The sequence below is a fragment of the Nicotiana tabacum genome, chromosome 8 (assembly GCF_000715075.1).
Source record: "Nicotiana tabacum cultivar K326 chromosome 8, ASM71507v2, whole genome shotgun sequence".
NCBI lineage: Eukaryota > Viridiplantae > Streptophyta > Magnoliopsida > Solanales > Solanaceae > Nicotiana > Nicotiana tabacum.
In genome coordinates this window covers 108,840,876-108,985,054 of record NC_134087.1, presented here as the reverse complement: position 1 = coordinate 108,985,054, position 144,179 = coordinate 108,840,876, and positions in this window count along the sequence as shown.

Below are 144,179 nucleotides of genomic sequence, written 5' to 3'. Positions count from 1 at the left end.
CTAACGGATTATGGTGCGTTAGGGCACCTAAAGCAATTAACTCATGAACTAGTTTGTATCACCAGAGATTAGGGTAAGGGCTCGAAATAACCTTGAGGGGAAGGTGTTAGGCACCTCTCATGGTCCACAATGGTGGGTCCCGACCGAACTTAAACTATGTGAAATAGTCATTTTATAAGTAAACAATTTCAACACATATTTGTAGATAAAGGCATGTTTTCACACATGTATGATTCAGGTAATGGAAGCAAGGGAGAGATTTGAACAACTTGCATATGTAAAGAAAAGGAAGTTCATTTAAACACATAGGAATTGGGAAAGAGGGATCCTAGGTTGTTTAGCCTACAGGATCATACCCAAGCAATGCCCGGTAACCACTCCTCAATGAGGGGCTACACGTGATATTAGCACGCGGTCATCATATCCTTACTACCCAATTCCCTCCCCTTGGTCATAGCCTAAAACGTTCTAGCAACCTTAAAAGATATCCTATGCGTGCACTACTCGTCCCTTCCATGTGGCCCTGAGGTATTTTAGACCTCTAATTTGGGTAGTTCTAGACTATCCTAGGGTACTTAAAGGAGAAAAATCTAGGCGACAACAAAAAACAATTAGGATTGGACCAAAGATCGAACAATTAAAGGCTCAAGTTTTACCTCTACAAACAGAGCAAGCAAGTGCACGTCTTAAACACAGTTTGAGGTATTTAAAAGAAGCCCTAGAATAGGATATATAGGTGAGCAGAGAATATACAATATTGAGTTTGGACCAAAGTGTCAAAGACCTATTCAGTTTGCCTACTGATTTTAGACCTGTTGAATATGAGCAGTCACAGATAACAGAGCATTGTTTTTACAATTTGCAGGATTTTTAAACACCCTATAGGCTTGCCTAAGCATGTAATAGTGATGTCTTATAAGCATGGTATCTAATCATTAATCAGGAATGCAGTAAACTAGTAAACAATTTTAAAGCGAGCAATCTGGATCCTATATACATGCTTTCTAGCAATATTAATTAACGCATTATTGAAGATTATTAAAGAAATAGGTAGGTTGGTTAATTAAACCGATTCAGAACCTACAGGCATGAGTTAAAGTTAAACTAATTTTAGATCTAACTAAAATTGATTTTAGATCATATAGGCATGATTTCTATAATTAAAGCTGATTTTAGATCCTATAGGCATGATTTCTAATTTTGTAAAGTAAAGCAAGCAGAATTTATTTGAACCAAAGCAAAATCCTATAGGTATATTATCTAACAAAATACATTTGAACCCTATAGGCATGTAATCTAATAAAACACATTTGAACCAAATGAACCCTATAGGTATGTTATCTACCCAACTTTACCCACAGTATACAATTATCCTCCTTTTTCACTAATCACCCCAATATCTATTTACAATTAATTATAACAGACCAATAATCGAATAAAAATTACATAAACATAACAAAAATTAAGCTATAGGGAGCCTGAAGCAGGCCCAAAGCAATTTCCAAGCCTTCAGTAGTCTCAAATGCCCAAAGTTTAATAACCAATTTCATGTCTAGGTGTGTCAGAGTTTCCTAAGGACCTCAAGGATCCCGGGCAGTGCTCACACCTAGACCTTTCTCAAATAAGGACTGATTTATGTGCAGTGTGGAAGCGCCAACCCTGATATGCTAGAGTTTAGAGAGATCTCAAGGGTCTCTAAGCAGTAAACTTACTAGAGGGGTAGGACTTAGTAATCTAAGAGTAAGTGAGAGTGCTTAACATGATTTGAGAGAGTTTTGGTAAATAGTATAAAGAAAGGTCTCAGGAAGGAAAAGATTTCTAAAAACCAGTACTAATTTAGTGATAAAGACAGTTTAAGGAAGTACAAAAAACAATTTGCAATCAGAACACAAGCCACAGAACAAACAGCCTTGGAAAATACCTTGACAAACAGTTTCCACACAAGGAAAGAGGGGTTGGGAACACATAGAATACACCTTAATGGAGCACATAAACAACATGATGCATAGAGTTCTCAAGGGGTTATACAGAACTAATAGGTTAGATATGATGCAGGTCATTAAAACATGAAGCAAAAATCACATCAAAAACATATTGAGGACATATAAACAACACAACTAGAGTCACTCTAGGGAGACTAGATAACTCCGCAAGAGTAAGGCAGAACAGGCAAGGATATAAATGGACATGCTAGGCAAGTATTAACAAGTGTAGGCATGCTAATTACACAAAAGCAAAGTTTAGGCATGCTAGATAAACTGTAGTCAAGCAAACATGCTAGTCACATATGGAATAAGACAGTGTAAGACATGTTAATCAAGATAGTAAACAAACACATAAAGTGAAGACATGCTAATCACATATTCGAATAAGGAAGTATTTGGCATGCTAGGTAAGCAGTAAACAGAAGCTAGAATGAACTCAAGATTGATGAACTAAGGCAGAAAATAAACACATAGGTTTGGATTCTAAAATTTAATCAGAAACATACCAGTTAGAGAAAGAAAACACAAGATGTAAGACAGGCGTTGCACAATTTTCAGCCTTGGCTTGCAGCCGGCTAGACTAACAAAGATCACAAGTAGCAGAGAGCGCAGAAAGAGCTTTTCAGAGTGTAAAAATAGTGGGTTTTTAAACTAACGTTCGTGTGTAAGAAGTTAAAATAAAGCGAGTATATATACTAGTTAAAGAGTAGAGCAAATAAGGTAAAGTAATCAATAATCAGCAATTAAGGAATTTTAGAATCAATCACACAAAGATTCAACATAGTTTTCTCCTTTAATTAAGGAAAATTAGCCAACGGTAATTATAGGAACTAATTAAGGCAAGAGGTTCAATCAAACTGAGTAAAGAAGTAAGAATCAAAGGCCTTATTAAGGAAAGGAGTTCAAATCAAACCAAAAATAAAGAACTTCCGAATAAAATAGTCAAGGGTTTAATTAAGGAGCGAATCATGTAAAGAATCAGCAAGTATCACAGACAAATCAACACATAGGTCTTAACGAAACAAATTGATAAATCAAGAATTTTAATCAACACTGATTTAAGGAGAGAAATATAGGTTTACCACAAATAGACAAGTAGGCTAAAAGAGAATCTCACAAACATACAGAAATTAGCCGAGAAATCGAATCAAAAACCCTAATAGAGATAAACTAGGGTAAAAATCACAAGACATTGAATTTAGACTAAAGGGGAAATCGTGAAAGTCAAAGTACAGAACGAACAATGTAACAAGTAGCATGGAAAGACTCAGAATCGGACAAAAACATAAGAAAAATTAAGGTTTTAGCATAAGCTAGTTAAGGTTGAAGCAAACTCTTCCAAATTAATCAAAAACACATAAAAAAGAAGATTAAATACTTAACGTCAGCAAAACATTTTGAAGAAAAGGATTTTTTGGAATCCCTAGTTTGAGAAAAAATGGAAAGCCACTTGTAAAACCAGAAGCTTTTTCATAAAAATCGGTGAAATAAGTCTAAACCATCTTAGATCTGTACAGATCTGAGAAGTTCAAAGGAAGAAATTAGGGTTTCGAGAAGAACAACACAAAGATGAAGAAGTAGGCTTAGAAATCCATAGGATTAAAGAAAAATAGGAAGATCTTACTCGAAATCGAACTGAAATAGCCTGAAACAGGCAAGAACGGGTCATAGGTGTAAGTGGACTGACCCTGGTCCCTCAAAGACCTTAGAGATGGCAATACCACCATAGGAGAGGCCATTAGAGGTATGATGGTGGTGAGAAACCACCATGAACGGCAACAGATGAATGGCGATGAGGGTGTGTTAGGGTTAGGATTTGAGATCACTTGCGAGAAGAGGGGATCAGATGTCGGCAGTAAGAGGAGAGGAAATGAGACATTTGGGGGAGGTCATTAGGGTTTAATTTAGGTAAGGGGAATCTGGACCGTTGATCAAAATGATCAACGGCCAGGATTTAACAAGAGCTAGGCCGGGTAGATAAGGGGTTTGGGCCGGGTAGATCTTGTGTCTGGTTTAATTTGAAATTGGGATTAAAATTGGGCTAGGTAATTAGGCCAAATTTGAAAGTAAGGGGTCATTTGTTAAATACTCTATTCAATTGATAAAATAATTTTTAAAATAATTAATAGCCTGTAAAAATGTTTTTCATGCCTGGAAATATTTTAAAATAATTACTTAATATTTTTAAAATATAAAAGGCTATTTTTCATGCATAGGCTATAATTGCAAAGTAATTGCAATTGCATCCTAAAAATACAAATGTTATTTTTACAATGACTGAAACTTAGTACAAATGCAAATAATAAAATTAAGCCACAAAAAGTTGTTATAAAACTATTTTTGATGCAATTAGTGATTGTTTCTATAAAATAAATGATGGGATAAATTAATTAAAATGTTTTAAAATGCAAAAATTGTATGAAAAATACTAATTGATGACCAGACATAGTTTTGAAAATATTATGGGAAAAATTGGGTATCAACAAATGAATGGTGAAAGGATACCAAATAACTAGAACATAACTCACTTGAAACGATACTACTGCTAAGGTACGACCCCATTCATTTCCTTTTTACTTAAATTTGGACTAACACTTGTAGGTAACCAACAATAAGCGAAATAGGTTTTTAGGTCTGAAAGCACGCATTGCACTCTTTTCCCCTTAGACCGGTTTTGTCGCAAATGGGTTTTCCGACAAGGTTTTTAATGAGGAAATAGTAGATCGTGATAACATAGAATGAAAGGTCGGTCATGATTCAGCGTAGAGGATCGCATCAACAATATCTGAGGTTTCTCTCTATGATCAACCTCGAATATTGGGGGGCATTACCCTCGGATGTCGACTTTAGCAAGGAAAGTACTTTGTAATGGAAGGGTCTCGATAGGTAGGATTTATTTTAAGGGCCAAACTGTAAAACGAACTTTGCCCGCATAGATTGCTCGAGCCCTGACACAAAGCATGTACACATATATTACTATTATGCACAAGAATAAAGAAAAGTCTCTTCCTTGCAATCATCTTGTCTTTTAAAATTTCTTCTTTACATTTCTTAAGGAATTCCCTACTTCCAATCCCCTAAATGTAATGAGCCCAATGGCCGTTTTAACCTGAGATCAAACAATCACTCTCTCACTCGGGGACTGCCATCCGAAAACAAACTCAGAAGGTCCCAGCTATTAGACCTCGGGGGCATAAGACCTATTAGGCAACCCCTGAATTTAAAAGCCATGACCACCTCCACTCGGGGACTGGTATCTTAGGCAGGCCCAGATAACTTGGGAAAGCAAGCCCACTAGGCGACACCCGAACTAAAATGTTACGGCCGTATTAATATGGCTCGGAGAAGTCCGAGACCCGTAATAAAAACAAGGCCTTCAAAAAGAAAATTCTCATAACCGGTTCTAAAGGCTACCCTTGGCAGGCTATACATAAAAAATAGTTTAAGTACTTGGGGGAAAGAAAACTTTCGGTCACACCAACCCCCACGATGCTATAAAACGAAATAAAGTTGAATATTTCTTCGAGTTTCTGAATAAAACCTAACTATTTCATGGTAAGGCATTTAGATCTATGAAAATAAAAGTACATAAAGATAAGTGAAAAATCGAAAGTTGTTGAAGGGAAAAAGCCTTATAATCATAATCAAAATTCTTTTTACAAGGGCCAAACAACCCGATGAAAATTTTTACAAAAGCCGAACGATCTCAACCTAAATACAAGAAAACAAAAACATCTAAAGGCCTAAGTGGCCTAGTCTTCATCAGGGGAAGCATCGCCTTGGATTCCCACAAAACTTCGGGATCCTCGTCGTCCTCGGGATAGGCCAATTGTTTATCCTCGGCCTCAAGCTCTTTTGGCACTCTCAATCTCAACTGATAGGTCGAAACCCCGAGCTTGAATTTCCTCAAGGGCTTCCCTTCAAGATTGCCAATTAGAAATCTCGATACTGTCTTTTGCTCAAAGTTAAGCCGCCTCGGCATTGACCCTATAAACGGCCACCATCTCATCGGCATCGGCCTTAATCACTTTGGCCCCAGACTTGGCCGGTTCGAGCTTCGTGGCAAGATTTTCTCGATCAGAGACGGCCAAATTAAACTAGGACTAGAGCCCCTCGATCATTTTAGCATACACCAAGAATTTCTCCTTTATACCTCAGAGCTGGACGTCAGCTGAAGCCAATTGGGCCCGGGCGGTCTCCTTTTCTGAGGCCAGGCGGTCCATATTTTTTTTCCATTCTTCGGCCTCTGCCTTGATTGCGTATACCTCTTTTTGGAGTTGTCCGATCTTGTCAATATTTTGTTGGACCTGCGGTTTTGGACTGTTAGTCACCATGTCTGATTCATCATCACTAACTCCAAAAATTCTTCTTACCGGCTCATCCAAGTCGGAATGCTCTTTTCGAGCAACCTCCAACTCAGCCCGGAGGCCCTTAGCCTCCCCTTCTCTTTGCTCACTGAGAAGTTTGTAAGCATATTTTTTCTTAGTAATTCGTCGGATCTCGGCCTCGTAATGGTTCAGCTCTTCCCGGTATCGGAGGAACTTTTTATGGTGAAGAATTGAAGCCTACAAACATAGATTGAGGAGTTACGATCACCTACAAAATAATCTGAGTACACACTAGAAAATATTAAGAGGTATCGGAGGTTACCCCAATTTAATGCTTGTAACACTTCATTGAACAAGCAAGCACTTCCACCTCATTTATCTTGGCCTGATCCTCCTCGGTCACCAAGCACCAAAGGTAACTGACCATACCTATGGGGATAGAAAGAACCCGGGCATCTTCCGGAATGGACATAATGATTGACTGCTTCTGGTCAGGATTCAAACTCGGGGCTGGAAACTGGTTGACTAGTTTCGGGCTCGAGGAAGGTTTGTTTGTCCCTGGTGATGGACTCTTCATCGGCACCGGTAAATCACTAAACCTTGTGACGTCCTCCATAGCGGTAGAATATACGCCATAAAAAAGTTGTGAAAGGGGTCTACCACCCCTTGTGGCTCTTTGTTGGATCGTTCTTTCAGCACCTGAGCCTCGGTAATCATAGATTCAGTAAATAATAGCGAACCGGAGAGGTCTATCATTTTGGGTATGCCCTTCAGAGCACTATCTGTTGCCCAAGAATAACCAACTAAGACCTAATTACTAACCTCCCTTTCTCGAGTCAAAGTGGCCTCGCCCCCTTCCGGCACAGTAGCTTTGGCTAAAGCTCCCTCATCAACCTCCCCGAGTCGAGGCAATTTAGTTTCAGCTCCCACCAGTTCAGAGGCCCCTCGTATCATGACACCTAACTGCACGTGGGCCACTAATTCGAAGTTTTCTTCTTTTTCTTCTGACTCATCCCCTAATCGGTGAAGTGAGTCTGAAGATAGTGCCGTAAGTATTGGTGCCACCCTTAGATTTGCGCACCAGACTTCTTTTTGTTCTCTTCTTTTCCGAGCTCAGAGAGCTCTAGGCCCTCTTCCTTTTCTTCTCATCACCCTGCCTCAGAGCAGGGGACTCAATTGGTACATCCTCATCACCGGACAGAGGCCTTATAGCGACATCCTTTGAAAGACATGCAAAAGAAAACAGAACGAATAGGAATTTAACGGCACAAGGAAGAAATAAAGTATTATTAACTTGGAAAAGGAAACTCACCAGAGGAACGAGCCTCCCACCAGCCCTTTGAAAGTTCACGCCACGCGCGGTCGGAATAGGGCTTCTGTGACACGATGCCCTCAACCTACTCCTTGAGTCGAGGAACTGCATCTGGCATCCGAGCAACGGTTGTACAATGAAAACATCGATAAGAAGGGAGGAAAAGGAAAAAGCAACAAACAAAATATTAAAGGCAAGGTGATACTTATGTTTTATGTTCCATTTCTCGAGAAATGGCATGTCCTTGGCCGGGATTAAATCCGAGGTTTTCAGTGGAACGAATCGGCCCAACCATCCTTGGTCCCGATCCCTGTCTATGCTCGAGATGTGGCCTTAGTGGCTAACGGGCAAGTTTTATTAATCCCCCTCGATAGATTCGGGAACTGTACAGAAGCATGAGGTGATCGATGGTGAAATGACACTTCTCGATTTTTCTTACGAAGAAGCATAGAAGAATAACTATCCTCCTTAAAGAAGGATGGATTTGACCGAGGGTCACCTTGTACCTCTTACAAAAGGCAATGATGATCGGGTCCAAGGGACCCGACGTGAAGGGATAAGTATAAATACTTAAAAAGTCCTCCACGTGGGTAGTAATCGCTTCCTCGGGCGAAGGCACCACCACGTGCTTACCAACCCAGTTCAAGTCCTCCTTGACCTTGGAGAGAAGATTATTGGTGATCGAACATATATATTTCGAGACTGGCTCACTCCGACCCAGTACTGAGGAGGTTTTCTCAACCTTAGATCAGCATCGATCGAGCACCCGCCGCGAATAAATGATTCAAGAGGAGGTTCCACCACCGGTTCCTTGTCGGCCAGCCGTGATGAAGAGGCAGTTTCTTTTTATGGAACAATCTTAGAAGTCTTTGGCATTTTTTCTTTTGAATAAAGGTGGAGTAGAGGAAGTTAAAAGGTTATGCTTAATGGTTGGGAGTGAATACAAATGAGAGTTCATGCAAAAACCTCAAGAAATCTGGGCACAAATACTAGAGAGTGCAAAGATTTTTAAAGAACAAGAGTAGAAGAAGTTTTGAAAGTAAAGTTTTAATGAGATAATGAGGTATTTATAGTTTGCAAGCGATGGTTCAAAACCTGTAGTAGTTGACCAGCAACTGACGCACATTTAATACCATTAAGATGTGACTGACGAGAAGTTTCGTCAGTTTTGTCGTTTCTGGAGCGAAGTATCGAGGCAAAGATTAAGGGCTCATATCGTTTCTTGTCGTTTACTCTTCGAAAACCGAGGGGACTATCTGTATAGGTTCGAAACCAGGCTCATCTATTATATGACAGATCGGGACTGAAACGTGATAGGTTGAAGATTAACCCCGGGTTCCACCGAACCAAGGTACAAAGTTAGAACATACATCTTCAAGATCATCGAGCCTGTGACTATGAAATTGACCCAACTCCAAATAAGCTCGAGGAAATATTATCGGGCCGAATAAAGGGAAGGCCAAAATATCCACACCCGGTCGGATATCACAACTGGAATACTGGCACGTATCAATAAGAGACCGATTAATTAGCAAATCATGAGATTCCTTACCTTTTATAGAGTTGTATCTAAAGTAGGACTCCCCTACTATATAAAGGGTGTCTGATTATCTGCAAAGAACATTGTAACACGCATCCCAAAGCATTGTAAATTATTTTCTTTTTGCAAGCCACTATTTTTATGTATTTGACATCATTTGGATCATATCCAATTCAAGTGAGACTAATTTCCCAAGGTTATAAGTGTTCAAGTCACACTGTTTGAATTTACTTTATTATTGTTTGCTTTATTTATAATTCAATATATCGCTTTGTGTCAGATTAATCCATGTATCCTTAAAACCACTTATAAATTCAATTGTTATCCGATTTTAAGGGTAAAGACAAATCTCTCCCCATAAATTAGGTGAAGATCTTCTAACTGAAGGAAATCAACCCTTCAATCAGGAATCCACTACCTATATAAAGAACTCGATAATGTAAAGGAAACTTCATATACAAAATTATTTCTATATCTATCTAATCTTATTCATAAAAGATAGAGAGAAAAAATATTCAAGAAGGTGTGTCAAGAGCTTAAAAGAAACTTGGTTGTACATTATTAGAGGTGAACGAAGAAAAACCACACTCTCTGTAACGACTCAACATTGAAGATCTAAGAAAATCATTGTGACCCAATTGAAACTAGATATAGGTACCACACTGGTACACCAACCAATATAAAACTTTGTGTCTTACTTACTCTCTTTATATTTTGTTTAGCTTATCATATATATCTTCTCTAACGAACATTCCAAAGAGTCTTTTACCTCAAAAATACGAGTAACAATTAAACTTGATTTATGGTTTTAAAGATATGTGATTTAGTTCAATACCGATTAATAACCAGGAAATTTGAAGTATAAATGAAGGAAATAAGTAAAATCAAACCAGTGTGCAAGCCAGTCTCGACCTCGAGCTAAGGTGGCCTCGAGGTGGATCAAGAATAGTAAAGTAAGAACAATAAAGTTTAGAGGACAATTTTGATGAGCAATGAGCTAGAAAGTGAGAGAGTATATTCTTTTGCCAATGATTGATGATGGTTACAAATGATTGGGGTCCCTTTTATATAATAGAGGAACCCAAAATAAGGTACATTTCTATTTACGGTAAAGAATCTTATGGGATAACTGTCTAACCGCCTAATACGTATTCGTATAAATCAATTCCGGGATTTACTCCATGATCTTGGGGACGTGGCAGGAATCTTGCTCATTCTATTACTAATCCATAACGACATTACCTCGAGGCCGGTCACGTTCGGCCTTGACATTCATCGGTCACTTTTATCTTCGAACGTTGAACTCTACCATCCGCCTTGAACCTAGTGTACTTCGGACTTACTCTTGAAGTGGTTCCTCGAGCCTCCTAAATTGAGCATACATGATTTTGACCGTATACAGATAGTCCCCGCTTTTCTTAGAATATGAGGATAAGAAACAACTTGAGCCTCGGTTCTCTAGAGTCCCCGATGACGACGTCATCCCCGTGACGTAAGGGCTCAAGGTGACCTAAACATCCTGTCGGTTTGCTTCGCCATAACATTAAATGAGTGCTAGTAATGGCCAACCACTAGCACTGCCAAACCGTCGCCGCTTACCTATAAATAAGGCGCTCCTATTTCAAATTAAGAACTTTACTTCTTCTTTGCAATCTCTCTGAGCCCTTCTTCTCTTCATCTCTTTCTCTCATCGCCTACTTCCATCGTCCTTTTAGTACCAAAAAATGCCAAGCTCCTCCACCTTCCACATCTCTTAACTAAACCTATGGCAAAAACCTCTAAAATAGTTCCTAAAAAAGAAATGGCTTCCTCATCATCGCGGCTGGCTAGAGGTAGAACGGTGGTGCCACCTCGTATCGAGGAGTGCATTCCCGGGCCGTGCGAGCTAACTTCTGATTTTAAAATTGATAAACCTCCATCGACACCAGACCGATGTGAGACCATGTCGAGATACATCTACTTAATAACTGAAAATGAACTTGAGTAGGTGAAAAAGGATTGCAATTAGGAGAATAAGGATGTTTTGATCCCTTCCCCTAAAGAGGACATCACCACCCACAAGGTAGGGTACTTGAGCGTGTATACCTACACCTTTCACATAGGGTCCCATAGACCCATCACTAGGTCCCGTAGATCCAGTTATTCTTGATTTCTGCCACCAATATCAGGTGACTCTTGGCCGGATCTACCCTTCTTTCTGGTGCATCGTCAACTTGATAAGGTATTTCTCGAGCCAGATCGAGGGGATGCCTCGATCACTTGATTAAGCTATATAGCCCTCAAATCTATAGAGGCAGTTTGATAAATCTCCAACTTCGATCCTCAAAGTCGCTATTTTCCAGCATCGATGAGGACAAAGACCAAGGTTGGATGAGTCGGTTTGTCCGAATTAGGACTTTCGATGTGATCCCTGCCGATAGGATGCCATTCCCCGAGGAGTTGAATATGAAACGTAAGTACAAGCTTATCGATGATGATCAATATTATGCTTTCTCTATCCTTTCTCGATTTAACTTCCTTTTGATGATACAACTACCCCTTGGTTGCCTGGTGCAATTCCGGACCTCGCAGATTAGGTCCGACAACTAGCCTCTACTTCTTGATATGTGGAACGTAGTTGGCATGATTTGGCCAAGAGTCGATGGGAAGCTAAAAACCAGGGTGAGTTCTCTTGTTCACATATTGACATCTCTTAATAGAATAATCATTTTACCATTATGCAGGCCTCGGAGACACTGTTGCTATGCGGCCACTCTCGCCCGATGAAGAAGAAATACAAAAATTGACCAAAGAGAAAAAGAGGAAAAGGGGTTCACCTGTAAGTTCCCCGAAGCCAAAGAAAAGCAAGGCTCGAAAGCCTAAGTCTGATCCTGTGGTCCAATCTTCAGAAGAGGCCCAAAACCTTCGACATAATGACGAGGAGGGAGAAGATGACTGTCACACCTCCTTTTTACCTACACCCCCGAAAGAGGTGTAAAGGGGAGTTTTTTTTTCAACTTAAAGTGACAATCGAAACGGGATTATTTATTTATTAAATTCAGAGTCACCACTTGGGATAATTTATGGTGTCCCAAGTCACCGATTCAAATCCTGAATTGACAAAACGATTGACTCTGTATTACAGTCCGCGAACATAGATATCCGGGTAAGGAATTCTGTTAACCCGGGAGAAGGTGTTAGGCATTCCCGAGTTCCGTGGTTCTAGCACGGTCGCTCAATTGTTATATCCGGCTTAATTATCTAATTTTAAACGATTATGAACCTATGTGCAAATTTTAACTTTTAGTCGCTTTTATTTAATTAAATAAAGAAGATTGCAACGTTATTAAAACATGTCTCGAACCACGTCACATAAATGCACCCGTGGCTCTTGACATATTTTAACATCGTTGGGATTTGATTTGGGTCACATAAATGTGCACCCAAATTTAGGAAAGTAACCTTATTAAACTAATGCGCCTAAAGCGATTTCGCGTTTGCAATTTGGCGAGGGCCATGAAATTTACTAAATGGCACTCCTCGAGTTCTAGGATAAACAAGATTAATTAAAGCGAGGGCCATGCAATTATCATTTTATTTGGCGGGCAACTCCTCAAATTATTCTTAATTTAAAGGTTTCTACACTAATTTATGAGGGCCACAGACTACTTGTACTATATCATGGCACACCAACAATTAAATAAGGAAAGCTAAAAGGACTCTAATTGTTTTGATTTGAAGACTTGGCCTTACGAGATAGACTGAACAATGTACTAAAGATTCACAAGCCCAAAAGCATCTCTTCATAATAAACAAACGGGCATTCCAACTTGTGAAGTCCACGGGCTTTAGGCTTAAAGAGCCTAATTCATGATGAGAAAAGAGGTAGGAATGTGACCACATTCTCGTTTAGGCCTGCGTTAGGCCCAATCTTATGCCCCTACTTGCTGACCAAGAGTGCTAGTTAATGTACACAACATGGAATAAAGGATTGAATTGAAACAAATGCTTGTTTTGAATTAAATGACCGAAACCCTGATCATGGAAGGAATCTGAGCCCATTTTCGAACAAACTGGATTATTACCATTACATGAAACTTAGCTCAGGAGTTTGTGACACAATGTTCAAATTCTGAAGGCAAAACTAAGGTAAAAATAAACCCATTTAGGCTAAATCACATCTTAACCATTGCCAAAGGCAAACAGAACATTGATAATATCGGAACTTGCTACCCAAATCCAGCAAAACTATGACATTGAGCCATCCATTCAAAAGCTACAGAAATTGTATATGGCCCAAAAATCGAATCCACATAACTCAATCAAGCCCATATACTAACCTTAAAACAAACAAGTAATATCAACAACTACATTTGACGGCCAAACTAAGGCAGACATTATCTAACATATGATGTTCAGGACTCAGATTTGAATTACATATTGTAGCTTGAAGGGTAGTAAATGCAATTCTCTAAATAAAATAAAACAGGCAAATAAGCTAATCTACGACCAAACTTGTTGAAGATTATGACTCAAAGTTCCAGATCTCCATTTTTTTTATTCCAAATCAACTTTACATTTAGAGGGAATGTAGAACTGTACCTGAGATTGAGAGAATAAAGAAATCAAGAAGGATCAGTAGTGTTAACAACATGGATCAACAATAACAACAGCAATAGAGCCCAGCAAACCAGAAATTGAACCAATAGACCAATTTTTAAACCAGCAGATAAGATACAATAATCCAAACACTAATTTAACCTATCTTAACACCAGCTAACTAGAAAATTGTTTTAGCACCAAGAAAACCTCTAACATCACCAAAAGAAATCAATGAAACAGTGTTGTTCTAAAGTTTTTCAGCCCTTTGTGTTTTTTTCAGAATTTTTTTTTTGCTCTTGAAGTTTATGAAATAGTAAAATTTATGCAGCCTCTGTATTTTTTTGGATTTCCATCTCTTAAAACTCTGCCTAGAAAGGCAAGAAATGATGCCTTTATAGGCAAGGCAAGTAGGGGATCCTTAAGGAAATAATTTCTGCACTTAGGCCCTTCTGAAATTTTCATTTTAGCCTAGGTGCCCTTAGTTTAATTTTTCAGAATTCAAAGTAACCCCCCACCCCAGCTTCCTAGAAGCTTTCTATTCAGTTGAATGAGATTCTTTCACCTAGATTTCCTAATTTACCATTTAGGACCCCCGTTTTTACCTTAAAAACCCGGACAGAGCAGGGGCCAATTTGACCCAAATCAATTTGGTATGGGTCTGTATACTGAGATCTTGGACTTCAAATTTTCAGGGTCTAAGTCCAATTGAATTCTGACAGACCCAAATTCCAGAATCAACAAACAAATTTTATCAGCCTAAATGACCTACCAAGTCGTAAAGACTCATGAGGTCTTGGACTCAAGGGAAAATAAAAGAAGTTCGAACCAATCTAAAACAAAAATGGAATCATGTTAATTAAGCAAGTCAATACTAACATGCATAAAGGACATGACCCTAAAGAACTAGGAAGAAACGAGAAAGAAACCAGAAGAAAAGAAAGAAACAGAAGATAGAAAAAATGATGAAAAAGCAAGGAGGAAAAGATTAAATAAAAGAAAAGAGGAGATAACTACAAAACTCAGACAGTAGGAACTGAAATTGAGTCTTCAAACCTTCCAATTATCGGCTTAATTTGATATTAATCGTGTGTTCTTATCAAGAACATACAAATAAAATCAAACTAGATCTAAAATCTTCAACGAAATCTCGATTCGGAAGTTTTGGGATTTTAGGTTTCAAACTTGGATTCAAGATTCGAGGAAGTCTAGGGTGATTCAAGGGAAAAAGATTATAGATTTGGTATGAGGAGGTGTGGTGTGAATTTGGGTTGGTTTGGTGGTGGCATCGCCACCGAAGGAAGCTAAGGCGACGCTAGGGTTGAGATGGGTTCTCTGAAACGGAAGGGAAAGGAAAGGGATGAGTGAGAGGAAGGGGGGTCTGAGGGGGTAAGGTTAGTTCGGACACTCTTATAGTGTCAAGTGAATTAGTTCCCATCCGTTGATTTAACGGGATCGAACGGCTCAGAGCTTGGACCACCAAAACGGGGTCGTTTGGTTTAGTGGGGGGAAACGGACCGGGTCGGGGACAGGTATTGGGCTGGGTCATAGCCAGAATTGAGGGGTTGGGGGAAACGTTTGAGCCTGGGGTCTGGAAATCAAATGCAACCCAGTTCAGCCTCTATTTCCTTTTATTTGTTTTCCTTTCTTTTTCCTCTTTTTTTTTAAAAAATTTCTTTTAGTTTCTTTTTTAAATTAAAATTAAAATGAACCTAAATTAATCACTAATCAAATTATCCTATTATGTTAATTAACTCTAAATAACATTTACCACAAATAATTAAAAACCAAATTCAAGGAAAACTACCAAAATTCGAAATTAAAATTAAAAGTGCAAAATAAACTATTTTTGTGATTTTTCCATTTTTATGAAACAACTAATTTGTCAATTAATACTAAAATGTAAAATTAAACCCTAAATGCAAATGCAACATATTTTGTATTTTTCATTAATTAAATAAAAAACATGCACAGACAAATGCAAACAATAACAAACAAAAATCTACGAAATCGCAAACAAATGAAAAAAACTTATTTTGTTTTGAATTTATGGGAGTAATTCATATAGGGCAAAAATCACGTGCTCTCAGTTGCCCCTATTTGCCCGGAAACACGAAGAGTTTCCGTGCAAAGATAAAGTGAGAGGATACGAGCGATTTTTGCCCATTTAATACTCTGTGGGAAGCATTTCGAAGGATTTGACCGCACCCTGCTTCCGAGGTTGCCTACATATCCTTGGCTATAAAGGAATCAGGTCAGTGTAGTTCAGGAAATTTCGGTAGTTGGGACTACCATGAAGTTGTGATTTCACTGTTGTTGCTGCTGCTTACTGCATCCCCTTATTACACCATGATAAAATAAAAAGAAGCTAGACTAGACTATGATCTATGCATTACAAAATCCTATCTATATCTTCAAACTTGCTCTTGCGGCTCTTGTTGCCTTGTTGACTTGTATTCTCCCGGTGGAATCCTTTTGTTGCCGCCTTGAATTGTAATCTGAGATGTTTTCCATTTGTCCAGGTGGATCCATGACTGCCAACTACACTTTGAGATGTTTTTTCTTTTCTCCAGGTGGACGCTTGACTGCTGAACTTGAATGTATTCTTGCTCTCCAGGCGGGCTCCTGATTGCTGAAATTGAAATGTATTCCCTGCTCTCCAGGCGGGCTACTGACTTCAACAAAATAAACAAAAACAAAGAAATTTTTCTGCCCCAGTTTGGTGGCTGGGCACACATGTAAGTGTAAAAAGGATCACATTACCGAAGATCAATAAGAATTTGAAAGCTAAAACTTGAATTGTACTCCCTTGTTCTCTAGGCGGGCTCCTGACTACTGACTTTAATTGTACTCCCTACTATCCTGGCGGGCTCCTGGTGGCTAAACTTGAAATGTATTCCCTGCTCTCTAGGCGGGCTCCTGACTGCTGGCTTGAAATATATTCCCTGCTCTTCAGGCGGGCTCCTGACTGCTGCCTTGAAATGTATTCCATGCTCTTTAGGCGGGCTCCTAACTGCTAAACTTGAATGTATTCCCTGCTCTCTAGGCGGGCTCCTGACTGCATGGCTTGAAATGTATTCCATGCTCTCCAGACGGACTCCTGACTTCAGCGAAATAGACACAACAAAGAAAATCTTCTGCCCCAGTTTGGTGGTTGGCACAGATGTGAGTGTAAACTACATCATGTTATCAAGTATTGCTAAGAATTTGAAAGTTAGGTCCCATTATCCAGGAGGGTCCTGACAATTCTTACCTAAACGACAATTTTAAATCTAAGTTATATCTTCTAAAGGTGTGACTTTCGCTAAATCTTGTTATCCAAGAGGGTCTTAAAGCTACATCCCATTATCCAGGAGGGTCCTGAAAATCAAAGGTCAAATTTTATCTTAAGAGTGACAACTTTTATGGCTGAATTATACTACCCTACATCAGAATTTATGATAAATGTTTTTATCTAATCAAAATCTTAAAACTAAGTCCCATTATTCAGGAGGGTCCTGAAAACTCCTAATTGAATCTTATCTCGAACATGCAAACTTCTAAACCTACTTATATTCCTTTGGGATACGTTTATGCTAGCTTACACTATTTTTAAACTTTACGCTAGGTCCCATTTTCTAGGAGGGTCCTGAAAATCAAAAATCAAACCTGTTTGGTGACTGCCTTTCTCCACGGAGGGTTTCTCTGAAACAACTGAAATTTCCTGCCCCTGTTTTAATCAAAGAAAATTTTTGTCAGTTTAAAATGTGGTGGTTAGTTGATGGCATTCTTGCTGAAGGTCTCTCCGCTACATTGTTTTGTTTTGCCTGGCTTTCCCGAACTAGCCCTGAACCGTTTGACTTTCCGACTGACTTTCAAAACCTCATGACTTTGGGTGACCCGAATGTTCTATACCCGAACCGTTGTTTCACACCTCTGACCCCTTTAACTGAACCTATGCATCTCCCATGAAATTACTAAATCATTCTGCCGGTGTAACTTTGCTGGCACTTTATCCCACTTTACATCATGCTATTTTGGTATGCTCTGGCCGCACTATGCTTTGCAATCTTGAAGCTGGTAGTGAGCATTGAAATTCTTTCTTATTTGCTTAAACAAAACTGACATTGGGAACATCTTAGAGAAATATACTCAAAAGAAATGAAATGCAATGACTTAGAGAATTAAGGATAAGAAAATCCAAAACTGGAAGACTATCTAAAGGGGAAAATGAAAAGAGACTTATCTGAATGGAACAGCTGGCACCAATGATCATGACATGCATTTCGGATTAATCTGCCCAATCTAACTAACCAATCAACTTCCAATTGCCATACTTTGATGCCCCAAAGTTTCCATAACCTGATTTCTTTACCAAAACCTTGACCTTGTTCGGCCTACAGTGCCCTGAGGGGTTTTCACCAACAAGCATCTCTCATTTGTTCATCTCTCAACTCACTTTTGCCTTACGGTGCCCGTGAGGGTTTTCACCAATAAGACTCTCTCATTTTTTATTTCTCTCAGCTTCCATCGCCTTATAGTGCCCGTGAGGGTTTTCACCAATAAGACTCTCTCATTTTTTATTTCTTTTCCCTCTTAGGACCAGAGTGTTTCCCCTGATATGAATTACCTTTACCTGCTTGACTTGGCATTTCTCGAAGACTGGTCGGAAGATCTTTCTGGACCGTAATGTGGACTTTTGGATAGGGTTAAAAAGAAAGGATGTCAAAGGCTCAAAAACAGTTCACATGGGTTCAAAATTACAACTTTCGGAATCAGATTTCTTACAACAACCACAACTTCTGCCGCGGTTTCTTGCTTGGGGACTTTTGGATTTTTATTTTGATGAGACCGAATCATGAAGCTGCCTGCGTATCCTTATAGGGAATCAGGTCGAACGTAGTTCATGTCATAGAAATTACTTTGTTGTTGTGGTTTTCTATTTTCTCTTTCTTTTCTTTCCCTTTTTTTTCTTTTTCTCTTTTTGTTGGTTTTCTTCCCTCTTTTTCTTTTCATTCTTTTCTTTCTCTTTTCATTCATTTCTTTGTCTTTTCATTCATTTCTTTGTCTTTTCATTCTTTTCTTTTTCTTTTATTTTCTTTCTCTTTTTCTCTTCTTCCTTTACTTATCTTTCATTCTTGTGTTTCCGATATTTGCTACTGATTCCGAAAGAGGGGTATGAAAGAAAAATAAATAAGGCTCAAAGGAGGTAACAAAGGATACAGTGTTTAGATAGCAGAACAAAATGCCTTCGTCATTTCAATATTCAAAATAGGCCAAATACAAAACAAGTACAATTAAACAAGGGAATCATACATAGTATCTTTTGACTGCATCAGAGTTGATAGCCATTTTTACACATTTTCCTTCTACATCTGTCAAATACAATGCACCATTGGACAACACTTTAGTTATAACGAACGGCCCCTGCCAGTTTGGGGAAAACATGCCTTTTGCTTCAACCTGATGTGGAAGAACGCGTTTTAATACTAACTGACCCACTTCAAACTTTCGTGGACGCACCTTCTTATCGTATGCTCTTGCCATTATATATTGATACAACTGGCCATGACACACTGCTGCCAATCTTTTCTCGTCGATCAAACTCAATTGTTCCAAGCAGGTTTTGACCCACTCATCATCATCGATCTCAACCTCCGCGACAATTCGAATGGATGGAATTTCCACCTCTGCGGGTATCACTGCTTAGGTGCCATACACCAACAAATAAGGAGTCGCCCCTACTGAAGTACGGATATTAGTGTGATAACCCAGCAATGCAAATGGCAGCTTTTCATGCCACTGCCTAGAACCCTCCACTGTTTTTCGAAATATCTTCTTTATGTTCTTGTTGGCTGCCTCGACTGCTCCATTTGCCTTGGGGCAGTATGGGGTGGAATTGCGATATGTAATCTTAAACTGTTGACACACCTCTTTCATCAAATGACTATTGAGATTAGCACCGTTATCTGTGATGATTACCTTCGGTATCCCGAACCATCAAATTATATTTGAGTGCAAAAAATCAACCACGCCTTCTTGGTTACAGACTTGAATGTTTTAGCCTCAACCCACTTGGTGAAATAATCTATGGCCACCAGAATGAACCTGTGCCCATTCGATGCTGATGGCTCATTTGGCCCAATGACATCCATGCCCCACGCAACAAAAGGCCACAGTGCAGACATCGTGTGTAATTCAGATGGTGGAGAATGAATCAAATCTCCATGCACTTGGCACTGATGATATTTACGCACGAAACTGATACAATCTCTCTCCATAGTGAGCCAATAATAACCTTCCTGGAGAATCTTCTTCGCCAGCACATACCCACTCATGTGCGGTCCACAGACTCCAGAATGTACTTCAGTCATAATAGTTGTGGCCTTCCTAGCATCTATGCATCTCAGCAATCCAAGAATCCAAGATCTGGAGTTCTTTTGTACAACACTACTCCACTGAAGAAAAATCCACTTTCCAACCGTCGAATTGTTCTCTTTTGATCACCTATGGCTTGTACGAGATTCATTCGCATCCTGATGTACTCCTTGATATCATGAAACCAAGGCTCCCCATCGAGCTCTTCTTCCGCCACATTACAATAAGCATGTTGATCGTGGACTTGAATATGCAAAGGGTCCACATAAGCCTTATCTAGGTGATGTAACATTGACGCCAGAGTAGCCAAAGCATCAGGGACCTCATTATAAATCCTCGGAATATGCCTGAACTCTATTGATTAGAATCGCTGACAAAGATCATGTAAATATTATCGATACGGTATGAGTTTTAAATCCTATGTTTCCCACTCTCCCTGAATCTGGTGCACCAGAAGGTCCAAGTCACCCAAGACAAAGACTTCCTGGACACCCATATCCACAGCCATCCTCAAACCCAAAATACATGCCTCGTACTCAGCCATATTGTTAGTATAGTAGAACCGAAGCTGAGCCGTAACAGGGTAATGATGCCCTGTTTCAAAAACAAGTACCGCTCCTATCCCAACGCCTTTCATGTTTGCCGCCCCATCAAAGAAAAGTTTCCATCCTGGCCTTTCTGTTCCAACTCATCAATGTGCATTACCACTTCATCAGGGAAATAAGTCTTCAAAGGATCGTATTCTTCATCCACAGGATTCTCAGCCAAATGGTCGGCCAATGCTTGTGCTTTCATCGCAGTCTGAGTCACATAGACAATGTCAAATTCTGTGAGCAAAATCTTCCACTTTGCGAGTCTTCCCATGGGCATAGGCTTCTGGAAGATATACTTCAACGGATCCAAGCGAGAGATAAGGTAAGTAGTATAAGATGCCAAATAATGTTTCAACTTCTGGGCTACCCAAGTTAGGGCGCAACACGAACTCTCAAGATGAGTGTACTTAACCTCGTAAGATGTGAACTTCTTGCTGAGATAATATATGGCCTGCTCCTTCCTGCCAGTGATGTCATGATGTCCCAACACACATCCAAATGAATTGCCCAAGACCGTCAAATATAGAATCAAAGGTCTCCCTAGTTCTGGCAGGACCAAAAAAGGTGGGTTTGACAAGTACCCCTTTATCCTATCAAATGCTTCCTGACATTCATTTGTCCACTTAACCGCAACATCTTTCTTTAATAGTTTGAAGATGGGCTAACAAGTTGTCGTGAGTTGAGCAATAAACTTGCTGATGTAATTCAATCTCCCCAATAGACTCATCACCTCAGTCTTGTTCTTTGGGGGTGGCAACTCCTGGATAGCTTTGATCTTTGATGGGTCTAATTCAATACCTCGGCGGCTGACTATGAATCCCAACAACTTTCTAGACGGGATACCGAATGCGCATTTTGTTGGGTTTAGCTTGAGATTGTACCTAAAAAGCCTTTGGAAGAACTTTCTCAAATCTCTGACATGATCAGACTGCTTTCTAGACTTTACAATCACATTATCCACATAAACCTCGATCTCCCTGTGTATCATGTCATGAAATATGGTCGTCGTTGCCCTCATGTAGATTGCCCCAACTTTTTTCAAACCAAATGGCATGACCCGATAGCAGTACGTTCCCCATGGAGTGATGAATGCTGTCTTTTCTGTGTCCTCCTCATCCATTAAGATCTGGTGGTAACCCGCATAACAATCCACAAAAGAACCAATTTCATGTTTGGCACGATTATCGATCAATATATGGATGTTCGGCAATAGGAAGTTATCCTTAGGACTTGCCTTGTTGAGATCTCGATAATCAACACACACCCTGGTCTTACCATCCTTCTTCGTCACAGGCACAACATTGGCTAACCAGGTGGGATACCGGGTAACCCGAATGACTTTGGCCTTAAACTGTTTGGTGACCTCTTCCTTAATTTTCACACTCATATTAGTTTTAAATTTCCTCAGTTTCTGCTTGACAGGGGGATGCCGGATCAGTGGGCAATTTGTGAACCACCAGGCCAGTGCTTAGACCTGGCATGTCGTCATAGGACCATGCAAAAACATCTTTATACTTGAACAGTGTTTTAATTATCTCCCCTCTGAGTTGTGGTTCAAGATAAACACTTATTTTAGTTTCCCGGACATTATCTTGGTCACCTAAATTGATTGCTTCTGTATCACTCAGGTTAGGCTTGGTTTTTTCTTCAAAATGGCTTAATTCTTTATTAATCTCTTCAAAGTCTTCATCCTCGTCATATTCCGATTCAACATCACACTCTATTTCTTGAATTGCTATTTCAGAATTAGATTGGCTTTTAAGACTGGGTCGGAGATTCCGCATGCATGTCATATCATTGAAGCCAGCATAAAAGAACAAAACTCCTTCCTGGTGGGGAGAGGAGTAGCTTCCCAATTGTTAATCTTTGCACTGGGCCAAACAAATTACACATTCACCTTGCTAGAACCCTCTCCAGCTTCCACCGTGTTCATTTCATCGAATATCCTCTCAAACGTTTCCATCAAATCTCCATCCATATCAACCACCAAACTGGGAATCGTCGTCACTGGGAACTTTCTGGTACCAGGCCTGACAAATGATCTGGAAAGATGTGGGATTGGCTTTGGAAGGGCCCATGCTCTCTGTTTCATTTTTCTGGCTCTTCTCACGTCTGCGGTTGTGGGCTTGAACCCCAGACCAAATGTATCCAAGTTTTTAGGAAGAGAAACCGGTTGTACGATACCTTGCAGAGATGCACCCAAACCCTTGCCCGGTACAAAACCATTTTTCAACATTTCAACGGCTACCATGACTAATGCAATAGCTACCCTTGGAGTCGGCACGCACTTCCCTTCAGGAATTTTCTCTACCGATACCATCTCAAAAACCTGATAAACCCATGGCCCCTTGTCGTCTTCAAACTCTATGAACGGAACAATGGCATCACTGGCAACACACAAATTATCTTCGCCATGCACAACAATTTCCCGTCTATCCCATTCAAACTTAACCATTTGATGCAGAGTGAACGGTAACGCTCTGGCAGCCTGAATCCAGAGTCGACCTAATAGAAGATTGTAAGAAACAGCCACATCGAGCACTTGGAATTCCATAGTAAATTCAACTGGCCCTATTGTAAGCTCAAGCACTATGTCCCTGACTGAATCTTTCCCTCCACCGTCGAATCCCCAAACGCAGATATTGTTCTTGTGAATTCTTTTATCATCCACCTTCAACTTATTTAGAGTGGAAAGAGGGAAAATATTTGCACTGGACCCGTTGTCAACCAGTACCCGAGTAACCACAGAATCTTCACATTTCATCGTCAAATAGAGGGCTCTATTGTGCTCAGTCCCCTCCACGGGCAACTCATCATCAGAAAAAGTGACTTTGTTTACCTCAAATATCTTGTTAGCTATCTTTTCGAAGTGGTTTACTGAGATTTTGTCAGGAACGTGGGCTTCATTCAATATCTTTATCAAAGCCTAACGATGCTCGTCTGAATGGATCAATAATGACAATAGCAAGATCTGAGCTGGTGTCTTCCTTAGCTGCTCCATAATGGAATAGTCCTGCACTTTCATCTTTCTCAGAAATTCCTCTACTTCTTCCTCGGTCACAACTTTCTTCACCAATAATGGGTTATCTTTGGAGGTCTTAGCTTTTCTCAACTCTTCGGGGGCAAAGCATCTCCCCGATCGAGTCAAACCATGGGTCTCACACACTTCTTCTTTAACCTCTTTCCCCTTGTAAGTCACTGTCAGTCGTTCAAAATTCCATGGGACTGCCTTGCTGTTGACTATCGGTAATTGAGTTACCGGTTTGATAATGACAGGTTCTATGCGGGCGCCCTTCACAATTACCATAGGCTTGTTCATCACTCCTGGCACAACCACTTTTGCTCTTTCATGTTTTCCTGCAACGTCACTTGAGGACCCCTTCTTGAACCCCATTGATGGTTCACTATTTGCCCCGTTCAACATGATCACAGACTTCTCACTTGTTGACTTTTCAAACGGCTTGGCTTCACTGGCCCGAATCATCATGACAGTTTGCGAAGGCTTCTTAGGCTCCCCTCCCTTATGCACTATCTCAATCATATTTGTCTCATGATGGGCTGACAGTGGGTTCTGGTTGATATTGGGTGCCTCCGGAGCTTGGACTTCAATCCGATTAGTATCAATGAGCTCTTGAATAGCTGTTTTCAATTTCCAGCATTTCTTTGTCTCATGACCTGGGGCCCCTGAACAATACTCACAACTCACCGAGCAGTCAAGATTTCTGGGAGGTGGATTTGGCAGTTTAGCCTCGATCGGATTCAACATACCCAACTATCTCAATCTGTGGAATAGGCTAGTATATGATTCCCCCAATGGAGTGAAAGTCTTCTGCTTCTGCAACCTCTCATTCTTAAAGGCTTGATTTGGCTAAAAACCTGTTCCAGGGGGATTTCTATAGGCTCTTGGGGGTGGATGGGTACTTTGTGGAGCTGGGTATGGATTTTGTGGAGTTGGCGCATGCCATTGTGCTTGAGAAGGAGGTTGGGTATAGGTTTGTGCGTGATGGACGGAAAAATGGGGATCTGGCGGTGGGTAGTAGTGTTGTGGTAGGTTATATGGAGTGTGGGGGTAAGTTTGGTGATAGGGTCGAGGCGGGTTGTAGTAACATGGAAGGTTCCTGGATCCGACCCAAGCTCCCGACTCAATTGTCGCAACATCCTCTTTCTTCTTCTTCCCGAGTACACCCCCAGTACCGTTTTGGATTTCTTGGGTGGTTGCTTTAATTACTGAGTAGCTCATGATTTTATTAGACTTGAGTCCCTCTTCTACCATGCCTCCCATTTTTACAACCTCATTAAAGGACTTGCCCACCGCTGACACCAAATGACCAAAATAAGTATGCTCCAAGGCTTGTAAGAAATAATCAACCATCTCGCTTTCTTTCATCGGAGGGTCAACCCTCGCTGCTTGCTCCCTCCAACGGAATCCATATTCCCTAAAACTCTCACCAGGCTTTTTCTCAATCTTTGTCAATGACAGACGGTCTGGGATAATTTCAAGATTGTACTGAAAATGGCAGGCGAAGGCCTGGGCCAAATCGTCTCATGTGTACCACCTGTTGTGACCTTGTCTGGTATACCATTCTAATGCCGATCCGCTCAGACTTTGGCTGAAATATGCCATTAGCAATTCGTCCCTTCCGCCTGCTCCTCTCATCTTGCTATAAAATCCTCTTAAGTGTGCTACTGGGTCACCATGCCCGTCGTACATATCAAACTTAGGCATCTTGAACCCTGCCGGTAACTGAACATCTGGGAACAGACATAAATCTTTATAGGCCACACTTACTTGACCTCCCAGCCCCCTCATATCTCTGAACGATTGTTCTAAGCTTTTGACCTTTCTGATCATCTCTTCATGCTCGGGATTTTTGGGTGGCTTCTCGGTCTCCGTCAGGAGATCAAGATAAGGGGTGTAAGAATATGGTTCTGGAACTTTGAAGGTGGGTTCAGGGGGATAATACTGGTTGTCGTGAGTCTAGAACAGAGGTTCACTGGAAGATCGGTGTAATGCAGCAGGTGGAGGTACCACAAAAATAGGTGTGATTGGTGGAGGAGGGTGTGAGACAGTTAACCATTTCTATTATGCATTTGATCGGCTGCTTGCGTCATCCCGACTTTTCCATTTGAAACTTCCTCCCTTTTTTCTCTTTTTCATTCTGGCCTTTCCTTTTCTTTGTTTTCATCCTCCCATTTCCCTCTAGTTTTGCCATTGCCTCTTTCTCTTTGTTTTCTTATTCTTCTCTCTTTTCCTTTTTTTTCCTCTCTTGTTTTTCCTCTCTCTTTTCGTTTTTGTTCTTTTTCTCTTCTTTTCTTTTTTTTTCCTTTTGGTTATGGTCGAATCCTATGGAGATTGCCTACGTATTATGACCCCGCATGAATCAGACCGAGCGTAGTTCTGGGAGATAAGTGTGAAAGTAAATAATAAAATATTTTTTGGGATTTTCAATTTTTCATAAAAGCAAATGCTTTGATTACAAAGACTCAAAACTAACAGACTCCAAGAGAAACTAACAGACGCTGATGAAAAGACGAAATACAGACTCCAAAAATAAACTATCATACTCCAACAAAAGAAAATACAGACTCGAAAACAAATGACAGGCTCCAGCAGAAAGAAAAAACAGACTCAACACAACTGACAGACTTTAACGGAAAAGGAAATACAGACTCAAATGAGAAATCATGAATACGTAAATGCTCTTGGTGCCCGCGGGACATCATTCGGTCTCGCCGCGAGCCTATATTCAAGATCCCTTTGAAGTCGATCCAAGTCACTCATTATCTGTTTAACAAATGTCATCACTGTCGCGAAGAAGGTGGTGTGAGTCATATCCTCACAGGCTTGGCACTTCACAACAATGTAATTGGCGATGGTTCTAATTATTTCTCTTATGACACCTTTTTCTTGCAACAAACGCCCGATCTGCTGGGTCCTGGCTTCCAAAGTTTGCTCGGCCGCATGATTCTGCTCCTGAAGTTGTTGCAAATCTATTTCTAATTGTGCCAATGCTGTATAACAATGTTCCCTTTCAACCTTGAAGTCTTTCGCCTGTTTGATCATTTTGTTTTCCGTGGCGATGACCCTTTTCTTTAATCCCGCGACCTCATTGTCGTACTTCTCTTTCAACTGCTTAACCAGGCATGCTCGTTCATCTGCGTTTTTAGCCAATTGCTTTCGAACCTTGGATAGTTCACTTTCTGCCTTGTTCAAATAAAACTATAGTCACTTACTTTCTGCCTCAGGTTATTTATGAGTTTTTCATCTTTGGCACTTAGGGCGGGGTTTTCTGCCGCAGTTTTCATTTTCTGGATTTGGGTTCGAAGGGCCTCTTTTACTTTGGCTAGCCTTTTCTTTTCACCTTCGTCCGCCGCTGCTTGCAAGCTATTCTCGAATTGAAGTTCTTTGACTTGTTTTTCCAACCTTCCTATTATGGCCTTGTACTCATTCTCTTTAGTCAACCAAGCCCATTATTCCTGTGATGCCTCGACGAATTCCTAAAGATGGGGTCTTTTAGCCGGCCTCCCAAACTCAATTTTTCTCATATACCAAGAAAGGTACCCTGGTGAAACCTCACTTTTGTATCGATCACGTATACAGGTATTGGCTGCTAAGTATTGACATTTGCTCCAAATTTGGCGGACTGCTGCTTCATGAAACTGACCGTTAAGTTTGATCTCGACTACTTGGGCACTAAGATCTTCATCTCTCGGAACTATCTGGCGTCTCCCTAGCTGCCTCAAAACCCGATATGGCGCATAAGGCTGGATACTCCTGAGTCCCATCAAGAGGAAATGAGGCCTGGTGGCTGGCATGTATATGACCTCATCCACAGGCAGCCATCCAAATGTCCACTCTATTTGGTTTGTAGTGATGGAACAGAGGCGCGCTACCCACTTTGTGACCCCCTCTGGCAAGTTGATCTCGTCAACCCTCGTGTAAAATTCTTCTATGCATGTTTTCTCTGTCGACCCATAACTCATAAATTGAGGACGATGGCATAGGTGTTCGATCATCCACATCTGCAACAACACGTTGCACCCCTTGAAAAAGTCTCATCCGGCTTTGTAGGCTGTGAGAACGTGGAAGATTTCAGTTACTATCATGGGTGCGAGAGTGCTATTGGCCTGAGTGAGCAAAGTGCTGACAACCCCGGCTACTCGTATGTCAATATTCCCATCTTTTCTAGGAAACACTAAAAGTCCCAAAAAGACCACCATAAATGCAAAACATTTGTGTTCTTCCCACTTAAGTCGGTTTCCTTTGTTGCAGATTTTGTTTTCCGGCTTGTTGAACCCTCATATATGACCATATCTGTTGTATATAAACTGCAAAGTACAAAAACCAGCTGCAAAGTCTGGGTTGTGGACCCCCCCCCTGCTTATTTTCAAAGAGTCTAGGAACCTGTGTACGGCTACTGCCCTTGGAGCAATCAGGTACTGGTGTCTCAGAGGAACTTTGGGACCCCCAATATATCCGGCTATTTCTTCCAATGTTGGGGTAAGTTCAAAATCTGAGAAGTGAAATACGTTGTGGGCCGGGTCCCAAAATGTAACCAGCACCTTTATGATGTCTCCTCTAGGATTAATCTTCAGCAACCTAGTGAGGCCTCCCAGGTATTGATTGACCGTGTCTTGTCCCGATTTACCCAAATCATCCCACCACATATGCAATTCCAAAGGGATCTTTTTCAAAACTGTTATTGGCAAATTCTGATTCGTGCTCATTCTACACATTTATTAGGGTGGTTAAGCAAAAAAAAAAATCACGATTCAATTGACCCAAAAAATAGAGCTGACATTTTTCATATTTTTTTTATTTCAAAAGTACAAACCTAACTTTGCAAATACGGCCTTTCAGCACTTCCGGGGAAAGATTTTAAAGTTGTTCTCGTTAATCGGCTAAAAATTTAAAAAAGAGACCGAAGGCGGCTGTTCTTGCAAAAACAGCCTTTCGGCGTCCTTTTGGGGACAATCGGCTATTTTTGACAAGAATGACATCACCTTAACCATAAAAATAAAATCTTTATTTTTTTGGCTATTTTTGCAAAAAGGAAGTTGGACCCGATGGGGGTTGCCTGCGTATCTCACACCCTGTGAGAATTAAACTAGTACAGTTCGGGAAAATTTGTCAAAATAAAACCAACTATTTTTCCTTTCTAAAACATAAAGATTTTCCTTTTTTTCTTTTCTTTGAAAACTACAAAATTCTTTCTTTTTTTCAAAATTTTGGCAGAGTTTCGGTATGTTTGGTACATTGGTTTTTCAAAACAGGCACTTATCCCTCTCAACCATCTAAGTTTTCCTTGTAAGTCGGTCAACACGCAAATCCGAAGCAAATGAATGCGCAAGTAGCAAGTAAGATGCATCCTAATGGTCTTTACATTTCGGGTACACCTGTCCTAGACAGACCCAAACCCTGTGTTGAGTCTCCAAAGTCAAATGCACATGATGCAAACAAACGTTCCTACTAGAGATCCAGCATGAGGCTGAGTTATTCTAGGTTGAAAACCTGGGTATTTGTTCTAGACTGTGTACCCGAGCGGACAACTCGAGCCGAGGAGGGGGCTACGTACCGGGAACCAAAAGGCCATCCGGCTTTGTAACTTGTCCGAGCCTCTTTATTATTTCAAGGTATGACACTAACAAAATAGGGAGTCTCGACCAACGAGCACATCCCTAAAGATGAAAAGAGAAAGGTTTCGTAGCAGTTAGGCCCAAACATGTAATAAAATCAATTAATAAATAAAGCTAAATATAAAAATTCATTAAGCTCGAATTTTGAACCCTGAACCGGAGATTCTGGGTTCGGTCCCCAGCAGAGTCGCCAGAGCTGTCACACCTCCTTTTTACCTACACCTCCGAAAGGGGTGTAAAGGGGAGTTTTTTTTTCCAACATAAAGTGACAATCGAAACAGGATTATTTATTTATTAAATTCAGAGTCGCCACTTGGAATAATTTATGGTGTCCCAAGTCACCAATTTAAATCCCGAATCGAGGAAAAGATTGACTCTGTATTACAGTTTGCGAACACAGAAATCCGGGTAAGGAATTCTGTTAACCCGGGAGAAGGTGTTAGGCATTCTTGAGTTCCGTGGTTCTAGCATGGTCGCTAAACTGTTACATCCGGCTTAATTATCTGATTTTAAACAATTATGAACCTATGTGCAAATTTTAACTTTTAGCAACTTTTATTTAATTAATTAAAGAAGATTGCAACGTTATTAAAACACGTCTCGAACCACATCACATATATGCACCCGTGGATCTTGACATATTTTAACATCGTTGAGATTTGGATTTGGGTCACATAAATGCGCACCCGAATTTAGGAAAGTAACCTTATAAAATTAATGCGCCTAAAGCGATTTCGCATTTGCAATTTGGCGAGGGCCATGAAATTTACTAAATGGCACTCCTCGAGTTCTAGGATAAACAAGATTAATTAAAGCGAGGGCCATGCAATTATCATTTTATTTGGCGGGCAACTCCTCAAATTATTCTTAATTTAAAGGTTTCTACACTAATTTATGAGGGCCACAGACTACTTGTACTATATCATGGCACACCAACAATTAAATAAGAAAAGCTAAAAGGACTCTAATTGTTTTGATTTGAAGACTTGGCCTTACGAGATAGACTGAACAATGTACTAAAGATTCACAAGCCCAAAAGCATCTCTTCATAATAAACAAACGGGCATTCCAACTTGGGAAGTCCCCGGGCTTTAGGCTTAAAGAGCCTAATTCATGATGAGAAAAGAGGTAGGAATGTGATCACATTCTCGTTTGGGCCTGCGTTAGGCCCAATCTTATGCCCCTACTTGCAGACCAAGAGTGCTAGTTAATGTACACAACATGGAATAAAGGATTGAATTGAAACAAATGCTTGTTTTGAATTAAAAGACCGAAACCCTGATTATGGAAGGAATCTGAGCCCATTTTCGAACAAACTGGATTATTAGCATTACGTAAAACTTAGCCCAGGAGTTTGTGACACAATGTTCAAATTCTGAAGGCAAAACTAAGCTAAAAATAAATCCATTTAGGCTAAATCACATCTTAACCATTGCCAAAGGCAAACAGAACATTGATAATATCGGAACTTGCTACCCAAATCCAGCAAAACTATGACATTGAGCCATCCATTCAAAAGCTACAGAAATTGTATATGGCCCCAAAAATCGAATCCACTGCACTCAATCAAGCCCATATACTAACCTTAAAACAAACAAGTAATACCAACAGCTACATTTGACGGCCAAACTAAGGCAGACATTATCTAACATATGATATTCAGGACTCAGATTTGAATTACAAATTGTAGCTTGAAGGGCAGTGAATGCAATTCTCTAAATAAAATAAAATAGGCAAATAAGCTAATCTACGACCAAACTTGTTGAATAATATGACTCAAAGTTCCAGATCTCCTTTTTTTGATTCCAAATCAACTTTACATTTAGAGGGAATGCAGAACTGTACCTGAGATTGAGAGAACAAAGAAATCAAGAAGGATCAGTAGTATTAACAACAGGGATCAACAACAGCAACAACAGTAAAGCCCAGCAAACCAAAAAGTGAACCAACAGACCAATTTTTAAACCGGCAGATAAGATATAATAATCCAAACACTAATTTCAGTCACTCGATGGACCAGCAGACCTCAAGACAAACTCAAATTTAACCAATCTTAACACCAGCTAACCAGAAAATTATTTTAGCACCAAGAAAACCTCAAACATTACCAAAAGAAATCAATGAAATACTGTTGTTCTAAACTTCTTTATAGGCAAGGCAAGTAGGGCAGCTTTAAGGAAATAATTTCTGCACTTAGGCCCTTCTGAATTTTTTATTTTGGCCGAGGTGCCCTTAGTTTAATTTTTCAGAATTAAAAATATCCCCCTTCCCAGCTTCCTAGAAGCTTACTATTCAGTTGAATGAGATTCTTTCACCTAGATTTCCTAATTTACCCCTTAGGACCCCCGTTTTTACCTTAAGAAACCGTACAGAGCAGGGGTCAATTTGACCCAAATCAATTTGGTATGGGTCTATATATCGAGATCTTGGACTTCGACTTTTTAGGGTCCAAGTCCAATTGAATTCTGACAGACCCAAATTCCTGAATCAACAAACAAATTTTATCATCCTAAATGACCTACCAAGTCGTAAAGACTCATGAGGTCTTGGACTCAAGGGAAAATAAAAGAAGTTCGAACCAATTTAACACAAAAATGGAATCATGTTAATTAAGCAAGTCAATACTAACATGCATAAAGGACATGACTCTGAAGAACTAGGAAGAAACGAGAAAGAACCAGAAGAAAAGAAAGAAACAGAATATAGAAAAAATGATGAAAAAGCAAGGAGGGAAAGATTAAACAAAAGAAAAGAGGAGCTACCTACAAAACTCGGACGGTAGGAACTGAAATTGAGTCTTCAAACCTTCCAATTCTCGGCTTAATTTGTATATTAATCGTGTGTTCTTATCAAGAACATACGAATAAAATCAAACTAGATCTAAAATCTTCAACGAAATCTCGATTCGGAAGTTTTGGGATTTTAGGTTTCAAACTTGGATTCAAGATTCGAGGAGGTCTAGGGTGATTCGAGGGCAAACGATTATAGATTTGGGATGAGGAGGTGAAGGGGGTGCTGTGGTGTGAATTTGGGCTGGTTTGGTGGTGGCTCCGCCACCGGAGGAAGCTAAGGCGGCACTAGGGTTGAGATGGGTTCTCTGAAACAGAAGGGAAAGGAAAGGGATGAGTGAGAGGAGGGGGGCTCTGAGGGGGTAAGGTTAGTTCGGACACTCTTATAGTGTCAAGTGAATTAATTCCCATCCGTTGATTTAACGGGATCGAACGGCTCAGAGCTTGGACCACCAAAACGGGGTCGTTTGGTTTATTGGAGGGAAACGGATCGGGTCGGGGACGGGTATTAGGCTGGGTCTTGGCCAGGTTTGAGGGAATTAGGGGGAAACGTTTGGGCCTGGGGTTTGGAAATAAAATGCAGCCCAATTCAACCTCTATTTCCTTTTATTTATTTTCCTTTCTTTTTCCTCTTTTTTTCAAATTTCTTTTAGTTTTTTTTTTAAAATAAAATAAAAATAAACCTAAATTAATCACTAATCAAATTATCCTATTACGTTAATTAACTCTAAATAACATTTACCACAAATAATTAAAAACCAAATTCAAGGAAAACTACCAAAATTCAAAATTAAAATTAAAAGTGCAAAATAAACTATTTTTGTGATTTTTTTATTTTTATGAAACAACTAATTTGTCAATTAATCCTAAAATGTAAAATTAAACCCTAAATGCAAATGCAACATATTTTGTATTTTTTATTAATTAAACAAAAATAAACATGCACAGACAAATGCAAACAATAACAAACAAAAATCTACAAAATTACAAACAAATGAAAAAAACTTATTTTGTTTTGAATTTATGGGAGTAATTCATATAGGGGAAAAATCACATGCTCACAATGACGAGTGCCTGTTGGTAGCTCGGAAAAAAGGAATTACTGAAATTTCGAAGGCCGCTGAACCGATGGTGGCTGAAGCGGTTCAATCTCGAATTGAAGAAATTTCGGACGGGAGCTCGAGCAGAGTCCTTGAGCCATCAGGTGGTAAAAGTGCATCTCTTCCCGGGGGACAGATGGTGGGTGAGCTCGAAGAGCCTAATTCTGAGGCCCTCCAAAGAGAGAATAATATCCCAAGTGAATCACTTGGGATAATTAATGTAGATGACTCGTCGTTAGGCCCTGTATTCTCCGAAGGGCAATTTCTATATGTCGAGGCCATGAGGAGTCCTACCGTAGGAACGACCCATGAAGGGAGTGATATTTTTCGGGAGTGCCTTGCGATGATCGAAGATGGTCCCAATCATGGTGCCTCGTTTATCTTTGATGAGGCCCAGAGGCTTCTCAAACAAGTAATTTTTTGTCTTCATAATTACGCTTCGAGTTTTATTCTCATTTTTCTAAGTTTGACTCCTTTACTTTGTGTGAAGGCCGTGGTGCTTCATCGACATGCATTTTCCAAAACTCGAGCCAAGCTTACCCAATGTGAAGTTGAACTCAAGAGGCTGGTGGAAGAGAGGGATGGCCTTAAGCGCCTCTATGTACAGAAAGAGGAAGAGGTGAAAGATCTCCGAGTTGAATTGGTGAAGGCTCATCAAGAACACACTAAGCTCATTGAAAAGGTAATATAGCCTTTGAGGGTCTGTTATGAATTAATTTGATTTAGCGGTTAGCACTTTAACTTTGCATGTCCAGTAGAAGGGTGAGAGGGTGGAGCAACTCCGAGAAGAGCTCAAAGTGAAAAAGGCCGAGACCCTGGGTGGAAGCAACACATGGATCGTCTCACCTCAGTGAAAGATACACTTCGGGATCAACTAACTTCGATTGAACGCCAGCTTCAAAATGCAAAGGAGGAAAGCTTGGCCCGGAGCCACACGATCGAGGAGCTCGAAGCTACATTAGTCGTTGAGCTTGCGAAAACCAAATTTGAGGCAGAGGCATTTGTGTCCTCGTACCGAGATGACACCAAAGCTGCTAACATACGGGAACATGAGATCTTCATTGCGGCTGAAGTTAAATTATTATGTGCTCTCGACCACGCCAGGCGACAGTCCCGGAGAGAAACTCTCGAGGAGGTGCACGCTCGTGGCTTTGACCTCTTAGCTGATATTGAAAGAGCAAATGTTTTGGAGGACAAGGCTGCAGCTTTACTCTTTGACGATAAGGATTCCGCTTGTGGCTCCGAGAGAATAGGAGATGAGGATGAAGTCACCGAGGAGGAGGTTCCCGAAGACGTGGCTCCCGAGGATGCAGCTACTGAGGATATGGCTCCCAAAGATGCGATTCCCGAGGATGTATCCCCAAAAGTAGATTAGGTTCTTTTGTTTTTGTTTTTGTGTAAGGCCTTTTTGTGGGAAATGTAAATACTCTTTATGATTATAAGGAATTCGTTTTTTTCACTTTATCTCCAATTTGTATTGAACTTTTCTTAGTCTTCATTTGTGAAAATTTTTGATGTTATAATTCTAATGATCAAGTGAGCACTGGCTCGGACTCAGAATATAACTAACCCTTAGGTTTTTTATTGATCAATGGGCGATCTTTGAACTTATAATATAATACCTCTTAAGGTTTTTGTTAATCCTCGAGCTATGTTTAAGTCGATTTGATGCGAGCTCGGGATGATGGGACTCTTGAGTTCGAGTTGAGTGAGAGTAAGGTCTCAAGCTCCACCTGCTTCGGCCCTTAGGCTCTTTTATATTGGCCCTTAGGATCTTTTAAGTCTACCCTTAAGCACTTTAAGTTGAGACAATTCGGCCTCTAAGACGGCTATAATTTTTCCCTCTTGTGAATAAACAGTTTCATTCTTCTTCCTCTGATTAAACTGTGAAAATATTCGGAGTTTGCATTACCTTCCTTGAACCATTTAAGCTGAGTTTTTTGCTTCATGACATCATGTTCAATCTTAAGATATCTAACATATTGGGCCTTCAGTTCATTAAGGGTTGTTCTATCAGGATCTGCATTAGTTTGAGCCCAGGTAATTTCTGCATTTTTGACCTTTTTGTTCAAATTCCTTGGCCTTTAGAAAAATATCTCCATATTATTGTCTAGACAACTGGCTCAGGGCATGACTTATTTCTTTCAACTTCTGATGAAACACCCACATAGGAGGCCCTTTCACTTCCTTGTTCCATACTTATGAGACCAGAGGTAGGAATCATCTGTTGTCTACCCAGCAATTGAGAAATTTGAAATATTGTTTGCCATTGTCCTGCATGATATGAAGTTCCAGGAGTAGAGGATTGTGGTCTAATCCTGTTGAGGCTAAATGAGAAACTGTAGCAGCTGGAAACATTTCTAACCATCGATCATTGACAAGGCCCCTCTCAAGTTTTTTCCATACAATAGGACATTACCCCTTTCCATTGGAACATGGTATTTGGGACAATAGAAGCCAAGGTCCGCAAGACCATAGTCTTCAATCATGCTCAGAAACTCAATACTTTTGGACATTTGGTATGGAATTCAACCAATTTTTTCTTCTACTGAGGCAATGACATTGAAGTCACCTATAACTCACCATGGAACATTGCAGCTGGATGATTTGTGTCTCGGAACTTCCCACAAGGGTCTTCTGAGGACAGGTTTGCATTTAGCATAGATGACTGCTAGGTGTAACGTTTTTCCATTTTCAGCATGTGTCATTTCCAATGACAATTGTTGTTGATCATGATCTAGGACTTTAGCTGTGAATTCTTTATCCCATAGCACACAAATTTTATCATTGATGTTAGAAGCAGATTGATGCATGGAATGTTAGATTTTGAAGGAGTTGATGTGAGAGTTTTCTAAGAAAGGATCAAGGACATCTATGAAAGAAAGTTGATGGATTTGTTTCAGGGTTTTGATCCTTTCAATAGCTCCAGAGGTCCTGATGCCTCTTGCATTCCAAATAACTATACTAATTATTGGAGGGGGTATTTTAATTTGTGTTTTTGTGGGAAAGTGCTACTTCTGGCAGCTGTACTCCTAGTTAGCCTTGGTGAGGGACTCTTTCTAGATGAAAGTGTTGCAGGAGCTACATTTTCCTATTTTGACTTTCCATTCACTACAACAATAAGAGATCACAATGTTGTTCCTTTTCAAGATCTTCATCACTAGGATCATTGTCAACATCTTGTTCCCCAATTATTTTATCCTCAGATTCAATTGGTATGTATTCATGTTGCTGTGGAGTATATCTGCTCATAGGACATTCCTCCAAGACCATTTCTAAAGGATGCAAGTGATGGTTCTTTCTGGATGTGCCGGTAGAAGCAGAAGTGACTTTGTGTTTTTTGGATATGAGGTTTTCATCATTGGTGGGTAGATCTGATTCATTTCCATCTGAGGTTGTTTCTTTATTGGATATAGGAGGATGGGAAAGGGAAGGATTGACTATTACTGAGTTTCTATAAGCAAGGGATTCTTCTATTGCATTAGGATCAGGCCTGAATCTTTTCTGGATTGCAGGGCTCAAAAAATGGGTATCATCAAGTGGTTCATTGATGTTGATTCCTGCATTTTGTTTCCTCATTGCTTTCCTTCTCTTTTGGCTAGGTTTATTTTTTGGTTAAGGAGCTTGTATATTGAAATCTGCAGATGCATGAGCTTTTCCTTTCCATAGTCTCCAGACCTGATCATCTTCCTAAGTTGGTAATTCCTCTTCAGAGCTGATGACTTCACAATGCTCAACTTCATCAGAGGATTGATGAACATGTTGAATTTCAGAACTGGGAACAGTGGTAGCAGGGGATACACAGTCCAACCTATGGTCAACTAATTGTGCACTTGCACACTCATGCAGAACATGAGGAATCCCCACCCCTGATGGTACCCCTTCCTGATTTTCTATTCGTTTCTCCTGACACTTCTCCATCCCTCCTTAAACTTCTTTATCAGATAGAGAAACATGAGGATAACGGGATTGAGAAACAGGATTCTGAACCATAGAATCCTTCACAACTGTATTTGCATTAGCATTTTAAGAGACAGTGTGAGTAGAAGGGGTTATACCTGAGCTTTTATTGGTAGCAGTATACTGAGCAGAGGTACCGGCAGATGACTAATTTGCCTGTTGTTTGGTAAATACATCTGTAGACATGTAATATTTGACCCGTCACGTCTTCAAGCTATATTAGTAGTTTCGCATATTTTATATATTTATTTGAGTTATTTGAATTTTTTCTAGGATACCAATACACTATTCTTATTGTTATTTTATTTAGTATTTAAAAAAATCAAAAAAAGCAAAAATTAGTTTCAAGTCTAATTAATTTAAGGTTAATTAGTACTTAATGTAGTAATATTGTTTTCACATATTTTTTCTATTTTTATTTTTATATAATCTTGAAAAATACCAAAAATAGTTTCATAATATAATATTATTTATTTTAATTAATTAGAGTTAGTTATGTATTTTATAGTATAGATTTTACATTATTTGTAGAAAAAAAGGAATTAAAATTTTGGATTGGAAAGGCCTAATTTCGGATAACCCAAAACATTGAGCCCAATACATTTTACACCCAAATTAAAACCTTTTAAAAACCCCTAATTCCTACACCCTAACCTAACAATGAACACACACATAGAAGATCTCTCATTCTAATTCCAGAAAAAGCTAAAGAACGAGCAGCCATCTCCCTTGAAGAAAAAGGGCTCTCACTTTCATTTCTAAAAGAAGCTAACGCCAACTCTCCATCTCAAGAAAGAGAGGTCAGCAGCACCCTACCATAACACTTCATCATCCTCACCAAAGGCTCACTACTTTTGGTGATAGAAAATAGTTTCAAAATAGCCATTGAAACCACTCCAAAATCAGCTGATAAACATCACAAGATCCATCATCGAACAAGGTCCGTTTGAGCTTTTGTCGAGTCCCTGTTGCCGGCGTCGAAGTTCCAATTCTTGATCTGTGTTCACGTTACTATTTTGGTTTGGGGAAGGTCAAGTTCGGTCCATAGCTCGATTGAAGATCGCTGTTGTAGTATTTCCGTTCCTCTGTAATTATTTGCAATTTTGAATTGACAATGACTATGAAAAGTAGAAAGCTACGGGTACTTGCACTTCTGCTGCCTTTTTCTTTTGCTCATAGTGTCCTTTGAATGTTATAACATAGTACTCTAGCCCAATACCTAAGCTATTAACATTACATTACTCTTTAGCATGTTAAATTGTGCCTTCCTTCATTTCTTGTTAATACTAATTTGTTAGGTGAAGAGATTTGAAGAGCATTTGTTCTAATAACTATTAAGTTTTTTTTAAACATTTTGTTCTAATGATTTTAATTTTTTCATAATTCATGACCTTGCAACCATCTCAAATTAATTTTAGGATGAATAATTCATAAATTTCGTAGTTTGCTTTAGGCGCGATTAATAAATCATCGTGGCCATGAGTACGATTCCCGTGGCATGGTCATGATACGTAAATTCCAATTCTGGGTGTGCATTTCATGTGATCCGACCATAACTTCAAACATTAATAAAATATACATGTTGTAGATCGCGGGTGTATTTCATGTGACGCGGTTTGCAATGTGTACCAAAACGACAAGTGTATGACAATCGTTACTTTTTATAGAAATAATTTCATAAATAAATAAATGCAGTAATGAAGTTAAAAATGCACGATAGGGTTTTTAAACATGTGATTAATCTGATAATTAGGTCGATTATTAGTAGTTGAGTGACCATGCTAAAACCACGGAACCCGAAAATGCCTAACATCTTCTCCCGAGTTATTAGAATTCCTTACCCAGATTTCTGTGTTTCGCAAACTGTAAAACAGAGTCAAACTTCCTCGATTCGGGATTTTAAACCGGTGACTTGGGACACCAAAAATTATCCCAAGTGGCGACTCTGAATTTGAATATAAATAATTCAGTTTCGATTTTTGTCACTTTAATTGGAAAAACTCCCTATCCCCTTCGAGAAAAAGGAGGTGTGACAGCTCTAGCGACTTTGCTGGGGGTAGAACCTAGAACTTCTGGTTCAGAGTTCAAGAATTCGAGCTTAGAATAACTGTTATACTTGGCTTTCATTTATTATCTGATTTTTACATGTTTGAGCCTAATGTGCTAATTGCCGTTTTTTACCGCTTTGATATTCTGTGAACTGTATATAAACTGTTATGAAACCCTTCCTCTCTCTAAGTCTTCTAAATCTTGTAGGAAGTGCACGCTGGCGTGACTTCTTTTCTGTTAGTGTCATATCCTTAATTTAGAATGAGGTTCGGACAAGTTGCAAAGTTGGATGATCTTTTGGTTACCAATACGATGCCCCCCTCCCTCCTGCTCGAGTTGTCCACTCGGGTAAGCTAGGTCTAGAACAATACACCCAGGTTTTAAACCTAGAATAACATAGCCTCATGCCGGATCCCTAGTAGGAACGTTTGTTTGCATCAGGTGCATTTGACTTTGGGAACTCAACACAGGAGTTGGGTCCGTCTAGGATAGGTGTACCCAAATTAAAAGACCATCCTGATGCATCTTATGTGCTACTTGCGTATCTGCATGTTTTGGCTTGCATGTTGACTGGCTTCTAGAATAGGGAAAGAAAATTAAAAAAAAAGAAAAATTAAAAAAAAAAAAATAAAGAAGAAAAAAGAAAAGAGAGTGAGAGGTAGGTATACGAATTATCCTGAAACTCTGCCGAAATTTTGAAGAAAACAAAGAGAAAAGGTCATTTCAAAATAAGTCATACTTTCTTGTTGCGTCAAAATTGACCGAACTACGTGGGTCTGATTCTCACCGAATGTGAGATACGTAGGCAAACCTCATCGATTCCGACTCCAATTTTCAAAAAATCCAAAAATATTTCCCTTTACTTTCTCTTTAGAAACGTCTTTCTTTGAGACCCCAATTTTCGAAAAATCCAAAAATATTTTCCTTTACTTCCTTCTTTAGAAAAGTCTTTATTTAAGATCCCAATTTTAAAAAAATTCCAAAAATATTTTCTTTTAATTTCTTCTAAAAATCCAAAAAATATTTTCATTCTTCTTTAGAAGTTTTTCTTTTGAAAATTAAAAATAAAATTCAGGATTCAAAATATTTTCTTTAGAAGTCATTTTTTCACAATTTTAACATAAAAGTCCAAAAATCCAAAGATATTTTCTTTCTTCTTTAAAAGTTTTTCTTTCGAAATTCCAAAAAAATTGAAATTAAAAATATTTTCTTTCTTCTTTATATGTCATTCTTTCGAAAATTAAAAAAAAAAGAAAAAGAAAATTCAAAATCCAAAAAAAAAGATTTAGTTTATTTCCTTTATTCCTAATCTTCACGAACTACACAAGATCTGATTCATGTTCCCACATGATACATAGGTGTCACGACCCAAACTGGAGGGTCATGACTAGCACCCGGGCCATACTTGCCGAGCACCAACGTACATTTTATCTAACCTTTCTTATTATCTTTAAGGGTTGACGAGATCAATATAAATGGTAGATATGGATCATAACCAACCAACAATGAAAGATAATGGCATGGACATACTTAACATGGAATAACCAAACAGTTAGGAAACTATATATAAGGTACGAGCTACCACGCTACCATGAAAGACTATACAACAAAACTCAGCCGACAAGGCATACCAAATTATACATGAGTCGACACCTGTCTATGAGCCTCTAAAGGAACATAGTGTTGCAACATAGCCGGAACATGGCCCCGACGTACCCATAATATCTATAATAAAAATGCATACCAAGACCACAGCAAGTTCGGAGAAGGGATCTCGCCAATAATCGATGAACTGGGGAACCTACTGTGGTGGGGGAGCTGCGTCTACCCATCTATCAGAACCTGCAGCATGACATGCAGCGTTCACAAATAAAAAGGATGTCAGTACGAATAAAGTACTGAGTATGTAATGCAGGAAAGCATAAGTATGAACAATATTGTGAATAAGGATAGAGAATATACAACCTGTAACATCTGGGTACCTCTGTAAGCTACTGACATGAAATGCATGATATGGACATGTATATACATTAAAACACACGCCTCTGTGAGCATCATAATCATCATATCGTACCCGGCCTCATAAAGGACTCGGTAAAAATGTACCTGTCCATCATAAGGCTTGGTAGAATCGTACCCTACCACGTGGAGCTCGGTAAAACCCAACTGATCAGTGGTTGCACAATAGGTGTCGTACCCGGCCAACTATAGCGTGGCTCGGTAGAGTAAAATAGATACATATATATAATGCATGCTCGACTCATGGAATCACATTCTAAACCTTTCGGAGTGACGTAAGGTCGGTATCCTTTGTACACGTTATTAGGACTAACTCTTCACTATGAACCTTATAAGAATCAGGAAGTACCAACAACATTGATAACATAAGAATAAGAGAAGCAACATTAACATCAATCGTTCCATAAGAGGGAAAACAATGTAAGTACTACTAGCTTCTAAGAGTAGAGTATCTTGGAAGCTCGTTCATTACATTATGTACAATCGGAGTCGTGCAAAAGAAGGAAAGGGATAGCCTCACATACCTTGTATATACTGCCCCAATCTCAAGCTATGCAATTGTCAAAACTCCTTAGTCTACAATAAGAGAAACGATACTATCGTTATCATTTAAGCGTCATAACTATTATGTATCGACCACAACCTATTTTACGATGAAACGGACAACACCTCCCCTATATATATGACTTCACACCATTCAAAACAGTCACCAAACAGCCCAAACAACAGCAATATTAATCATATTGAGCCTTCCAAAATAGTCCACCAACCGACAACATTACTACCAAGCCTTTCAATATATATTTCACAAGTTCTAGCTTCAATGACTTAGCCTTAACTTGGATAACCTTAAATACATGTAGAGTAATAGGTTCCTTACCTTTATACAGAAAGAGAAACTCCAATTTGACCTTAATTATCCACGAAATATCCCTCCAATGCTGCCACAACAACAAGGAAGCGAAACTAGCAATCAATTAGGGTTTTTCGGTACTAGAATCACTTTAGAAGGCTTGAAATCGCCTAGGGTTGATATTAAGAACTTGAGGGAGTATTTAAAGAACTTAAAACCCTTAAAACATCTCCCACACGAGCTGGAACAGCACAAAAATGAGCAACAACAAGAAGAACAAGAAACTTACTAGCGCCACGGGATTCCCGACACTTAATTTTGTTGTTTGCCCTTTGTTTGAGTCTTGAATCTTGAGAGAACCTTGAGAGGGTGTTTTCAGGGTTCTAAGGTCTGAATATACTAAAAATGAATGACTTAAAACGGGTTCTAGGCACATTATATATATCCATATCTCTTAAACCGACTATGTGGGATCCATAGAGAGGTGCTTGGCGCAGTCTCGCAAAAACGTGAATATCTCTCTACTCCTATATTGTATCGATGAACGATTAAATGCGTTGGAAACTAGACTCATAAATATTCAATTTGGTGGGTATATCACGCCATAACTCAAAGTAAATTAAGAGAAAAGCTTAGTAACATTTGACCTAAGGTTTAAGTAAAATTATAAACGTATGTTGTGACAACCTTTGTCGACTTTTGTTTCATAACTTGTTTGACCTCAGGACTTATGATACGGATATTATATGATTCAAATACCTTAAAACATGACCTCTTGAGTGTATTAAGCATCTCTAAGTTTACTCGAAAATACGGCTGACAACATCCTTGATTCGTTTAACTTCTAATACTTGTTAACCACCCTTATATACCTTTGTGTCATTTAAGACCAATAGGATTAACTTATTATCATCTCAAAGATAATATCTTCTTGGATTTACGTTGACTAAATTACAGCATAAACTAACGTACGTGAATATGGGTTGTAATAGTAGGCAACCCACATCAGACTCGATCGAATGATTTTGAAAAAAATGACAAAAGAAACAAAAAAGAAAAAAAGAGAGAAAAAAAGGAAAAAGAAAAGAGAGTGTTTATTCTAACATGCTTGTTTTTTTTGAAATAAAAGTTAGTTAAAGGTGGTCAGTTTGTTGGTTTGCAATGGCGAGTCTCCAAGAACAATCCAAGGTCCCTCAGAAATAATAGCGTCTTCTCAACCTAAGGAACAAGAACCACTAATGTTGATCCAACTAAGGTCACGAAAAGGCAAGTGGGCAAGTTGGTGAAATAGAGGCAACTTCTACCAGTTTTGAGCAACAGGACATACTCTGCTTGGATGATCTGTGATGATAGGGAGACATGAGAATTCGTCCAAGTCCTTTGGCAAATTAAGTACTGTGAAAATTCTCAGGTTGTCAATCCTGAAATCCGACAGCTAGTATGGGGAACAGTTTGATCAGTAGTCAGAATTCAAGTGCTGAATCCATAGCAATAAAAATGGTCGAATACCGTAATAATGCTAATGTGCAAGTCTGTGGCTAGATGTCGCTTAGCAACTGGAAAGTCACTCCTCTTTTAGACAGAAAGGAGTTATGGTAGCTTATTTTGTCTTCTTTTATTCTTTTTTTTGTGCTATCGGACCCTTCTATCTTTTATTCAATAAAAAAAGGAGGTCAGCCATTTTGTGCATAGTTCTTTTCATGCTAGTTCTAGTGACATGACATGCATGATGAATTTTTGGCCAGATCTTAAAATTTTGATTTAAGCTTGAATTGGATAACTGAGAACAAGACACTTTTGAGGATGAATTAAGAGTTGAAATACTTTGGAATTAAGGTCGAGTAAAATTCACATTCAAATCATTGTGAAGATCAGGATTGAGGATATTGAATCAATGGTAGCTTGGTCGAAATTTTGACATTAATGGATGGAAAGTGTCTTTCGACCACGACACACCAAGAAGACAGACATGCTCATCAATATTGTGATCACGAAAGGATACTATATTTGGTGTTCTCGAGGTTGCGAGGCCCTTTTTCTGCTACCCAAATACTTTATACCCTTTGTTACCCTTTTTGAGCCTGTGTTATTTTCTTTGACCACCCTATTTTTGAATCAAGTTTAGACAAAAGTCAAACAAAAAAATTATTATGCCCTAAGAATACAAACTGGGGCAACTCTTAGAAAGTTCGAAAAAAAAAGTTAAAAAAAAGGAAGCAAAAAATAGTCAAAGGTCCATGCCTTTAGAAAATAAGATTTGGGGCAATTCAACAAAAATAGAGAAAAAAAAACAAAGAAGTCGAAGAAAAGAAAAAAAAGAAAAAAAAAGAAAAGAAAGAGAAAGAAAGATAAAAATGGTTAGGTCAGATGTTTGAACAACGTTAGACCTGATTCCTTTAAAAAAGGGATACGTAGATAGCTTTACACAGTTCGGTCTAATCAAATAAGAATTAATAAATAAATAAATAAATAAATCCAAAATCCCCAATAGCTGAAACTGGGGCAAAGATTTTATTTCATTTTTGAAAGAGTCGATTCCAAGAGTTGTAAGTCTACATCCCCCTTTACTTTGAGTCTACTTTGAGCCTTCATGACGTCCTTTCTTTCTAACCCTATCCAAAATCTTCCAAATAAATACCTCCCGATATGCCTTCAAGAATACCAAGAGAAGCATGCAATGAGCAATGGTTATCATGCTACATAGAACATTGTCAAGATGCTCGCACGAGAAAGCAAAAGAAAAAGAAAAAGAAAAATGAGAGAGTCTTACTAGTGAAAACCCTCACGGGCACTGTAAGGCGACGATAAATAGAGATAAATAAATGAGAGAGACTTGTAGGTGAAAATCCTGAGGGCACCACTAGTCGAGAGTGAGTCATGAAGCTGATGCAAAGGATTGGCACGAACAAGCCCGACTTCAAAGGTCATAAGAATGGTAAAAAGGAAGATTGGATTAGTTTGATAGATTAGGCCATTGAGTCCAAAATACATGTCATGATCATTAAGGCTAGTTATTGGAAAAAAACTCTTCCTTTTGTCCTTCCGATAGGGGCATTTCTTGTTGATACTTGTTTCTTTGCATCATTGTGTCCTTCAATCTGAGTCAGTCCTTGTCAAAACAAGCAAGAAAAGATTTTAAAATCTCCTACCAGTTTTTCAGTTGCATAAACTAAATTTGGCCATCACACTCAGTTGTTACTATCAATGTACCTTGAGGATTCATGCAAAGGTTTCCCCAAAATACTCTTGTCAGCCTACCTGGTGCAAGTAAAGATAACTGGTGATTCTCTTTGACAGATAAATTGCTCAAAAAGTATGAAGTTATTTAAGATATCAGAAAAGCTCACCTAAAAAAAGATCTCCAGTTGGGATAAGGCTGATTTAGCCACAAATACAAATGGTACTAGGTGGAAACAATTAGGGTTGACGCATAGCAAAAGTCTCTTAAAACCGACTCAAGCTGATTGAGTAAAAGCCAACCTGCCAAAGACTCAAGGCCACAAACTGACCACCATTTTCAAAACTAACAAATTTTTCTTTGTATGAGACAGGAAAAAAGTAGTGAAAGGATAGTGGTTCAAAAAAAAAGAAAAAGAAAGGAAAAAAAAACAACAACAAAAAAAGAGAAGAAAAGAAAAGAAGAGAAGAACCGACAAAGGAAAGTTTCTCAAATCTTTGCCTTTACTTGTCTTTGCTATTGTGCATAAAATCTTGCTATTGATCTTCATATTTTTTCCTCCTAAGATAAAAAGTCCTAGTCTGATAGATTTTTCTCCCTAAGATAGAAAACCTAATCTGATGAACTTACTCTTACGATCAAAAACTTAGTCTCATAAATCTTTCTCCTAAAATAGAAGACCTAGTCTGATGAACTTTCTCCTAGGATCAAAATCTTAGCTTGATGAATCTTTCTCCTAAGATTAAAAAAATGGACCTAGTCTGATGAACTTTCTCATAGGATCAAAATCTTAGTCGAATGATCTTTCTCCCAAGATAAAAGACCTAGCCTGATGAACTTTCTCCTAGAATAGAAATCTTAGTCTGACGAATTTTTCTCCTAAGATAGAATACTTAGTCTGATGAACTTTCTCATAGGATAGAAATCTTAGTCTGATGAATCTTTCTCCTAAGATAACAAAAAAAGAGGACCTAGTCTGATCAATTTTCTCCTACGATCGAAATTTTAGTCTGATCAATTTTTCTCCTAAGATAGGAAACCTAGTCTGATGAATTTTTTTCTATGATAGAAATCTTAGTCTGATTAATCTTTCTCCTAAGATAACAAAAAAGGGACCTAGTCTGATGAATTTTCTTCTAGAATCGAAATCTTAGTCTGATGAATCTTTCTCCTAAGATAGAAAACCTAGTCTGATAAACTTTCTTCTAGGATAAAAATCTTAGTCTGATGAATCTTTCTCCTAAGATAACAAGAAAAAAACCTAGTCTGATGAATCTTTCTCCTAGGATAAATGCTTAGTCTGATGAATGTTTCTCCTAAGATAGAAGACCTAGTCTGATGAACTTTCTCCTAGGATAGAAATCTTAGTCTGATGAATCTTTCTCCTAAGATACCCAATACAAAAGAGAGAAAAGAGACCTAGTGTGATGAACTTTCTCCTAGGATCAAAATCTTAGTCTGATGAATCTTTCTCCTAAGATAGAAAACCTAGTTCGATGAATTTTCTCCTAGGATAATAATAACAAAAAAAAGGAAAGTCTGGATTTGAAAAAAAGTTAATTTTTAGTTTTCTTAAGTTATTAATCTTTAGTTTTCTTGAAATCAGGGGTCCTGCTTGGAGAATATGATCAGTTTTTACTTTCGTCAAGCTTAGTTTATAGTTTTCCGCAGACTCAATCTCAAATCTAGGAGACACACTTCCTAGTTTGGGTTATTCAAGTTTCATCCCTTGGGGACGCGCATCCTAGTCGAGTCTTCAATTTTACTCTTATCATTGCATTATTTATCAACAGCATAGGCGATTCATAGGTCTGCTAATAGCTCACAAATCTTCCTAGTGCAAATTGGGGCAGAAAAGTTTCTTTTATTTTGTCTGTTTTGCTATAGTAGCAAGAGCCCACCTGGAGAACGAGGGAATTCATTTTAGAGTTACTTCAAATTTCAAGTCAGTAGCATGCGTCCACCTGTAGAACGAGAGAAGTCATTTTAGAATTCAACTCAAGTTAGAAGTAGCAGAAGCTCGCGGCAAGAATGCGAGTCAATAGTCCAAGATGACCAACAGTTGGTCTCAATCCAAAAAAAAAAAGAAAAAAAGAGAGAAAAAAGAAGTAAATCCAAATGCAGAAGCAGAAAAAAAGATGAGAACTGCCTGACGTGTCCCGTTTTGATCCGAAGAAGTCGTGGAACAATGAATTAGCACCTGCAGCTAGCAAGCATCAAGGTTCAAATCAAAGTCTACATAAAGAACCATTCAAGACTCAAGATCAAGCTTCAAAAGACTTATAGATAGGAATCTTGTAACTCGTAGCTGATAGGCTTAGTTAGTTTTTTTTTTATTTTGATTTTTGATGTAATAACAGGACTACGGACCAGAGCCTCGAACAAGACCCCACTCGACTATCTCATCCTCTTCGCACAATCAATCACCTCATTCGCCTCTGAACTACACGTGACCTGATTCCTTTATAGCCAAGGATATGTAGACAACTCAGATACCAGGGCTCAGTCACATTCTCTTTTCTTATAATTTTTGGTCTTTCTAAATAAGGGTCGGGTCAAAAAACCTGTCTCATCGTTCTTTGTCTGAAAACTCTTCGTATTTTCAGTCAAAAAGGGGAAGTTGTAGACATATAATTTTTGACCCGCCACGTCTTCAAGCTATATTAACAGTTTCACATATTTTATATATTTATTTCAGTTATTTGAATTTTTTCTAGGATTCTAATACACTATTCTTATTGTTATTTTATTTAGTATTTAAAAAAATGGAAAAAAACAAAAATAGTTTCAAGTCTATTTAATTTAAGGTTAATTAGCACTTAATGTAGTAATATTATTTTCACCTGTTTTTAAATATTTTTATTTTAATTAATTAGAGTTAGTTATGTATTTTATAGTATAAATTTTACATTATTGGTAGAAAAAAAAAGGTATTATGATTTTGGATTGGAAAGACCTAATTTTGGATAGCCCAAAACATTGAGCCTAATACCCTTTACACCCAAATTAAAACCCTTTAAAAACCCCTAATTACTACACCCTAACCTAACAACGAACACACACAAAGGAGATCTCTCATTCTTATTCCAGAAAAAGCTAAAGAACGAGCAGCCATCTCCCTTGAAGAAAAAGGGCTCTCACTTTCATTTCCAAAAGAAGCTAACGCCAACTCTCCATCTCAAGAAAGAAAGGTCAGCAACACCCTACCATAACACTTCATCATCCTCACCAAAGCCTCACTGCTTTTGGCCATAGAAAACAGTTTCAAAATAGCCATTGAAACCACTCCAAAATCAGCTGATAAACATCACAAGATCCATCGTCGAACAAGGTCCGTTTGAGCTTTTGTCGAGTCCCTGTTGCCGGCGTCGAGGTCCCAATTCTTGTTCTGTGTTCACGTTACTGTTTTGGTTTGGGGAAGGTCAAGTTCGGTCCCTAGCTCGATTGAAGATCGTTGTTGTAGTATTTCCGTTCCTCTGTAATTGTTTGCAATTTTGAATTGACAATGACTATGAAAAGTAGAAAGCTACAGGTACTTGCACTTCTGCTGCCTTTTTCTTTTGCTCATAGTGTCCTTTGAATGTTATAACATAGTACTCTAGCCCAATACCTAAGCTATTAGCATTACATTACTCTTTAGCATGTTAAATTGTGCCTTCCTTCATTTCTTGTTAATACTGATTTGTTAGGTGAAGAGATTTGAAGAGCATTTGTTCTAATAACTGTTAAGTTTCTTTTTTAAACATTTTATTCTAATGATTTTAATTTTTTTATAATTCATGACCTTGCAACCATCTCAAATTAATTTTAGGATGAATAATTCATAAATCTTGTAGTTTGCTTTAGGCGCGATTAATAAATCATCGTGACTATGGGTATGGTTACCGTGGCATGATTACGATACGTAAATTCTAATTTGGGTGTGCATTTCATGTGACCCAACCATAACTTCAAACATTAATAAAATAAACATGTTGTAGATCGCGAGTGCATTTCATGTGACGCCGTTTGCAATGTGTACCAAAATGACAAGTGTATGATAATCGTGACTTTTTCTAGAAATAATTTCATAAATAAATAAAAGTGGTAATGGAGTTAAAAATACACGACAAGGTTTTTAAACATGTGATTAATCAGATAATTATGCCTATTATTAATAGTTGAGCAATCATGCTAAAACCACAGAACTCGGGAATGTCTAACACCTTCTCTCGGATTAACAGAATTCCTTACCCAGATTTTTGTGATTCGCGGACTGTAAAACAGAGTCAAACTTCCTCTATTCGGGATTTTAAACCGGTGACTTGGGACACCATAAATTATCCCAAGTGGTGACTCTAAATTTGAATATAAATAATTCTGTTTCGATTATTGTCACTTTAATTGGAAAAAGTCCCTATCCCCTTCGGGAAAAAAGAGGTGTGACAACATCTGCTGTTGTTTTTTGTTTTTAGAGGTACATTTGAAGTTTTTCCTTTTTTTGTGTTTGTCATTCATCTTTTTGAGGTGTTGTGTCATTACTTTGGTGTTGCTTTTCTTTTTGGTGTTCTGCAGCCTTTGTGTTGTCAATTTGGTCTTCTCTCCCTTTCTTTGCTTTTTCCTGCTATCTATTATTTTGGTGTTGTTTGCTTGTTTCTGCATTTTTTGTGATCTTTTACTGATTATTGGACTGTGAGAATGTTGGTGCAGTTGCTTCTTCCTCCTTTCTCTTCCGAGCTTCAAATTCTCTGATCTTAATTAGGCATGCCTGAAGATAGTGGCCCAGGTGTCTGTAGTGAGTATAGTAGGAAGGAATGTTATCATATTGGACTTCAAGCCATTGGCCATCTCTATTAACATCTTGATCCTCATCATAGCCTAACCAGACATGGGTTGGCCTATCCTTGGTGAGATCAACCTACATTTTTACCTTGACCACACTACCTCTAGATTTTTGAAAAGAGGCAAGATCCAAGAAAAGGACTTTCCCAATTGGAGATAACAATGGAGTGAGTATCTCCATATAATATAGGTGCCAAGGAAATTTAGGGATCATGATCTAGATAGGAACAATGTGGGAATCTTCATTTGGCTTGAAGATAGGATTCCATGCTTCTATTCTCGTCAATTGACCCTGAATGTACATGTGTTGTTTGGACCAGACAATAGAATGATCATACTTATTGTCAAGATCAATGTAAACTGTCTTTCCATTGAAGTGGGCAATTTTAACCCCCACCTCTTAGCAATAAAGCTCCTTCTGATGGTTTCCATCTTTGGCATTGTGTGTTGGAACTTACCAACAACTGTGAACTTACATCTATCAACAAATTTGACCATGTACTCCTCTCTTTTAAAGATCACATCAGCTTTACCTTTCTTGGTAGTGATGACAGGAGATGTAATATTGCAGGGGTGCAATCTCAGCCTCATGCTTGGCCCTCAATCTAGTGACATAAAATTGGGTGACTGTTGGAGGTGGAGGGGGGATGGATTTTTTGGTGATTTGGCTTTTGTGGAGTTAGTGATTACTTGAGGGTTATTATTTGGAGCTGGTATAGCCTGAATGTTGGATTGTATCTAAGGTTGTACAGAATTAACTAGGGTCTTAACAGAAGAATTTTGATTTTTCTTTGAAGTGTGTGGTCGATCAAAGGTTGATCAAATTTTAATAGGGATTGCAGAGTAGGGGCAATGGGTACCTGGGATTGATTCTGAGCAGCAGGAGTGTCTCTGCCATTGTTGGCAGCCACCCGGGCTTCTAATAGAATTAAAGAACTGGGCGTATCATTATTTTGGATTGTTCCTGATGCAATTCTCATACAAGGAGCTTCCTGAACACTTGTAGGAGCTTGAGGGATTGCTTGCTCATTAGTTTGAGCCACTTGGACTGTTGGTCCACCATTGATGACCACCTGCATTTCTGATGAAGAAGGCGAGACCTAATCACCACTTTTTTGGATTGATTCTTGAAACGTTGATTGATGATTAGGTTCCTTATGAGCTTGATAGGATTGAGGAATAACACATTCCCTAAATTGATCAGTGGAAGTGGCTTGGGCATTATGTCGAGCACCTGATGTGCTCAGCTATGTAGAAGCTCCTTTTTGAAGATTCGAGGAATTTGGCTCAATGGATTGACGTTGTGGCAGCTTAGAAATGTTCTCCACACCTGCAGAAACCATTTTGCATTGGTTTCTCCCACCTATAGCTTCTTCTCCGGCCAACCTATGCTCGCCGGAGAGTTGCATGTGAACGGAGCTCTCAACTCCTACAGTGGAATGCTCTGAAAATTGGTAGTTAGACGTTTCTTGAGATGGTGAACAATCTCCACGGTTTAAAATTCCACAATTTTGCCCAGATTTTAATTGGGAAATGTCAGAGGCTCCTAGGCAATTTTTTGCTACAAGGATTACACCACCATTTGTAAGATCTGTAGCAGTTGGGAAGAGTTGAGGGGGGCACCCACGTGTGGTTTGTGAGCAAAGTTAAGGCGCGTCTTTTGGGACTGGTCCGGTAGTTTTTCACCATCAGATGACGGAGTTATGGTCATTCTGGCGTGGCAGCATCACTGTTCACGCGAATCGCCTGTACAGAGAGAGAATCGAATTTTTGCGATGGTGGGCTTTTTTAATTAATGGATTCCAACAACAATTAAACTTGATTTATGATTTTAAAGATATGTGATTTAGTTCAATACCAATTAATAACCAAGAAATCTGAAGTATAAATAAAGAAAATAAGTGAAATCAAACCAGTGTGCAAGCCAATCTCGACCTCGAGTTAAGGTGGCCTCGAGGTGGATCAAGAACAGTAAAGTAAGAAGAATAAAGTTTAAAGGACAATTCTGATGAGCAATGAGCCAGAAAGCGAGAGAGTATGTTCTTTTGCCAATGATTGATGATGGTTACAAATGATTGGGGTCCCCTTTATATAATAGGGGAACCCGAAGTAAGTTACATTTCTATTTACAATAAAGAATCTTATTGGGATAGCTGTATAACCGACTAGTACGGATTCGTACAAATCTATTCCGAAATTTATGCCACGATCTTGTGGACGTAGCAGGAATCTTGCTCATTCTGTTACAAATCCAAAACGGCATTACCTTGAGGCCGGTCAAGTTTGGCCTCGACATTCATCGGTAACTTTGATCTTCGAAATTTGAACTCTGCCCTTAGCCTCGAACCTAGTGTACTTTGGACTTACTCTTGAAGTGGTTCCTCTAGCGCCCTAAATCGAGCATACTTGATTTTGACCGTATACAGAGTCGACTGAAATCAGCTTCAGTCGACTAAATTGTAAATTTAGTACAATACAATCCTCACCTCTTGCGTTTCATTACCTGTATATAAAATTATAAGCGACTATGCAAGCGATCATGTGTAAGACGATAAAAAATTGCTTATTTAGTTCGGGATTAAGTAATTAGGATCCTCAATTCTTGGATCCTAATTGTAATATATAATGTCCAGTTTTTCATTTGGTCACTGATGGAAGAGTTGCTACTTCTTCCTTGGTCCCCATTTCTAATGGTCGGTGAGTGTACTAATTCAATCGTACAAAGCCAGCCGGAAGAATGTTTCTTATTATAGTTGATGCTCTAGAATTTCTTTATGCTCTCAGAGGTTGTGATTTAGCTGCAAGTGCAACAACCAAATTAAACAAGGGCTTATTTAGAGGATTCTACTGAAGCATGGCTCACTCTAAACAAGTATGCCCTAGAAATTCCTGCTATGATACTCATAAAAGTGTTAGCAGGAGTAATTATATTTGCTGTGTTTCTTTACTTCGAGGAAAAGAATATAAATTTGCTAATTTAGTGTTTCAATTTCCTTGTGAAAGTGGGTTACAAGCAAGTTGCGGTTATTTCCCTCTCAATTGGTAGCTAGTATCCATAATGTAGGTTTTCCATGTTGGAAAGTTTAGTTTAAGAAAAAGAATTTGTGAGATGCAAGTATTAGTGATGAAAAAAAAAGATGCAACTATTAGCCTACCATTTATGAAAATCTTTTCCAAAAGTAAATTTTGTGAGGTATTATTTTCTTTAGATATTCTTTTGAGTTTATTTGAACATTAACACTATTTTGTACTATACTGGTTCTTATTTAGCGGGTTGCTTATCTTCTCTCATGAATACTGGTCTAATTAGTCGAACCACCTAAATTTTTATTTCAATTTGATGTATTTCTATGTTGTCACTTGAGTTATCAACATATATTTAATCCAAACAAGTTTGTATGATTAGCGTGAGTTGTATCCCGGGTTCATGAATTTGAAGCATCCAATCTATGGTTATGAAGATTTCACTTGACAAATTTGATTTAGAGTTCCAATTTCAAATTTTCAAGATAGAGACTTGTGGAGGTTATTTATATGATTCACCCCATTGGGACTTTGGTGAAATAGATGAATTCAGGTTCAACTTATTGATGGTTATTTGTAGAAGAAAAAGCAAATTTATTGTGTTTGAATATTCAGACCAATGTGGAGATTTCTTAGTTATTTTTTTCTCTATTTTTTCATGAGTTCTTTTAGTTTGATGAACTAAGTATGATTACCAAATTTGATTTCCTTTACTTCGAGAAAACAAGCACAAATTAACATATTTGGTGTTTCCTCTTTCTTGATGAAAGGTTACATGTTGCAATAAATTTAAGCTAGCTCTTCATTTCTAATTTTGTAGCTCCCACGATGTGCCTTAAACTCTATGTTAGATAGTTCAATTTTGTAGCACCTATTTGACAACGCCCAACTATGTCTCATGAAAGGTCTAGCAGTTATCGCAAATATAATTCGATTTATGAGTTCAGAGTCGAATCCTACCAGAAATTAACCTCTTAACTATAACTATTCGTATCACAAGAACTCACGCAAGCAATCCTCAGAAGTATAAATAATGAGTTTGGTTGTCTCTAAACTAAAAGCAGTGCAATTAAAATGCAATAGCAAGATCACTAGTAAGAAAATTTTAGACGAAATTGGGAAGGACCTAGAGTTATAATTTTCCTACTTTTCAAAATTTTTCCGCTATGTCTTCTATTATTTTGCCTAGATATTCTCTATTACCTGTGAGCACTCGATTTACTATAATTCTCTCTTGACCAACTAGAATAATTTACTAATCATATTCTCCCGAATTACACTAGCTCACACTTTCTCACCTCTCACTATGACCATGTCAAAGCTTCATATCTCTAATCCCGTTTTTAATTTTACTGTATTGATCTCTCATATATCTTAGGAGCGATATTGTTCAACAATCACCTAAATATATATTCTCTCCCCAATAACATATAATGAATAAGCACAGTCAATTGAGTGCTTTCAATCAATAACAATTAATACATAGTTGAGAAGTAGAGAAATAAAAAGGCTCAATTACATTAAATGTATAAGAAATTTATCCTCCAAGAGGTTCAACCACAACCCTAGATAAAAGAGTTTAGCTACTCATGCTAGTATGTAAAACTACAACACTATAAGTCATAACGATAGAAAAATAGGAAGAAAGAGGGGAAAATATGAAGTTGAATCCTTCTCCTTGCTCCAAGCGTGTTCTTGCCTCTCAAAAGTCTTGTTTCCTCCAAAAGTAGCAACAACCATATTTATATGAAGTAGGGTGAGTTGGGGCAAATTTGACTTCTCCTATTTTGGATTGAGAAGCTGGGGCGCCTCCAGACTCGTGATCCAGTTGCTATTTTCTTCCGCTTTGGTCTCGGTCTGACACAGTGAACCTCGCTTCGTTGTCCGAGAGATTTTTTTTCAGCTTTTTTTTCCTAATTTTTTTATTTGATCCCTTTACGTGCAAGTATGTTCCTATATATAAGACACGCATAATGAGCATATTTTATATTAAAATATGTGTGATCTCCCGCAGCTCAGATAAGAAACAATATGCAAACATACTAAAAAATATGTATTTTTTTATCATTCATCACCACCCCAATATTAAACTCTTGCTCATCCTCGAACAACTTAATATTTAGCACACATGCAAGTAATACAATTTCAAACATACTCAAGCATCACAACAATGACAATGGTTTATACTAACGCTTAGAAACCAATATAAGAGCTATAAACATCTTTCCTCAAGTTTAGACCCATGCCAAGACTAATTATACTTTTCGAAGAGTACTCGGGGTACAACTAGATCTTCATGCCCTTGAGGATAGAGAGAAAACACCATTCACCTGTCCATATGACATTTATGTGTATGCAGCCAAATTAGAGGGTCTAATTTCTTTCTATCAAGTCACTTCAGAAGAATACCTCGAGACCCCGAGGACGCGCAGTTGTGACCGAGTTCCCTTCCTCGGGGCCCATCGAGGCCTGACATAAAAAGAACGTAGATCGAGGCTAGAGCCAAATGAGGAATTCCCAAGGCTCACGGCTAAGTTTGACAAAGCCAGCCTATCCGGAGCCTGTATCAAGACGTCGCGTCTAGCCATCCCATCTCCATGGTTTTACATTTAACGTATTTCATACTATGGCAGGATTCCCTTCTATATAAAGGGGATCATCATCACTTTGTAAGGGCGGCTGTTGCTCCAACTATTCTACACAAGATCAATAACAACTCTCTTTCTCTCTCTCTTTTCTCCCTATCTTGCTCGCTCGAGGCTGCCTCTTTCATTTATAGCTTTCATACTTGTTCTTCTTTTATTGCTTGATATTGGACATAAAGAGACTCCTTTATTTATATCCTAACTATTAATCCCTTCCCTATTACCCTCGATAGCTCGAGCCCGAGCCCAGGCATCAACCTCGATGCCCCTCATTGGCCAGTCCGAGGCCCGGATAGCATTCCCACCGGTATGATTATAACTATGTTTTAGCTCGCCTTTCGTCTCTTATCTTCATACGCCTAGCATCAACTGCTCTAACAACTAGCATAAAAATAGATCACGTATTTTTAAAATTTCATTTACAAATTTAATTGTTATTACCATTTTCACGGTAAACAATTTGACACCTACCGTGGGGCTAAAAATAATAATGATTATTTTCTTGCTGTTTTTATTACACAAACGCAAGTTATCTTTCACACTTTTTCTAGTCCAAGATCTTCGATTTCAGGTCAAAATGTCTCTCTCAGTAAACAGAGTCGAGAATGAAAACCTCGAACACCATGGAGAAAATGGTGTCGTTGTTCTAGTTGTTGGCGCGCCACCGCAGAACCCTGATAACGCACCTGGACTGATTCCAGTGGACGCGAATTCGCAGGACGCGCAGCAGGTCGATGAAACCTCACACACCGATAGGAGCATACGACACGACGACCAACAGGAAGCCCAATATACCCCAGCCCGAGAAGAACAAAAAATTAGTCTTCATGTTATTTTTGAAATCTTGCTGGCACAACAATTGGCTATCACTCAGTTGCAAAGCCACCCAAAGACCCCCAGCGCAGTAGTGCCGGAAACTATTCCCCCGGCCGAACAGGTACCGGAGAGATCGAGCAACATCAGATCAGTAGCCGATACTGCCATTGCAAAAATGCCAGAGGGCCTCACCAAAAGGATAGAGTCAGGCAAGAAAATGATAGCAACCAATGATAAGAAGGTCGAAACTTATAACTTCAGAGTCGACCAAATCCCGAGCGCCTCCCCCCACCCCCCCGGTCCTGAAGGGTGTAGATTCGAAGAAGTTCGTACAACGGTCGTTCCTAGAGGAAGCGGATCCGAAACCCATTCCAAAGAAGTTCAGAATGCCAGAACTCCCAAAGTACAATGGGACATCAGACAACGATCAACGCATTACCGACTACACTCGCTCGGTAAATGGCAATAACATTAAAGACGACGAGATCGAGTCTGTCTTACTAAAGAAGTTCGGAGAAACACTCTCGAAGGGGGCCATGATGTGGCATCATAGCCTAACTCCCAACCCCATAGACTCACTTACCATACTGGCAGATTCCTTCATAAAGGCACACACCGGTGCCATCGAAGTAACGACAAGAAAGTCCGACGCATCCGAGATTAAGCAAAGGGAGAATGAAATGCTGCGAGAATTCGCATCTCGTTTCCAGATGGAACGAACAGAACTACCCCCGATCTTCGATGACTGGGCGGTGCAGGCCTTTACTTAAGGCCTGAATGAATGAAGCTCGACGGCTTCAAGACGGTTGAAACAGAACTTGATCGAGTATCCAGCTAAGACCTGGTCAGACGCCCACAACCGGCACCAGTCGCAAATCAGGGTCGAGGATGACCAGCTGGGAGCCCCCTTGGGCTCAGTATACCCAAGTAGGATCCAGGCAAAGAAATCGAAAGCAAGCAAAGAAAGATATCGGTCGTACGTCGAAGATAGGAGGAATGCCCCAAGATGCAACCTACCTCGCATCGATCGGAGAATGGATCGAGGACAATATCCTCGAGGACTCGTCAATAGAGCCAGATTGTATGGAGACACGAGGCCAGCAAGGGTGCTTTGCCCATCAGAATACAACTTCAACGTTGCTGTATCGGACATCATGTTCACCGTCAACAAAACCAAGGACGCCAAATGGCCCAGGCCTATTCAATCGGATCCTTCCCAAAGGAATCACAGCTTGGTATGCAAGCTACATAGTACGCATAGCCACAAGATCGAAGATTTCCACCAGCTCCGAATGAAAATAGCCAAGCTACTCAATAAAAATCACCACCGAGAACTTTTGAGCGATCGGGCTCGAGTTCAGTTCCGAGTAATAAAGGCAGCCAAGAAGAATGAAGCAAATGGGCCACGACATATTACCATGATAGTGGAGGAACGACGACACTCTCCGGGAACTTGTAAAGAGGAGGATAAAAATGTCCATCACTAGAGAAAAACGGCCATGGGATACGTATCTAAAGATACCATCGCATTCGGTGGGGAAGGCTCTGAAACCTCGCCCCAACCTCATAACAACGCTTTGGTAACCTTCTTCCCCATTCGATCTATTCCAAATAAAACATGTGCTCATGAATTCAGGTGGCTCGATTAACATTATCGGGTTGAGGGTGATAGAGCGGCTTGGACCATCGGACCAAATCACTCCCGTCACTCGAATCTTTGGTGGATCCGACACGGCGATCGAAACAACGAGAGGAAAGACCATTCTCTCAGTCAGAATGGCTGACACAGACCGGAACGCCAAGTTCCATATCATCAAAGGAGATGCAAGGTATAAACACCTTATTCAGACGTCCACGGACGCACCGCATAAAGGCAGTACCGTCCCCTCTTCGCCAAATTATGAAATACCCAGCAAGGAACGGAATTAAAACCGTCAACGAGTAGCAACACACGGCAAGGGGAGTGTCCATGTTACGTAACATAGCGCGAGCACCGATATCTCTACTCTCGAAAGAGTCAAAATGTAATCAAACCATGTCTTCGGCTAGGCCCGATTAAACACAGCGGATGGCCGTATAGAGTCCTCGCTCAAAATTAGCAGGGACACATCGGACCTCGAAACATCGCCTGCACACCCCACGATAAGGTAAGACTTCCTCCCTCCTGCATTATTTTACACTAACCCATATGCAAGCACCCAGTCAGGGCATTCGAAAGTGTTAACTAAACCCAAAGATCTTAGTTGCACTCTTTCCCATTGGCCGAGTTTTCGTCCCAAAGAGGGTTTCACTGACAAGGTTCTTAACGAGGAGACGCGCCTCCTAAGGAGGGTCCAACGAGCTTGCAGGACTTTCTTTTGCAATCAACCCCGAACACTGGAGGGCACCCCCTTTGAAAGTCCATCTGCTCGGAAAGGCCAGGGGACAGAGACTAAGTTCCAATAGGAAATGATGTACCGGATCGAATGGTCGAGCGAACCATGTCCGCATAAGCCGGGCTTACGACAAAACAGTGTCATGTACTTACGCCAAGCAATCAAAGAATATCTTTCCGCCATAAGCGTCTTGTACTCCAAAGAAAATTTAACATGTTCACAGCAAGGATCCCTCCATCGAGTACGTCCCGAAATACTCGAAGACTAGCTTCGACAATTTGATACCCGCGTGACCTCAGGATCGGAACTCCACGCTCGTAAGTCCTCAATGTGGAAACATTGAGCTAACAAATAATGGCCTCCGAGCCTAAGCAAACTCGATGACTCAGAGATTGTCGCCAATCGCCACTCACTAAAAAATCCGAGGCCGTAAGACCTCGAGCGGGCAAACTCGATCTAGCAAGAACTATTTTACATAATAACAAAAAACTGTAAGACCTCAACGTCATGAAAAAACTGTAAGACCTCAACAGGCATGAAAAAACTGTAAGACCTCAACGGCATGAAAAAACTGTAAGACCTCAACAGGCATGAAAAAGCTATAAGACCTTAAAAGGCATGAAAAATTTGTAAGACCTTACTACAAGCGTAAAACTCGATCCCGAAGTTTAGGCTATATGTCGCATTTGTAAGACTCCCAAAAGGGCATACCCTCGATGTAGACGCCTAAACTACCACACTCGGGATCACAAATGGCTCCGGCCAAACACAAATGACTACGGTCAATACGGCTGCACCAGCCAAATTAACGCGACTCGGGGATGCCCGACCATCGCTACAAAATCACAAGCCATTACTTCGAATCTACTTTGAAAAGAACCAACTAAAATAGGCTACCCTCGATAGGAAAACGAGCTTCGACCATGTCAGCTCCAAATCACAAGGCTTCGAGCTACTCAGCCTACGAGCTAAACCTTCCAAGGTGCTCGAACTTGCCACTAACGACTTGAAATTGAGGTTCTTCCCGAACCAATGACGGGTCAGGAAAAATGATTTCAAAAAGTCCTTAACGAGAGGAAAACAAAGCCTACATATGACTAAGGGAAAAAGCGTAAGAGTCATTATCGCCAGCCAAGTGAGCCTCAGGGCCACACACTAAAAGGTTGCAATGACCAAAAGCATAAGAGCCACCATCACCAGCTTAAAATTTGAAACCCTGAGGATTAAAATGAGCTCGAGTCGTAACCCGATTCGGAGACCGGATCCAAAATAGTTAACTATACATGCCTAAGGGAATATCGTAAGAGCCATCGTCGCCAACTTCATGAGCCTCATGCCTAAGGGCATATCGTAAGAGCTATCGTCGACAGCGTCGCAAGCCTCAGGGCCACATACCTAAAAGGTTGCTTCGACCCAAGGCACAAGAGCCACTATCTCTAGCACACAAAAAACAACTTGAGGGTCAATTGAGCTCGAGTCGCAACCCGACTCGGAGACTGAACCCAAAATAGTTAAAGTACAAATGCCCAAGGGCAAGGCGTAAGAGCCGTTATCGCCCGCCCTTGCAGACACAAAAGCTTGAGGGTCGAATAGGCTCGAGTCAAAACCCGACTCGAAGGCTAGACCCAAAACAATTTAACAAAGCATAAGAGCTTTAACGCCAGCTTGCACTAAAGGCCACATCAACCGAGCATGTAAGCGCCTCCGAGCCTGCCTGATGAGCTCCAGAGCCGTATTACGAATATAAGGATTCTCACCAACTCCAAAACTAGCCCACATGGACAGAAGCAAAGCAGAAAGGGATATACAGGAAATAAAGCTTCAGGTTTTCTTTTATTTACATACACAAAAAAATGCATTCTCCATCTACAAATGCGGTCAACGAATATCACATACAAAATGGCAAAGTCTACGCCCCGGTCCAGAAGGCTACGGCCTACCAGCCTCATCTTCACTATCTGCGGCATCGTCCAGAAGTGACCAAGCATCACGCTCATCCGCCCTCGCTCGAGCCAGCGTTTCCGGGAGAACAAAACCCCTAGCATCGATCTCTTCAAGTACCTCTCTTCGGGATCCGCAACGAACATATTCCTCGATCCTCTCTTCACGATCGAGGGCCCTCTTCAACTCGTCTTAGGCATTAGTAGCATCCTTCAAATGAATCGCCATCTCCTGATCAGCCTTAGTCTGGTTTAATGCTGCTTCAGCCCGAGCATCAACGATCTCAGCCCCGACCTTCGAAAGTTCGGACTCGAGCTTCAAATTTAGATCTGCTTGAACTGAAGCATTGTCATGAGCCAAGCGGAGTTGTACTTTGAAGGCAGGAACTTTATCCAAGGAACCCTTCTCCTCTGAAGCTTGAGCCTGAACCTGAGCTATTAGCTTGCAACAGTCGTTCCTAAATCGATCGGCTTCAGCCCTGAGGTGCTCTAGAGCCTCCGTCTTTTTCTGCGATTGAGATAGGCAAGAACTTAACCTAAGAGGTTAAAAGGCGAAATGCATACCATGAGAAGTTACCTGCTCCATCAAATAGCTCTCGTAATTTGAGCTCCGATATGCCTCATATCGCCAGTGCATCAACTCAACTTCCTTCTCCTCGTAGAGGAGCCTAAGGGACCTACCCTCATCTAGAGCTTTCCGAAGCCTAGCCCCATGATGAAGCAGCTCAGACCTAAGCCTGTCAAAGGCCTGCAGAAGAAAAACTTGATAAAGAAGGGAAGACACGAGACGCGGAAGGCTTATGCCAAAACTCATACAGAAGTGTAGCCGGCGGACTTCCTTGAAGGCCGAGCACACTTCTGTTGGTCCAGTCCCCTCGGTACAGGAAGAACCAACCTCAGTCAAAGCATGATCACTCGAGGGAACCACCGCTTCGGAACTTGAGACCTCAGGAATAACAGGCTCAGGCGATGTTTTCTCCTCGAAGATGCGGACCCATTTAGCCCTGCTAAAAGTTCAATTGCACTGCGAGTACATACCCCGTTTATCAGTATCATCCCTTGGCCAGAAGCTAACAACCCCCCCTCTCTAGAGGAGCACAGCCTCGCCCCTAGGAACCTTCCGATACCTACGACAGCAAGGTTAGTACATAAAAAGAGGAAAATGTCATCTCAAATATACGAAGGCCAAGATAAAGCAGCGTGCGCACATACCTTGGTATTTCGCTTCCTATCTGCCCCAGGACACAGCTCGCCACCTACGCTCGTCGCAAGTCGAATGGGTTGCCAACCTCCGGACCCAGCCGGGCAAATCAGGAACTTCGCCCGACACCCATGAAGTTGCTACAGAAAAAGAGGAAACATAATTACTAAACTGGCTTTCGCTATAAGCGAATCTAAGAAAGCACGAGACACTCCACTCATGCGTGTAATTCCATTCCTTGGGAAATTTCATAAGTTCCACGGGGATAACGTTAGTTGTCCGGACCCGGACGAATCAACTGACCCACTCTCGATCCCCATCTTCCTCATCATCAACAACAAAGGGCGTGGACGGATGGCACCGCAAGGTTAGCAGGCCTTGATGATGAAAGGGGCGGTACAACCTGACGAGGTGACTAAGCATGAATTCAAGTCCGGCCTTCTCTGCAAAGAATCTCATCATCAGCACTACTCGCCAAAATGACGGATGTATCTGTGCCAAAGTAACCCGATACTTCAAGTAGAAAACAAGCATGACCCTATGAAGGGGGCCTAGTACGAAAGGGTATAAGTATACATTCAGGAAACCATCGGCGGGGTCCGTAATATCCTCGTCTGGGCAAAGCGCCTACAATGCTACCCCCTCACCCCATCCGCAGTCTCTATTCACTATCTCCAGATGTTCCTCCCTTACCGAAGACATAGTCTTCAGAGTAAACTCCTGTGGATCCTAAGCTCTAGGAGTGGAACTCTCCCTTCCCTGCCGGGCAGGCCCTGAAGTAGCAATCATGGCTATGGTAGAACTAGCAAACTGAAGTGGGAACCTACACAAACGTTTTTGCACTTAAGGTAATGAAGGACTCGATGCCAGGGCAGAAGGATAGCTACCTAAAATAATGGGTATCTTCCAAGAAGCGGGAGCCACCCCATATATATGTGGGGAACAACAATGATTCGCCTACCTAAGAAAGGCCCGGGGAGGCCAATGGCTTCGATACGAATCTCGAGGTGGTGCCTGACCCCAAGGACCTCCGCAGAAGGAAGTTAGGCCCCAAAAGATCATCTACATCAAGTCCAAAGTAAATCTCTGGATGCCCGAAATTGACCTTCACTCAGAGACCACCCTCGAAGATTTTCAGGTTCGATACGCCACCTCCATGCGGCTCGAGGGTCCCGATGATCCGAATTTATCAGACTGCTTAAGGCTTGATCCGGGGAACAAGGATGAGCTCCGAAAGGAGACATTTTTATCCACCAAAGACCGGAAAGAATATAGACGATCGTCAACAGAGGCGTACATTCAAAATCCCCACAAACGCACAAGAGTATACAAGAACATGACAAATATCAAAGTAGAAGTAAAGAAGATGTCTTCATATTTCATAAATATTGGCTTACAACGGCCCTCGGGAGGGGGGGGAAGGGTCCTTATATACAATTACAAAAGCCCGCAAGGGGTCCTTACACAGAAACAAAAAGGCAAAGGGATGCACACACGTGGTAAAAGCCTAGAGCCTAGTCCATTCTCGAAGGTCCACCTCCTTCAACGCCTCCGGGCATGCACCCTCAGAAGCCTTATCCCGGCCTTATGCACTGATATTCCCAAAGGATAGGTCGAGAAGCAGGGAGGGATGAAAAAATGTCATAGCCCGCCAAAGGTCGAGGACCCTCACTGGCCAAGAGAACCTCAAAGAGACAACAGACCTGGCGAGCATCAGCCTCGCTTGCATGGCTACTTTGAATCCACTTCTTGGAACATTGATCTGTGCAAGCTGCCAGCTTAGGGCAAAGTGCCACGTCGAGCCGGGGTATGAAGGTGAGTAGCGGTGTATAATCCGAGCCCCCTTGTGGGCAGAGGTATATAGCCCGAAGAACTTTTTACATGTGACGAAAGTCGACCCTCATAATCATTATCTCGAGCCAATAGGAACAGCGACAACAGATGTAACAACAACAGAAGCGACAAAATGACATAATTGTGCTCAACAAAGGGGAGCTCAGGCAAAAGGCCGCGACACAGCCTATCGAAACACTGCCAAACAACCCTAAGGCCATGAACTCCAAACATGATGATCAAAAATAGAGGAAGATGGCGAGGAGAAAGGGATGAATGAGCAAATGAAGACTTGGATAGAAAAACAACGCCAAAGCGCCCTTATTTATAGGAGATAGTGACATGGTCATCGAGGCCTTCGGAAGACTGATCGGCGGATGCAATTACTGCATTCTTGAAAAATCAAATCGACGGTGGTACTTTCACCTTGAAGAACGAGAATCGACAGTGCATTGAATGATGTCGAAAAGACAAGTCCATGGGATGTCCCAGTTATCATAAAAACTCACACCATAGGTTGCGTCATCAGTATGACGTCGACACGGGAAGCCCGAGGAGTCAGGTATCAGAATCTTTTCCTATTGCTTCGTTCTAAAAACACGGAGACTATCTGTATGCGGCAAAATCAGAGGGTCTAATTTCTTGCTATCAAGTCACTTTAGAAGAATACCTCGAGACCCCAAGGACGTGAAGTTGTGACCGAGTTCCCTTCCTCGGGGCTCGTCGAGGCCCGACTTAAAGAGGACGTAGATCGAGGCTAGAGCCAAATGGGGAATTCCCAAGGCACACGACTAAGTCTGACAAAGTCGGCCTACCCGGAGCCTGTTTCAAGACGTCGCATCTAGCCGTCCCATCTCCATGCTTTTACATTTAATTTATTTCGTACTATGCAGGATTTCCCTGTTATATAAAGGGGATCCTCATCACTTTGTAAGGGCGGTTGATGCTCCAACTATTCTACACAAGATCAATAACAACTCTCTCTCTCTCTCTTTTCTCCCTAACTTGCTCGCTCGAGGCTGCCTCTTTCATTTATTGCTTTTATACTTGTTCTTCTTTTATTGCTTGATATTGGCCATAAAGAGCCTCTTTTATTTATATCCTAATTGTTAGTCCCTTCCCGATCACCCCCGATAGCTCGAGCCCGAGCCTAGGCATTGATCTCGAGGCCCCTCGAGGCCAGTCCGAGGCCTGGATAGCAAGCTCCCCGGTTTGATTATTACTCTATTTTAGCTCTCTTTTCATCTCTTATCTTCATACGCCTAGCACCAACTGCTCTAACAACTAGCATAAAAATAGATCACGTATTTTTAGAATGTTATTTATAAATTTAATTGTTATTACCATTTTTACGGTAAACATTATGCTTTTCATAGAATGTCGTTCAGCCTATGCAATGCACTCGTCACATTTCAAAGGTGTATAATATCCATCCTTATTGATATGGTTGGGGATATTATAAAGGTTTTTAAGGATGATTTCTCAGTGGTGGGGAATTCATTTGATGATTGTCTTGGGAATTTGAAAAAAGTGTAAAATATGTGCATAGAGACAAATTTGGTTCTAAATTAGGAAAATACCATTTTATGGTACAGGAAGGTCAATCATGCTAAGGTTTACGTAATAGAAAAAATGTTACCACCCACCTCATAAAGGCAATAATGAGTTTTTTTGGTCACGTCAGATTTTATAGGGAGGTTTTTTTTCAATATTTATAAGCTTTTGTGTGAAATTTCTTGAAAAAGATCATCTCTTTGTCTTTTCTGATAATTGCAGGGTATCTTTTGAGGAGTTGAAGAAGAGGCTAATGACTGCACGTACTATAGTTGCACCTGATTGGGAGAAACTATTTGAGTTGATGCGTGATGCAAGTGATATATGCTACGGGAGTAGTTCTTGGGCAGCAAAAAGATAAAGTCATGCATCTAATATACTATTCAAGTAGGACCTTTAGTGGTACCCAACTCAACTACACTGTGACTCAGAAAGAGATGCTAGTAGTGTTGTTCGCATTCGTCAAATTCAGGCGTACCTGATAGGCTTAAAGGTAATTATTTATACTGACTATGCTGATCTCAAGTACTTGATTGAAATGAAGAATTCCAAGCCTCACCTGATTCTCTACATGCTACTACTACATGAATTTGACTTAGAAATCCATGATCGAAAGAGAACGAAGAAGCAAGTTGGTGATCACTTATCGGGGCTTGAAGGAGCCGAAAAGAAAGTTGATGTGGAAGAGATCTTTGAGTCCTTCCCAGATGATCAATTGTTAGAAACAAGCCTTGATATAGCGCCATGGTATGCAGACAATGCAACTACCTGGTGAGTGGCATAGTTCCCTTTGACCTTTCCTCTGTACAAAAGAAAAAGTTCTTTCGTGACTGTCGCATGTATTTTTGGGATGAGACTTAATTTTTTAGTATTTGTTTTGATAATATGATTCGGAGAAGTATCCTCGGAATAGACCAATTTTTTATTTTGCAGTCTTGTTACGCATCCCCATGTGGTGGCCATTTTGGAGGAGTAAGGACATATGCAAAAGAATTGGAGTCGGGATTCTATTGGTCAACGTTGTTCAAATATGCACATAGTTTGATGAAGGGCTGTGGCAATTGCCAAAGGACTAGAAATATATTCTGCATACATAAAATGCCCATAAACCCAATTCAGGAGTTGAAAGTGTTTGATGTTTGGGGAATAAATTTTGTAGGGTCGTTTGTTAGCTCTTACGGTAACAAGTACATACTTGTAGTTGTGGGCTATGTCTCGAAATGGGTAGAAGCTATGGCACTCCCCACAAATGATGCAAGGGGAGTCGTAGGCTTTCTAAGAAAGAATATCTTCACCCGGTTTGGCACTCCAAAGGTAATAATCAGTTATGGAGCCAACCACTTTTGCAACTGAGCCTTCACAAAAGTTGTTACAGAAATATGGCATTCTTCATAAGGTTTTCACGTCTTATAACCCACAAAAGAGTGGGCAAATGGAAATGTCGAACAAAGTAATCTAGAGTATGTTAATAAATACCATGAATGCTATAAGAATGGACTGGGCAAGAAAGTTAGATGATTCACTTTGGGCCTATCGAACTTCTTTTAAGACTCAAATTAGACTGTCGTCATATAAATTGGCTTTAAAAGGTGTGTTACTTGCCCGTGGAGTTGGAACATACAACACTATGGGCATTAAGGAAACTAAATTTGGTGTCAATAGATAGCGGATAAAGCATTACCAAGACATGGCTGAGGAGGCTATAGTCATCTCGACCATTTATCTGAAGGATCCTTGAGAGGATTAGCTACATTGTGCCACGATGTTAAATCAGACGCTTGTTGGGAGGCAACCTTTTTTTGTGTTTTTCGTATCTTTCTTTCTTAGATTTGAATTTTAGGGAGTTGATATGTTTGTGAGTGGTGTAGGGATGAAGAAGTGCAAATGAGCATGATCCAAGGTAAGGGAATCAAGCAAACTGGCCAAAAACGGCCAAAAGAGCAAATTATAAAAATAAAAAAATAATAAAAACCGGGCAGCAAAGTGGACCTTGCCTCACGAGACTGGGACTGAGAATGTTGCAGAGCAAAGTCTTGGGGTAAAAAAGTGTCTCACATTGCGAGACCAGGAGCAAAAAAGGGAAAACGAAAAAAAAGGCGGCGAAGTGCCCATGGCTTCGCGGTCCTGGCACAACCCCCCAAGTATTTTTTTATTTTTTACTTTGCTCGTTTTTTAAAACCCTTCCCCTTTCCTATTCAAACACAAAATACACACATATGCATTATTCTCTCTGAAACCCTCTCCCTCTCTCTCTCAAATACAAAAACTCACGTACATACCCATCTCTATTTCTCTCGCGTCACCACTGCCTCACCGCATTACCGTCGTTGTCCACCAGGTAAGACCCCCCTTGCTCGTCTTTTTGGACTTATTCCTCACTCCTACCATTTTAATCCCCTCCTCCCTCTCCCTTAGAATATCTTTTATTTTTATTTGTTTTCTCTCAATTTAGGTTAGTTTGAGTTCGAATTTTTGATCAACTTGGGCTCGATTTTGGTTTGTTAATGAACATCATGAGGTGAAAAACTATAATTTCCACATCCATACTCAAATTGGGAGGATAAAATATGTTCAAATTGAACCAAAGTAACTAAGCAAAACGATGCACATAAAGTGTTCGACAAATTGGCCAAAAGAAATTTTTGTGAGGTTTACCGAAGTTTGAGTGGTCTTAAGTGTGTGTTGTCCAATAAGGGTCTTATTATATTAAATTGTGTTCGTTCTAAGAAGAATGTCAACCCACAACCATCTTAGACACGACTTAGGCACGACCTAGGTGTTGCCTTGCCTACTTGCAGTTTAATGTGCTAATTAACATGGTATGACTAAAAATTGTGTTGTAATAGATGCTCGTGAATCATCTTGTGCGCGTCTACTTAAAAGCTAAGTGTGGGATGTGAAATGCACTACTATGACTTGATTTTGCAATAACAAGATAATGTTGTTTCTTGGTTCTTTTCAGGTACTATGACTACCTCCAATACATTGATGAGCAATCATCGTAAAGGTAAGATGGCTTTGGAGAAGCCTTCCACTACTACTAGGGAACGAGCTATGCATTCTAATGAGCTACAAACAAAGACCAGGAATGGTAAGGATGCACAAGGAGCCTCTGAGGTGGTGTCGCTCGCGCTTGTACCATATTGGGCACAACAAACACGGTCGTCTAGGACATGAGAGATTCCCCTCCTAATTTATGAAGAAGCTTCGACACCACCCAAGACCAAAAAGTGAAAGACAACTAAAGTGTAGGGGCGAGGCAAGGTCATAGTAGATACAGAATTTGACCCTAAAGGGGATGTCTATGATGAAGAGGGGTATGTAGAGGTTGCCCTACCTGAGGGTGACAGTAGACCTAGTAAACTAGTGGATGACTCAATATAGAATAAGCACCTTGTTAGCAAGAGGGCGTGGACACAATGGAAGACAATTAAAGAGAAGCAGATCCACCCAGTTTTGTTTGAAAGACCATTGAACTATGAGACCGCCAGGAAAGACTAGACGTTAATTGTGTAAAAGATTGAAAAGTACTATTGAACACACTTTGATCACGGGCCTAAAAGCGAGGCTAATGTGAAACTCCTACGAGAAGTGTATGCTAACTTGGACACTAATAAGGTCGATGATATTCTTTTGGTTCACGGTAGGAAGATTGATATCTCTCTCATGGCGATAAATAGGCATTATCGCGTCCAATTTCAGGCTCATGATAAGTACTTTTGGGGAGTTATGGAGCCATACATACCCCACATATTATATCTAATGTGTGATCTAATGATAGAGGCGGTGTGGAGAGGCACCAGAGGTCTAGGAAAGGTGTTTATGACCAAAGAGTCTAGGAGTTAGTTTAATTGGGTGAGTAACAGGTTGATGAGGCAAAACATAAATTGATTGTATGTTAGGAGCGTGTATTCTTGGTATACGTATTGATGGCAAGTATTCCAGTGAATATTGGAGAGGTGATGCAGATTTAGATGGACCAAACTCGAGGTAATAAGCAATTAAGCCTTTACTTTGTGCATACCTTGACCACACTCATAGCCAAATATAAGTTGGCTAGACCTATAAAGGACCTTACAAATGGAACTGAGGGGGAACTACGCAATATTTGTGCAGTACCATACCCAAATGAGGAGCGGTTCTAGAAAAACCGTAAGGACACTCTGACAGTGGTGGAGGGCGATACACGCTAGTTAAAGATGGATTAAGAGGCCAGGGATCGTGCATTGGTTGATGTAGTGGAGTCAAAGGAGCAGAGGATGCAGTCTCAATTTGCACATTTGATCACCGTCTTTAAACATACATTGTCGACCCATTCTAATTGTGTGCAAGCTGATGCAGAGGAGCTCTAGATAGTTTATTCGAGTGCTACTGATAGCTCTATTGCAGAGGAGGCAAGACTAGCTGTTATGACAACTGCAGTGTAGGGAATGATGTGAATTAGGTCTCTCCTACTATGGAAGGCAAGATTATTGAGGCACTTGATCCGTGTGGCATTGCACTAGAGGATCCAGCACTTCCGGGAATCGAGGTTTGTAACCAGTTCTAGCTGCATCCGGAGAAATTTTGATAGAGCTTCTGACATCTACTCTACCTTTGCTCTTCATTTCTATTTTTATGATATTGTGCAACTAGGGACAGTGCACATTTTTAAGTGTGGGGTGGGGTGTCAGCATTTTTGATTAGCCTATATTTTAATTGCTAGTGATACATTCTGCTACTATATGATTGCAATTGAGGTCATTGTAATTATATATTTGTGGATAATTTTGCATAGCTTAACCCTGGATTTTCTTTATACCATGGTTCTTTTCTGAGGATGCCAGTTCTTGAACCGAATACTTTTAGATAGACTGTTTTTAGTTTTCAAATAATGATTGGATTTTTCCCGATGATAGATTGCCTAGACAGATTTCTTGAGGGAAAAAATCCAAAGAAAAAATACAAATAAAAATTTCCTTTTCTTTTTAGAAATGACAATGGTACGGGGAGAACTTGATTATCTGTGTTTTTTGATATATTTTCTATCCAGGCTTAGAGTTGGACCATTTCTGCTGAGTACTTTTTTCTTAATTCTTGTGACTATATTCCTTGAGAATATATATATTTTATTTTGACGCTTGAGCTCATCTTTTGACTCGCATTATTACTTCCTATGTGATTGAATTATATGATAAATATGCTTAATTGCCTTAACTTAAGAGTCGGGTCTAATTCACCCTGACTGAGTCATATAAAAGTATGTGAGGTAAGATTTTTAGTTATACTCGGTGTCATTCCTTGCTATTCTAAAACTTGCCTCGTGTGTGAGTTGAAGAAAAATAAGTAAGCCTTGTGAGTAGAAAATTATACAGGTGTTTCATTGATTGACATTACAAGCTGGATTCTCGTTGTTCTTAATAAAATCTTGTTGAACCTTTATCTCCGAAAGCATTGTAGTCATTCAAAGGTCAATCAATAAAAAGCCTATATAAATTTTTAGAATCATAAGGCTTACTTATTTCGCTTCAACTCGCACATGGGGAAAGTAATAAGGGATGACACATAGTAGAATAAAAAATTTCATCTTCCACAATGCACATGACTCACTCAGGACGACGTAGACTAGACTCTCAAGATAAGGCAACTAAATACATTTATCATGTTATCCAATTACATAGGAAGTGCATATTAGGAGTCAAAAAATGAGCCCAAGAGTAAAAATAAAGTCAAATATATTCTCAAGTCATATAGTCACAAGAATCAAGAAGAAAGTACTCAGCACAAATGCTCCAGCTCTAAGACCCGATATAAAATATGTCAAAGAATACAGATACTCAAGTTCTCCCTGTTCCATTGTTATTTTTAAAAAAGAAAAGAAAAATCTTTTTGTATTTTCTCTTTGAATTTTTCACTCAAGTAAGTTGTCTAAGCAGTCCATTGTTGCCAAAAGTCGAATCATTTTTTGAAAACTAAAAACAATCAACTTAAAATTATTTGGTTCAAGATCTGACACTCTAGGGAAGGAACCGTGATATAAAGAAAACACAGGGTTAAGCCATGCAAAATTATCCACAATATACAATTACAATGGCCACAATTGTGATCATATGGTAGCAGAATGCATCACTCGCAAATTAAAATATAGGCTAATTAAAAATACTGACAATCACCCCACACTTAAGAATATGCACTGTCCCTAGTTGCACAATATCACAAAAGCAAAAATGAAGAGCAAAAGTATAATGGGTGTCAGAAGCTTTATCAAAGTTACTCTTGTTGTAGCAAGGACCGATCGCGAACCTTGGTCCCTGGAAGTGATGGATTATCTAGTGCGATGCCAGACAGTTCAACTGTCCTAATCAACTAGCCTTCCCCAGTAGGAGAGACCTCAGTTTCAGCATTCGCCACACCCACAATAGTCATAATGTCTAGTCTTGGCTCCTCTACAATAGTGTTATCAATAGTAACAAAATCAACAGTGTAGTTATCCACTGCATCAGTTTGTACACTAATAGAACGGGACGACAATGTCTATTTAAAAACAGGAATTAAATGTGTAAATTGAGACTTCATCCTCTGCTCCTTGGATTTTGTTGTATCAGCTAGTGCATGATCTCTAGCCTCTAAATCCATACTCAATTTGACTATCTCGCCCTCTATCGCTGTCATCCACATGTCATTACTGATCTTTTATAATTGCTCCTTATTCGGGTTCGAAACATTATAGATATCATGAAGTGCTTCCTTAGTTCCATTTCAAAGGTCATCTCCAGGTCTAGCCAACTTATATTTGGCCAAGAGTGCAGTCAAGGTGTGCACAAAGTAAAGGCTGATTTGCTTATTAACTCAGGTTCGGTGCATTTTAATGTGCATCATCTCCCTAATATTCACTGAAATACTAGCCACCAATGTGTATACCCAAGAACACACGCTCCCAATATACAATCAATTTATGCATCGCCGGCATCAACCTCTTACTCACCCAATTCAACCTACTCCTACACTCTCTGGTTATAAATGTCTTTCTTGGACCCACGGTGTTGTTCCACACCGTCTCTGTCATTAGATCACACATTAGTTGTAATATATGGAGTATTTTTGTCTCCGTAAATACTCATCTTGAGGCTGGAATAGGATAATATTATGCCTACTTATCGTCGTGGGAGAGATAAACCTTATAATCGTGAACTGAATTAATATCATCGCCCTTATCCGAGTCCCGATTAGCATATAATTCTCGTAGGAGTATTACATTAGCCTCTCCCTTAGGTCCCTGAGCAAAGCGTGATCAGCCGTAAATTTCAATCTATTGCACAATTGGCAAGTAATTTATTCCGGCAGTCTAAAAGTTCAATGACCTCTTGAACAAATTTGGGTTGAACTGCTTCTCTTTATTATTACATTATATCCATGCCCTTTTGATAAAAAAAGTACTTATTCCACACTGAGTCATCCACCAGTTCACTAGGTTCATCATCACCCTCAGGTAGGGAAACCTCTATATACCTCTCTTTATCAGACATGTCCTCATCGGGCTCAGATTCCATATCTATTGTGGGTTTTCCTTGCCCCTATACTTTAGTTGTGTTTTTATTCTTGGCTCTAAAAGTGATAAGTGAGTATTTTAACCACTTAATAATACCTTTTTGCTATAGTTTTTAGTCCGAAAATACTGATTTTTATCTCTGAATCTAATGAAAATAGTTAAATTGCACGTGTGCTAGAGAATGTAAACTCAATGAAGAAAAATGACTCTAAAAGATGTTCTAGCCAAGTTTAGCGAAGAGGAGAAGTGATGAGAAAAGTGGGGTCTGCAGAATTCCACATGCGACTGCAAAAGCAAGTGTGGTCTACAAAAAATATGGAATGCGACTGCAGAAGAAGAATTGAAGCTTCAGAAACTTTTAGTAGGAGTGCGGTCCGCAAACTAATATATGCAGTCACACTTGGTCCATAACATAGGTTCGCACTAACAAGCTTGAAATATTAGAGTATGAGTTGTCGAACAATTCTGAAGCCTCCTCAAATGTGGTCCGCAGAAATTATTAAATCTTGAGAATAGGAAGACTCCTCCTATAAAGCCTTAAATTGAAAAGCCATCTACCCGTTGAAGCCATTGCCATCCCATCTTCGGTATGAATTTATTGGCCCTTATTCTACTTTACCGGTTATTATTTCCTCTTATTTGATAAATATGCAGGTAGATTCCATATCGGCAGTCTTACAATGGATGAAGATAGTTATTGGGTGGACTTTGGTGGACATTCGATGTATAAGCCTCGCATTTTGCATGCATAAGATCAAGTTGGAGAATGGTGCTAAACCATATATTGAACATCAAAGAATACTTAATGAGGCTATGAAAGAGGTGGTCAAAAGGAAGTTATAAAATGGTTGGATTCCGGGGTCGTTTACTACATTTCTGCTAGTTTATGGACTTCTCCGGTTCAATGTATCTAAGGAATAGGGGCATGACGGTTGTTACCAATGATAAGAATGAGTTGATACATACAAGAACGGTCACCGATTGGAGAGTTTGTATGAATTATTGGAAGCTTAACAAAGTCACAAGGAAGGACCATTTTCCTCTCACATTCATGGATCAAATGTTTGATAGGTTGACCGGGCGTTCTTTCTATTGCTTTCTTGATGTTACTCGGGCTACAACCAAATTCTTATTGCATCGGAAGAGCAAGAGAAAATCACCTTTACATGCCAATATGATACCTTTGCTTTCAAGTGGATGCCTGTTGGATTGTATAATGCACCGTCGACTTTTCAACAGTGTATGATGGCTATTTTCACGGACATGGTAGAAGACTACCTTGAGGTCTTCATGGATGACTTTTCAGTTGTTGGAGATTCATTTTATGATTTTCTTGCTAAATTTGGACAAGGCGTTGGCTATATATAAGAAAACAAATTTGGTACTCAATTGGGAGAAAGATCATTTCATGGTTGAGGAAGGCATTCTCCTTGACCATAAGATTTCAAAGAATATTATTGAAGTAGATAAGGCAAAGATTGAAGTTATTTATAAGCTTCCACCTCCTACCTTGGTAAAGGGTTTGATGAGCTTCTTGGGCCATGCGAGATTCTACCGGACATTCATCAAAGACTTTTCTAAAGTGGTGAACCCCACGTGCAAAATTCTCTAGAAGGATGCCAGGTTCCATTTTAATGATGATTGTATGAGAGCTTTTGAACATTTGAAGCTCAAGTTGACAACAACTCCTATAATTACATCTCCAAATTCGAGTTTACCATTGGGCTCATATGCAATGCAAGTGATGTAGCGGTTGGGCTATTTTTGGGCAACGTATCAACAAAGTTTTTCACCTAGTCTACTATGCTAGTAAGATCATGAATAGTTCACAAGTCAACTATGCTGTTACAGAGAAGGAGCTACTTGTCATTGTGTTTGCTATTGAGAAGTTTCTCCCATACTTGATGGGTGACAATGTTATTATGCATAGGGATCATGCAGCACTTTGTTATCTTATGAGCAAAAAGGAATTTAAAGATCATTTGATAAGATGGGTGTTATTATTGCAATAGTTTGATATTGACATCCAAGACAAGAAGGGAAGTGAAAATTAATTGGCGGACCACTTATCTCGTCTAGAGGAGGATGGAAGGCAACATGATTGCCTTGAGATCAATGACTCTTTTCCCGATGAGAAACTCTTGGTATTTTCAAAGAAAGAGGTGCCATGGTTCGCGGTTTTGGCAAATTTCCTTGTGAGTGTTATTATTCCGGAAGATTTCATTTCAAACCAAAGGAAGAAGATCAAGAGGGATTGCAAAGACTACTATTGAGATGAAACATACCTTTTCTTGATTTGCACGGATGAGGTGATTAGAAGAAGTGTGTCGGATGAGGAATAAAGTGATATTCTTGTGGCTTGCCATTCGTTACCTTATGGCGGTCATCATGGTAGATCAAGAACGGCGGCTAAAGTCCTAAGTTATGGTTTCTATTGGCCTACTCTCTACAAAAATGCAAGTGGTTTGGTAAGAAGATGTGATAAATATCAACGGGCCGGTGAAATTTCAAAGAAACATGATATGCCCCTTATAACCATCTTGGAGATTGATATCTTCAATGTTTTGGGGCATTGACTTCATGGTCCCTTTTTTGAGTTTATGATAATACCTACATTTTGGTTGCGGTGGATTATGTGTCTATATGGGTTGAAGTCATTTCTTTACCCAATAATAAGGCTATAAGTTTGGTGGCTTTCTTGAAGAGGAACATTTTCACAAGGTTTGGGACTTCGTGCTTATAAGTGATGGAGGGTCGCACTTTTGCAACAAGGATTTTGACACTTTGCTCGGCACGTATGGTGTCACTCACAAAGTGATAACCCCTTGTCATCCACAAGCAAGTGGTTAAGTGGATGTTTCCAACTAAGAGTAAGGAGTATCTTGTCCAATTTGGTGAATGCAAATCCGTCGAATTGGTCTAAGAAACTTGATAATGCTATATAGGCATATAGAATGTCTTACAAAATACCTACCAGAATGCCTCCATATCGCTTGGTGTTCGGGAAAGCTTGTTATCTTTCGCTGGAATTAGAGCACAAGGCAACATGGCAACATGAGCCTTGAAGAAACTAAATCTTGATTAGGATGTAGCCACTAACTTGCGAGTTGCACATTTAAATGAAATTTCGGTACCATGCTTATGAGGATTCATCCTTGTTTAAAGAAAAGATGAAGTACTTTCATGATAAGTATATTCGGAACAAGGAATTCAAGGTTGGTGATCTAGTGTTGTTGTTCTAACTCAAAGTTGAGAATGTTTTTCGGGAAGCTTAAATCGAAGTGGAGTGGTCCATTAGAAATTGTTGGTGTGATACTCTTTGATGCTTTGGACTTGAAGAAAATAAATAATGAAATATTTCGGGTCAATGGTCATCGAGCCAAGCATTACCTGGGAAAAATTAATGAAAGCCATGTGGTGGCGGTTCTTTATTTCAATTGAAGATGTTATTACATTGCGTCGTGCCATGACGATAAATAAGGTGCTTCTTAGAAGGCAACCAAGTTCTTTTCCTTTTTATCTTTTAGTTTAGATGTTGTTTATTGTTATTAACCATATTTGTAGTGTGTTGCTGTGATTAGTACTAGGTATTGAGAGATGGCTGAAGATGTGGCATTACATGAAAATCTGCGGACCACACTTTTATTTTTGCAGCCAAAAAATAGGTAATGCAGGCAGCAAAGGTTTGACTACGGTTGTAGATTCTAACTGCGGACTGCATATGCAAAGGCAACCCAAGTACTAAAATGAGGATCCTCTGAACTTTTCTCGCAACAATGCGGAGCCAATTTTGCAGACTATGACATAATTTTACGGCCGCATGAGAGCACTTTCAGAGAGGTCACTGAAAATAGGTTGACAAAAGTGCGGCTGAAAAAGTGCAGACCGCAACTCTACATGCTCTCCACCACCCATGTAACAAAGCGCGGAACGGAAATGGAATTTTGTGGCCGCACTCAAACTCTCTCTAACCTCACCCACGAACTAGTATAAATAGAACAGTAGGTCATCATTTTACAATTTTTGCCATTTCACCCACTAATAGAGATTTTATTGGAAGATCCATTTGCACAATTGACCACACACAACCATTCACATTACAATCATCCTAATTGCACTAGCAGAATCTGGTATACGATACTTCGATCTTGTTTACTTTTCTTTTGAATTTATTTTTAATTTTTAACTTCTTTTTAGGTCATCTATGTTACATCCCTATTTTGTGCCCATGTGGGGTAGTTTAAGAATGTGTATTTATAAAATCATGCTTAAAATGGATGGAGATTGTTGTTATCATGCCTTTAACATGTTACCCTATTGTATTGAACAAAATTTCAAAACCTAGGTATTGACTGAGCTTCGTACAACTGTAACTTGATTATGCAGACCACGTTAGGAGTTTTGCAGCTACAAAGTGGGGTTCGCACTGTCCTTTAGAGAACTTTCTTATCTGGGACATGAGTAACTTTACTCAAGTGTGGAACCCATTTATAATTATGCAAACCCTAGTTGGATTTTTGCAGCCACATAAGCGTGCAAGCACTGTCCTTTAGAGACTTCTATTTGAAGGTTTGATGCCTCATTGGAAAAGTGTGGTCGCACTTAGAATTTTGCAAACCGCACTTTCACTTTATGGACCACACTTGAAATTGTGGATCTCACTTCCACCCTGCCCTCTGCATGTTTTCCAATGAAGTCCCTCCTACTTTTATGCGATTCATAACTATCGTGTACCTCATGTCAATGACTTGGATATCAATTGACAATTCTCCTTGTGTGTCAACAGACAATGGTACGATCAAGAAAAAAGTCGGAGACATCAAAAGGTCAGGGTAATGAAGGAAAGGGAAAAGGTCAAAGCCTATCAGATTCTGATTCTTATGTCCCATCTAGGGATGCCTCTGAATAAAACTCATTGTCTCACTAAGAAGAACGCAATGAGGATCAGTTTCAACTACAGGAGCAATTGAGCCCCAAGCTTAGCCTTCTACATCTCAGAGCACCTCTTAGGACACAACTAGCAGTAGCCATGAGTCAAATTCAGTTGCACCAGACTTTGATTGCGATGATACCCCTGATACAGAAAAGGGGAAAAGGTTGCAACAGATGGCATATGTAGGACCAAGAAGAAGGTGGTCCGGAAAGGCCAGTTCTTGAGCTACAATGCATTTGTAGACTTCAAGAAGGAATGAAAAGAACGGTAACTGACCCATGAAAGGCAATTCCTCACCAAAGACCTAGACAAGTACAATCCGACAGCCCTTGAATAATTTACAAAAAGAAAAGGTTGGATGTTGTTCACTGAAGAACTAGTTGATATCAAAGAGCATCTTGTCCGAAAGTTTTATGCCTACGCTACGCATATTGTAATAGGGACAAAGGTTACCAAAGTGCACAACCTCAAGATGAAATTTGATCAAAGAACTTTGAAAGCCTACCTATGACTTAAGAAAGTTAAGCCAAAAGAGTACCTAGCCAAACTAGCTAAGACGGAGGAGGTCCGGTTGTGGCTTGCTGAGATCTTTGCACATGGGCCTACCCCTCCTTGGATAGGTGCCAAAGTGCATATCTTCCGTTAGATCTTGAGCTTCAAGGCAAGGGGTGGCTGTCATACCTTAAACATAGGGAGGTGTGGCTAGCACCTGGTGCCGTGTTGGCCCGAGCGAACCACTCTGTAACTCATAATAATTCAACCAAAACTAAAATATATATAGGTCGAGTTGGATGAACTCATTCCTTTAATAACTATCATGGGACAACATGGTCATAACTCATAATGTACAACTGCAAGTGGGCAAGCATTGTATCAACGAACCATTGTACTTAAAACATGAATACATAAGGGCCATCAAGGCCTTTGACATACTGTACATAATGAACGTATGTCTACAAAGCTTCTAAGAGTATTTAACATCAAAACATGGTCAGGACAGGGACCCGGCCTACCCATAATTTTGTAGCAAAACCCTAACACGATGACTTATAGACTCGACTGCACTCCGAATGAAGTGGAGTCTTACGATTTCTTTTGCTGAATGCTAACATCGTCTTCTATGAGGGCTCATCAAATTGATTATTTATACCTGCGGGCATGAATGCAACGTCCACAACAAAAGAACTTCAGTACGAATAATGTACTAAGTATGTAAGGCAAGTAAATCAGTATATAAAGGACATGAAAGAAACATGGAGTAAAGGACTCAACCTGTAAGTTTGCTTAGCTCTGTAAATCATGAAATATTTATAATTTCATTCATATGCGTATAAATATAATATAATGAAGAGGTCCATACATAATATCATCAAGCCTCTGAGGGCATCCCATCATATCATCTCAGCCTCTGTGGGCAAAATCACCAATGTATACTAACTGATCGGGTATGGTGCGTATATAACACCATAACCTTTCCCCACACCCCATATACATATACTATACGCGTATATAAAGCCATCTAGTCATGGGTCAATATACATGTATAAATGAATGCTATATATAATAAAGTAAGTAAATAAGATCTATCGGAAAGTAATAGGATTAATATGCTTTCGAATAACCTTCATCATCTTATGTATTTTCTGAGACCTCTAGTACTTCTATGAATATAGTCATTTATGAAAGTTGTGTGTTTGCTCGTTTCGTTTATATCATATGGATCATGCCAAAAGGAAAGAAGGGATGACCTTAGAAGGGATGACCTTAACATAGCTTTAATAGCGACTTCCTACTTGTATTTGTGAACAATCTCCTCTACGCCTCAATCTCTAACTACTTTCGGCTTAACGATAGCACCAAGAGTTCGAAATAACCAAACAAATGTATACTTGTTGTGACTAACCCCTATGTTTGTTTTCGTTTGTCTAAGCTCTATAGGGAGCAGACCCATTTTGTTCAATTCCATATTACTAAAATAAGATCTTAAGTGAAGAATTGCTTTATTTATGTCCATGGGCCCATACAATTAAAGTCGTGACTTTATCACTAAGAAATTGGCTATAGAGATGCCACCAACATGATAATTTGTATTAGTCACTTGTTGCTCCTTGCTATGTAGCCATGTGGACATCCTTGTCACCTAGCAATTGTCCTCAAATCCTTATCCTAAGGTACTACAATTAAAATATTAAAATATTAATAAATTATGATACCATATAAAATTAATACATACACTAATATTTTATTAAAACATTCATGTACAAGTACATATATTTTATCAACTTCTAATTTTCCTAATCTAATATAAAGAGTACAAATTTTTGTAGATTAATTCTTAAAATGGTAAAAACATAACCTTCTTTTCTTGTGAGAAAATAACTTCTATCTTTACAATAAGGAAAATCTCATAAACTTTCTCATATTATGTGTATAATTTAAAGCATATTTGGAAGTAGCAATATTAATAACTATATAAAACTATATTTTTAAAAAAATATTCCACTCAAAATAAATATCACATCAAAATGTATCTAACAGTATCAAAATTGTTAAACTTGTGGGGCCTTACAATAACATAGTCACAAATTCTCTATAGCCTCATGAATGGCCTTAATCCTCTGAAATATTGTGTTAATGAGGTCTGTATCTCCATTCACGTTTTGAGCAAGTATCTTACCTAAATGAAAAATTAGGAAAGTCATCTAAATTTATTAAGTAGTAACTTTATTTATACATGTGTCAATCATAGGTCATCCTTTTTAATAAGATGCCAACACACCTTTTAAATACACATGTAAATTTTATAGACAAAATAGGTGTCCCCTCCACCTTATGCATTCATGTCTCCATCCCTTGGAAGCCACCTATTCCGAACCCATGTGAATCATGCCCACATAATAATTATTCAGTAATCTTGACTTATTTCTCCTCTTCCTACTATAATCTCCAATTTGATTAGTTACACATAGTTCCTTTGTAGATCGTGTTTCACTTAAATACTAATCACCTTTAACATACTTCATATACTATACTATCATGATCATGTGATATAGTACTACTCCATAAATACGTGGTATTATAGATTGGACCATATTTTATTCCAAATATCAAACTTCGACCAAACTCACTTTCTATGATTTGTTTACCCTCTGACATTCACGACACGTACTTATAACTTCTTTGAAATAGCATAAATACTTAGAACCTCAAAATTAGTCTTGTCCTCGAACTTATGTCAATTATCTTATGACAAATCCACTGTACAAAAGTATGGGATGTGAAAGTGGCAGACATTTGTTTGTACAAGACTTGACCCGTACCAGAATGAAAACAACCTACCTCTAGAGAGAGAAGTGCTTGTGGAGTCTATCATGGTCGGGTAACCAATTAATGTGGGTGCCTTGATGTTGGCCAATATCACTCTGGTAGCACAATAAGGAAACACTTTCTACCCCTACCCTAGCACCATCACAGAGTACTTCACAAATGCCATTGTGGAGTCTAGACTCTTTCATACCAAGATTAAGCCAATCATCCCCTTTGATCTGTACAAGTTGTAAGACCCCAAGAACCCAAAGTCAAAGAAGAGCAGCCAACCTTCCACTACTACTAGCCAGTCTGATGAGCCTGTAGTAGCAAATTTCGGACCCTCTCACATCCCTTTATCTTTAGCTGAGCCTTCTACCCATGCCAGGGACACTATTTCCGAGCAAACATCCGCCCCTGCTCAACTGCCTACACTAGCTCGAAGGCCTGTGCTTATGCCTACTGGACCGTTATATGTCTTTGTTGGTTTTTCAAATGTTCGTGAGTCTTAACAACTGAGTGCAGACAACTACATCAAAGTTGTCTTAGCAATCTAGTGCAGTTTTGAGGCAACTCTCTGCACAGCCATGCACTTATATACTGATGGGAAGCTCACTCAGATCTTGGACAACCGGAAGGTGATCATGGACACATTGGTTTAGCATGGTGTAGTGATTAAGAGGTTGACCAAGCAGGTGAAGAAGATGTGGAAGACTCAGGCTAGCAAGAAGTCAGTTGAGTCATTGTGGGATGAAATGACTAAGATAGGTGAGCCAGGCAACTTGCCCTTTGACATACTGCTTGATCCCGCCTAGTCTCACCTAGCTCGGACTTATCAGGATGCCCTTACCACTCATGTTGAGGAGCCCTGCTTTATATTTAGCACTGCTTCTGTGGTGCGTGACATGTTCATATCTCGGGCAGCTTCCACGGACGATGATGATACCATCCAGTTAGTTATGCTAGCTTGGACTGACCCTGCTGGTGATACCATGACGACTGAGGATTCTTAAGGAGTTTCTTCGCCCCTCTCTGCTATTTGATTGTCTTTTTAAGCATTGGGGGCAATGCTTACTATTATTTGGGGGGGGGGGGAGGGGGAGAATTTGATTTGATTGGATAAATGTGATGACATTGGGATATAATATTTGGATGATTCATTTTGTTAATTTTAGTTGTTTGATACATTTAGCAGTAATCTATTGTTTTGTTTTGGTAGTGTAAATATTTGTCACGAGCCCAATTTTCCTCCGTAGGATGTCGTGATGGCACCTAGTCTTTAAGACTAGGAAAGCCTAACACTTACTGAATTAATGGCAAAATTCAACCAACAACTATTAAATATGAAACAAAAATTTCTATACAAAGCCAACAATCCCAAAATCGGTAGTACAAGTCATAAGATCTACTGAGTTCACGAGAAAATCTCCAAGTACAATTGTTCTGGATTGGAAATAAATTGTACAAAATAACTTCAAAAAGTGACTCTGAGGCCTACGAACGTGGAAGCATGTGTACCTTGAAGTCTTCACAGTAATATCTGATCCGCTATTTAACAATCCACAGACTTCGAAGTACCTGCACAAAAGTGTGCAGAAGTATAGTATGAGTACACCATGATCGATACCCAGTAAGTATCAAGACTAACCTCGATGGAGTAGTGATGAGGTATAAGTCAAGACATTCATTAGATAAAATGACAGTATAGAAATATAAAGCTAATAATAGAAAGCATAAATCAGTAAATGACAACAAAATCAACATGTGATATAAATAGAAAAGCAACAAGAACACCATGAAGTATAATTGAAACCAAATAAGAAAGACAGAGAACAATCAATTAATGAAGTCGTGCTAACACAAAGTTCATAATGAAATCACCCAGTGGTACCTCATCTCATAGTCACAAGTCACAGGTCTCAACCCACCATCATATTCTCACAACACCTCGTTCCCACTTCTTGAATCACAACCGCACGGACAACTCACGTGCCAATATCTCAATCCGCCTTGCATGATCACAGGCTCACATTCACCATCCGCCCGAGGTGGTCATGCGCTCACAATCAACATGGAAACAGATAATACAAGAACACATGGGCATAATATATAAATGTCAAGTATTATACTCTTGAGCTAGTATAAGTGGCATGCTACAGTGTATGCTTGTGTGAGTGTACTACTACAGCCCAAGTCAACAAGTAATATCATAGACATCAAGTAGCTCATCGAAACAACAAAGCAAGCCCCATAAGGTGTATGACAACTACAAGGAAAAGCACACCATCATACGAAAACCACCAACACAATGTCCCCAAACCATTACACATCATCCCTCACATTGCTACCCTTATCTCTCTGATAACCATTCATATCACTCCGTATATTAGCCACCCGTATAACTTTGCCCGAAAAATAACACAATAGCCACCCTTATCACTTTGTACGTTAAACAACAGTGAGATGCCACCCTTACGCCCCGCGTCACAACAACGGTGAAATGCCACCCTTATACTCCGCATAACAACAACGGTGAAATGCCACCCTTTTACTCCGCATATCAACAACTAAAACCACATATCAATTTAAAAATGCTAACATCACATTAACACGACATGTCAACTCATAACACAAGTGCCCATAGGCCACAACATTTCCAAAAATCCAATAATATCAATATTTCTACAACAAATAGCGCACTGCTCAAACATAATGTGTATGAAATCTCAATAACAACAAAATGAACGGGAAAGTAACTCAACAAGGAACAACACCCCATTTTTACACAACCTCAATTAAAATAGATTAATAACTTTCGGTAACCTCAATTCCAATTAATTGTTTAAGGATAAACTCAATAGTAAAAGTATTTCTATGAAATGACAAACTTTGGCTCCTAGTGTTTGAATTAGGCTAACAATGAACGAGATGGCACGAACTATTACTACGTCTAAATGCATGAGAATAACCCAGCAGCAAAAGGGATATCATGTATAACAATTTCAACTAAGAATAACTCCACAATAAAAGAAATCACCTAATGATAAGAGTGATAACAACTTTATAAAAAATATATAAGAGAAAACTCGATAAGCAAAGAATGTGATATGTAACGACAACTTCAAATAAAGCATATGATAATAGACATGACAAATCAAAGATACAACATGTATTAACAATTCCAAATGAATACATGAAAGAAGCCTAAGAGTCTAAACCGGTCAATTTCCACATATAAGCCCGAGTACATACTCGTCACCTCGCGTACATGGCTTTCACATGACACAATTAGCACAAACAACTCAAATCCTAAGGGGTAGTTCCCTCACACAAAGTTAGGCAAGATACTTACCTCAAAGAAGCTAAACCGATACTCTAAAAGACATTCTCGTATGAAACAATCTCTTAACACCCATCCCAATATGAGTCCAACCTTATCAAAATTATCCAATTCTAACATCAAATCATCCTCCAAATCAAAATTTTATATTTTTGAAAGTTTTTACAAAATTCTCATTTTTCTCCCATTAAAATCACTAATTTAATATTAAAAATAAGGTTGGAATCACGAAATAAAATCAAATAGAGTAAAGAACAGTTACCCCAATCCAACACGTGAAGAACCCTAAAAAGATCGCACAAATCCAAGGTCTACAACTCAAGATATGATAAAAATGGCCAAACCCCCCGAATTATAAAATTTCTACCAAAGATTCTACGTTTGCAGACCAAGAAGTGCACCTACGAGTCTGCATTTGCGAGCTATGGTTCGCATCTTCGAAGATAATGTACCAAACAAGGATATGCTTTTGCAAAAAAGCAATCGCACCTGCGACAGCGTAGAAGCGCACAACAAACCGTGAAAGCGACCTTCCTCTCACCTGCGACACAATACACACAAATAGGACAATCGTATCTATGATCCCTCACTTGTAGAAGCGAAACTCCCACCTAGGATCCAACATTGATGAAGCGACACACAGTACGTAGAAGAGACCCCGCACCTGCTCTCCAAAATGCACAAGTGTGACGCACCAGAAGCAGACCTGACCAAAAGCATGAAAACCATCTAAAACTCATCTGAAACACACCCGGGGCCCTCGGGACCCCGTCCAAACATACCAACAAGTTCCAAAACATAACGCGGACCTGTTCGAGGCCTCAAATCACATCGAACAACATCAAAACTATGAATTGCACCTCAAATCGAACTTAATGAACTTATGAACTTATAATTTCTAGAACTCGCGCCGAAACATATCAAATCAACCCGGAATAACGTCAAATTTTGCATACAAGTTCCAAATGACACAACGGAACTATACTAATTCGTGGAATTGAAATTCAAACCTGATATCTACAAAGTCAATTCCTGGTCAAACCTCTCAACCTTCCAACCCTTCAACTTCCCAATTTTCGTCAAAATGCATCAAATCAACCTATAGACCTCTAAAGTCAAATCCGGACATACGACTAAGTCCAAAATCACCATACGGAGCTATTGGAATCATCAAACCACCGTTCTAGAGTCTTCTACACAAAAGTTAAACCCAATCAACTCTTATCGCTTGAGCTTCTAAAACACGAATCATCCTTCTAAATAAATCTGAATTATCCCAAAACCGAACCCGTCCATACACTCAAGTCATAATACATAATATGAAATTAATTGAGACCTTCAACCACCAAACAAGACGCTAATTCTCAAAATGACCAGTCATGTCGTTATATTCTCACCATCTTAAACAAACGTTCATCCTCGAATGTGCCAAGAACCATACTAAAGTCATCAAATCACTGAATGAACTCACCATACATATACTCGGCGGTGATCCCACATCACCCCAATCCACATAGGCCCGACAACACCATCTCAACTAAGAATTATTCTTTCCACCAACATTGATAAACCTTAGAACTAAATTTTTCACTATCTGATCATTTTCCAAGGACCCGACTCCCACAGCAACACATTGTATCAGCCTCAAACCAGCTGCAACAACTCATTCCTATACCCACAAGGTACAACACACGATGTAACATATCACACATATGCCCATAACAACATCTCTAACCACCATAGCTACCCATAATCAAGTCCAGCACTGGCAATTAACCTCATATCAGCTAGAACCCTGTTTCAAACATTCAAAACACTAACAATGATGCAAGAAACTTGAGATTCCATGACCATTTACTCAAATCAACAAGTCACATCTAATGACACCTAGGCACACACCTCGAAAAATAAAACTCAATAAGCGCGCGAATATGACTAAATATACAAAGAGAAACACATGAGAGAATTATCAAACAAGCCCAACGGGAACTACTCTCTATCAGTACCATACTATGAATTAATTCCAAAAGGGAGAGCCAACCCTATACCACTACAAAGTGGCGAGAGTGGTCGAAGCAGCTTTTACCCGAAATGGTCGGGATCGAATCCACAGGGAGCTGGAAGAGGGAATTGGATTCCTATTTAAACTAGTAGTGCGTAGTGCTCTTAATTACACTTCCAATCATCTTTTGGTTGGTTGTTACTTCTAATATTTATGCTAATTATAAGCTAAATTAAACTAAGAATGATTGCTTGTAAGGTTTTCTAAATAATTAAAGAGGCACCAGGGAAGTGATTTTCTCCTAGGTGAATACTTGACGGGATCTAAAGCCTAAGGCAAAGAAGTTATGTTGGGGATTGCGATATAGCCATTGCACGGAATTACTCACTCTATACCTCTCAATATCTTGAGTGACTTTGCCCTAATTGACTTTCTCAAGACCAATTGGGTGTCAAAATTGTGCAAGCAATATAGGCTCAAGTTGGGTATTACTATCTCTAGGTTTAACCCTTTAATTGGGGCTATCAATCTCTTGATTACACCCCAATTCCTTGTTGGACTGATTTTCCTAGACTCAAGCTCTCTTTCTCAAGAAGAGCCCAAGTCAAATAGGCAAAAATTAGTGTTTGCAACCGCTAATTCAACATGGAAAACACAAATTAGTCCAAATATCAACTACCCATAAACATCTAAGTGTTAAATAAAAAGACCCATCAAATACCCACATTAGGTTGCGCCACAACCAGCTAATGGCTCTAGCTACTCATAATAATAGAAGAAAACAGAGAAATAGATGAAGAATAACCCATAAGATTTAATTACAAACTAAGATAATGAAGATTCACTGTTAAAGTAGCTACAAATTACTCAAAATTGAACAAAACAGCCTTTAACGTGCTCTGGAGTCTTACAGATTACAAAAGATACCCTAAAAATGTGATAAGAAAATATTTATACTAGGCCGAATTTTCTGGACAAAAATACCCCTGACGAGGTACTGTGGTCTGTATAAAATGCACCGCAAACCGAGATGAGGCTTCTTGTCTTGATTATACATTCTCTGAATCTGGCCACTGCAGGCTGCATAAAATGCATTGTGGTCGCGGTGGCTTTAACTGTGGTCCGCACAAAAAGGATCACGGACCGCATTGGCTTCTATCTTCAAACTCCCAACTCTTTGAACCCCTCTCTCCGCCGACTGCACAAAATGATTGCGGGCGCAAAGAGCGCAAAGAGGGTACTGCAGTCTACACAAAATCCTTTGCGGGTCGCATTGCCTTAGGCTCCAAAAGTGCACCTCTCGGAATCTCCTCACTACGGACTGCACTAAATGGATTGCGGCCGCGGTGGGTCTGTTGCAACTGTGCTTTGACTTGTTCTTGGTACTTGTGCATGTTTCACTCCTTTTTGAGTTGGTTTTGACTAATTGTCACCTTTTCCACTAAACCCTGTAAATAAGTACAACATATAAGCCTTTGGGACTATTTTGTATACATTTTAATCAAAACTCAAGTAATAAGGAGTGTAAAATGAACTAGAATCCCTAGTTATCAAGAATTAAAACATATGAACTAGTCACAAGGATCTCATCCTAATATAACTCCACCGCGGCACTTAGTCTAGTCCAAACATATCAAACCGCATAAAAACGCGAGGATCCGATCCTCAGCTCTGAATGACAAGTAGAATCACATTATACCAACCAAAACCTTCCACTAATTCAATTCAGCGAAACAAAATCACAATACGTAATGAACTCCCCACATCGGTAGAGCATCTAGATCACAAATCGTAACCAAGCCATCCATAAATTACATCTAAACCTACCCTAATGAGTAATAGAAAGTCATTTATAACCTCATAGCTCTCAATAGTGAACAAAAAAAATGATAGACATAGGCTACCACTATAGAATCTCCCAATAGGGGTAAAAACATAAGCAGAGTATAAAATCACGAAACTCACCCATATGTAAAGAAAGATAGGAGAACTCACCCCGATAAGCAGAACCAAATCAAAATAAGATTATGCTCCTCTATAACAAATCGAAACCATACCTGTAATGACACCATCTGGTGCAGCGGCCTCAGCCTTACCATAGAAAGCATCTCAACGGGTCTGGCCTTCCCTCTTGGGCGCCCTCTACCCGCTTGTCCTCCACTTCTAGTGGCAGTGCAGGTGAAGTAGTAACTAGAACAGAGCCTGTAGACTGATTTATGTTCAGTTCTCATTTGAGACACATGAAGGGTGAATAATTCATCCTTATACTTAGTAGTAACAAGTTAGATACAAAATCAGATGAGCTACGAATTTGGGAGGACTACTCCTTTTATACCGGCATTCCTTGTACCTTGATTATTAATCTTCATTATATAATTGTTCGCATGTTGTGTAACTAGTTGTTGAACACAATAAATGATCCCTTATACATATGAGTATAGCATTAGGACCTTTTTTCCTTCAGTTTCGCTCTCTTTGTATGATTTTCCTATAAAACTATGGATTAGTAATGATTTTATATTACTTATATAATTGATCTTTTGTTTCTGAGGCCTTAAAACCCTCTTTTTGTCTTACCTCGATTTGCTTGCACAGTCCGGGCGCATTTTCGAAAAGCTTTTATGTGAAATCTAAGAAACATAAGGAAATTGGCTTTTAAAATTGATTAAAGTTGACTTTGTTCAACATTCTTGGTAAACAGATACGGACCCGTGATCCGACGATCTCGTAGGGTCCGTAGTAAAATATGGGACTTGGGCGTATGCTCGGAATCGAATTTCGAGGTCCCAAGTCCGAGAAATGAATTTTTGAAAGAAATTGTTTAACTGAAATTGTAAGAGTTTTTGGAAATGTAAAGATGTTTGAAATTTATGGTATCGGGCCCGTATTTTTGTTCTGAAGCCCGGTACATGTCTTATGTAATAATTAAGTTGAATCTGTGAAGTTTGGTAAGAATTGGAGTTCATTTAGTATAAATCGGACCTTTATTTGAGAAAATGAAAATTTTGATGTTCTTGAGTGATTTCATGAATTTGAGGTTTAATTCATATTTGTTGATATTATTTAGATGATTTTATCGCACGAGCAAGTCCGTATGATATTTTTGGACTTGCATGCACGTTTGGTTTGGAGCCCCGAGGGCTCGGGTGAGTTTTGGATAGGCCGCAAGGTGAAATTTGACTTAGGAAATCTGCTGGTGTATTACAGGTCTGCAGGTTTCGCAATTGCGAAACCTGGCTCACAAATGCGAGCTTGAAATTGCGAAGAACTATCCCAATTGCAAAAATGGGCTGGGCAGGGAGACCTTCGCATTTGTGAAGCTCAATGTCGCAAATGCGACTTCAATAGGGACCGCAATTGCGAACTAATTCGCATTTGCGAAGAAAGCAGGACTGGCCTACCTTCGCATTTGCGAAGCCTGGGCCACATTTGCGAGTTTTCATTTGCGAACCTTGTATCGCAAATGTGATATCTGCACCTATGTAAATTATAACTTAGACGAAAATTCTTCATTTTTCAAACTCTCTCAAACCCTAAGCTCTCTTGGGCAATTTTCTAAAGAAATGTTCTTCTCCAAATCAATTTTAAGTCATTTCTAACTCAGTTTCTTCAATCTATAACATCTTTTCACATGATTTCAATTCAAAATCAAGGGTTTTCATGGGAAAATTGGGTGTTTTTGGGTAGAACTTAGGATTTTCGATTTTTTGGGATTTGGACCTCGATTTGAGGTCCGATTTCAAAACAAATTATTTATTTGAGTTCGTGGGTGAATGTGTAAATGGGTGATCGAGCTTTGGTTCGAACATCGGGTTTTGACCAAGCAGGCCCAGGGTCAATTTTTAACTTTTTGGGGAAATCATTAGAAAACCTATTTTCATACATTAGAATTGATTCATTTATCATTTATTGATATCGTTAAGTAAATTGTGGCTAGATCCAAGAGAATTGGTGATGGAATCAAGAGGTAAAGCAGTAGTTGAGGCTTGATTGTGTTCGTGGCATTGAGGTAAGTATCTGGTCTAACCTTATCTTGAGAGATTAGGAGTTGTGTCTTATTTGCTAGGTATTAATTGTTGAGTACGACGTATAGGTATGGTGACGAGTATCTATACGTTGGTGTCAATCATGCCCTTGAGTCTTATGCTATGATTGATATGACTCCGTTTTGTATTGTCCATGCTTAATATGATGATTTCTAATGTTGAACAATGCTTGTGGAAGTATTCTTGGTAATTGAACATTGTAGAGCATTGGCTCTAGTTGAAAATTGAGTTGTGAAGTAATTGTGAAAAAGAGAAGAGATGAGGTTTATGATATTGCCTCCCTTGCTGGGATGCTATTTGGTTTATGATTGTCTCCTTTGCCGGGATTTTATTGCTTTTGATATTATTTCCCTTGTCGGGATGTTATTGGTTATAATGTTATTTCCCTTGCCGGGATATGATTGTTATACTATTGTTCCCTTGCTGGGATTCTATTGTGATTTTATTGATTCCCTTGCCCGAATTGCTTTGTGATTATTGCTTGGGAAAGGATGAGTGTACAAGCACGAAGGGCGATGTCGTGCATGATATTTGAGAGTGAGTGTTAATGCATGAAGGATGATGTCGTGCATGATATTTGTGAGTGAGTGTTAATGCACTAAGAGTGATGTCGTGCCGATATTGTAAATGTAAAAGCACAAAAGGTGATGTTGTGCCATGATATGAGTGATAATGCACGAAGGATAATGTCATTCCATGATTATGTGAGGTAAAAGCATGAAGGGTGATGCCGTGCCGAATATATTGATTCTTATAGTGAGAACGAGAGTAAAAGCACAAAGGGTGATGTCGTGCACTGGTCATTGATTTCCTTATTCTTGCTTATAGTTGAATTTTGGTATTCCGTATGCTTCTTTACTGAATTTCTATTTGTACATGATATTCCCCGAGCATGTTTACCCTTCCTATCTCTAACTGGTAGTTTCTGTCGTTATTACTTGTTGTATATGATATAACTGCACAAGTTTATTTGGTAGTCTTGTCCTAGCTTCGTCACTACTTCGCCAGGGTTAGGCTCGACACTTACCAGCACATGGGGTCGGTTGTGCTGATACTATACTCTAAATTGTGTGCAGATCCCGGTACTGGAGCTTTTGGACCACAATGAGGTTGCTGCCTTCAGTCCATCAAGAGACCCGAGGTAGTCCTACAGGCGTCTACATGCCTTGGCATCCCCTTCCTATCTAGTTTTTCTATTGTTTTTTACTATTTCAGGGACAGACATGTTTCTATTTTGTTCGGACCCTATTTGTAATATTCTTAGATAGTCTGTGAGATTGTGACATCAGTTCTGGGTGGATTATGTTTATGGATTCATATCAGTATTATTTTAAATTGTTATATTTTATTCTTCCACTTTATTATTTTCACTATTTATAAAATGTTAACTCACAACTGTTAAGGGATTAAAATGGAAAGGGTAAAATAATTGAAATAATTGGCTTGCCTAGCTTTCATTAGTAGGCGCCATCACGACCCTCGATGATGGAAAAGCTGAGTCGTGACATCTTCTTGATTTTATCTCATAACAAATAATATTTAACGCAATTAAGATTCTAGTACTACTTATTAAAAATAACAGCTTTGATATGCGGCACCACCAATATATAAATTAAATGAATTTATGTGTGTGCAATTTAGGGATGACAAATGGGCGGGCTGGGCTGAATTTGGGCGGGTCATGATGGACTAGGTCAATAAATGAGTTATTTCCCACTTGGGCTAAAATGTATTTGGTCAAGATGGGTTAAACAATGGGTCATAGACAACCCGCCCAACTTGATGCATATTTTAGAACCATGTTCATCTTGCATAAATAAAGCCTTTTACATTTGAGATTTTTACATTCCTATATACTATATGAAACTATATTACCCTCCCTACTCAAGTTTTACTATAATTATATTTTATATACCCAATTACCATTTGTGTACATTTTAAGGGAATTAATGATAATAATTAGTGTCCTAAAATTACTCTAACGTATATTTTCACTCCCCCACGTTTCTCTCTCCACATCCCACCCCGTCACCCACGTATCTTGCACTCATCCACGATTTGCTCTTTACAAATCTCAGAAATACTCCATTAACGCATATTTCATCTCTTCTTCAAAAACCAGATTTTTTTTTACTTTTATTCAAAATTCCTACTTCCATTAACGTATCTGATTAGCTTGATTTTCAATGAAGAAGAGGATATCTTCAAAGAACATCCCTACAGAAGACAAAGGAGCAGATATTCCTTCATTTGATTTGGGTTTTCGAAAATATTATTTGTTTGAATTTGGTGTTGTTGCAAAGAATTGGGATTCTCTCTACGTCTCTCTCTATCTCTCAATCCCTAATTTCAGCAATGTAAAGTAAAGTAAAAGAGAGCAGCAATTCCACCATTGACAACCATTAAAAAGCTTTGAAGCTTTGAATTCGAATTTGGGTTTTTAAAAACCACTATTTGTTTGAATTGGGTGCGTTTGCAAATGAAACGACCTGATCGGTCGTTTTGAGATTTTGCACTTCGCTCGTCAGTTCTCGGGCATGGCTAGCCCCGTGTGATGTATTATGACTTATGTAAATCGTCGGTTTTGGTTTTCAGGGTAATCGGAATGAATTTGGAAGAACAGTTCTCAATTTGAAGCTTAAAATTTAAAAGGTTTAACCAAATTTTGACTTGTTAGTAGATAACCTTGGATTGGAATTTTTATGATTTGGTTAGCTCCGTTAGGTGATTTGGGACTTAGGAGCGTGATTGGAATGCATTTCGGAGGTCCGTGGAAGGTTTAGGCTTGAATAGGCGAAATTGGAATTTTTGCGTTTTCCGGTTGATTGGTGAGATTTTGATATTGGGGTTAGAATAAAATTCCGGAAGTTGTAGTAGGTCCGTTGTATCATTTGTGACGTGTGTGGAATTCTTAGGCTTGAATTCGATGATGATTTTGTGTTTTGACGCTGTTCTGAGTGTTCCAAAGGTTGGAACAAGTTTTAATGAGTTTATGGGATATGTTGGCATGTTGGTTGAGGTCCCGAGGGCTTTGGATGAGTTTCAGGTTGTTAAATGGATCATTTCATGTTGCTGAAAATTGCAAAAATACTATTGTTGGTGTTGCAGGTTTTTTACCTTCGCATTTGCGAAGGGTTAGGGTGTAAGGCTATGGAGTTGGGCTTATTTTTTGCGAAGATGGTCCCGCGTTCACGAAGGGCTGAGGTCAATGGTCACCGCGTTCGCGAGGCTTATGCCGCATTCGTGTAGAGGAAGAGGAATAGTTGGGTCCCCAAGAAAATTGTTCTACGCATTCGCGTAGTAGAGGTCACGTTCGCGAAGAGTTGAGTCAGTTGTGCATCGCGTTCACGAGAGGGTTCTCGCGTTCGCGTAGAAGGAATTCTGGTCAGTGAAGTTGTGTGCTTCGCAAATGCGAGGGAGCTGCGAAATCGAGGGTTTAAGTCTAATATCATAAAATCCATTGGAGAGCTCAGGAGAAGGTGAAATTTGAGAGGATTTTCAGTTGAGCAATTGGGGTAAGTATTCTTCACTCATATTTGGGTTAATTCTATGGTTTAGTCTTGAATTTCATCATTTAATTTGAGAAATTAAAGTGGAAATTGGGACAAAATGGAAGAAAAGTTTGAGAATTCTTTTGGGGATTTGAATGAGCAATTGAGGTCGGATTTTGATGAATTTGATATGGGTAGACTCGTGAGAGGATGAGGATTCTATTGATGTAATTTTTATCAGATTCCGAGACGTAGGCCCGGGGGCTGCGTTTGAGCAATTTCGGGATTTTTTTATGTAAATTGGATATTTTCGAGTGGACTTTGTTCCCTTAGCATATTTTAATAGTTATGTACTGATTTTGGTTAGATTTGGAGCATTCGGAGGCTGATTCAAAAGGGCAAAGGCATCGCGGGCTAAAGTTTGGACTGGATAGAGGTAAGTAATGATTGTAAATGTCTATCCTGGGGGTATGAAACCCCGAATTTTACATCGTTATGCTATATTGAGGTGACACATACACTAGATGACGAGCGTGGGATCGTGCACTGTTGGGGATTGAGACTTAGTCCATCTCGAATGACTGTTTTACTAAGTATTTGATTGAAAACTGCTTGCTATCATCATGTTTTGGGTTGAATGTCGTATTTGGGCCTAGTGCCAACTATTTGGTCCCTTAGGGGATTTTTACTAATATTTACTCACTGATTCGATTTTATATCTATGCTCAGTCATGCTATATTATACTATTTTCATAACTCAGCCATGTTTACTCTGTTTTAACTCTTTAAATGATATTTTTGGGCTGAGCATCATATTTTACTATTGCCCGAGTCGCATGAGAGATTCCTGACTAAGTGAGGTCGAGGGCCTGTGTTATGAGGATATTATGGGATCGGGCTGCACGCCGCAGTAGTGTGGTACTAAATTATGATTATGAGGCCGAGGGCCTGATTTGTTACGCCACGAGGTGGCTTGATATGAGGCCGAGAGCCTATTTTATTATGCCACGAGATGGCTTGATATTGCGCTTGGGCCGTAAGGGGCCCCTCCCGGAGTCTGTACAACCCTAGTGAGCATGGGTACCCTGAGTGGATGATATATTGATTATGTCACGAGATGGCTTGTTATTGCGCTTGGGCCGTAAGGGGCCCATCCCGGAGTCTGTACACCCCCAGTGAGCACGGGTACTTAGTATGAGATGTGATATAGCCCGAGAGGCTGATGTTGTTCCATGTTATTGCCCGAGGGGCGGTTCTCAATTTATGTTATGCTCGAGGGGCTAATTACGAGTGATTGTGAGGTAGCCCGAGGGGCTGGTTCTGTTGATATTATGCCCGAGGGACAGTTTATGGTACATGTTTTGCCCGAGGGGCTGTTGATGATTCTAGCATGTTTATTCACTATTTTATCACTCCTTTGAAAACTATTGAAAATTGTTTTTACCAAAACTGAGCATAATTTACGAAGTAATTGATTTTTGTATTGTGTTGGAACTATCCTGCTTTTGTTGTAGCGTTTTGACGTGGTTTACGTGTTTTCTTATTGCTCAACTTTCATTTACCTTTATTACATATTGAGTTGGAGTATTCACATTACTCCATGCACCTTGTGTGCAGATTTAGGTATTTTCTGAACCCGGTAGCGGGTGTCAATTGCTTAGAGGCAGAGTAATCAGAGTTTAGCAAGGTAGCTGCCCGGCGTTCGCAGCACAACTTTTCTCCCTCTTGCTTTCATTAGACTGTATTTAGTACATTTTCAGACGTTTTCGTTGTATTCAGACCTTATTAGATGCTCGTGACTTGTGACACCCTGATGTTAGGCTTGTATATTATTTTTGCACTGTTCATTTAGACTTATATTATGAAACATTTGTTTAAATTAAAGGCTTAAACATGATTCTTATTGATAAATGGTTAATTTGGAGTTGTGTCGGCTGGCTTAGTTTCACGATCGGCGCCATCACGACCGAGTCGATTTTAGGGTCGTGACGGCAAACAATTGGGTATATTGTTTGGAGTTTATATCTCAATTTTGAGGGTGTTTTGGTGAAGATTAGACTTGATTTTGGTTGAATTTCAGATTGAAACTTGTCGAAGAAGAAGAAGAAGAAGAAGAAGAAGAAGACATGACATACATTATACTTTCGAAATTGTAGTAAAGTTGTAGTAAAATTGTAGAAAAATTATATTCTGTTGTTTATATATATTTTTATATTTATATATTTTCTTTTATTTATTTAACTATTTTATGAAAGTTGAACAATATTGTATAAAAATTATATTTAAGTTGTATGATATTGTAGTTGTATATAACTGGGTAGATATAATGTATGAAAACTATAGATAAGTTGTATAATGCATAATTAGTTATATGAAATTTATTTTTACTATATATAAATCAGATACAAAATATACAAAAGACATATTGTATAAATTTTGTATAAAATTTATAATTAAGTTTTATGTTATTGTAGTTGTATTTAACTTGGTAAAAATAATGTATGAAAATTGTAGATAAGTTGTATAATATATAATTAGTTGTATGAAATTTATTTTTACTATGTATAAATCAGATACAAAATATACAAAAGACATATTGTATAAAATTTATATAACAATTAAAAGACATATTGTATAAAACTTGTATAACAATTGTATTTAAGTTGTAGATTAGTTGTAAATAAGTGTATACTATAAGTATTGAATGTGATCCAACAGGAAATAGCTGGGAAAATCTCCAAATCATAAAAAGAGATAATTAGAAAAGAGATAAAGGCTAGTTTAAACAAATACATTTAAAATATCCTTGTTCATTACATTGGAACCTATGGCCGATCAATAATTATATTGGATAACTCTACTATCAATAGAGAATATCACGTAAAATTAATTAATTTAAGTTTATTTAAGTTGACTCGAAAAAAACGAAAAAGAAATTTGTTTTTGAAAAGAAAAAAAACATGAAAAGTTACAAAAAATATTGTCAGAGATGAAAGGCCAACATTTTCCTTGCCTTAACGCTTTATGGAACGCTGGAGTCTACCAGATTTTAACAAATACATTTTAAATACCCCTGTTCATTACATTCCAAAGACAATATCATGGCTTAGCCCAAAATTTTCGATACAGAGGGAAAGAAAAGACGAGGGTTGGTGTGAAGAGGAGAAGTGTTAGCGGTGTCCCTTGATTGAAGGTACAAATAATGGATTTGGAAGCTTTTTAAGGTGGATTGTATATATTTACTAAACAAAATTATTTATGGCGGGTAATTAACTAAGCATGGACATTAAGGGTAATAAAGTTTCAAATAGTGTATAGGAATGAAAAAATTCCTTTACATTTTATACAACTATTTAAAAAGGTAAAAAAATACTATTTGTTATAAATAGAATTCTATTTAAGGTGAATGTCTATATTTTAGAGAGATTTTAGGGTTTGTTACTTGGTGGCTAAGTCACTTTTCCCCTATAAATAGAGGGGTTCTATTCCATTGTAAATCACTCCAAATTAATAAGAATCATCTCTCTCTGTTTCTCTGCAGTACTCTTCTTCTTCTTTTATTGTTTTATATCACATTATTAGCACGAGACTCTAACCAATTGAGTAGAAGCTATGGGATTGAGCATAATGATTGTCAATTATTCTATGAACTTCCTTCATGATTAAATTCTGGATTTAAGGTAAATATTTTACTTTATTTTTCTCTTTTAAATTCTTGAAATTCTATAATTTGATTTTAAATACAAGCAAAGACAATAAATTTTGATTATAACTCTAATAGAGTTAGTAAGAAATTATAACCACTCGAAGTGCTAAATTTCTTTGTCTTGCCATGATCAAATTCATGTATGATTGTGGGCAAAAAATTGAAAACTCGTCCCATTGAATTTGCTCCATTTTCATTACCTTAAGAGAATACAACAACAACAACCCAGTATAATCCCACTTAGTGGGGTCTGGGGAGGTTAGTGTGTACGCAGACTTTACCCCTACCCTGGGGTAGAGAGGTTGTTTCCAAATAGACCCTCGGCATCCTTCCCTCCAAGAACTTCATACCTTGCTCTTGGGGAGACTCGAACTCACAACCTCCCCACCTTCCCACCTTGCCCTTAAGAGAATGTGATATCAATATGTGATAAGTCTGAAAGAAGACAAAATTATTACCGTGAAGGTATCAATATATGTGGACGTGGCAATAGATGAAATTATAATCGTCATCATTGTGATAATGAGAATAATAAGGATTCTCAAAATAATCCTTCACTCTGTGAAAGTAATAGTTGTCACCGATTTGACATGAGATTTTATAAAGCACATATAGATGATTATGGTCCATTCATGATGTGAATGTGACAACATCTGATTTACGAATACATATTCATTCTTGGAAGAATATGAACGTGCTAGTGGTAGTGAATATACCACACTCACCTCTAGAATGAGGTTTAAGGGGATATTAGAAAATAATGTTATTATTATTTCATGAATAGTCATTGGTCACGTACCTATTGTACGTCAAAATATTTTGGCAATGTGATTAATAAAGGATAACAGTAATGCAAGAAACAGATCCTGCATATAATTTTGACAATGACCATAATTTATAACTTTCTCTTTAAAAAAGATATTCACCATATGGATGTTGATGAATATGTGGTACTATGAAATTAATTGAGAACTCTGCAAGAGCCAATCATACTATTTTGGAGAAACACAATTGATTACCAATAAGGTATTGTATTGTAGTAAGTCTCAAAGAAACTTATTCAGTTTCTAAAGTATACGCGAAAGCGGTTGGTTATATTGAGACTATAAATAAAGAACAGATTTGATATCTTCTATTACTACAATTTGTAGCGGGGTAATATGTATGTGAAAAGTTACCCGCTTTATTCTCTAGTTTGTACTACACAAATAAAAGAATACCACAATAAACTGAATGTTATTAGTATAAAACTCATATCATAAAAAACTTGGAGTTTATTGATAATTGCACATATCATGATGTAAACCTGAAGTTTACTAATACAGATAATTTCATCGAGCATGGCCTATTGAGCAATCTTGATTTAAGTATGATGTGCAAAAAAATAAAAGAGAATTCACATGGGTAAATATTAAAGAACTAGAAAGTTCTTTAAGAATTTTCTTATGTTACTTGTTCTCATTAACTAATAGACCAACTAAAATTGGGATTGAATCCCATAAATGCTGGAAATATCAAAGGTGAATATGAGCCTATTCACTTGCCATGTATACCACATAAGATGCATCTATGAGATGGTTACATGCGCGACTATTATTTACGCACAACCTGATGTTTGTCAGATAACTTGCTCAATAATTTAATTTAGAGCATAATTTCCAGATTTTCTATTCAGGATATTTTATCTTGATAAGTTGGTTTACATCACAACTGATTTAGCAAGATGATTTATTGAGTACCTCCACTTAATAGCTAAAATTGTTGCTTATGAGAACGAAGTTATCTATATCAGTTTGATATAGGTCATATACAAAAGTATATTACATTCTCCCCTTACAAGTGGTCCAGGGTTAGGAACCAAATAATTTCATCTTATTATTGTAAGCACGTGATTTTTGCCCTATATGAGAATTACTCCCAAAAAATTCAAAAATAAAATAATTTTTCTTGGTGTGCAATTTTTGTGATATTTTGTGATATTTTGTGTAACTATTTGTATGTTTGTCTATGCATGTTTATTTGTTAAATTAATAAAAAATATAAAATATGTCGCATTTTGCATGTAGGATTTAATTCTACAATTGTTAGTAATTAAATTTGTTTACAAAAATTAAAAATTACAAAAATAGGCATCTTTTGCATTTTTAGCATTTAATGTCCAAATGAACAATTTTATGCTTAATTATTACTTAATTGTGCGTTAATTGTTATTGGAAGTTAATTTGCGCTTTTATAACTTAATTTAGTTCTTAATAATAATTTAAGTACTTTTATAATTTAGTTTTAGAAAAATAAAAGAAGAAAAGAGAACAAAAAATACAAAGAAAAATCGGATTGGGCCACTTCTTCAATTTCAAACCACAGGCCCAAATAATTGCCCAACTTTCCCCATGATCCGGTCCACTTCAAACCGGGTCGACCTGGTCCGCTCCATTAACCCAACACCCCTTCTTCATTTTTGTCCAACACAAAACAAAACCAAAAAAATAAAAAATAAAAGGTGAATTATCACTATTAATAGTTTTATTTTTTATTTTTTTATATATATTAAAAAAAATATAATAATTTCGGGAATGATTTTAAAAAAAAATAAGAAAAAGGGAAGTATTGAATAAAAAAAATATAAAAGTAAAAATAGGTGAAATTCACTTCTTCTTTTTTTAAAAAGTAAAAGAATGTAGAAGATTTAAAAAATAAAAAGTTTTGTGGAAATTTTTAAAAAATTTAAAAGTAAAAGAATGTTGGAATTAAAAAATAAATATAAAGGTATCTGAAAATTTAAAAATTTTAAAGTAATTGAAAGTAGCATTTTTGAAAGAAAAAGAAAAGATAGTGGTTTGTTGTTTAAAGAAAAGTTAAATAAAGTGAGATTCTCTTTTAAAAAAAATAAAAAGTGGGATTTTAAATAAGATAAAGTAATTAAAGTTGGAATTTTAAAAATAAAAGTAAATAAAGGTGGGATTTCTTTTTCTAAAAAAATAAAAGTAATTTGTAAGTGGGATTTCTTTTAATTAAAAAAAAATAAAATAATAAAAAACAAATCTGAAAATTTTGAAAATTTTGCTATAAATAGAAGAGAAAATTTAGGAAGAAGGGAGTTGAAAAAAGAGGAAAAACTAGATAGAGAGAAGAATAAAAGAGGGGGCGGAGAGAGCAGTATACACTAGATATACGCTCTGGATACACAAAATATACAAGGACAAAATTCATTTTTGAGAGAGTAAAAAAGATAGAAACAAATTTTCTGAATATTGAGAGTGGAAGAACACCATAGATAGTTCAAATCTAGAAAGAAAAAATAAAGAGAGATTTCCGCACTATTTGTCTTCACCATTTTTACTAGTTTTCTCCGTGTTGCTGGGATTTCTGGACTGAGGTGTTAAAGCTACTGTGTTGGGCTTTCTGCTGCTGTATGTTGCTGTGTTACATACTACTTTGCTGATCTTCTTCTTCTTGTACTGTCATTTCCAGGTACACATTTGTACACTCTCGGCTTGAAGCGAAATGAAATATTAATCAGGCTTTGTTCCTGTTGAATCCCTCCTGTTTAGATTTGTGTTTGAATATAATTTTCCTTTCTTTGTATAAAAATATAGTCGATTAATTAGTGAGTAATGGGCTTGCATATGTATAACTTCTTCATCTAATAATTTTAGTTTAAATTAATCAAATACTAGTTAATTTGTTTTTGATATTATGGTGTGTCAATCTCATGTTCCAGTATTATTGAATAATAGAATATAGAATGAAAGAAATTTTTCTTTGTACAAACTCGATCGCAATTTTCCATTCACATTAGCCGTAAACTAATAACTAATAAGTTTTTTTTTTTCAGCAGGTAATTAATTGAGAAATTTTCTTTTATTTTTAGAGACAAACTTAATAGAAGAAATGTAGTCACTATAGGTTTATCTTTAAAAATAAGAATGAGATGAGCCTCGCCAAATAAAAAATACAAAATTGCGGGGCCCTCAGTAAATATTTGCTTTATATTGCTTAGACTTCGGGATGGACCGTTTAGCAAAATTCCACGGCCCTACCCAAAGTAGATGATACGCTAGTCGCTTTAGGCGCGCCTTTAATAATTTAATTTTCTTAAACTCGGGTGCACATTGATGTGACCCAAATCCAAATCTCAACGGAGTCAAAGTGTGTCGACGACCACGGGTACATTGATTGTAACGCGGTTCGAGATACATTTTCACAACGTTGTAATTCCTTGTAAAAAATAATAATAATAATTATGAAAGCGGTAAAAAGTTAAAATTTGCACATAAGTTCATATTTGTATTAAATCAGATAATCAAGCCAAATATGACAGTTGAGCGACCGTGCTAGAACCACGGAACTCGGGAATGCCTAACACCTTCTCCCAGGTTAACAGAATTCCTTATCCGGATTTCTGGTGCGCAGACTGTAATATGGAGTCATTCTTTTCCTCGATTCGGGATTAAAATTGGTGACTTGGGACACCCTAAATCTCCCAAGTGGCGACTCTGAAATAAATAAACAAATCCCGTTTCGATTGTCCTTTAATTGGAAAAAACTCCATTGTACCCTCTCGGGTACGGAAAAAGGAGGTGTGACAGCTCTGGCGACTCCACTGGGGAATGTTGCTCAGAACCATTGGTTCAGGGTTAGAAATTCGAGCTTAGATAAATTTTTATATTTGGTTTTATCTGATTTTTACATGTTTGAGCCTAAAGTGCTAAATGTTGCTTTTACCGCTTTGATATTATTTGAACTGTACATATAAACTGTACCGAAACCCTTCTCTTCTTACCTCCGGGGAGAAGCTCGCTGGTCGAGACTCCCTATTCTGTTAGTGTCAATACCTGAAATAAGAAAGAGGCCGGATAAGTTACAAAGCCGGACGACCCCGCGGGTCCCCGGTACGTAGCCCCCTCCTCGACTCGAGTTGTCCGCTCGGGTACACAGTCTAGAACAAATACCCAGGTTATGAACTTAGAATAACTCAGTTTCATACCGAATCCCTAGTAGGAACGTTTGTTTGCATCACATGCATTTGACTTTGGAGGCTCAACACAGGGGTTGGGTCTGTCTAGGACAGGTGTACCAAAAAATAAAAATGACCATCCTGATGCATCTTACTTTCTACTACTTGCACATTTATTTGATTCAGACTTGTGTGTTGACTAACTTGTGAATATCAGGAATAATATTTTGAAATTGAAAAAAAAAAAAGAAATAGCGGTTAGGGAATTGATTGTTTATTTTTGAAAAACCAATACCCAAATACTGTCAAAACTCTGCCGAAATTTTGAGAAAATGAAAAAATGTCTTATTAGTCTGTTTTATTAAAAGCAAGGGAAAAATAGAAGAAGAAAAAAAATTAGTTGTTCTGTTTGTTTTTCAAAAAAAAAAATAGAAAAAAATAGTTTGTCATGAAAATGAAAATGAAAAAGAGTCTTGTTTTTAAAATGGTTTTTTTTATTTGTTTGTCTATGAGAATGCCAAAAATAAAAATAAAAAGAGTCGTGCATTGAACGTGGTTTTATTATTTGTCCCAAAATATAATAAATAAATAAATATATATATATATATATATATATATATATATATATATATATATATATATAATTCAAAAGTATTTTTCTTTACTTCCAAAATATATATATATCTTTATTTGTTGCAAAGAGTATTTGTCTTGCCAAGGAAATTCAAAGTAAAATTCCAAAAAGATATGTCTTGCAAAAATAATATAAATATCTTTATTTTTCATATATATATATATATATATATATATATATATATATATATATATTTTCCATTATTGATTTCTTTAGAAAGTCTTTTCAATTGTTTTTTTTAAAAAAAAATATAAAAATAAAAATCTAAAAATAAAAATAAAAATATTTTCTTTTAAAAAAATACGAAAATATTTTGATTCTTCTTTCAAATTGAAAAGAAAATTCAAAATTTATTTTTTAGAAGCATTTCTTTTATTAAAGATAAAATTCCAAAAAAATATTTTCGTTCTTCTTTAGAATAAGAGAAAACAAATGAAAATTCAGACAAAAAAATATCTTCCTTTTACTTTTGAAATTCTCAAAGTTCAAATCAAAAGAAAAGAAATTCTTACAAGTCTTTCTTTCAAAAAAGAAAATCTATCAAAAATCCAAAAAAAATAAAATTTCTTTCTTCTTTTGAAGCAGTTCTTTCACAAATTCCAATTAAAAAAAAATGTTAGTTCATTTACTTATTCATGATCTGCCCGAACTACGCGGGTTTGATTCTCACCGGATGTGAGATACGTAGGCAACCCTCATCGGGTCCAACCCCCCCTTTTGCTAAAAAAGCCAAAAATAAATAAATAAATAAATAAATAAAAATAAAAAAAACATGTCATAAATAAGTCGGGTGATGTCCAACCCCACCTTTTGCTAAAATAGCCAAAAGCAAATAAATAAATAATAATAAAAAAAAAACATGTCAAATTTTAATTTTGTCATAAAGAAGTCGGGTGACGTTGTTTTATCAAGACATAGCCGAATGTTCCCGAAAGGGACGCCGGAAGATTGACTTTTCATTAACAGCCACCCTTGGGTCATTTTTAAGATTTGGTCCAGTTGACCCACACAGCCTTAAAAATCTTCGTCCTCGAGACGTTGAAAGACCGTGTTTGCAATATTGAGTTTGCTAATTTGGAAAACGATAAAAAAGAGTCATGAATAAGTCAGGTGACGTTGTTTTGTCATAAATAGCCGAATGTTCCCGAAAGGGACGCCGGAAGGCAGACTTTGTATAAACAGCCACCTTTGGGTCATTGTTTTAGATTTGGTCCAATTGACCCACACAGCCTTAAAAATCTTCGTCCCCGAGACGCTGAAGGGCCGTGTTTGCAATACCAGGCTTTTATTGTAATTTGAAAAAGAAAAAAAAACAAGAGTCAGCGGTCAGGTGAATACCGTTTGGATTTTTAGTCAAAAATAAGCCGAGCCAGCTTCGGCAGTATCTTAAACCGTTCTTGCCGAAATAGCCTTAGAGTATCTTTCAATTGTCGAAAGGTTATTTTCGTAAAAGAACGGAAAAGTTTGTAAAGTGTCATAAAATAATCCTCCCCGGCCTCAAACTCATGTGAAATTTGGAAGGGGCCACATTTGCAAAAATAACCGTTTGGTTGCATTTGACAAACGGGGAAAGGAAGCTGGCCGTTTGTTTTTGAGTTTGTAAATCTTTTGATTAGAATATGCGGGTTGTTTGATTTTCAAGTTTGTAGGTCATCTTTAAACCTTTGAAACCCAGTTGGTTTTAATATGAAAATTAAAAAAATAAAATAAAATGTTGAGTATTGTTTATCTTTATTGGTCCGAACTACGTAAGGTCTGATTCATGCAGGGTCATGATACGTAGGCAATCTCCATAATATTCGACCACAATGAAAAAAAAATGAAAAAAAATCGAAAAAGGAAAAATGAAAAAATCGAAAGGAAAAGAAAATACAAAATAGAATAAAATACAAGGGTTCCCAAAGTACTTCAAAGGGGCAAATAAGTAAGCCGGGATGACGCATGTTGTTTGAAGCAAAGCATGTTAGAAACGGTTAACTGCCTAGGAGCATTGCATCCTCAATGTGTTGTTATTAAATCTGTTAAACTCTAAACGCTAACAAGTTTGTTGTTTTCCGAATCTCAAACAGTTAGTTGTTAAAGAATTCTGGCAACACACCCTTACCAAACTAGATCCAAAGGACCGATAACAACAAGCATGACTACTTCAGAGAATAGTACCGAGGAAGAAAGGCCGATGAGCCAGTTGTTAAAAGAAGCGATGGAAAAGATAGAAAGTATGGGACTAGAGATGAATGTAATGCAGTTAGCTCTAGCCAAAGCACAAAAGAGCCATTGTTTTCAGGAGAGAAGCCCCCATGATTCCCAAGCTCCACCATCCCATCAACCTCTCCGGACACCAAATGTTCCCACTTTTGTGGGACCCACATCAGCCACCCTGCAAAGATCAACCAGCGAGCCATTGTTTCAGGATCATGATACGCAATACTATCCCCCTGAGCCCACATTCCATGCCCCCGAACCACATGCCTACAATCCACACTTGGAGGTACCGGCAGAGATTGAAAATCCGGTTAAAGCCCCAGAACAAGATGAGGTATTGAGGAAGTTCAAAAGCCTGGAGCAGTATTTCAGGAACCTGCACGGATTGGGCAACCAGGTCAGCGTGGCCTACAAGGATCTATGCCCTTTCCCGGACATCAAACTCCCGGCGGAGTTCAAGATGCCTAAGTTTGATTTATATGAAGGGCACGGTGACCCCATGGCACATTTACGGGGTTTTTGTAGCAAAATGAGAGGGGCAGGTGGCAAAGATGAGCTGTTGATAGCTTATTTCGGCCAAAGTCTGAGTGGATCGGCACTAGAATGGTATACCAGGCAGGATTCCAGCAGATGGTACACTTGGGATGATCTGGCGCAGGCTTTCGCAGGTCATTTTCAATACAATCTCGAGATAGTCCCTGACCGTCTCACATTGCTGAGGACTGGAAAGAAGCCTGGGGAAAGTTTTCGTGAGTTTGGTTTCCGCTGGAGAGAACAAGCGGCCAGAGTTGATCCTCCCATGAAAGAGGGAGAAATGGTGGACTACTTCTTGCAAACATTGGATCCAACTTACTTTGGTCACTTGGTGACAACGGTTGGGAAATCCTTCAATGAAGTGGTAAAGATAGGGGTCATGATAGAGGAAGGTCTAAGGTCTGACAAAATCCTAAATTACTCAGCGCTTAAGGCAACGACCCAGGCTATTCAGAGCGGCGCGGGAGGTGCGCTCGAGGTCGCATCAGTCGAAGCAGGTACTGGGTCCAAATTCAGAGGTCCTTCCCCTCACTACCAGCCCAGGCCCAGTCATCCAAATTATCCACACACTCCATACAACCTTCCACAACCCTACTACCCACCATCAGAGCCACTCTTTTCAGCCCATCATGCCCAAGCCTGCCCCCGAGCTCCATATAATCCGCCTCAGTATTATCCTCCGAACAAGGTCCGGTCGCAGGGTCAACCATCAGGTCACCCCCGCTGGCGAGAGCCAGCACCACGTAATGCATTCTTGCCTTCACAACGTTTTCAAGCACCCAACGACCCTAGAAAACAGGGGCATGGGGGAAAACAAAGGCAAGGAAACAATTTCACACCAATTGGGGAGTCCTACGCAAGTTTGTTTGAAAAGCTAAAGCTTTCAGGACTGATTGAGCTGCTCCTTGGCTATACTCCAGACCCATATGCAAAAGGATTCGATCCTGCTGTACGATGCATGTATCACTCTAATGTCCAAGGACATAGCATTGAAGACTGTCGTTCTTTGAAAAAGGAAATAGAAAGAATGATTCAGGAAGGGGAAATCGAGATCGATGACAGTGACAGGGAGCACGCGAATCCTCTTGAGAACTTGTTGACCGATGTTGATGATATTGAAGCTGGTAATGGTCTTGGCAGTATCGATGCAAAGCTCAGTGGCTAAGATGTCAGTCTTGATAAAGTGGAAGGACGCTTTGTTCCTTGGTTAACAAGAAAGAAGCATTTGGTGCCTTATTTTGTTGTCATTTCTGTTGTCCGGATTATTAAGGTTGTAATTTGGATTTTGTCCTGTGTCAAACCTTCTTATCTTTCCATTTTGTCATAGCAGTTTGTTTTAAATTTTGTCCAGTTTGTGTTAGGATTTTATTCTGGTTGTTTTGTTTGTTTTATTATTCAAACCATTTCGCTGGTAGTCTAATACAAAGCCGGTTTTTTGTTATTTCCAGTCGTCTTTTTGTTTAGTCCTTTTATCATTTCGTTCAATGCCGATTCTAGGGACATGACATGTGCACCCAGTTTGGGCCTAATCTTAAAAGTTAATCATAAAACCCTGGGAAGGTGATCCAAGCATTTAAAGGAAATAAGAACGGTTTGAGATTATTTGGATCCGGAGTCATGTGGAACTAGGGCAAGGAAAACACAAATAAAACCGTTAAAAGCAAGATTCGCCAAATTGGCATGAGGGTCATTCATGATAATGAGAGTGTCGCCCAACGGTGCTTTAGAAATGACAAAGGAAAAAGCAAAAGTTTAACATAATTGTCAAGTCTAGAACCATCGGAAGAGACTGTAAATCTATTGTTTGATTATGTTGTTTGCACTTGGCATGTCTTGAAGACTGGAATGACGAAGGCATTTTGTTCTGCTACCTAAACACTTTATCCTTCGTTACCTCTTTTGAGCCTTATTTATTTTCTTTCATACCCCTCGTTCGGAATCAGTAGCAACGAAAAAAAAAGAGAAAGAAAGAAAACAACAAAACGAGAAAAGGCGAAAAAAAAGAAAAGAAAAGAAAAGAGAAATGATAAAAAAAACAAAGGAAAGTCAAATAAAAACAGAGGAATTGGGAACTACGTTTGACCTAATTCCTCAAAGAGGATACGTAGGCGCTTCACGGCTCGGTCATAATTTTGAAAAATGAAAAAAAGATCAATCAATTAAAAAATCCCCAAGCAAGAAACTGGGGCAGATGTTGCGTTTGTTGTAAATAAATCTAGTTCCGAAGGTTGTAATTAATAACCCGAAATCGATGCATTTTTGAGCCTTTAATACCCTTTCTTTCTAACCCTATCCAAAACCCACATTACGATCCCAAGAAAGACCTTTTGATCAGTCTTCAAAATATGTCAAGTCAGACAAATGAAGAGTCTTACCGGCGAACATAACATTCTGTTCCACAGTAGAAAGGACTCTAATCTCCAGAAGAGAGAGTCATACCGGCAACACTCCAAATCCCCAGCTAGGAAGTGATACAAATGAGAGAGTCTTATCAGTGAAAACCTTCACAGGCACCATAAGGCGATGAAAGCTGAGAGAAAACCAAAATGAGAGAGGCTTGATAGTGAAAACCCTTCGGGCACTACAAGTCGAATAAGATTGGAAATTAGATAGGGAATCGTCAAGGGAAGGTCTTGAAAGACGATTGACGGCAGAAGATAGGCCACATGTGCATGTCATGACCAATAGATCGGTATCTACGTTTGATAGATTTTTATTTATAGTTTCTTTTGTTAAAGAATCATCGTTTCCTTTGTCTTTTATTTTGTTTCTTTTATCTTTCTCCTTTCATAGAAAAATTCCCTAGTAGAGTCTGTTTGGTCAGAACAAGTGAGAATTGACTTCAAAATATGCCATCAGCTTTCCAATTATGCCAGATGAGATCTGACTAGTACATCCAAATGGTATAGTCAGCAAGGAACAAGCGCGAGGCCAATGTCAAGAAAGATATCCCCAGCAAAAGGGAATTGATAAAGGAGTGACGAGTGTCAAGAAGGATATCCTTGCCAAAACCAAGGTTATAAACCTCAAGGCCAAGGCCCATGAACAGAGCAAGGAGAGTAGTGAGCATGATTTGGTGAAATCCATACTAGACTAAAAGGTCGGGGAAATGCCAGTTTCCGAGATATGCCACAAAAGAAGAGGGATATCCCCAGCAGAAAGGGATTATCCCCAGCAAATAATATCATCCCCAACAAGTTGTGCAACGCAGAGCAAGGAAGGAAAAAGGGAAAACCATCCCAGCAGGAGTATCACAACCAACCACCATGTTTTAAACTAACAAATGTTGTTTGATTTGAAGCGGGTAAAGGAAATGGCATTGAGGCCAGAAATGCATACCATAAGGGATATTATCAAACTGGGGCAGAAAATTTTCCTTCCATTTAGAAGATTTTCTGGAAGTCAGGTACCCATTCGAGGAAGAATAAAGATAACGCCAGTCTCAAGGGAAGTGGTCTTTAAACCAATGTTGCCCCCAACATAATAAGTTTCAATGGAGGAAGTCGTTCCCCAGCAAATGGATGAAACTTGAGCTTAGAAAAAGCAAGAGGCCAGCATCATTCCCAACAGCCTTCCGAAGAGTGAAGCACTAGTTCTGAAGTAATCAGAATCCCCTAGCAGTGTTATCCTCAACAACGCAATCCCCAGCTGATAACATTTTATCCCCCAACAGGTAAGTAAATAATTCCTCAGCAGTGTTATCCCCAACAAGTTTTCGAGGTAAGACATTTTTCAAGTTTTTTTCTTTGGGTTCATCCGCCCTCGAATAGGATATGTCGGGTTCATCCGCCCTCGAATAGGATATTTCGGGTTCATCCGCCCTCGAATAGGATATGTCGGGTTCATCCTCCCTCGAACAGGATATGTCGGGTTCATCCGCCCTCGAACAGGATATGTCGGGTTCATCCGCCCTCAAATAGGATATGTCGGGTTCATCCGCCCTCAAATAGGATAGTTTGGGTTCATCCGCCCTCAAATAGGATAGTTTGGGTTCATCCGCCCTCAAATAGGATGTTATTTTCAAAGTTATTAATGAAGACAGGCGCCCACCTGAATAACGAGAGGAATACATTTCTGTCTTTTCATTTCTGTTCTAGGTCACCCACCCAGTATAATGCGGGCATATCATTTTTCATGTCTTTACTATTAGGCGCCCACCTGCATAACAAGGGAATACATTTCATGTCTTTACCAACAGGCGCCCACCTGAATAACGAGAGGAATACTTTTATGTCTTAGTTTAGACAGGCGCCCACCTGAATAACGAGAGGAATACTTTTTGTCTGTGCATTTCATATTTTAGGCGCCCACCTGTATAACAAGGGAATACATTTTGTGTCTTTACCATTAGGCGCCCACCTGTATAATAAGGGAATACATTCCACGTCTTTACCCATAGGAGATGCATTTCCTCCTAAGTTTGTTTTAGTTTCACCCATAGGAGATGCATTTCTTCCTAAGTTTGTTTTTTACCCATAGGAGATGTATTTCCTCCTAAAGTTTATTTTTACCCATAGGAGATGCATTTCCTCCTAAGTTTGTTTAGTTTCACCCATAGGAGAGGCATTTCCTCCTAAGTTTGTCTTTACCCATAGGAGATGTATTTCCTCCTAAAGTTTATTTTTACCAATAGGAGACGCACTTCCTAAGTTTAGTTTCACCCATAGGAGAGGCATTTCCTCCTAAGTTTAGTTTCAACCAATAGGAGACACACTTCCTAAGTTAAGTTTCACCAATAGGAGACGCACTTCCTAAGTTAAGTTTCACCAATAGGAGACGCACTTCCTAAGTTTAGTTTCACCCATAGGAGAGGCATTTCCTCCTAAGTTTAGTTTCAACCAATAGGAGACGCACTTCCTAAGTTAAGTTTCACCAATAGGAGACGCACTTCCTAAGTTAAGTTTCACCAATAGGAGACGCACTTCCTAAGTTAAGTTTCACCAATAGGAGACGCACTTCCTAAGTTAAGTTTCACCAACAGGAGACGCACATCCTAAGTTAGTTTCACCAACAGGAGACGCACTTCCTAAGTTAGCTTCACCAACAGGAGACACACATCCTAAGTAAGTTTCACCAAGAGGAGACGCACATCCGAAGTTAGTTTCACCAACAGGAGACGCACATCCTAAGTAAGTTTCACCAACAGGAGACGCACATCCTAAGTTAAGTTTCACCAACAGGAGACGCACATCCTAAGTTAAGTTTCACCAACAGGAGACGCACATCCTAAGTTAGTTTCACCAACAGGAGACGCACATCCTAAGCTAGTTTCACCAACAGGAAACGCACATCCTAAGTAAGTTTCACCAACAGGAGACGCACATCCTAAGTTAAGTTTCACCAACAGGAGACGCACATCCTAAGTTAGTTTCACCAACAGGAGACGCACATCCTAAGTAAGTTTCACCAACAGGAGACGCACATCCTAAGTAAGTTTCACCAACAGGAGACGCACATCCTAAGTTAAGTTTCACCAAGAGGAGACGCACATCCTAAGTAAGTTTCACTAAGAGGAGACGCACTTCCTAAGTTAGTTTCACCAAGAGGAGACGCACGTCCTAAGTAAGTTTTACCAATAGGAGACGCACTTCCTAAGAATAATTTTACCAATAGGAGACGCACTTCCTAAGTTTAGTTTTTCCCAATAGGAGACGCACTTCCTAAAGCTATTGTACCCAATAGGAGACGCACTTCCTTAAGTTTAGTTTTGCCCATAGGAGACGCACTTCCTAAGTTTACTTTTACCCCATAGGAGACGCACTTCCTAAGTTTACTTTTACCCCATAGGAGACGCACTTCCTAAATTAAGATTTCACGCATAGGAGACGCACTTCCTAAATTATTTTCATTCATAGGAGACGCACTTCCTAGTTCAAAATCATTAAGGTTTCACCCATAGGAGACGCACTTCCTAAGACTATTTTACCCCTAGGAGACGCACTTCCTAAGTTTAATTTCATGCATAGGAAACGCACTTCCTGAATTAAGTTTTCATTATTAGGAGACGCACTTCCTAGTCTGGTTCGCTCAGGTTATACTTTTGCTTTAGGAGACGCACTTCCTAGTCTGGTTCATTTAAGATTTCATTCGTAGGAGACGCATTTCCTAGTTTGAGTCATTGAGATTTTACCCATAAGAGGCACACTTCCTAATATTGATAGTCCATTTATAGGAGACGCACTTCCTAGTTTGGCTTTTTCAGATTATATTTTATTTCAGGAGACGCACTTCCGGAATTGAGATTTCACCCTTAGGAGATGCACCTCCTAGTTTGATTCATTTTAAGTTCGACCATAGGAGACGCACTTCCTAGTCTAGTTTATTGAACTTTTACCTGTAGGAGACGCACTTCCTAATCAAGGTCTTTCAAGTTTTTTTAGGAGACGCACTTCCTAAAATCGAGATTTTATTCATAGGAGACGCACTTCCTAGTTCTAGTCACTGAAGTTTTCACCCCAAGGAGACGCACTTCCTAGTTTAGTTCATTCTGATTCAACCATAGAAGAAGCACTTTCTAGTTTGAGTCATCGAGGTTTTTATTTTAGCAGACATATTTGCTAGCAAGAGTTTTTGGTTTTACTCGTAGGAGATGCACATCCTAGTCTAGTCTTTAGTTTACTCTCATCGTTGCATCAGTAGTATAAATAGGTTACAATTTTGCTAACGACTCACAAATCTTCCCAGTGCAAACTGAGGTTAGGAAATTTTCGTTTGTTTTGTTTGTTTTGGTGGTAGGATCCCGCCTGGAAAATAGAGGTTGTTAAATTCAAGATGATGAAGCCAGGCGCCCACCTGTATAACGAGAGGAATACTTTTCAGTCTTCACATTTCATGCCAGGCGCCCACCTGTATAACGAGAGGAATACATTCAGTCTTTACATTTCAAGCGTTGAAGTTGGGAGCCCGCCCAGATAACAGAGGCATACATTTCAGCATTAATTTTCAAGTATTGAAGTTGGGAGCCCGCCCATACAACAGAGGCACACATTTCAAGATCAAGTCAGAGGACAATAAAACAGAGGGTTACAACAGGAATCCCCAACAGGAAACAATAAAAATCCCCAGCACCGGGAAGCAAAAGGATGCAACAAGAGGTCCCAGCACAAACTCAAGTGCATGTGTCAAAAGGAAGAAAAGCATCTGAAGAAAAGCACCGGAGGAAACACAAGCCGACAAGAAAGCAAGGCAACAAGAACAAATTTTAGTCTAGCCTAGCTTCTTGTTTTCTTTTAAACACGGTGTAACAAGGAGATCGGTAAGCAGTGATAACAGCATGCAACAACAGTAACATTGCAGTCTCACGGTAGTCCCAGCTACCAAAACTTCCCGAACTACATTGACCTGATTCCTGTTTAGCCCAGGATATGTAGGAAACCTTTGAAGCAAAGGTTCGGTCAAATCTTTTTCAAAAAAAAAAACAAAAAAAAAAATGCTTCACACGGAGTACTCGGATGGGCAAAAATCGCTCGCTTTATCTTTGCACGAAAACCCTTCGTGTCTTCGGGCAAAGAGAGGCAGCTGTAAGCACGTGATTTTTGCCCTATATGAGAATTACTCCCAAAAAATTCAAAAATAAAATAATTTTTCTTGGTGTGCAATTTTTGTGATATTTTGTGATATTTTGTGTAACTATTTGTATGTTTGTCTATGCATGTTTATTTGTTAAATTAATAAAAAATACAAAATATGTCGCATTTTGCATGTAGGATTTAATTATACAATTGTTAGTAATTAAATTTGTTTACAAAAATTAAAAATTACAAAAATAGGCATCTTTTGCATTTTTAGCATTTAATGTCCAAATGAACAATTTTATGCTTAATTATTACTTAATTGTGCGTTAATTGTTATTGGAAGTTAATTTGCGCTTTTATAACTTAATTTAGTTCTTAATAATAATTTAAGTACTTTTATAATTTAGTTTTAGAAAAATAAAAGAAGAAAAGAGAACAAAAATACAAAGAAAATCCGGATTGGGCCACTTCTTCAATTTCAAACCACAGGCCCAAATAATTGCCCAACTTTCCCCATGACCCGGTCCACTTCAAACCGGGTCGACCCGGTCCGCTCCATTAACCCAACACCCCTTCTTCATTTTTGTCCAACACAAAACAAAACCAAAAAAATAAAAAATAAAAGGTGAATTATCACTATTAATAGTTTTATTTTTGTTTTTTTATATATTAAAAAAATATAATAATTTCGGGAATGATTTTTTAAAAAAAAAATAAGAAAAAGGGAAGTATTGAATAAAAAAAAATATAAAAGTAAAAATAGGTGAAATTCTCTTTTTGTTTTTAAAAAAAGAAAGTAAAAGAATGTAGAAGATTTAAAAAAATAAAAAGTTTTGTGGAAATTTTTAAAAAATTTAAAAGTAAAAGAAGGTTGGAATTAAAAAATAAATATAAAGATATCTGAAAATTTAAAAAATTTAAAGTAATTGAAAGTAGCATTTTTGAAAGAAAAAGAAAAGATAGTGGTTTGTTTTTTAAAGAAAAGTTAAATAAAGTGAGATTCTCTTTTAAAAAAATAAAAAGTGGGATTTTAAATAATATAAAGTAATTAAAGTTGGAATTTTAAAAATAAAAGTAAATAAAGGTGGGATTTCTTTTTCGAAAAAAATAAAAGCAATTTGTAAGTGGGATTTCTTTTAATTAAAAAAATAATAAAATAATAAAAAACAAATCTGAAAATTTCGAAAATTTTGCTATAAATAGAAGAGAAAATTTAGGAAGAAGGGAGTTGAAAAAAGAAGAAAAACTAGATAGAGAGAAGAAGAAAAGAGGGGGCGGAGAGAGCAGTATACACTTGATATACACTCTGGATACACAGAATATACAAGGAGATAATTCATTTTTGAGAGAGTAAAAAAGATAGAAACAAATTTTCTGAAATATTGAGAGTGGAAGAACACCATAGAGAGTTCAAATCTAGAAAGAAAAAATAAAGAGAGATTTCCGCACTATTTGTCTTCTCCATTTTTACTAGTTTTCTCCGTGTTGCTGGGATTTCTGGACTGAGGTGTTAAAGCTACTGTGTTGGGCTTTCTGCTGCTGTATGTTGCTGTGTTACATACTACTTTGCTGATCTTCTTCTTCTTGTACTGTCATTTCCAGGTACACATTTGTACACTCTCGGCTTGAAGCGAAATGAAATATTAATCAGGCTTTGTTCCTGTTGAATCCCTCCTGTTTAGATTTGTGTTTGAATATAATTTTCCTTTCTTTGTATAAAAATGTAGTCGATTAATTAATGAGTAATGAGCTTGCATATGTATAACTTCTTCATCTAATAATTTTAGTTTAAATTAATCAAATACTAGTTAATTTGTTTTTGATATTATGGTGTGTCAATCTCATGTTCCAGTATTATTGAATAATAGAATATAGAATGAAAGCAATTTTTCTTTGTACAAACTCGATCGCAATTTTCCATTCACATTAGCCGTAAACTAATAACTAATAAGTTATTTTTTTTTTCAGCAGGTAATTACTTGAGAAATTTTCTTTTATTTTTAGAGACAAACTTAATAGAAGAAATGTAGTCACTATAGGTTTATCTTTAAAAATAAGAATGAGATGAGCCTCGCCAAATAAAAAATACAAAATTGCGGGGCCCTCAGTAAATATTTGCTTTATATTGCTTAGACTTCGGGATGGACCGTTTAGCAAAATTCCACGGCCCTACCCAAAGTAGATGATACGTTAGTCGCTTTAGGCGCGCCTTTAATAATTTAATTTTCTTAAACTCGGGTGCACATTGATGTGACCCAAATCCAAATCTCAACGGAGTCAAAGTGTGTCGACGACCACAGGTACATTGATTGTAACGCGGTTCGAGATACATTTTCACAACGTTGCAATTCCTTGTAAAAAATAATAATAATAATTATGAAAGCGGTAAAAAGTTAAAATTTGCACATAAGTTCATATTTGTATTAAATCAGATAATCAAGCCAAATATGACAGTTGAGCGACCGTGCTAGAACCACGGAACTCGGGAATGCCTAACACCTTCTCCCGGGTTAACAGAATTCCTTATCCGGATTTCTGGTGCGCAGACTGTAATATGGAGTCATTCTTTTCCTCGATTCGGGATTAAAATTGGTGACTTGGGACACCCTAAATCTCCCAAGTGGCGACTCTGAAATAAATAAACAAATCCCGTTTCGATTGTCCTTTAATTGGAAAAAACTCTCTTGTACCCTCTCGGGTACGGAAAAAGTAGGTGTGACAATTATTATTGATATGCGATGTATATTTTGATTAACACCATAACGCAAAAAGATGGGTTCTCAAAGTTGAGGAAACAAGTTAGTTTTTCTAACATGAAGGGGAGACACGATAAACAATTGAGAAAAAGTTACGTGGAATTAATTATCATTTGTACATCTAGATCCTCGAATAAAACAATATGAACTTGAAGTTCATAAAAAGTTAATACGGTTGATTTGTTTATCAAATCTCTACCAACGATCTTTTGAAGATGGTGCACAAGATTGGAATGCGAAGGCTCAAAGATGTGAATTGATGCTGTCATTAGGGGGAGTTAATACGCATTGTACTCTTTTTCCCTTACAAGGTTTTGTTCCATTGGGTTTTCATTGCAAGGTTTTTAACGAGGCAACCAAAAGACGTATTTCTAAACATGTGTACTCTTTTTCCTTCTCTAAATTTTTTTCCACTGGATTTTATTTTAATTACGGTTTTAACGAGACACATTATCTGTTGAATAGACATTCAAGGGGGAGTGTTAAAACTATGATTTTATTTAAGGTGAATGTCTATATTTTAGAGAGATTGTAGGGTTGTTACTTGGTGGCTAAGCACTTTTCCCTTATAAATAGAGGGGTTCTATTTCATTGTAAATCACTCCAAATCAATAAGAATCATCTCTCTCTGTTTCTCTGCAATACTCTTCTTCTTCTTTTATTGTTTCATACCACTATTAGTATTTTGAGCATCAAAATATATTTTCTTAAATAAAAAATTAGTATTTAACATTTGTAAGTTGAAAAATATCTTTTATGTTAATTCTAATATAAGTAAATTTTACCACAACTTAATTACAAAATTATTCATATTTACATTAAAAATTATTAAAATTTCATTTTTTAAGTTTGATACAGAAACTAATAATGGGACAACTATGTAAATTTCCAAACAAGCCTTCAGTTGGGTTGGAATTCCTTTGTTTTGAGTGAGCTTCATGAGTTGTATTTGGACTACTTCATGGGTCAGAATGGGCTATAAAAATGATGGGTTAACTTGAGCTCAACCCAAATAGACCCATGAGCTAAAATGTTTGTAGCCTAACACATTAATCTCTGGACGAGTTGGGCGTGTTGGACGAGTTGAGCGGGTTGAATGGATTTGGCCCAAATTACCACCCCACATGGTGCTAAACCAAACGTAAAAATTGCACGGGGCGCCCTGTTTGGTCGCCCCCATTTAACCTATACCCATATTTTTAAAATTATTTAACCTATACTCTAATTTTTACAAATTCAGGCGCATGCTTCTTCCTCCTACATGTGCGCTCCTTTCTTCCTTCTTTCTTTTCCTCCTCCTCCTCCTCCTCCTCCTCTTCTTCTTCTTCTTCTTCTTCTTCTTCTTCTTCTTCTTCTTCTTCTTCTTCTTCTTCTTCTTCTTCTTCTTCTTCTTCTTCTTCTTCTTCTTCTTCTTCTCTCTCAAACACATGAGACTCTGTATAAGTATTATTGATTGAAGATTTATTGCTTTAGCACACACTATTAATGTGTGCACAAGGCGAACACCAATTTTTTGTGAATCTACAAGTACAAATGGCCTTGTTGTTGCATCTCAACTCGTCATCGAAAATAATTCTGTTTTGCTCATTGATAGTAATACTACTAGAAGATGCACCACCAACTAGGGATACACATAAATCTTTTTCTCCAATACTACCAGTCATGTCGAAATTAGAGGGAACTGAAGTGTTGTTGAACTCAAATAATATGCTTTGTACCCAACCAGAGAGATTAGAAGGATTTTTATGAACTGTATCAGTAGAAAGATGAGAAATTCAATCATCAATACAAAACAAATTTCAGCCCTGAAATTCATTACAAACATAACAAAGCTTCAACTAAAACATGTTGAAGTTCGGCAAATATAAAACAAAACTTCAGCTAAAACATGTTGAAGTTCGGCAAATAGAGAACAAAACTTCAGCTAGTAGAATGCTTAAGTTTAGCAATTACAAACAAAAACTTTAGCCAACATTTGGTTCAGCAATTTTTGCTACTTCAAGCCCGTATACTAGAATGCTGAAGTTTGCGTAATTGTCTTTGCTACTTCAGGCAAAAACTTCAGCTAAAATATGCTAAGTTCAGCAAATAAAGAATAAAAGTTCAACTAGTAGAATGCTTAAGTTCAGCAATTACAATCAACTTCAGGCCCGTCCACTAGAATGCTGAAGTTTGCGTGATTGTCTTTACTACTTCAGGTCCGTATGCCTGAAGTTCACGCAAAAAGTTGGTACGTTTGTAATTTCTTTTACAAAGCGAGTATAATTAAAACATGACCCAAAAAGCGGATATGAATGTAAATTCTCCTAACCAAACGACTCCTCTACATTCTTTGTCCAAAAAATTAATAGGTCGGCCTCTTAACCATGGGAGTGAGAATTTAAATAGAAGGGGGTCCACCCGCTGGGTTCAACATTATAATCTTCCCTTACGTCGATGATTTCAACAACTTTTATATAACTAAAATATTATTTCTAACTAATTTGCTAAGTGAAACTAACTTTTATATAACTAAAATATTATTTCTAACTTATTTGCCAAGTGAAACTTCTTCATGAAGACAGGGGTGGCTCGAGGGGAGGTTAGTAAAGTTTTTGCTTTAGGCCCCTAAATGCTAGGGCCTCAAAGATATTTTAGTTGTGAATATACTATTTTATTTTCATTTAGATAATATTGAAATTTATAAAAAAAGAAAATAGAAATACTAAATCCTTATAAAGAAAGACTATCTATTTTTTAACATTAAAAATATTTAGAACTTTGAATTAAGATACTCAAATATTCATATTGATAAACAACATTATTTTACAATAAGATCCAACATGACCAATTGTAAGTATGTGGCTAACATCTTATTAACTTAAATTTTCTTACCAATATAAATATTAATATTATATTTTATAAGATAACTACACTATAGACAAAAAAGAAAGAAAGAAAAAAAGGAATCAATGTAATATTACATAATATATTTTACAAGATAACTATACTATCGACAAAAAAAGAAAAGAAATCAAGGCCTTAATTAAAGTTTGATTTTAGGCCACGAGTTTTATTGAGACGCCTTTGCTTGAAGAAATCAGTTGACGTTACCTGTACCTAGTTTCCCTCTTGAACAGAGACGATAAGATTTTAGTTAATAATTTTTTTATCCAAAAAAAGATACTACTCGTAATAGCTTACTGAGTTTTGAATAATGTTTTTTATATATATCAAAATAAATTTTTAATATAAATAAATAAGATGAGTCTGAATTTGTCGAATTGTAAGTAAAACTGTAATTTCTTCCTATCTCTTAAAGCGGTGGAATGAGACTCATTAGAGCCACGGGAAAAGAAATGCAGATACGTAACACAGTATAGCCTTCTATGCATGGTAACTGTATCTGCACGCATGTGTAAGAGAAAAATTAAAGGCATAGGCATGCAACGCGTATATCTTCAAAACTTGCTGGATGTCTCTTTAAGCGTACCATGTTTTATGACTTATTCCTCCAACACACTCACCTGACTGATATAATTATATCAGCGTCCATTAGTGTCTTCTTTTCGGTGTTTCTGTTTACCAAAGGGCCACACGGAGAATAAGAGACGGTGGCGGGCATAAACTAACATCTGCCCTTTTCAGCATTTGGGGAGTTCTCTATATATAAGCCTCTCTCTATATCTCCACTAATTCATTTGCAGAATGGTGAATTGAGACGTACAAATTAAGACAAACAACAACTTTTAAAACAACAAAGAAATGAACGAAAGAGACCCTCGAGACTGCAAAGAGGCAGAATTTTATGTTCATATTCCTATTTATTGCATAGCGCATTATGCAATAATATCAGTTGGTTGATGAATTTGAACAACAATGATAAACACTGGCGAAGTCAAGATTTCGCTAAGTAACCTAAACTTTATTATGTGCATAAAAATTAACTTTAACATATATATACAATATAATTTGTTCGAATGACATCTTGCATTTCGCCAGTAATAATAAGGTATTGAATAATGACAAGCAGGGGGCATAGTCAAGATTTCATTAACTAATGTGAACATTAGTATGTACATAAAAATTAATTTTAACTTATATATATAGTATAATTTATTTGATTGCGCTCCTCCATGACAGACACTATAAATACTCTAAAAAGTTAGACTTGATATCTGATCTAATTCAGTCACTAATTTGCAAACCCAGCTTCAACTCTTTATTTAATTTCCCTCTAAAAACCCATTAATATGTTCCATTAATACGAATATATAATTGATTGAAATACGATCCGATAGGGACAAAGAGAACTTCTTCGAACATTACACTTGATATCTGATCTAATTCAGTCACTAATTTGCAAACCCAGCTTCAACTCTTTATTTAATTTCCCTCATAAAAACCCATTAATATGTTCCATTAATACGAATATATAATTGATTGAAATACGATCCGATAGGGACAAAGAGAACTTCGAACATTCACTATGTGCGCCATCTGACAGCTATTAAACTACCTAAAATACATACTACTATTACTATAAATAAAGTCAGTATTTCATGGTAACTTTAAAATTCTAAATAACACTTTCATGCATGTGATAAGAAAAATCGTGTCTTTAAGAATGTGAAGTTTAAGAATTGTTCACTTCCGGCCATAATGGATAGTTTCCATTTGGAGTCCATTATAACTAGTTACTTTTGTCTAACCTAAGATATCGCGAATTATCACATGCACAAAATTCTATCGTGTCACACTGCCAATTTCTTTTAGTCAAACTTTCCTATCAGAAAAATAATTTTAATTATGAACTTTCAGCCGTGTCGTTTGTTAAATTATCAGAGCTGGGTTAGTGTCGCTATTCTTAACTAGTTCCGGAGGTTCGCTCATGCATGTTGGAAGGAGTATTCCAACTTAATGATTGGTCCGCTAGTTTATGCATGCAGGGAAGATTGACCTATTTCATACTTTTTTCAAATAGCAGAGATTTAGCTTATAAGGAAAGATTAAAACTATTTATATTTTTAATTTTAATAAATTTACAAAGCTCCCTTTTCGATAGTGATTTTAAAAGGTTAAATAATTTTAGGATTATACCGTGGCTCAAGAGAGGGGAATGAGGTGAATTATGTCTTACCTGATTTTCGCGAATCAAAGAAATAGGGTTTTTGATGTACCCAAAACAGACAGAAATAGCTAGTAATATACGGAATATAAAAAATACAATGATTTTTACGTGAAAAATCTCCTTGCTTAAGGAAGTAAAAAATAACGACCTACCCTCGTAGGATTTTCCTTCAAATTTCACTAACTTCAAAGAGCGATTTTGTCACGACCCAAACCGAAGGGCCGCGACGGGCACCCGGTGCCTACTCAACCGAGTACCAACATAACATATCTTTCTTAACATGTTATCATGAGTAAATGAGCCAGAAAACCCGTCATGAGATAACAAGAATAAAACATAAGGGAATACTCAACATATGAAGACCCAACATGATATACAAACTAATATATGTGACATACGGGCCTATAAGGCCGACATGACCATTAGTAAACTCGAAACATAGGCCGACAAGGACAATTATCCATACACCTGACATCTGTCTACAAGCCTCTAAGAGTACATAAAATCATAAAGGTCGGGACAGGGCCCCGCCATACCAATCAATACATATCCAAATCATACTGACCAAATAGGCAACTCCGGAGCAAGTGGAGTGCACCAACACCTTCGCTGAGCTGATAGCCTACTAGGAGGATTGTCAACCTATCAATCGGGACCTGCGGGAATGAAACGCAGCGTCCCCAGGCAAAAGGGATGTCAGTACGAATAAAGTACCGAGTATGTTAGGCAAGAAAGCATAAACAAGAACAGTAATGTAAAGAGAGAGATAAAGGAGATACAACCTGTAACATCTGAGTGCCTCTAGGGGATATGATATGAAATGCATAATACATATATATACATAAACGTTTTAAAACATTCGCCTCTGTGGGCATCATCATCATCATATCGTACCCGGCCTCAAAAAGGACTCGGTAAAAGCATACCCGACCATCATAAGGTTCGGTAGAATCGTGCCCGTCCACGTGGAGCTCGGTAAACCAACTAATCAGTGGTTGCACAATAGGTGTCGTACCCGACCGACTATAGCGCGACTCGGTAGAGTAAATTAGATACATATATATAATGCATGCTCAACTCATGGAATCACATTCTAAACCTTTTGGAGTGACTTAAGAACATTATGGACATCCCTACCATCAATATTAACCTTAGTACGATTTAAGGATCATACACACTTGTTTAGAATAACTTTATAAAGAAAGAACAACATGGACAACCTTAGTTTCTAGGAGTAGATCCGTTATGAATTAGCGTACCGTTTATGTTCATGTCACTTTAGATCATGCCAAAATAAAGAAGTAAGTGCCTTAACATACCTTAAACCCGTTGAGTCCTTAATCACTTCTAAGCAACTCTTCAAACAAGTCAACTGAATCTATCATAGTATAAGGAGATTCAAAATCAGTGCTGAGCAAAGGCTAAGTCTATAACTTAAGCTAGTAGCTCGTTTATGTAAATTTTGGCAGCATCTGCCTTGTAACAAGGGCATCCTCCAATACCATATACAAACAACAATGACCAGAGCAATCCATCAATACATAATTATCAATATCAAGACACCATATAACAACAACAAGTCACAACTACATTACGACGAGCGGCAAGCTCCGATTGGAATCCGTATACCCCTTATCAATCCTTATAGACTTCTTACTTCAACATAAAAGTGTCATTAACTTGATAATAAAGTCATTAATCAATGATTCCAGCCTTATACCATATATTTATAACAACAAAAATAATCCACAACTTCAACTATCCCCAACTAGCAACTATATTCACTAGTTCATGTCTAGCCCATCCATTTAACTTAATCAATATCAAGATAACCTTAGGCACAAGCAAGAACACAATATACATACCTCCTACAGTAACTTCAAGTCAAAATCCAAGTTATATTCATTTTACAACAACCTTTAATAGCAATACAACACCATAGAAGTGACTTAAGCTAGTCCAAGTATTATCTTGTAGTTTATCATCCTAACAACTTAACCAAAATACAAGCAAGCTTAAGCACAATTAGTAGGATATTATACTCACCTTAGAAAGAAGCAACAACATGGAATTTCATCCAAATACAGCCCATAACAATCCTCAATGACAACACAACCTCAAAGAGGTGTTGTTCTTTACTAGAACTAAGTTTTGATGTTGAAATATGGTGTAATCACTTTGGAATCACTTCAAACCCTTGTGGTATATGTTTAGGATGGTTAGGAGAAGTTTGGAGACGAATATTAGTTGAAAAATGAGCAAAAATAGGCGTCCAAATCGTTTATAAATTGAAGTAGGTCAACCACCGCCTAAGTGGGTCCCATTGGGAGCTGCTTGCGTGGTCTCGCGAAAACACGAATATCTGTCTACTCCGATGTTGTATTGATGAAAGGTTTAATGAGTTAGAAACTAGACTCGTAGATCTTCAATTTGGTAGGTTGAACACCCCATGATTCCAAGTATATTTGGATAAATTTTCAGATACATTTGACCTAAATTCAGTAGAATGTAACTTGTGATGACCTTTGCCAACTCTTGTTCCGCAACTTGCTTGCCTTCAAAATGTAGAAAATGAATATCATACGACTAAAATAACTCATAGAATAACCTCCTTATCATGTTAATAACCCTAGTCTCACCCCAAAGTACATGTTATAACATTCGAAACTTGTCGACTTTCGACGAAACTTATTTTCTTCAATTGGTTTAGCTTCTAAGATTTCCAACCCTCTTGGTACTCGTTATTCATGATCTTAAATTTTTGTAACCTCCAAGGTAACATGATTAACTTACTTTATTTGCTTCAAAATATAATCTCATTTCCGAGCTTACATCAATGACTTACGACGTACTCTCACATATGAAAACTTGGGGTGTAACATCATTCCCCCGTTTGGAACATTCGTCCTCGAATGTTGACTGATGCGCTTATCAGTTTCATAAACTATGTCTCTTACGAATACTTTAATTCTCATCTTTCCATCTAAGCAACTGTTTTGTGAATAAATCCAAACGCTTGGGCATTCCCCCTTTTAGGCCTCTTTGTCACACCATGACATGTGGTTGGAATTCTTCCAACATCGTAACATTTGATACCTTATGTCATGCAGTATGTACGACTGTGTCCTTGTATGAGCGCCTAGCGACTCGTATTCTCTTTTTCCTCCATCTTTTAGCCAATCTCTAAGCCTCACTTTATGAACATATACAGAATTATGACAAGCTGTCCCTCTAGGCATCTATAGGTGTACTGATGTCTTTCACTTGGTACTTTATCAAACTTAAGACTATTTCTATATCTTGTTTCATAGCCTTGTATATCTATCCTTATGGATTTACTACATCTAGGTAGGTTATACTATACCATAAAACTTACTTCGGTTTATTATTACTGAGGTTTGCTACCCAACTCCAGGTTACTCTCTCGCTGCTTATCCTATATGTATAAATCTAAGTCCTTTAGTGCTTCCTCATTATTATTCATCTAAGAATAACAAACAAATCTCATCTCGAACTTTGGAACTTGTACCCATCTATTGTTTATTCACCTTAATGTTGATCTATAATCTATCACTGATAACTTGCAACCTCTTACGTAATACACTGTCACTAGGGCTCACATCTTATCGGGGAACATATGAAGTGATTTTCCTGATCCACCTAGGGATAATACTATACTTCAATAACCGTATTTCATTGCATCCCAACGCAATTCATCTTATGGGGGTATTCTAATCCCGTGCAATTAATGCAATCCCTTTCTCGTTAAATCATTACTCAATCAAAGGCCTAAGAATCATCCTCTTATCTATCACAATTACACCCTTATTCTACCGCCAGGGCAGCATTCCATCTCTTCTAAATGCACCTAGTCTCAGACTCCTCTGTGTTCATTCAGGCTGTACCGAGCTTTTTATTACATATGGAAATCATCAGCTCCCTTGTTTTGATGGGTTTAATCCCAAGAACATACATATTCTCGTCACCTTCTCACTCACCTTTTCATATCCTTACTCCTATCTACCTAAAACCTTGTTGCTCTACAATACTTTACCTTAGGACCTACACCGATCTATTTATACTACTCGCAACTTTCCTTTAACTTGCTAGCACCATAAATTTCCTTTCGTGCCTTCTCAGTTGTCCTTAAATGTAAGCAATTACTTTTGCTGGTCGTTCTATCACTTGTTGCATGAATACTTGGCTTGTCTTTTTGCCCACGAATACTATAATTTCCTGTACCTCATATGATCTCAAACATCACCTTGATGCCTTTTTTTTACCATTCATTAGCCATGATAGGTGCCACTTTCTTATGGAGTGTATACAATATTGTAGTGAGACTGTTGTTACAAGATAATTTACTCTTTAACTCACTATGCTTAGGTGGAAACCTTCTTCCTTATTTCCTCAGCTAGTCTTTCATTGTAGTACTTAGGAAGACCTTCTGGCTCTTGTAAAGTTGCGAGCTTGATATATCGTACACCCGAAGGTAATTTTCGTTATTCTTACTCGCCTATAATAATCCTTAGTTACATAAATTTATGCCTTTGTGCTCATAGGGTTACTTCTAAGCTCAAATTTTTATTGTCTCCTTAGTGACACTCTCTCTTATTTTAATAAACCTTAAAAATGGTACCTTTAATTGCCTCAACTCCTATCTGAATTTTTTTTCAAATGATTGCGATCTCGTATCTGCGAGACTGAATTCACTATGTTGCGGTTCACTACATTTATCTTGCATGATCTATTGATTTATCCGTGACCTCTTGTCTAGCCATAACTGGGCTCTTTCTGACTTGTCTAGCCATAACTGGGCTCTTCCTGAATCAACTACTAATTACTCGTTGGTCCATTCTCATATATATATATATATATATTCTGCATAATCCCTCTTGGGATATATCCTTTGTCTTAACTTATCTCTCACCACTAGCTCCTAATGTATCAAGTGTCCATTCATACTTATTTATCAATAACATCCTGGCCGGAAACTTTTACTGCCTCTCCCCGGTGTCGTGCTTGTATAATGTTCTAGAGTCGCAACATATCTTCAGGAACTGAATAAATGCAACATCATCCCTTTCTCCTTTTTATCACATTCTTTCTTTACCATTCCATAGTTAACTGAACCGCTTAACTCCGACTTAATATCATATCACACCATATTCCCCCCTTCAGGAGAGTACTAAGATTTAGTACTACGACGATCTACCCATAGTTGTTTTACCTCTTCATCTTTGGCATCTTTTCACATTATCAATGAACTTTAATCACCTTATGGTAACCTTCTGTACCAGGGATAACTAAATTTCTTACGCACGAAGGTGACACCTACGGTAACTGGCACACTTAGTCCCTTGAGATTAACTCTGCTCAGAGTGCTTGCTTTAGGTAAGCGACTTCCTAAATAACCTTTAAAGGTTATTCGTCTGTTGTCTATTCTATTATTGTTGGAGCATGATCTTTGAAATTCTCACGATGTCGACCATTATCAAATCCTCCGGTCCCTAATTCATGTTCGGTTTTATCTTGTTCACCAGCCCATACTGATTTTTATTACTCTGGGGTCTAACCTTTCCTCCTGGTAATCACGTTGAAGTCACCATCTCATTTCTCGAAATAAGAATATGACTTTATGGCTTATACTCTTTTATTGCCTTAAGGCTTGTCACCTCTTGTATTTTCCTTCACTTTGACTATAGACTCTGTCATCGTGTCATATTTTGATTTACTGTTATCACCCCTATATCACATCTTACTCATGATGCTTCATTTATTTTCTTCTTATTCTCCGGATAATATTTCTTTTGTCTATCACTTTATTCTGAAAACTTCAACAAAAAGTTCTTTTCCTATAAGCTCCCCTAGCTTCATCTCACTGGCTCTTCGGAATGTCTAACATTCTTTTTTTTTACTCGGGGCTAGAGTCATACTAAGGTAAATATTTGTCCCTTCTAGAATCCCACTGCCTATCTTTTGAAATTTTTGAATATTCCAGTATTTGTATTTGATTGTACTACTCTAGAGTTCACCATCTGGGTGTCTTAGAAGGAGATCTATTACCACATTTGCACCATCTTTCGGAAACATTAGTTAATGATAACAACCTATCCACAATTTTTGGGTTACTCTAACTCCAACTGGATCCTGATATCCCATCTTTCTCTTAAATAATATCTGTTAGCTCCTATAGAACATAACTGAGATGGGTGTGGCCAATTGTACTTACCTCTGTCATTGATGAAGGTACCAAAATGCTTATATTTCTCTGCCAGATTTGAAAATATTGATTATCTTCATTATTTGGGTGCCTCGTACCCCTCTTCACCTTACTTCTTTTACTTGTTAAAACTTGTATCTAGCTTCTGAATTCCTCATAGATTTTCGCCATATTCGTGAATTGATATCCTTGCCTTATGGCTCCTTATTAAGAAGCATACACATCTTAGTACACACATGATCTGTTGAAGACCTCATATTTACTCATCATAAGCATGCTGTGAAATCGAGTTCCTCTGACTCAACTCTTCCACATCCACAATTGTCTCTTACCAATTGTCTTTGTGGATGTAGATATCGTTGTATTACGACTAAAGTCGAATTTAGGAGTTTGAATTCTTCCAACTGAGCTCTACTGCACGATCTAGAGTAAAAAGAAAGAGTGACAGACCTAAATGCCCTGTAGCCTCCTGCTTATAAGTGTGGTGCACAACACACCCATAAATAAGACTCTACTAGACACGACTTGTAGACTCTCTAGGACAGAACTACTCTGATACCACTTCTGTCATGACCCAAACCGAAGGGCCGCGACGGGCACCCGGTGCCTTACTCAACCGAGTACCAACGTAACATAACTTTCTTAACATGTTATCATGAGTAAATGAGCCAGAAAACCCGTCATGAGATAACAAGAATAAAACATAAGGGAATACTCAACATATGAAGACCCAACATGATATACAAACTAATATATGTGACATACGGGCCTATAAGGCCGACATGACCATTAGTAAACTCGAAACATAGGCCTACAAGGCCATACAATTATCCATACACCTGACATCTGTCTACAAACCTCTAAGAGTACATAAAATCATAAAGGTCGGGATAGGGCCCCGCCATACCAATCAATACATATCTAAAGCATACAGACCAAATAGGCAACTCCAGAGCAAGTGGAGTGCACCAACACCTACGCTGAGCTGATAGCCTACTAGGAGGATTGTCAACCTATCAATCGGGACCTGCGGGAATGAAACGCAGCGTCCCTAGGCAAAAGGGACGTCAGTACGAATAAAGTACCGAGTATGTTAGGCAGGAAAGCAAAAACAAGAACAGTAATGTAAAGAGAAAGATAGAGGAGATACAACCTGTAACATCTGAGTGCCTCTAGGGGATATGATATGAAATGCATAATACATATATATGCATAAACTTTTTAAAACATTCGCCTCTGTGGGCATCATCATCATCATATCGTACCCGGCCTCAAAGAGGACTCGGTAAAAGCGTACCCGACAATCATAAAGTTCGGTAGAATCGTACCCAGCCACGTGGAGCTCGGTAAACCAACTGATCAGTGGTTGCATAATAGGTGCCATACCCGGCCAACTATAGCGCGGCTCGGTAGAGTAAAATAGATACATATATATAATGCATGCTCAACTCATGGAATCACATTCTAAACCTTTTGGAGTGACTTAAGAACATTATGGACATCCCTACCATCAATATGAACCTTAGTAGGATTTAAGGATCATACACACTTGTTTAGAATAATTTTATAAGGAAAGAACAACATGGACAACCTTAGTTTATAGGAGTAGATCCGTTATGAATTAGCGTACCGTTTATGTTCATGTCACTTTAGATCATGCCAAAAGAAAGAAGTAAGTGGCTTAACATACCTTAAACCCGTTGAGTCCTTAATCACTTCCAAGCAACTCTTCAAACAAGTCAACTGAATCTATCATAGTATAAGGAGATTCAAAATCAGTGCTGAGCAAAGGCTAAGTCTATAACTTAAGCTAGTAGCTCGTTTACGTAAATTTTGGCAGCATCTCCCTTGTAACAAGGGCCTCCTCCAATACCATATACAAACAACAATGACCAGAACAATCCATAAATACATAATTATCAATATCAAGACACCATATAACAACAACAAGTCACACTTACATTACGACGAGCGGCAAGCTCCAATTGGAATCCGTATACCCCTTATCAATCCTTACAGACTTCTTACTTCAACATAAAAGTATCATTAAATTGATAATGGAGTCATTAATCAATGATTCCAGCCTTATACCATATATTTATAACAACGAAAATAATCCACAACTTCAACTATCCCCAACTAGCAACTTTATTCACTAGTTCATGTCTAGCCCATCCATTTAACTTGATCAATATCAAGATAACCTTAGGCACAAGCAATAACACAATATACATACCTCCTACAGTAACTTCAAGTCAAAATCCAAGTTATATTCATTTTACAACAACCCTTAATAGCAATACAACACCATAGAAGTGACTTAAGCTAGTCCAAGTATTATCTTGTAGTTTATCATCCTAACAACTTAACCAACATACAGGCAAGCTTAAGCACAATTAATAGGCTGTTATAATCACCTTAGACAGCAGCAACAACTTTGAATTTCATCCAAATACAGCCCACAACAATCCTCAATGACAACACAACCTCAAAGAGGTGTTGTTCTTTACTAGAACTAAGTTTTGATGTTGAAATATGATGTAATCACTTTGGAATCACTTCAAACCCTTGTGGTATATGTTTATGAGGGTTAGGAGAAGTTTGGAGACGAATATTAGTTGAAAAATGAGCAAAAATAGGCGTCCAAATCGTTTATAAATTGAAGTAGGTCAACCACCGCCTAAGTGGGTCCCAATGGTAGCTGCTTGCGCGGTCTCGCGAAAATACAAATATCTCTCTAATCTGATATCGTATTGACGAACGGTTTAATGCGTTAGAAACTAGACTCGTAGATCTTCAATTTGGTAGGTAGAACACCCCATGATTACAAGTATATTTGGATAAATTCTCAGATACATTTGACCTAAATTTCAGAAAATTTATGAATGTAACTTGTGATGACCTTTGCCAACTCTTGTTCCACAACTTGCTTGCCTTCAAAATGTTGAAAATGAATATCATACGACTAAAATAAATCATAGAATAACCTCCTTATCATGTTAATAACTCTAGTATCACCCCAAAGTACATGTTATAACATTCGAAACTTGTCGACTTTCGACGAAACTTATTTTCTTCAATTGGTTTAGCTTCTAAGATTTCCAACCCTCTTGGTACTCGTTATTCATGATCTTAAATATTTATAACCTCCAAGGTAACATGATTAACTTACTTTATTTGCTTCCAAATATAATCTCATTTTCGAGCTTACATCAATGACTTACGACGTACTCTCACATATGAAAACTTGGGGTGTAACAGATTTTACATTACAACTTAATAACCAAGGACACTAACTCTAGTACCTAGACTTACAATTAACCCAATTGTACCGACCCCGTTTCAAACTAAATCAATATAAAAACTTCAAAATTTTGTGCCAACCTATGATTACACTTCTTAAAAGAAAATAGGCTACGATTCAAGAACAACGGACTCAACCTAATAAGTAAAGAACCCGACAGTTTCGTCTTCTGGAACAGGTCCTTTTGTTAAGCAGCTAGCATATCCTTTGAGAGCATCTTCTTGCCGTAATTGCTATTGCCAAGAGTAAAATGCTTTATTTGTATGAATGGCATTAGTTGTAGACGGAAACAATAGGTCTCTTTATATACGTATGAGGGTGGCCGAAATACTTCTCCAAAATTAGAATATTTCGGTTAAGGAAAATCCTCTTCTAATTAATTGATTTGTTTCCTTAATTTTTTATAGCTTCTTAATATTTTTCGTCCGTGCAAGTAATTCCTTATTTATTGAATTTTTTTAGTACATGAACTCCTCTATCTTTCCTTGTTGCCCACGAACTGACTTTTTTTTTGGAGTCCAACTTACACACATATTCTATCTTCACGGTTTTGATCAGGATTCAATGTCATCAAGCTATGAACCTGGTTCTTTTGTCAGCTTCATATCATATCTGTTCATCAGTTTAGTAACATAATATCCTATCCACAAAATGTTTTTGGTTTCTCATCCGGTGTCTGGTATCCGCATTGGAGCCCGACTATATCCGGATTCGCAGCGCGTAGGACCCCATTCGGGGGAGAGCACTCCCTACCACGGACTTTTTAATACTCAGGACTCGAACCCGAGATTTCTAGTTAAGGGAAGAGCACTCCCATCCACTGCACCACATCCTTTAGTGGTTATCCACAAAACTTAGTGTTTACACTAAAAAACGGAAAACAATTGAATTTATATATGGTTTTAAGGATATGCGGATTACTTCAATACAAATGATTAATAGCGTTAGATTAAGCAAATGAAAAACATAATAAATAGCCAAACCAGTGATAAGAGTGATCCCGAGCTCGGTTGATGGCTCAATGAGGAACCTACCCTCGATTCCAAGCTTGCACTTATGAAGAACTTAAGAACAAAAATAAAAATTTTGAATGACAAAGAGAATTGAAATAAATTGTCTTGGTATGCATGTTACAATCTGTTCGTTGAATAATAATCTTCTCCCTTTATATTGTAGGGAAATTTTATCCTAAGTACAATTCTAAGAAAGGTATAAATCTTCTATTTTGCTAATCACTAATTTTCTGCCGATACTGACCGAGATTCATGCCGTGATATCCGGTTGGAAACGGATATCACGACCCTCCGTTAGTCATATGCAGTCGTGTGATGATATTCTCTGAAGTCTTGAGACTCAAACCTGACCCGGAGGACGCAGTTCTGATGCCTCCGAGGGCAGGTGCTTTGCTCGAACCTCCATACTAGGGGTTCCTCGCCTAGATTCTGATTCCTTATGATCATGTCTTTCCTTCGTTTGCCTTATCGGGAAACCGAGGTATTCAACGGGCTAAATTTTACCTGTATATAGATAGTCCCCTCGTTTCTTAGAGAGTAGATTTATCAAAACGATGAGAAACGACAGATTCTTTTCGGTTCCTTCTTCAATAAATCGTAATAGAAATGACAAAGAAACAGAAACGTCTTGTTAGCCATCGGCGGGTCACCCATGAATGCGAAGCGACACGAAATCTCTATAAAAGCTTCCATCCTTTGTTCATTTTTCACGTTTTGACCAAGCTTCTACCTTCGAGTTTTCAAGCTATTACTACCCCTCTTCAAACTCTCATATCTTTACGCTAGTTCTTCAAAATTTCTTAGTAATTTCTAGGTTTCTGCCCAGATTTTCTTTAAATGTTTACACTTTGTTCTTCATCTTCAAAACTCGTTTTTCCAAACTTTTAAATTCTTTCCTCAAATTTTCAAACACTCCCCGAATGACAATGGCCAAAACATCGAAAATCGTCCCCTAACAAGTTGTCTCTTCCTCTTCTCAACCGGCCGCTGGTACTGAAACAGTTGCCCCTGAAGTTTGTTGCTAATGATCCGGCCGTTGAGCCTCCTTTGACAACGTTCATTCCCGAGGGTTGCTAAATTGCAGATGACTTTAAAGTCGAGAAGCCTTCACACAAACAAGATCGGGGTAAAGGAGTCTCCATATACATATGCTCCGTGACCGAAGATGTTCTGCCCATAATTCGAAAGGACTACAATTGGGAGGATAAGGACATACTAGTCCATTTCCCCAAGGACGCTGTTATTACTAACGTGGAGGGGTACTTAAGCGTTTACACTTACCCCTTCACATTGGGCCCGATGGACCCGGTTGTTCTGAATTTTTGCAAGAGGTACGAGGTGTGCCTCGGGCAACTTCATCCATCGTTGTGGAGGATCATGACCCTTCTCTACTACTTCGTGAACAAGACCAAATTTTGTTAGTTCACGATCGACCACCTACATTGATTATACAATCTCCGAACGTTCCAAGAGGACTGATCAAGCTTACTTGCTGGGCCAGCAAGGCCCCCTTCTCGAGCATTGATGAAGACCGAGACCGGGGTTGGCAAGGATACTTTATTCGAGTGAAGATCAAAGATTTGATCCCCCAGGAATACATGCAATTCCTCGAGAAGTGGAATGCGTCTCGTAAGTGCAATCCCTCTTTAAATGCCAAAATTCTTTTTCTTTAATTTCTCTCTTCTCATTTATACATGTGATTGTGCAGCTGTCGGCCGAGTTCGAAATGTAGTTCCCCGACTAAAGAAGTGGATCGAGGGCATCTGTATGTCACAACCCAAATCGGAGGGCCGCAATGGGCACCCGATGCCTTACCCAACCAAGTACCAATGTAATATATCTTTCTTATCATACCATCATGGGTAAATGGGCCGGAAGGGTTGTCATGATATAACTAGAATAAAACATAAGGGAATACTTGACATAAGACAACCCAACATGTAATACAAACTTATACATGTGACATACAGTCCTATAAGACCAAAATAAACACTCGTACATTGAACATAGGTGTACAAGGCCATACAATCTTTTGTATACATGACATTTGTCTACAAGCCTGCAAGAGTACATACACATCATAAAGGTCGGGACAGGGCCCCACCATACCAATCAATACATGTCCAAATCATACTGACCAAATAGGAAACTTCGGAGCAAGTGAAGTGTACCAACACCTTCCATTGAGCTGGTAGCCTACTAGGAGGAATGTCAACCTATCTATCGGGATCTACGGGCATGAAACGCAGTGTCCCCAGGCAAAAGGGACATCAGTACAAGTAAAGTACCGAGTATGTAAGGCAGAAAAGCATAAACAAAAATAGTAATGTAAATGAGAGATAAAAGAGATACAACCTGTAACATCTAAGTGCCTCTAGGGGATACTGACATAAAATGCATAATACATATATATACATAAACTTTTAAAAACATACGCCTCTATGGGCATCATTATCATCATATCATACACGGCCTCAAAGAGGACTTGGTAAAAATGTACCCGGCTATCATAAGGCTTGGTAGAATCATACCCGGCCACATAGAGCTTGATTAACCTAACTGATTAGTGGTTGCCCAATATGTGTCGTACTCGGCCGACTATAGCACGGCTTGGTAGAGTAAAATAGATACTATATATAATGCATGCTAGACTCATGGAATCACATTCTAAACCTTTAGGAGTGACTTAAGGTTATTGCACCTTCGATTAACATTATGGAAATCCATACCCTCAATGTGAACCTCAGTAGGATTCAAGGATCATACACACTTGCTTAGAATAACTTTATAAGGAATGAACAACATGGACAACCTTAGTTCCTAGGAGTAGATCCGTTATCAATTAGCATATCGTTTATATTCATTCCACTTTAGATCATGCCAAAAGAAAGAAGAAAGTGGCTTAACATACCTTAAACCTATTGAGTCCTTAATATCTTCTAAGCAACTCTTCAAACAAGTCAACTCAATCTATCATAGTATAAGGAGATTCAAAATCAGTGCTAAGCAAAGGCTAAGTCTTTAACTTAAGCTAGTAGCTTATTTACGTAAATTCGGGCAGCATATCCCCCGTAACAAGGGCCTTATCCAATACCATATACTAATAACAACAACCAAATAAATCCATCAACATATAAAAATCAATAACAAGACACCATATAACAACAACAAGTCACAACTACTTCACGACAAGCGGCAAGCTCCGATTGGAATCCATATAACCCATATCACCCCTTATAAACTTCTTACCTTAACTTAAAAGTACCATTAACATGATAATTAAGTCATTCATCAATGATTCCATCCTTATACCATATATTTATAACAAAGGAAACAATCCTCAACTCCAACTATCTTCAATTAGTAACTTTATTCACGAGTTCATGTCTACTCCATCCATTTAACTTAATCAACATCAGTATAACCTTAAGAACATGCAAGAATAAAATAAACATACCTCCTACAGTAACTTCAAGTTGAAATACAGGTTATATTCACCTTACAACAACCCTCAATGGCAATACAACACCATAGAAGTGACTTAAGCTAATCCAACTATTATCTTGTAATTTATCATCCTAACAACTTAACCAACATACAAGAAAGCTTAAGCACAATTAGTAGGTTGTTATAATCACCTTAGCCAGTAGCAATTTAGGAAAACACAAGCCACAACAATCATCAATGACAACACAACCTCAAAGAGGTGTTGTTCTTTACTAGAACTAAGTTTTGATGTTGAAATATGGTGTAATCACTTTGGAATCACTTCAAACCCTTGTGGTATCTGTTTAGAACGGTTAATAGAAGTTTGGAGATGAAGTTGAGTTGAAAATGAATTACAATAGGCATCCAAATTGTTTATAAAGTGAAGTAGGTCGACCACTGCCTAAGTGGGTCCCATTGGGAGCTGGTTGCGCGATCTCGCAAAAATGCAAATATCTCTCTACTCTGAGGTTATATTGATGAACGGTTTAATAAATTAGAAACTAGACTCGCAGATCTTCAATATGGTAGGTAGATCACCCCATAATTCCAAGTATATTTGGATAAACACTCGGCTACATTTGACCTAAAGTTCACCAAATTTATGAATGTAACTTGTGATGACTTTTGCCAACTCTTGTTCCACAATTTGATTGCCTTCAACACGTAGAAAATGACTATCATACAACTAAAATAACTCATAGCATAACCTCCTTATCATTTTAAGAACCCTAGTATCACCCCAAAGTACATGTTATAACATTCCAAACTTGTCGACTTTCGACGAAACTTATTTTCTTCAATTGGTTTAGCTTCCAAACTTTCCAGCCCTCTTTGTACTCGTTATTCATGATCTTAAATATTTTTAACCTCCAAGGTAACATGATTAACTTACTTTATTTACTTCCAAATATAATCTCATTTCCGAGCTTACATCAATGGCTTACGACGTACTCTCACGTATGAAAATGTGGGGTGTAACTCTGTACTTAGATGTCATACTTTGGTGGCACATGGCACGGATTCGCAAAGGTCCGATGGGAGGCCCGTTCTCATCGTAAGGTCTCTCCCAGAATATGTAACATTAGGCTTTTTAATTTGCATCATACTCATTCTCATTTCCTCTCTTTTCTTTTTGCAGGTTTGCCTAAGACCACTGAACTTAGGCCTTTAGAAGGAGACGAGGACGCATCTTTGTCTGTTGATCCCTCCGCTTTGGGGAAGCTCGGTGTTATAGTGGGGGAAAAGAAGAAGAAAAGTAAGGCTTCAGGCTCCCCGAGCTGCGCAATAAGCCCAAAAAGATATTGGCTCATAAGCCAAAGAGAGGCTCTAGTTCCCGAGCACCAGAGTCGGATTCACTTCTTTGGCTCAGGGATGAGCCCAAAGAAGATGATATTTTTGTGGCCAATGGGCCAATCTCTCCCAAAGGGTAGGCAACAGCTGAGGGGGAGATGTTGGAGGCCGATCTCCCTCAGGTTCGGGAGATCGATGTGGAGACGGGGGATGAGACCCCCAGGGACGCTGGCTCCGCTCTAGAGAATGTGTCCAGTATAATAGATATTACAAGGTCGCCCTCTTACACTAAGAACATGCTCGATGAGGCCTGATAGGGAAGGAGAGGTCCAATGAGGGGCTCATGGTGCGTACAATCCTCTTCATTCCTTTTTTTACGGTGACGACTCGTCCATTTTGGATGATATTTCTGGGTTGGGCGACCTAGAAGTGCTGAGGAAGTATCCATCTTTGGAAGATGGCGGGCTGAGTTTGATCCCAAAGTTGATCAGTCAGTTTCCCGCCCCGAGTGGAGATCCCGATCGTTAGAAATCGATAGTTTTTACTGTCCTAGAGGATGCCCGAGTTCTTTTTTCTTCTTTGGGAGTAGAAAGCTACCTCTGATGCCTGGTGACCGAGGAGTACTAGGCAAAATGAATGCGGTAAATGTACCATGCCTTTTCAATGAAGCTCAACACGCGCTGAACTGGGAAAAACATCGTTTCCTTCCATCTATCTATTGTTATCTGTGTTTGATGTTTCTCACATTTATTGCCTTTTTGCAGGCCTCGGTGCTATACCACGAGAGTTTCCTTCGGTACCAAATTAAGGTCAATCAACTAGAACTCGAGATCTGGGAGCTTGTCTAAAAAATGGATATGTACAAGCTTCTTAACGAGCAGCAAGAGGGGGTCGCCAAGAACCTCTAGGCGGAGCTGGATGTAGCTCAGAAAGAGGCATCAGCCTTAAGGCAGGAGCATGCCGACATGGTTGGAAAGGTAAAAGTTCTTGAAGTTAGACACGAGGGTCTAGTAGCAGAGGCTAACAACAATACTTCACAGGTCTAGCAGAAGATCGACCAGATCTACCAACTCTACAAAGAGATGGACAACATCCAAATAATGGTCGATGGGTGGAAAAACAAAATGGACCTGCTGGCCTCGGAGAAGGAGATTGCCCAGGCCAAGCTGTCTTTTGGTGGAATTTCAGCTTCGGGTGGAGAAGGAGAAGGCCGATACATAGGGTAAGAAAAATGAGGACCTCCAAGCGCGACTGGGCTCGGCCATCGCTGAACGGGATGCCCCCCGCAAGGAGCTCAAAATAATGAGGTCCAGGTTGGAAGCAACCTTGGCTGATGCTGACGAGATGGTGGCCCAATACAAGGCCGATGTTGAAGCAGGCAAGGCGTGCCTGAAGACTACTTTTGAGTGTGTGAGGCGACTATCCTGAAGAGAGACCCTTGAAGAAATACATGCCCGAGGCTTCGACCTAACTACTAAGATCGAAGAGGCAAAAAGAATAAGGTCGTGTCCAAGAGGCAAGATGAACCCCGAGGTAAAGAGATCTCCGAGGGCTCTGAAGAATCTGAAGGCCCCGACAGTTATGGTGATGAGTCGGGCTTTGGTGAAGACCAGACATAGATGCCTTAGGATTTTTTTGTTTTTGTATCTTGTACATATATTTGTTGAGGACGTTTTGGGCCTTTGTAAAGATATTCTGGAATATATAAAAAATTTCCCTTTTCGCAATTTTCATGTCTATTATCTTAGCCTTTTTTCACAATTGCAAGCATTTCTAATGCCTTAGCACAAAATCAAACGTAGTAATAAGTCGTTTTTCGGAGGTCCGAACAAAACCTGTCCTTGATGCAATTTTTGTTCAAAACTTGTGGAAGCTCAGAGTGAACGGAAACTTTCCCAACATGCTTGCTTAAATGTTGTTAGATTATATCTTTGTCGAGGGTAACCTTTGAACATGTTTAAAATTTTGTTGAAGGCCTTATGTTTTGATTACGGGCTTCTAACATCTCTGAATCATTTTTAGGGTGGCCGTAGCCTTTAAAGTTTAGGCACTGCCTAATAGGCTTTGTGCCTCCGGGTTTCAACAACCCCAGCCGCCCCAGCTTGTCTCGAACGATAGTTCCCTAATTGGGGTAGCCCTTTAGGCTCAGATATGGGTGGCCCTTGGGCTCGATAGTCCCCGGGTAGTAATAGACCTTAGGGTCAATAATTTTAAGAAGCAAAAAATGTGTATTAGCAAGGTAGAAACTTTCTTTCATTTCTATGTGTAACATACAAGGTTGTAAGCGTGTAAAAGCTCATTCTATGGCTGACATGACCTACGCGGGCATGGTTCACTTGACTCTGTGGCCCTTACAATACATCCTAACCACCGAGTGGAGATTGTTCAAGAAAAGAGTTTCCTCCTTTGCTAAAAATCTTGACCCGAGGGTGATGGCCCCCAATTTTTGAGGTCGATCTTTGAGAGGACTCAGATACTGTTGATGCGACCATTGACTCCAATTTAAAACCGATCTTCTACTCTAAGTTAGCATGATTTAATATTACCTCGTTAAAAATCTTTCCAGAAAATCCATTTGGGACAAAACCAGTTTAAGGGAAAAAGAGTGCAACGCGTGCTTTCAGACCTAACATCTACATTCTCCTTTGGTTGTTTCTTGCAAGAGTTAGTCCAATTCGTAATATATAATAAAAGGGAATAAGGTCGTACCTTAGCAGTAGTACAATTTTAAGTGGGTCACGTTCTAGTCATTCAGTAGTTGTGCATCGTTCCCTGCTTCGAGTTTGTATAAACCTTTACCAGTAATCCCTATGTCTCGATATGGGCCTTCCCAATTTGGTCCCAGCTTCCCTTCATTCGTGTTCAGGGTGTTCAGTGTTACTTTTCTTAACACCAAGTCCTCGATATTGAAGTGTTAGAGGTTGGATCTTCGATTGTAATATCTTTCTATCTGTTGTTTTTGGGAGGCCAACCGGACTAGGGCGGCCTCACGCCTCTCATCTAATAGTTCCAAGCTCGTGCCTTATGGCCTCACCATTTGATTCTTTGGTCACATATCGGAACCTGAGACTCGATTCTCCCACCTCGACCGGTATTAGTTCTTCGGAACCATAGAACAACGAAAAGGGAGTGTTCCCGATACTAGATTTTGAGGTCGTACATTATGCCCACAAGACTTCGGGAAAAATTTCCTTCCATTTTCCTTTGGCATTGGTCAACCTTTTCTTAACGTTTTAGAGTATGGTCTTGTTTATAGACTCCTCCTTTCCGTTCCCACGAGGATGATAGGGTATTGACAAGATCTTTTTGATCTTATGGTGCTCGAAAAATTTGCTTTCCTTACTACCGATGAACTGCTTCCCGTTATCACACGCGATGTCGGCTGGTATCCCGAACCGACATATTATGTGGTCCCAAATAAAATTGATAACTTCTTTTTCTCGGACTTTCTCGAATGCTTGAGCTTCAGCCCATTTAGAAAAATAGTTAGTCATAAATAGTATAAATTTACCCTTACCAGGTGCCCATGGCAGGAGACAGACCATGTCCATTCCCTATTTCATGAATGGCCAAGGTGACAAGACCGAGTGTAGTAGCTCTCCAGGCTGATGGATCATCGGTACATGCCTCTTATATTCATCACATCTTCGTACAAAGTCCCCTTGCATCTTTCTCCATGTTGGTCCAGTAATAGCCAGCCCTAATTATTTTTCGAACCAAAGGCTCTGCCCCCGAATGGTTTCCGCAGGTGCCCTCGTAAACTTCTCTCAAGACATATTCGGTGTCTCCCATTCCCAAGCATACATCGACTGGGCCGTCGAATGTTCTTCTGTACAAAGTGCCTTTTGACAAGCCAAACCTGGCGACCTTCGTGTGCAGAGCCCTTGATTCCTTAGAATCCAAGGGAAACTTCTCGGTCTTCAAGTAGTTTATATACTTATTTCTCTAGTCCCAAGTCAAACTAGTTGAGTTTATTTCAGCATGGCCTTCCTCCGCTACTGATTTCATGAGCTTAACAACCATTCCCGAGCTGAATTCTTCATCATCAACCGATGACCCCATGTTAGCCAGAGCATCAGCCTCGCTATTTTGATCTCGCGGTACGTGTTGTAGGGTCCATTCCTGGAATCGATGCAGTGTTACCTATAATTGGTCCAAGTACATTCGCATGCGTTCCTCTTTTACTTTGCATGTCCTATTGACTTGATTTATCACAAGGAGGGAGTCACACTTAACTTCAACCACCTCGGCCCTAGGCTTTTAGACAGTTCAAGACCTGCAATCATGGCCTCATACTCGGCCTCATTGTTAGTCAATTTATAGTTCTAATGGATTGCCTAACTACGTTACCCGTAGGCGGCTTCAACACGATGCCAAGCTCGGACCCCTTTGCCTTTGAAGCACCGTCTGTAAAAATAGTCCAGATTCCCGAGGAAGTCCCCGAGGTTAACAACAATTCTTTTTCCAATTCAGGTACCAAGGTCGGCATGAAGTCGGCATAAAGTCTGCCAAAATTGGAGATTTGATGGTAGTCTGGGATTGATATTCGATATTGTACCCACTCGGGTTTGTTCATTATGTTCCTTAGCGGGTAAGAAGTTACAATGCATATGGGATGACATTGAAAGTATGGCTTCAATTTTCTGGAGGCACTTAGCAAAGCTAGCGCTAAATTTTCTAGGTAAGAGTACCTTGTTTCGGCCTCGCCTAGAATTCTATTAACATAATAGATAGGAAATTGCGTACCTTACTCTTCCAGGACTAAGACTCCACTTACCGCTATCACGTATACCGCTAAGTAAAGGTACAACTGCTTGTCTATCTTCGGAGTATGGAGCAAGGGTGGAATCGAAAGGTACCGCTTGAGTTCTTCCAAATCCTGTTGGCACTCCGGAGTCCATGAAAAGTTATTCTTTTTCTTCAATAACAACCGATAGCTTTTATTGGAGGACCTCGATATGAATTGGCCGGGTGGTTATGCACCCGGTTAGCCTCTGAACGACCTTGACACTATCCACTACAATGATATCTTCTATAGCTTTGATTTTGTCGGGATTGATCTCGATCCCCCGGTTGGGCACCATGAATTCGAGGAACTTTCTGAACCCGACCCTGAATGCGCTTTTCTCCGGATTCAGTTTCATATTTTATTTCTTCTGTATGTTAAATGTTTTCTATAAATGTTTTAAAAGGTCCTCAGCTCGCAGGCACTTAACTAACATGTCGTAAATGTAAACCTTTATTGATTTTCCTATTTGTTCTACGAACATTCAGTTTACTAGGCGTTGATAAGTGGAACTGACATTTTTTAGTCCGAACAACATTACATTATAATAATATGTGCCGAATTTAGTGATAAAGGAAGTTTTTTCTTGATTTCGTTGGTCCATCCGGATTTGGTTGTACACGAGTAAGCATCGATAATGTTGAGTATCTCATGACCGACCATCGCATTGATCGTGCGATCAATGTTAGGCAAAGGAAAAGAATCCTTAGGGCACTCCATGTTCAAGTCTTTGTAATCTACACACATTCTTAATTTATTTCCCTTTTTATGCATTACTACTACATTAGCCAACTAATCTTGGTACTTAACTTCCCGAATGGAACCTATTTTAAGGTTTGGATACCTTGTCTTTGATGAATGTCGCGCCTAATTTTTTCTTCCCTCCCCTTTTTATGGGGAAGAAAGGTCTGGGTTTCGAAATTTATGGGTAACAACTCATTTTCTTTTGGGAATTGGGTATTTGAAGAGTCGCCACCTAACAGATTAAGGTATGTTAGGGCACCTAAAGAGATTAACTCTTGGATTGGTTTGCATTACCAGAGATTTAGGGAAGGGCTCGAAATAACCTCGGGGGAAGATGTTAGGCACCCCTCTCGGTCCACAACTGTGGGTCCCGACCGAACTTATATTTATGAAGCAGTCCTTTAACAAATAAGTAGTTGAAGCAAATAAAGCATGTTGGACATTATATGACTCAAATAATAATACACAAAATTTGAACAAGTTGTGTGCATAATAAAGAAAGTAAAGTTCTAAGCAAAGGAAATTTGGGAAAGAGGGTTCCTAGGTTGGTTAGCCTATAGGATCACCCCACACAATGTCCGTTAAACACTCCTTAATGAGGGGCTACACATGATATTAGCGCGTAGTCATCATATCCCATAGCTACCCTTCCCACCCCTTAGCGGTTATTAAAGCGAGTGTTGGTTAGTGATCTCTATCGCGTGCTGTTACCCGTCCCTTGTTAATAGTCCTGGAGGAAATTAGGACTTCTACTTATAGGCAGTTCTAGACAGACCCCTAAGGTTTAAAGGAGAAAATACTACGGCGACAAGAAAGAACACATAGGACTCTTAGCGAATAAAAGCAGAAAGGAGCAAATAAGAGGCTTAGTTTTACCTCCACAGATAAAGCATGTAATAGCACGACTCAAACACAAATAAGGGTAATATTATTAAACAGGATCCTACGGCATAACGTCTAAGTGAATATCAAAACATAGAAGATAGGCAGTTTATTTTATAAACTCAAGTGTAATGGCCCTATTAGTTTGCCTACTGATTTTAAGCCTGTTAAATCTGAACAACTTTAAGCAGCAAAAAGAGTTTCAGAGTTGCAGAATTGAAAATCGCCGTATAGGCTTGCCTAAATGCAGAACAGTGATATCCTAACAGCATGATAACTATGTTGATATAGTAAAGCAGTGAACAATTTTTAAAACGGACTCTTGAGCTCCTATAGGCATGCTGTCTAGCGACAATGAAGGCAGTATTTGGAAGAATTCATTTATGGAAAACAAACCATTGGTTAGGCAAGTTTCGAAGTAAACTAACATGAACTGAACTGACTTATTGATTTTTATTCTAGTGGCAGAATTTCTGATTTTTTTAATTCCTACAGGCATAGTATCTAATTGTTAAGAACTGATGTTAAAAACTTATAGGTATGATATCTAATCAAAACAAATATAAATACCTGTTGTAATAGAAACTGAACCTAATCACATTCTATAAGTATGGTATCTACTTATGAAGTTGATTTTTAAACTTATAGGCATGATTTATATTATTGGAACCACTTAAACCCTATAGGCCTGATTTCTAGCATGGTAAGGCAAATACAACAAGTATAAAATCCTATAGGCATGGTTTCTATCCATATTACCCCACAGATTTGTAACTACCCATCCCTTTTCACTAATCATCCCAATATTCGTTTACAAATAATTATTACAAACCAGATGAGTGAATTACATAAATAGATAAAAGAAAAAGAAGAAGTTACACTATAGGGAGCCTGAAGCAGGC